The sequence below is a fragment of the Lycium barbarum genome, chromosome 1 (assembly GCF_019175385.1).
Source record: "Lycium barbarum isolate Lr01 chromosome 1, ASM1917538v2, whole genome shotgun sequence".
NCBI lineage: Eukaryota > Viridiplantae > Streptophyta > Magnoliopsida > Solanales > Solanaceae > Lycium > Lycium barbarum.
Genome location: NC_083337.1, coordinates 168417249 through 168539144, shown reverse-complemented (window position 1 = coordinate 168539144; position 121896 = coordinate 168417249). Strand labels below are relative to the sequence as shown.

Sequence of the window (121896 nt, the reverse complement as noted above, 5' to 3'; positions counted from 1 at the left end):
TTTTAGTCGGATATTAATTATATGAAATACCGACCTCATGAGTTCGGTAATTTGCAATTCCCTGGAAAAATTTGCAGAAAACCGACCTCATGAGGTCGGTAATTTGCAATTTCTGAAAATATTTTGCAAAAAACCGACCTCATGAGGTCGGTATTTTATGTGTCTGGCCCCAAAACCAACCTCATGAGGTCGGTACCCTGCAAGAAAAATGGCAGCACCTAGTTGTTTTTCCAGCTGCTCCCCTGTCAAGATGAAAATAATTTTACTTTCAACTAAAACCAGCTCAAATATCTGTCAACAATACACCAAACTACTATAAATACATAAAACATTAAACTACTATTACAACACATATACTACAACCACCAATACATCAAATTCAATTTGAAACTACTTCAAAGTTGAATAAAAACATCAATCAAACATTCACAAGAGACTTAAGCTACTTCAACCTTTGCAAACATCAAAACAACATTAAACTACTTCAACATTTGTAAACATCCACAAAACATTAAACTAGTCTACATTAAGTTAGTCTATAACATTAGACTACTTCACCCCTCGCAAACATCAAGATGGTTGACACGAACATCCAAAGTCAAGTTCTGCTGCTCAGCTGCCTCAAGTTGCTGCTTTAGAACTGCAACCTCATTTTCTGACTTTTCCCAACCTACCAAACACTACAAGAAAAATAGCCTTTAGCGAGGGGAAATCCAGTCGCTAAAAATCAATAACGACCGGAAACAATACTTTGCCTGGACTATGCCAAAAAAGATGAGGCTAGTGTATAAGTTGCTTATCCTTGAAAATATATAAAAATCAATGCTTGAGACTACTTATCTTAGGCCTAGGTTGATGCAGGACTATAAGATATAATTTAGGTGAAAGCCAGAGGCTACATAAAACTGGGTTGAGCTTAGCATCCTTACATTTCTTGAAAAGATCCACCTAAAATTTGGAACTTTACCAAACATTGACTCGGGCTCAAGACTATTTAAAAATTTAACTACGTAGTTAGTTATACTAATGTATTGAACTAACTTTCTACCTAAATATTGCCCCAAGGCAGATAAAGTACTAAGTATTTTAAATTAGCTTATCCTCCAGTACCACATAATAGGTAGATTTAGACAAAGCAAGCAAGTGATAATTAAGGAATTCTTAAAAGTATATAATTATTTTTTACTATTATTCAAAGGTTCTAGCAATGTAATAGTTATACCCATAAGCTTAATCCAATGACTATCAATAACACATTAACTACTTCGTCATGCTACTCGACTAATTATTATAAACTAGATATATCACTCTAAATTTTTAGAAGGACTAAGCATATAGTAAGTAAAAATAATCACTAGATGCTCAGTCTTAATTAGCAAGAAATAAAACAATTAAAGCACTAGTTAGTTAGAATTTGAGAGGGAAGCAAGAAGTCGACGATTGGAATTAGGGATGACCTTCATATCTCTTCAAGGCAACGTCTTCAATCAAAATCCATAGATAGAAACATCTCGCAAAGGAAGAGAGATTGGTTAGTAGAAATATGCGCCTCCTTAGAGATGTGGCCATTTCATGTGAAGTCAAATATAACCAATTAAAGCACGTAGATTGACTAGTGGCTGACATGAGGCATTTTAACACATTTAATACTAAGGATAGCATCTGGACAATCAAGTCATAATTAAAGAAACATTAGTGATATAAGAATCAAATAAAGTAAATAAAAAAAAGTGTATCAGGAAATTTAGTAAGTATAGCACATACTCCCTAAAGAAGAGATTGAATTTCTTAAAAACAAAGTCTTGAAGTCAAGATTGGCTAGGTGATTTTTGTCAAACAGGACTTATATTGAATTAAGTACTTGATTGATTTTTAAACTCCCTCAAACTAATTAGATAAATTGTAACTACTCAATCTTCTCAATTTGAGCAGGTTTATAAATCAAGACTTATTAAAACAGATTGTTTATGTTGTGAGTAGGTCAAAGGAGAATGTTCTTTCATATAGCATTGAGGCTTAATTTTCTGTTACTAGCAATTCAGCACAAAAAAGGAAACATTTCCTTCAAAATCTAATTGATAAGCTTAAGTGACAACTATCATTTTGCAATTTCAGGGGGCACAAGTAAATCCTCAATTTTACGAGTACCTGTAAGACTAGAAATAACGAATAAAACATATAACCATTAACAACATTGGAATATTCTAAAAATAGTTTCAGGTGCTAGAAATAGATTCAACTGCATTTACCTATTTTTATGTTTACATGTATTATAGGTACGGATAACCATAGCTATTGGCATATACTTGAAACAAGCAAACATGTGCAAACACATTATTTCACGTTCAAGAAACCGATAATTATAATAACAGTACTTCAAAGTTAAAAAATAAAAATAAAAAAAATCAGTGGCATCAGTTCTGACAATGAAAAATGAGGGTCTGAATGGAACAATAACAATACCAAGGTGGTGAAAACAATTGAATAGAGGCTTAGATCTGTATACAGGCACAGGCGAAGAAGGTCTGGCCACGGGATGGCTGCAATCGGTTGCATGAATCGCCTGCCATCCAGGTTGTCGTGCCAAAAAGCAAATCCTGCAGTAAGAATCAATATGATAGCCTAACAAATAGCGTCACTGGGCAGCGACAACCTCAATTTTTTTATACCATAAGCAACAGGCAGCAACGAAGTAGTAACAGTGAGGAAGAATGTTCCGGGCACAACAACTACTATCAAGGACAGAACAATCGAATAGCCTCAAGAAAATTGGTCACTAATTTGCTAATGTCTAATGAATAGCACTGAAACTGCAACCATATCATAATGGAAATAAAATCACGGCACCATAGATAACACTAACAAAGAGGGAGTGAGATAGACGGTTGTCTCGTTAATAGCCTCAAAAAAATCTTAGGAATTCGATTACAACTAGTCAAACAAGCAGATTACTTAACAATTGCAGGATTCGATTAGTAGTACTCAAAACTAGATAATGATTTCTGATAAAGCTAATCGATGCCATCAAACAGAGATCATTGGAAGAATAAAAGAACACCTAATTCCAGGATCACTAGTACAACCAGCGGATTAGCTAAAACAGCGAATTTAGAGACATTATATTCATAATCAGTTTATGCCAAGTCCTATAAGCAACAAACATAAATTTATGGTACATGGTTTTTCACACCATTACTGATCTGAGGACACGCGCAACATATTTGTTTAATAATCTTCAATTCCAACGACAAATTGTACTAGTTCTGTTGATATGAGCCAATTTCCCAAGCAAGACATCTTTAATTAGTAATGAATTTATCACAAATATATCTGAATAAAATGTGTGTTTTTTCATAAATCCTTACAGCCATGGGAAACCAAATTTGTGAAAAAAAAATTCACAACTTCACCAACAACTTAAAAACGAACCCTAAACTTGTCATTACAGCCATGGGAAACCAAAATTGTGATAAAATTACAGCCAAAATTATAACAGTAATCCCTTTTCATTAATATTAATTTCGTTTAACTATAACCTAGAAACTATAATCAACGAAACCCACAAAGGGGAACAAAAAACCAACGCAGAATTAACATAAGAGAAACTATAATCAACCAAATACACTAACCCATAAAACCAAATGAGTGAGAAACCCACAAAAGAAGCAAAAAAGTAAATGTCTTGAAGAACTCTAAACTATCTAGATCCCAAACAATTAAAAACAAATACCTGGAATAGATGTTGGCGACGACATACTGGATGTCGGACCTGGCTGGGTGGCGACGGATCTGGCTAGCGGCGATGTGGGCGAGGGTAGGGCGGTGGAGAAAGGGAAAGAGAGACAGGGGTTTAGATTTTTAAGAGTGACAAAAGTAAAAATGAGGTAAAACAAGAAGGAGGGTTTAGATTTTTATTAATTTACCGACTTCATGACGTCGGTAAATTTAATAAATGAATTGATCAGATTTTTTTTATTAAATTACCGACCTACTGAGGTCGGTACATTACTTTTTCAAATTTTAATACAAAATTACCGACCTCATGAGGTCGGTTTATTTTAAAAAAAAAAAAAAATATTACGATTTTACCGACCTCATGAGGTCAGTTTTTTTCCGACCTCAATTGAGGTCGATTTTTTGAGGTCGGGAAATCTTGTTTTTTTAGTAGTGTAATGTTATTAAATGTAACCAAAATACTCGAATAGTATTTTACCTCTTGATTATTGTGCTTCTTCTAATATATTTTGTTTTTGCATCATCGTCTATGCATTGAAGATTCATCTATTTGTTATTATGAAAATTTGTACTTATTTTTAATATACTTGCAAAGTTCACGGTACTTGATGAAAATATTTTTTACGATTATTGCTTGCTCTCAACAACAGCAAGAGGAGAATGTATTCACAATGAAATCTATACAGAGAAGCGGAGATTCCAGCTGAATCAAGAACATCAGACCGCGACAAAGAGAGGGAGGGAGAAATGCTAGAGAAAATTTTCGATTTTCTATTTTCTTTTCTTTATTTTTGGACAGCTTTCGCTTTTGTGTTTTTTTTTGGGGGGTTGGGTTTTTTTTTCTAGAAAAAACAACGCTCCAGAAAGTTCATTCATCTAGCTCTTATGCAATTCCTGGCCCTTGTGTATGTTAAATTTATTGTGCAACTAGTTTTAGCGTACATGCGTTGCACGTGCATATCGCGTCAATTGGCTTCTTTTATGGGTTTCATTAATAGCGATAAACTACATTACAAAGAAAGAGGGAGGGACTAGAAGGAAAACATATCCAGAAGTTTTGTATCACGGGAGCTGGGAAGAACATCGTGGAGGTCATTTCACATCAACAGGTTCAAATCTAGCATATGCGATCTCAACAACAAGATGGGGGCTTATTATCTATACACAAAAGTGGAGATTCCAGTTGAATCAAGAACATCGGACAGCCGACAAAGAGAGAGAGAGAGAGATGCTCGAGCAAATTTAAGGATTCAAATGATTTTTTGTTGCATTTACTTCCCTTTTTATTTTCTTTATTTTTGGAAAGCTTTTGCTTTTGTTTTTTTTAGTTTTTTTTTAAATAACAACGCTCGAGAAAGTTCAATCATCTAGCTCTTATGCAATTCCTAGCCCTTATGGTATGTTATGTTAAATTTATTATGCAACTATTTTAGAGTACGTGTGTTGCACGTGCATATCATGACAATTTGTTTCTTTTATGGGCTACATTAATAACGATAAACTACATTACGAAAAAAGAGGGAGGAATCAGAAGGAAAATATACCTAGAAGTTTCGCATCACAGGAACTGCGAAGAACATCGTGTAGGTCATTTCACATCAACAAGTTCAAATCTAGCATATGTAACCTCAACAACATCAAGATAAGTGTATTCACAACGAGATCTATACAACGAAGCGGAGATTCCAATTGAATCAAGAACTACCGACAGAGAGAGAGAGAGAGACATGCTCGAGCAAATTTAGGGATTCAAATGATTTTTTGTTGCATTTACTTTCGTTTTTCTTTTTATTTTATTTTTGGACAGCTTTTGCTTTTGTATTTTTTTTTGGAATTTTTGAATAAAACAACGCTCGAGAAAGTTCATTCATCTAACTCTTATGCAATTCCTGGCCCTTATGGTATGCTAAATTTATTGTGCAACTAGTTTTGGCGTACGTGCGTTGCACGTGCATATCATGTCAATTGGTTTCTTTTGTGGGTTTCATTAATTAATAGCTATAAAATATATTACAAAGAAAGAGGGAGGAATCAGAAGGAAAACATACCCAGAAGTTTCGTATCACATGAGCTGCAAAGAACATCGTGGAGATCATGATTTCACATCAGCGAGTTTTAATTTAGCATATGCAACCTCAACAACAGCAAGATGAGAGCGTATTCACATCAAGATCTATACAGAGAAGTGGAGATTCCAGTTGAATCAAGAACATCGGACTGCCGACAAAGAGAGAGAGAGAGAGAGAGTCATGCTCAAGCAAATTTAGGGATTCAAATGATTTTTTGTAGCATTTACTTCCCTTTTTCTTTCCATTTTTCTTTTTTCTTATCTTTATTTTTGGATAACTTTTGCTTCTTTTTTTTTTTTTTTTTTTTTTTTTTTAAACTACGCTCGATAAAATTCATTGATCTAGCTCTTATGCAATTCCTGGCCCTTATGGAATGTTTAATTTATTATGCAACTAGTTTTAGCATACGTGCGCTACACGTGCATATCGCGTCGAATGGTGAGGAAGCGACTTTGGCAATACTCGGGATAAGGCAAGTAGCACCTGGACTCGAGAACTTTCGCATTTTTCGATTGACGTTACGTTGTTTCATAGGATCTAGGTCTGTCGGTATTATTTGACTTTTGTTTATTCTTTTATTATTTATTAATAAAAATATCCCTCCACTAAGGTTTACTTAACTTTAAAAAAAAAAAAAAAAAAGGCTCACGAAAGTTCATTCATCTAGCCCTTATATGCAATTTTTGACCCTTGTGGTATGTTAAATTCATTGTGCAATTAGTTTCAGCGTATGTTCGTTGCACATGCCTATCGCGTCAATTGGTGAAGAAGCAGCTTTGGCGATACTCTGGCAAAGACGAGTAGCTCCTGGACTTGAGAACTTTCCTATTATGCGATTGATGTTGTTTCATAGGATTCTGATCTGTCGGGACTATTTGGCTTTTGTTTATTTTTTGTTCTATTTTTATTATTTATTAATTAAGTATCCCTCCACTAAGTTTTACTTAGCGTTTTAAAAAAAAAAAAAGCTTAAGAAAGTTCATTCCTTATGCAATTCCCAACCCTTTGGTATGTTAAATTTATTGTGCAACTATTTTCAACATACGTGCGTTGCATATGCATATTCCGTCAATTAATAGCAAAAGTGTATTTGACATTAAAATGAATTCATCTAGACACCTCAACCTATCTCCACTTTGTCAGTTAAACACTCTAACTTACAAAATGATCATCTAGACACTAAAATTTTCAGTGCCACATCAGCATTTGTGTTTACGGGTTCAACTTTATACAAATTAAGGTGCTTACTTGTGCACATCCAAAGTTGAAGGACATACTTGCCAGCTAAGGCCAAATTTGAGGGTATGTTTATGTATTATGTCTAGCAAAAGCGATTTACATTATAGTTATATAAGCTAATTCCATTCCGAAAATATAAATTCTCACTCAAACAATTCAGCAAATGTACCGATGAATGGAAAATAGGGAAAAATATCAATAATGTAATAATATAATATTGGATCAGGCATAAGTTTCTCGTGAATTCCGACGAATATAAATTGATGTAATATATTACATTATTATTCTTGTCATGACTCTTTGGCGCACTTCTTTTGTAGTCATATTGAGACAAGAAAGAGACAAACTTTAGGCTAAAATCAGAAATATTGTTTAGGTGATGATATAAATAGTAACTCTATATATATATATATATATATATATATATATATATATATATATATATATATACTTATGTGGTGCAGTTACTGTCAAACGGAACTTGATACAACATGCTCTTTGAAAGTAACTTTTATAACTAGAAAAAAATGTTCACGTTCCATATTGGCGATCTGCAAAACAAATAAGACATGAAGATTAAGACAAACGGGATATGGGACATTTTTAGAAGTAACATTGGACGAGTACCTACACAAGAGTGTGGCTCAACGGTTAATAAAGTGGATAAAAATCACGAGAGATCTGAGTTTAGATTTCAACATAGACAAAAAAACGTGAAGTCATTTCTTAATATGCATCTAATAAACCTTCGTGACAAAGTTATCAGAGTGATAATTATGCTAGTAAGTATGTATCAAATAGTCTGTGTGAACAAATTAACTTGAACACTTCCACAATTAAAATCAAGAACATAGGACAATTAGAGTTGTCGAAGCTTGCTACTAAAAAAGACAAATTAGTGCAGACAATTTTTTTAGTTAAACAGCAAAACTCATCGGTAGTTCTATTTAACGACGGGTTAGCTATAAATTATCAAAAATATGACAATAGATTAACGACACAGTTTGTATCCAATTCCATTTTTTTTTAAGTGAAGATCATGTATGAAATTAAGAAGAGTGCTTTAACGACTACTCACTAATTAACAAGAGTACTCTATCACGTCACATTTTTTTTGTTATAGCAGATAGCTTACCTTATTTTCAAGATTATTAATTTCACTTTTTATGTGAAGGATTACTTATAGATATTTTGGGTGATTTGAATTCTTTTACATTGTTGTATATAAAGTTAAAACTCAATGAATAATTTATGAAAGTGGGAGGGTCTGAATGAGGAACTTTATTGCGATCCACACATTGTTGTCTCTGTCCAACGTGCATGGTCATATAATTTTCAAGTACACTGTTCACGCCTTCTTTGGAATCCTATGCTAGGGTACACAATATTCCATATTTCCCCCACCCTATGCTTGCTCTTCGATATCATTATAAATTGTTCTACCTTTATCTGCCATAATATACTACTATTAGAATGAAAATGATGAGGTTAAAAAACTTAGTTACACTTCATTGTTACAGTAAACTCAGTCCTTTAATTTAAAGAGATAAAAAAATGTGAGTATATAAAATAGAAGCTTATATGCAAAACACATATCTTACATTCATTAATTTGATATGCATAAATGTCGGTTGCAAGTAAAAAAAACAAAAACAAATTGAATCTCAATATTCATTGATTTGATATGTACAAACACCCAATGTGAATATGGGTCTTTCATGTATCTAATTTTTCAATAGACTAATTTTGTAGTAAGGTTTTGGTAAAAGCTTTGCACTGATGTCATAGATAATATATATTTCAATTTAAATGTTTTAGTTTGATCAAATTCGAAGTTTAAGAAGATAGAGGAGACTTTTGAATATTATGATTTTAAACGTAGGATGGATAATGTACTAAAATATTATTTGAATCTTGTGGTCCAATCATGTCGAATGTTGACATTATAGAATTATCAAATATTAAAAAAGACATTCTTTTTAATAAAATACAAAAGAAGTAAAACCTTAAAATGAAACGGAATGAGTAATGATAAATTTATTGACTATTATATTATGTACTAGTATTGAATAGAAAATGACACTGGCGCCCATTAAGAGGAGTCATGAGCTCGTTGTTCAGGAATTTCGTCAGTGTATTACAAAATTTATGGCAAAAGACAATTGACAGGTAAGTATTTTTCACTTTACTAGCTCTGCATTTTTAATGGAACAGCTAAATTTTTTGGAAGATGCTTTCTGCTGGGCTCTTGCACTTGTGTTTATAAATTATAGGCTGAAGTCATTGAGAGACCCTGAATATATTCATTTATTCTATTTAGACCTCTAACTGAGAAGTTGACCATTTGAATCCTTGAACACAAGCTAAACTGTGTCATTTGAACACATTCTAGATCAAGTGTGGTGCGTGAGCTTCACTTGCTGTGACATGGAAAAATAGACCAATAAAAATAAGTCATGTCAAAAAAAAAAAATAATAAGAAAAATCTATTTATATAATTTTAAAAAAAAAAATCTGAAAAACCCAACCCATCCTCTCCGATCTGAAAACCTAGACCACTTCGCCGCCGCCGTCGATGCCGCTGCCACTGCTCCACTTCAAAATCGATTTAAATAATTAAAAAAAAAACGGTGCCGCTTTTCGTCGGAGATTTGTTTAAATAGATTTTGAAGCGACGGCGGCAACGGCGAAGTGGGCTAGGTTTTCATATCGGAGAGGATGGGTTGGGTTTTTCAGTTTTTTTTTTAATTATTTAAATAGATTTTAAAATAGATTTTTTCTTAAAATTAATTTTTAATGATTAAAAATTTTAACAAAGGAAAAATTTGGTCTCTCGCGCTCTTTTAAAGCAGTGTATTGCACGCATGTACCAAGCTGGCACGATGTGTTCAAATGGCACAGTTTAGCTTGTTTTCGAGGGTTAAGATGGTCAACGTCTCAGTTGAGGGGTCTAAATGGACGAGTTCAGGGGTCTGTCGATGACTTCAGCTTAAATTATACTTTACTAACACTACATTACTCTAGTTTTTCTGCCCATTTTTCTTTGTTGTTTTATTTTATATAAATGGTATTTCACTAAACATAGAGCTTTAGATATTACAGTATATTACTATATTAAAATTTCTACTAAACTAATGTATATAAAGTCAATTTTAATAGGAAAAACGTAACTATTGAAATTGAAAAATAAAATAGCAAATTCCCCCTTTCACTTAAAGGCGGTTAGGGCACTGAGTTAATCTTTCCGATATATTATCAAAAAAAAAAAAAAAAAAGGGGCAAAAAAGCATTTGTGGAGAGTTAAGTTTTTTTGGTTTGTATTATTAACTTATACTACAATATAATTTTTTATATATATAATTAGTGATAATATATATTTTAGAGATTTGATTTCATTATTCATTACCAGCGTTAATTTAGCTATATATTTTTTTCTCACAGGATCAGTGATTCAGTATAAAAGAACACATGATAAACAAAATTTTTGTAGGGTCATTTTCTTATATTTAAATTGGACGATGTGTATAGGAGATCATTTTCTCATTTGATTTCTTCATGTTTCAAGTAACTAGTTCTATTTGTTATAAATAGTTTGTTACTTGTAGCTATCTTTTAGGTGACTATATAGTATAAAATTCCTTTACAATATTTATAGGAGTTGAACATTGATTACGCATTTAAAAGTGTGACCTAGTCATCAATGAAGTGAGTATAATTTTGAATACATTCAAATTACGACAAAAATAAAAATATGTTAGTAACCTAATGAGTAATAAAGTGGGTACAAATCTTGCATATGTACAAATTCCAGAAAAAATAAATTCGGTGATCTTTTTGATTTTTTATCTCGTGTTTACCCCTCTTAATCCGGATTCTTATGGCACAAGTCTATTAAAAGTGGAAGCATTTTTTATATTCATGATTCAAATCCTACACCTTTATTTATAAGATTCTAGGAATCCTATTCATCCTATTACAATAAAGGTAGGTGATTTAATTTACTTGGAGGGTAGAAGCGGTAATTTATGTAGTAGAGAGCCTATCTATTCTATAAACAAATTTTTGTTGGGTCATTTTCATATATTTAAATTGAAAAATGCACATAGGAGATCATTTTCTCATTTGATTTCTTCATTTGTCAAGCAACTAGTTCTATTTGTTATAAGTAGTTTGTTGCTTTGTAGTAATCTTTTAGGTGATTATATAGTATAAAAATTCTTTTACAATACCTATAGGATATGAACATCGATTTACGCATTTAAAAGTGTGATCTAGTGATCAATGAAGACAAAATTAAATGTGCGTAAGCGACCGACAAAACTAAACGTACGTAAGCGACCGACAAAACTAAAAGTATGTAAGTCACCCAATGAATAATAAAGTGGGTAAACATCTTCGATACATACAAATTCCGGCAACAACAGGAAAAAAAATAAGTGAACGTTTTAGTTTCTTATCTCATGTTAACCCCGCTTAATATGAATTCTTATCGCGCAAGCCTACTAAAAGAGAAAGCATTTTTTATCATTTTTTTATACTCACGAATCAAATCCCACATCTTTAATTATAATAATCTAGAAATCCTATCCATCCTATCACGCTTCTTGACAGCAGAGGTAAGTGATTTTTTTTCATAAGGTAGGTAATTTACGTATAGAGAGCCTTTTTACTACGTAGAGAAAAACAAGAACAAAATGTAAGTGTTGCTGCCAACGTGGGTTAGAACATGCCCCACAACTATTTAAGTCTCCAACTCCAACTCTACAAAAACACACTTCACTATTAATTTCTCCCCTGTTTTCCAGGGTTTCACTGATTCAAAACTTCTTCTTTCTTCTTTGTTTCTTTTTTAACCAAAAAAGCATTTTTTTTCTTTCTTTCTTGACCCCTTGTGATATCTTTCTTCCCCTTTTCTATCACTGCCCAAAACATTTATTTAGAGACCCTTTTCTTGAACTCAAGTTCATGTCTAATTTGTATAATCATAACTTGAATTTCTCACCTGCAAGAGCTGTTTCTCCTCATATTAATAGGACCAACCAAGATGTTGATAGGTAATGAACAAATATTTTTTCTTAAAGATTGTGGGGTTTGAAATTTAATGTTGAAAAATCTATGCAAGATTGAATCTTTAACCAATTTTATTATTTTGGGTGTTTTTCTTTTAATTTCTTGTAGTCAGTACTTGACAGAGTTGTTAGCAGAAAGGCAAAAGCTTGGACCTTTTACACAAGTTCTTCCAATATGTAGCCGACTCTTGAATCAAGGTTTGTTTATAGATTCTTGAATTTTTATTTACTGATTTAATATGTATGAGTTGGTTGTGCATTTCTTGATAAGCTTTTAGTATACTCTGTTTTGCCAATCTAGGAGTACTAATCTGTTAAGAAGTTCTTTGTTGTTAGTTTTAACAAATGGTTATGACTGGAAAAAGTTCATAACAAAGTTGTAGATTTTGATCAAATCTACTGGGAAAGAAGCGATTTGTAATGGTAAAGGATAAATGAAATGAGATTTTAATAAGTTTCAGAACACTCGATATGTAATGTGTATTGTTTAAATTTTATTTATTTAAACAGTATCATCAACAACAACAACAATATACCCAACGTAGTGTGGGGTCTGGGGAGGGTAGAATGTACGCAAACCTTACCCACCTTTGTGGGGGTTGAAAGGCCGTTTCCGGTAGACCCTCGGCTCGAAAGACAAGAAAAAGATTTGAAGCATGGTATCGAGAAAAAATATGACAAAAGAATAGCAAGATAAAAAGCAAATGAAGCAACCGATAGTACTACCCCTAGAAGCAAAGAATCCACACGATTACTAACTAATAGTACTACTTAAACGGAGAATTAAGCGGTATCATCACTGGAATAAATTAAGAAAAATCAAGTATTGATTGTTAGGTAACGTTGAGCTTATTATGTCGATTGAGAAGTGTGTATTCCACATAAACTTTGGTCCAACTGCATTTTGAAAGAGGTAGATTATAGATTGGGATGTAACCTAATAATTTTTCAAAGAAATGTTTGTTGCAGAAAGTATACTTTATTGCAAATTGTATGAGGTTAGTCTCTCCTTGTGTGAATATGGTTAAGTTGGTATTTATTCTGCTTAATGGCTTTATGATTCTCCAAATAGAAATTTACGAATTTTAGTATTGATCTCTTTGACAGAAATATTAAGACTTTCTGGAATGATTCCCAACCAAGTACTCAGTGACTATGACAGACTACAACGTGGAAGCCCTAGTCCCGTGGGTCCATATGACATGATGCAACATGTTGGAGGAAAAGGTTTAGGTGGCTGGAATGGGAATGGATGGAATGCCTTTCAAGAGGTCAGCTTATGTTATCTCGTCTTTAGGCAGAATTTTCAAATTTTATTTTCACTAATTCGGTAATGCTGCCTATTAGACGTCTTATGTGTACTGTGACTAGGGGCTAGTTCATGGTTTCTATGCTCATTGAAACACAAACACAGTTTATGGGAATTGTAGTAAGTTGACCTAGTGACTTATTTCATCATTATTGGAAACTTAAGGAGTGCAGAATAATGTTTAAACAAAGATCTTCAGAGCCATTACTGTGTTATCGTGACTTTTTCTTTAATATCATATTGACTAAGATTAGGCTGACTTTATCTTTTCCTTTTCAAGAGGACAGTGGACAGACCAATTGCAATAATGCTTGTTTAGAGAACAAATATTTCAGCATAGTCCAATAATTTTCTGGTTGCAAAACCATGCTCCTTGGTCCAGTTATAGATCTGATGCCTTTTTATACTCAGCTTAACCACATATTGAAATGAGAAATTGATTACAATTCCCGGCATGATTATTGCTTTGAAAGTACCTCCAAATGAAGAAAGTAGGACTTAACTTCAGTCTACATTATGTTGCAAGCCTCGACTTCGTAAGATATCAATGAATATTAAGTTACTTTGGAAAATTACTACTCACTGAAGAATATAGGACAAACAACAGTTTTAAAAGAGATGTAATTTGATAGTGCCAAATTTTTGGCATGTCCAATGCTGAAGCTCCATGGGACTTCTGAAAGAAAAAGGACAAAACTGAAAGCAATTTAAAGTGGAGGAAGCAACCACGAAGTGCAAACTGCTATCTTATGGCACTGCATAATTTTTCATTTAAAGAAACCTCACTTTACTATTTTTTAGACTAACGAGTTTCTTTTTGATGACTTGACCTCTTACGTAAAATATTTCCGCTATGAAATCAATAAAATGGGATTTTTACCTCTTGTTTAAGATGAGTTCAACTCTCCTATACTCAGATTTCCAGCCAGCCAAGAGATTACATTTTTAGTTAACAGAAAACAGCTTCATTTTCATGATAGGAGCAAAATCATAAAGTGAAGGAAGAAGATGGAACACATGAGAGAAACAACTTCCAGTTTCTCTTTATGCTTGAGTTAGAATTTTAAACACCTTGTTTCATTTCTTCTTAAACTATGCTAACACTTCATACCATCAAGAAGCCAGTCTGATTATGCCCTATGACCTGATTCAGATTTCTATAATTAGAAAATCAGGGGGGTTGGCAGCAATCTGAAAGTTATACAGCTAGCTGAAATCCATCTCCGGAGAAACTGACATTTGAAATGCCCTCTTTCTAAGTTGAACTAAAATAATTGTTTTATCTTTAAATCTTATTCTTCGCTGAAGCTGAGGACTACAAAAGTTCTTTTGTTTGTTTGAGAAGCTTAAGTCAATTTTCACCCCTATTATAGTTCACATGTATCATCGAACCTTGTAATAGCAGACTGGTAGTATATAGGTCGTTTAACAAGAGTGACTTGAATACATCAGCATGTGTTTCCTTAGTCACACTGGTGTCAACAGTCTACGGTTTTAAGTATGTTGTTCTAGTCAGTTTTCGATTCTAACAGCTTTATTTGACAATAGAAAAAAGCAACTTGCTACTTAGGTTTGGTAATTATACTACCATGGCATCATGTTTCATTTGGTATAACGCTGTATTCCGATCCTGTTTCCATTTGGCTTTACCGGATAACACTTAGTTATGTCCGGTTTTCATTAGTTTTCAAAACATGCAAAGGACTTTTTTAATGTGTTGAAAGGGCTTGGTCAGTCATTATGTCTATCTTTTTTGTTTTTTGGGGGGTTCATGAAGTTGCAATGTCATAGAAAATGAGTTAATGATTATCCTTCACTTTCTTGTACTCCTAATGTGTTGCTGGTTGTATTGATATCCCTGAAATCCGCTTTGCAGCAAAGATTAGGTGGACCACAGGGAAGGCACATCGACTGGCAAGCTTCACCAGGAAGTCCAAGTTCATTTGTTGTTAAGCGGGTGTTGCGTTTGGATATACCTGTTGACAGATATCCGAATGTAAGCTGACTTTGTAGACAGTTGATACTTGATGGTGTTTAATGTTGCCATCTATTTCTTCATGTATCTAGTTTGGATTTACCAGTTTGCATTATTTGGTGTAACATATAACGATTTCAGACATGTCACATTAATTCATTAAACTCCACGTAGTAATATTGAAAATATCAATTTCAACTCCCATAGATGGTATTTTTACCAATAATTATGTGATAACTCGACATAATTTGTAACTCACTTAAGATGGAGGGATGGAGTAGACTGTAGAGGGATGTGCTTGAAGAGATTTTGATATTCCATCAAATTAATTAAGCAGTAGAAGTCAGTTGCACTAAATAGTATATTTCTCATGGTACAGTTCAACTTTGTTGGGCGGCTTTTAGGACCTCGAGGTAATTCTCTGAAGCGGGTGGAAGCATCTACTGGGTGTCGTGTATTTATAAGAGGACAGGGTTCAATAAAAGACCCTGAAAAAGTAAGTTCCATTGACATTTTCTGCACACTGTCCTGCTTTTCGTCCTCCGCTGTACTCCATTTTATATCCGCTCTGCACGGGATGTTTTGCTTGTGCTTGTGTTCGGCTTATATTACTTATGCCTTTTGGTTGTCTTATATTATTGTAGGAAGAGAGTCTGAGAGGCCTTCCAGGTTATGAGCACCTCAATGAGCAATTGCATGTTCTACTTGAGGCAGAATTACCCCTCAATATAGTTGACGCACGGTTGAAACAAGCGAGCCAAATTATTGAAGAGCTGCTCAGACCTGTGGTAAGCACATTTTGACTCCGACATATACAGCTATAAGCAATTTCAGACAAAACACTCATTATCTTGTACTTGTGGGTTTTAATCATAAATTAAAATGGACAGTCTGAAAGAGTTGACATATGCAGACAACTGATAGATGCGTGATGAATATTTGCTCTTCATGAAAAATCTGAGATTATTTCTCAACTGTGCAACTATCAGGACCTATTTTGTCCCAAAAAAAAAAAAAAAGGACATCCTGAACCAAAAAAGCAAAACAAGGACATCTCTTATGATCTATTTGTAGAATCCCATAGGAGAAAGGTCTAATGTAACTACTCCCTCAACGTAAAACATAAAATCTTAGTCTGACTCGACATGGTGATTTACTAAGAGAGTTGAGAATATATAGTAGTTTAAAAAGGCAGGTAAGAAAACTTAAGTTGGAAGATAACCATTTTATGTTTTTGAGATTTTCTAGGAATTGTATTGCTAATTTCATGTTCATTTGCCTGGAATTGCAGGATGAGTCGCAGGACTTATATAAAATGCAACAGCTTAGAGAACTTGCGTTGCTGAATAACAATTTTAGAGAAGAGAGCCCCCAACCAAGGGGTAGTCTATCTCCTTTTAGTTCAAGCGGGATGAAGCGAGCGAAAACTGGTTGGTGATGAATGCTATGTTTCCTAGTTGCACAGCTGCTTCGCGTCTTCAGGCAGGGGGATGCTAATCTGCACCTAAATGCAGCGCTTTTTTGTGGCTTTAACGTGGTGAAAATAGTATGTAACGAAGAAAAAATAGCAGATTGAAGACAACCTCAAACTGATTTGTTGACTGTAGTTGTTTGTTGTTGAAGTAGAATGATTATTTGATTTATTTGTTCTAGACAGCTAGTTGACAAGGGTGATTTCCTTTCTTTTTTTCTCCTTTCCTTTTTGGGATTTGTATGATAACATCCTTTGTTAAATATAGATTGCTATATGTAAATCCTATGATATGGATTTAAGACCATGTTCTCTCTATAAATGCAGAAGCTACAGTCCACTCCATGATTTCTTTTGGTAAGGTAAAGTTTACAGTCCACTCCATGATTGCTCCCCCTTTTTTTATAACTGTTGTGTTCGGTCGGTTTGTGCGTACCTGGACTAATTCCAGGGGTACCTGCTACCTTCCACCAGCATAAGTATCGCATGAACTCTGTATATCATGGCTAGGACAGATGGAAAAAATCAATTACAAATTTTTTGCCTCTACTGGAATTTAACGATGCATTAGTCTAATCTACATTTTACAAGTTCCTAAGGAGTCTGAAAAGTGCAGCTTATTTCACTCTTTTTTCTTAACTATATTCCACGACTCCATGAGTATCCAAATCACTAGTAATGCTTCAAGCATTCATCTTATAACAATAAGGCAAAGATTTAGAAAGACAATAAAATGTATAGTTAATTGAGTCACTGTGCAAGGATTAATGATTCTTTTATAAATCCAAAAGTAATGCATTCCTAACATCACCAAATAAAGAAATGGTGAGGTTCTTTAATTAGTAGTAGTACTTAAAAAGGACAGAAATTCTTTTAGCTACTATTCTATGTTGGTCTTCAATACACACCAACTTTTCCTAGATAAGATCAATTTTTCTAAAACCTAAACCAGAAAAACCACCTGATAAATCATCTATCCTGATCCCAAGGGTACCAAAACAACTGATAAATTATCTCTGCTGCCTTCTGAAAATGCTTTCTGAACAATTTGTTTAGCCAATAGTGATAGATCTTCATGATCCTCTGCTTCATATAAAAAGTCACAAACTTGTTGTGGACTTAAACTTTCAAATATTCCATCAGATGCCACAACCAAAAACTCATCTTTTGAAGTTAATTTTACCCAATCAGTCACTTCTGGAGTAGCTATAATGCCATATTTTTTCAAAGGAACATCACCTATTGCTCTAGTCATGGGAAAATGGCCCATTAAAAGAGGAACATAATTAGGAAAAAACTCAAATTTTCCTCCAGAAGCCTCAATCCTAGCTCTTTCATCCAATCTATGTGCATTATGATCTTCAGTTAACTCCTTAGCTTCAAGTGATTGTGTTTTCTCAGAGCAAATAAACGCCTTCGAGTCCCCTACATTCGCAACTAAAACGTGTTTTTTGTTGTATATGAGAGCAACAACTGCAGTAGATCCCGAGTAAAGTTCATATTCAACCGCAGCCTTGGAGAATTCTGCATCAATCTCCTCAATGGTTTTAACTACCGACGATTTCAGAAATTCCATATGATTAACAGATTGTTCGCCGTAATTTTTTGACAGAAATTTATCTAAAAAGAGCTTTGAAGCCATCTCACTAGCAGCCGATCCAATATGACCATCAAATACTGCTACAACACCAACGTTCTGTTATGGAATCGACGAAATTAGGGAGAAAAACAGAGAGAGAATGAACAAAAACTATTGCATTGATTCATTACATTGTTTCTTGCATTTATAATAAAAGACTAGGAAATAAAATAGGGAAAATTACGCTATATGTCTATTTTTGAAAATATTTACACCACGTAGCCCATATTTTGTGTATAAACACCCGATTTCCAACATATTTGTGTCTAAACACAAGGTTGATACATTATGTACAATGTTCCCAGGAATAATGTTGTATAATATTGTACATTGGGCTACGTGGCGTAATTATTTTCAAAAGTTGTATAATTTTTAAAGAATAACTTACATAAACATCTATAGTTTCTAGGCTTCTAACCAACCGTAGTTATTGTTTCTGTAATTACAATTCGTAGCTATGTTTTACCCGCTTTACGTATATTTGGGTGTTTTCACAACTCCAAAATATAGTCAGTCAAATACATATGTATATAAATTCAATAAACACATACAGCCAAATATTCTACTTTGCCAAAATAGAGTCAGCCAAATACAAATACAGTTAGCCAAAAGTACATTTCTAAGATCAATAAACTAAAAGGAAACTAAATATTCTGTAATTACTTATAATAAGGAAAATAAATATTCTGTAATTACTTATAATAAGGAAAATAAATATTCTAGAATCACCTTTTCGGGTCCAAAGAGAGAAATTTTAAGATCGAGGTTGCATGTTACGCGATCCTCCTGGTATGATCTTCTTCCCTGGATTGAGGCAAAGTGACAATTTTGAGTTGGAATTGATGACATTGTTGTATTTGGAACAGAGTTGTCTGCAACAATCTTTTCTTCAGGCTTAGGCTTAATGACGTTAGGGTTCATCAAAATTCCAACGAGGCAAGCAATAAAACATCCATATATGATAATGCGCTTCATCTTTAAAGCTCTGACCTGTTGTTGAGATAATGCGTGGTGGAGTAGAAAGATTGTTTGGGGTTTATGGGTTGGAGGAGGATAGGGGATGTTAGGCTTTGCTTTTCCTTCTATAAAGAGTACGTAACTATAGTACATGCTACCACTAATAATATGGTAAAAACTTATTCAGGCTGATTACACCCAACCAATGAAGGGAAGACATGTGTTTTTCATAAATTCCGTGGGAAAGACACATGTACTGGATTCATAATTAATTGGGTGTAAACAGTAAACACAAATTTTTATCCAAATACTCCTTCCTGATAAAAAAAAGTGTCCACTTAGTCATTTGTAAATTCCTTAAGAAAACACTAACTCCCAGACAAAAATAGGTAATTTGACTAAACTACCCCTAATTAAATAGATGTTGCAATTTGATCACTTAACACTTAATAAGGATAATTTTAAAAGAATAAAGTTAATTGTTTCTTTATTTAATAGGTAGAAACTCTTTTTTAACAAAAAAAAAAAAGGGGGGGGGGGGGGGGTAAGGGGCACTCTTTTTTATTCGCTGGGGGTAATAGAAGTACTAACACTAAATTGAAATATATATTTAATACTAACACTAAATTAAGAATCTATATATATACACTTACATACCAGACTATATATGAAAATAATAATAATAGAAAGTAAAATGAAAATTGTTGGTGAATATGCCGATAAATTACAGTTGAAAGTTATAAAAAATGACTAAGTAAATATTCAGGCTGAGGCGCAGATATCTCGCTTTCTTTAAAGAGATTCAAGCCCATTGCGGCATAATCTTCATCAGTCCAGTAGTATAACTCTGACTTGTCCCCTCCAGGATACAACAACCCCTCAACGTCATGTGACTCAAACTATTCCGGACTAGTTGAAGAGTCCAAAACTCCACCATAAGAACACCTTCATTCAATATAAAAAATGCTCTCTTTTATAGGTATTGAGTTGAAGACTTAGAATAATTTTCTTTGTCTCAACTCTCACTTTCACTACACTATCCTCAAATTATAAACTCAACATTATACTTCTCATCCACTTTTTTTATCCATTTCACGCAAGGAAGAAAACACCCTTTATATAGGTGTAGGATTCTTCCAAATAGTAAATGCCAAATAGTGGATAATAATTTGAGGTTTAGTGGGACAATTAGTAGAGGATAGTATGGAAGAACAAGCTCTAGTGGTTACAAGAGTTACAAAAAATTATGACACCACTTTCTCCACTTTATGGCCACTAATATTCCATGCACTTTAATATAAATATTTTAATATTAAAATGCACATAACTCCAGCAAAATTTAATATAGAAGGAAACCTAAAAGGCAAAATATAGGCCTCTGCAATTATAATTTTATTCAAAAATTAACGCATTTACGAGGGTTAAAAAAACATTAAGGTTTCTATCCAATTTAATAATTTATGATTTTTACTTTTTAGCTTATCGGACTCACACTTGACTATTTTTCTTACTTTTAGCATTCTGATATTTGTGGCTTAAAAATAGAGTAGAAAATGTGATCAATAAAATATTATCACCCGTTAGATTAAAATAAATTGATAGTTTAAAATTTCTTTAGTATAGACATACTCTCCTCATTAATTTCAACAAGAAAATTGATAGTGACTAAAGATGGGCTGGGCTACACTTGATGAGCCCAGAAGCCCAAACGAATTTTCTGGAAGATGAAGCTTCCTCATTCATTCATCCGCCAAATGCTAGTAATTCCAATCTGGAACCCTAAACTTGTAGAAATTCACCATTAAAATGGGGAAACAACCAGTAAAACTGAAAGCAGTAGTTTACGCTTTATCTCCATTCCAACAGAAGGTAATGCCAGGTCTCTGGAAAGATCTTCCTGGTAAAATCCATCACAAAGTCTCTGAGAATTGGATCAGCACTACTCTCTTGCTCGCTCCTCTTATAGGCACCTACTCGTAAGTATACTTCAATCAAATAAATCGATCACCTATATGAATCATTTATATTTGAACCTTTAATTTTGGATTGTTTCGTTTATATAATAACATGCAAATTTCTAACCAAACAGGGAGATATAACGTGCATGTAAATACTTATCATTTCTATTTTCCATGCGTCGTCGTTTTCACCTCATTTATATAGATTTTATTTTCTTTCTGATGGATAATTTGAGTGATTTTTATAGGAATAGGATTGAGTTCTCTATCTGCAATATATAATCGATGATTCGATTTTTGATCGATCAACTATGCGTCAGTTCAAATTTAGTGTGTGTCTAGATGAGCATGTTCCGATAAATTCTGTATTAAAAGGATGCATCACAGTTAGACTGTTTTCATTGACCTTTGTTAGACCTCCTCCTTTTTATTTGAAGCTGAGTGTGCTTAGAAAATCACATTGGTAGAGTCCATATGATTCGTGTACATTAATAATATGTTGAGCGCTTAAATATTTGGAGGTGCTTGTTCATCTGATCTTCCTAGATTTTGCTTCGTTTAGACTAAGTGATGGAGCACTTGTACAATATGTTTTGGGATATGTTGTAGCCTATAAGGATAAAAGGACAGAAATGTGAAGCAAGTCCGACGAAGGCTGTAGCTTAGAATGGGAACTTAGTTACTCAGGCTTTAGTCGGAATATAAGATATGACCAGTGGAGAGCGGTTAGAATATGCATAAGAGCATGATTGCCAAACATTCCTGTTGGCATATCAGTGTCTCTGTATCTGTAGGTAGCTAAGAAGACAACCCATGATGTATGCGAAGCCTTTGCACACTGTGAATCTTCCCTTCATTTAATTAGATGAAATACAATTGCACAATGCCTATTTAAACTTGTTGAAGACATTTGCTTCTATAAGTATTTAATTTCTGAAGCTGAGACCTGCCTGTTTCAAGCCTACTTACAGATTAAAAAGGCAAGGTTAATAAGATTTTCCTCTGTTTTGTATCGGTCATGCTGTTGCGGAGTTCTATTTATTTCTTTTTTTCTTTTGGTGGGGTCAGGAAAGAAGTGTTGCACGTTAGTTCTTGTAAGTAGAAAAAGTTTGCTTGGTAAAGCATACAAGCTTAAGCATCATGAGCTCAATTTTTTTTTTAAAAAGGATTAATATGCAGCAATATAACCTTTTTGATATGTAAAATGTGATAATATATAACCACATTAGTAACTAGATGAAATTAGTTTCATCATCTAAGATATAATACTTGACATAATGTTTGACACTAGTTAGATAATCATGTACTTTCATATTAGTGTGCTTGCTGGTAAAATAGTAAATTGTTCTAACATATTACCAAGTTTACAGCTCTAGTCATGCCATGCCTCCTTAACTGAGTCGTAATTAAAATGTTTTTGTTTTTCACGGTTCTTATATGTATACAACAACAACAACATACCCAGTTGGATCCCACAAAGTGAGGTCTGGGGAGGATAAAGTGTACGCAGACCTTACCCCCACCTTGAAAGGTAGGGAGGTTGTTCTAAAGGTTCTTATATGTATGTTCAAAATAAATGTGATTAACTTCTTTCTCCTCTATTTTCTTTATTCTATTCAACTTTGTCTCCAAGCAAGTGAAAGTGACTGCTGTAAAAATCTTAGTTATTTTTAGGTTGTAAATTATCTTCTGTTCGCTTGAGCTTTTTGAGCAAGTTCCCTCCCCCATTGCCCTTACTACTAGAGCGCTTAGATGGATGATTGATTTTCTTTTGACTTCGTCACTTGGTATAAATTTTTGCTAACTTTGGTTCTAGAAATGCCTATGTTTATTGGTTGATATTTTAACAGATCTATCTATAGTTTTGTGGTTGCTTAGCTCATAGAGATGGTGTTTCTTTGTGCATGCAGGTACGTACAGCACTTCAAGGAGAAGGAGAAGTTAGAACACAGATACTGAAGTTCTGCTCTTCATTTGTATGGGGAGGACGCCTCTATTTCTATTTATGTTTTGAACAGGAAATAAGTCTGTGTTTTGTAACTTCTCATCATTTTGAGGATATTTACTTTTGTGGACTATTAAACGCATCTAGTTGCTTCATGGTCTTTTGAAACTTTTGTGCATCCTGAATCTTGTACTGTGTTGGAGTCTCTAAAATTGTTCATAATACTTTTCCCTTTTGTTTCCTATTTCATTAAATGTTGGGATGCACCCTGGCACTGAAATAAAATAAACTCACCATTTGCTCAAGCAGAGATTTCCCAACTGTGCAATGTCTAACAAGATTTCAATACACGTCAAAGATTTGGGCAATCTGTCTTCAGATGTATTTCATATAAGCACATCAATTTGACCCAGCAGGATGAGAAAACTTCATAGAAATAACAGGGTACCATCATTTCACCGAGATTCGTACCTAAATTATCATTGCACCAAGGTTTCATAGCAACTACTCAGTATAAATACCATAAGATATTTTTTTCTTTGCGGCTTTCAGCTTTTTCTTTAATTGAAATTGATGAAAAATCAGAATTTTTATTTACTGATTTGCACGAAACCAATTTCTTTAAAACATTCGTCCTCACAGCAAAGAGGACGAATTTCGATTTTCATGAGCAAATATTGAGATCTTTAGAATTAATTAGTAGGGGTGGATCAGAATTTGTTCTTATGCCGCCTGTCATGAGAGGTATCAATTCGTCAAAGATACGAGCTCTTAATCGTAAGAGGAAGTTAAAAGACAGAATATAATTAGATAAAATTGTTACAAGGTTCATGCAAAGACACAAGTTCCACGTCACAAATTTTCATTCAACAAAGGTAGAAAACTAAATATGCTATTTGTAGGATTATGCAACTTCAATCCCTAAGCAGCTGTAAGAAACGCCCTTCCAGGTTGACGTGCAGCAAGTCGACCATGGCAGCCAAGAAGCTGTAAAAGCAAAAGAACAGGCAATAAGAATGAGTGCAAATTCGAATCAGCAGCAAGAAAAGTGAATGAGCAAAACAAAAATGTTACTAGTTTAAAAACAGATATGAATAAAACGAACCTTTGCATTGACACCATCTTGGACGATACGGTTCTCTGACTTGTATTTCAGATATAATCAGTACGGCTGAACTTGGTGAACCCCCTGAATCAGAGTTGCACATGTGAGATTCAAGCAAAAGTTTTACAAATTATCTAAAACTAACAAAATTGGCCATGTTCAATCGCATAACTTCAAAAAGAGGGTAAAGTAGATCGCTCAACACTCGAATAGTACTGAATTTTAGACAAAGAAATCAAGGATAGAGCTCAGAACTGTAAGGAGATAACATAAAACCAAGATATTATGAAACATTACAAGACTCAGATGGGAAACAGGCCAACAGAGCCCATCCCCATAGAGGGAAAAAAGGCAAAACTTCCTTTACAAGACAAAATTAGCATTGAAAGGCAAAAAATTGTGCAATTTACTGTAGGGTATTTTCTTAAAATTAATTTCTCAACTGAATAACTAAGCAAATGAAATAGAGCACCGCTTTCCATGCTAATCATAGATAACAGAATAGTCTTCAAAATGTAAAAGTTAAAAGTTCTGAAACCGAATGCAGTAACATAATAATACAAAGTGAACCTTGAGATAGAATACATACCACTTTCTGCTGACAATGATCTTTTGACGGCCAGGGAACTTAAACTTGGCACGACGAAGAGCCTCTTGGGCATGGTTACTGTTTCCATCTTTGCAGCGAACAGAGAGCAGGACCTGACCGATTGCAACACGATTACAAACACCCTGGGGCTTACCAAAAGCTCCCCTCATACCAGTTTGGAGTCTATCAGCTCCAGCACATGAAAGCATCTTGTTAATTCGCAAAACGTGGAAGGTATGAACCCTGACCCTGAGGTGGAAAGCATCCTTCCCAGCAGACTTGGTCATGTACTTGTTGCAAGCAATACGGGCAGCTTCGAGTGCCTCACTTGAGACATTCTCCTTCTCCCAACTGACCAAGTGTACACAGAAAGGGAACTCATCGACTCCCTTTTTCTTCATGCCCACATCATAGATCCTGATCTTTGGATCAGGAACACCACGGCAAAACCGTGATTTTGGGTAAGGCTTGTTCTTGATCTGGCGGTAACATCTTGCAGGTCCTGTCAAAAGAATCCAAACAATTACACCGAGGCCCAACAATGAAAAAGAGCTACGAAAGACGAGTACGAGGACGCATAGCAGCGCTATAAAATTATCATTACGACACATCGTATGCTATTGTTGGAACTTTGAATATGCTTTTCCATACAATATGGAGTTGCAAGTTGCAACTCCACCACACCCTTTGATTGTTTGAAAACTCATTTTGCAAAACAATAAAACAGAGGACTCTTCTGTCCACATAATATCAATAAACATAGAAAAATGGAACTGATGATCATTCAATAGACATAAAATGTTACAACAATTCTCAAACAATCTTATTAACACATTCTCTACTAATTACATCAATACTCACATAGATACCTAACTTAATGAAAAAGCAAAATCAAAGGAAAAATAGTAGTAGTAATAATCATCATCTTCGTGGTTCTTGATTCTTGAAGAGAGGGTGATGATGATGAAGATTGAGCAACATCAGCATGAGGTGGCTTTCTATAATAAAATGGAAACCATGGGACTATTGGTTCTGGTGGTGGTGGTGCTTCACCATTCACATAATCTGGTTTGTAATAAGTTTTGGATAGCTTTCCTCCCTTGTCGAGCTTTGTTTTTATGTGACTGGTTTTTGTCAAATAGCTCTGTTGTTTGAATTTTTGTTGGAATTGCACAGGTTGGATATTCAGTAGAAAGCTACTGGTTTGAGGCTTCAGGGACACCGCTTCAGTAGTCGAGTCATCACTGCAGTGGTCACGCTTCAGCGGCGGCTGCTGCGCAGAAGCGGTCGAGAAAAAATTGACAGGTTCGCTTCAGCGGACTATCCTCCGCTATGGCATTAGCGCTGAGGTGGATGGGCTGACACGGGAGCGGCTGTGGACAAATAGACGTAGCGCCCCAGTGGTCCCTCCTTTGCGAAAGCGGAACCACTGGCGCGATATACCAGCCGCTTCAGCAGTACCACTGGCAATGACACATCTTGAATACATACTCACATGAACAATTCTAGGAACCACATCGACAACGTATTGCCCTAGGGTTAGTCCAAACACACCACATATCCCAAAACGTTAAGGTACCTATTGGAATCGCCTAGATACCAATTGGACACAGCGAGATACCAATTTGACCGACGTAGTACGATTGGAAAGAAAGAAAGAAGATTTCCTAAATGTCCTATAGCCTCCCGTGGATGGGCACAGATGTCTACGTATCATTCCACGAGACTCCACTAGACATTGCTCTTGTACTTGTGAGACCGGTAACCTAGGCTCTGATACCAACTTGTCATGACCCATTTTAGGGTCGCGTGGGAACCTACCATTCCCAATTTGGTAGGCAAACCCTCAACCCAACACAATAATTTAGTAGCAAAGAACGAGATTTAACATCCTTCAAGGTAGATCATAATCGAAAATAGAAGTCAACCAATATGTTGCAATAAATTAGCGGAAGTGTTTACAACTATTTAATAAATATAATGACTCAGTTTCCCATGACCTAGTCTAGACTAGTACAAGAGCGACTAAGATTGAATCGGAATACAATAATAAATCTAAGACCAACCCTCATCTCGGAATGAAAATGATGGAGGCCTTAAAAATAGGCACCGTGTACCTTCTGGAAAACTCCAACAATTAATACCCTGAAAAACTCTACACCCTAAAAGGGATGTAGCAGACTAGTATCAGTACAATACTAGTACTAGTAAGCATCATAGACCGGCAATGGTTAGAAGAACATATCAGTAATAGAGTTCACAAATAAGCATGATAGGTAAAACTAGGTCGACAGTGCACATTACCTACCGCTCGTCTCAACAATAAAGATTCTTACTCACATCAACTCTCCCCTAGTGATCCGTTTGCCTAACTTACATTATAATCCCTTGTAACTCATCTAACATACAATAGAAAATTTGGCTCAAGTACCAAAAGTCAACTACCATTACAATATCCACTCTTAGTATCGGGAAGTTATATCGTCATTCTGATATTCATTATTTGCCTAAATTTACGAAGCCAAAATATACAACTGAGCTAACGAGTATCAAACATAAGTAATTCGAGATCATGGCCTACGGTTATAACAACTAAGCCCAACTTTGTCAAGTCTAAATACATCCAATCTGAATCTGTATATCATCACTAGATCATAAGAATATCGCAAGAATAACACAAGAAGTCAAAGGGTACAATGCAATGCAATAATGTATGAAATATGGATGCAATGCATATGTACCGTACATATATTCTCCGATGATGGAACATCACTTCTCGACAGCACAACCCATGGAGGACCCGCGAAGTCCATGCACCCTCACGATTCCGGTAACAACCTCGACAATCACTACCAGCACTCATTCTCGATTCCGGGATAAACATCGCCTCATCCACCTGAGCCCAGCTCATAATAGTGTTTTCTTAAATATCATCTATCTATCAATAGCATATTATGAAGGATGAGAATGCATGCAATGTATGAGTTGAATATCAATAATTAAATCAACATCAAAGTACCACACATGTCCACACCAACAGTATCAATAAAAGGCTACATAATATGCCATAGTAGAATCACTATCCTTGTCTCAAATGACAGCAAGTAAGATGCTACAATATTATGAAAGAGATTAACACTAGTCACCAATGCCCAGCACAGTCAAAATCACAATAACAATATCACCTCATTCCTATACTTCCTAACAACATGAATATATGATGAATACGCTTCTAACTTATAAGGTCAACCACTAAACATCCAGTCTAGAATCATTTCATGATCTTTTGGCACGTTTATCAGTTTCAATACCAAATTATGATTCAATCTTAAATAACTCATGACATGATTATGCACATCATGCGGGAACTCCTCATCAATAGAACATAATAAGTCAAGTACCGAACAACTAGTCTTCCAAGTCACATAAAGCCCACCAATGCGCAAAGAAATACCAACACATGAACCTAGGGAATCTACAGGCCACAAGCCCGAACACATAAATCGCATAATAGTATCATCCTAAGATTTCCATCCCAATCTCTGAAATCTTATACATGCATTCTCCGTTTCATCTAATACACGAATATATAAGTCTAAGCAGAGTCTACCAAAGAAAGGAAGCCGAAACCTACCTCAGGACGAACAGGTGAGAAAACATCCATTTGGATTCCATCTTCCATCTTCGTAGGGAATTTATAGATCCAAGAGGTCAAAGAACGATGGATACATTCGAGTAAGCAACAATTGAAAAAATCGGGTCATGGTGGTAAAAAAATTTATTTCTAAAATAATCATTCTAGATTCTTGATTATTGCTATTTTACTGCTTTCATGGAAAACAAGGTCTACCTAAGTCAAACTTACGTCAATCATTCACATAAGACACTATTAAAAACTTAACATGTTAACCCATTTAGGGAGAGAATGGTTTAGGCTTAGAACTTGCTATTAGTCTAGGTTTGAAATAAAAGAGCTATCTTGAAGATGCTAATTGTTCTAGGTTAATCATTACTACCACTCCCCAAAGGTCTCATAAGAATTTTGAAGAAAGAACCTTCATCTAAAGCTTTGCCTTAATCATAAATGATGTAAAATGAAAAAGGGGGAATTGAAGGAGAAGAAATGATGGATTTAAGGAAATTACCTTCCCAACCTTTTTGTCTCAAGAAGCTGAAATTATCCCAGTTGGCGGCTGTAACTTGGGAAAATGAATATTAGGTCAAGTAAATAAATGGGGTTTTAAATAGGTCAATTATAGGTCGTCTAGCGCTTCAGTGGCACCGCTTCAGCGTCCTCGAGGCTGCTTCTGTGGTCTGATAAAATGCTTCCCACCTACAGCGGGGAAGGGGTTGCTGGGTTGTGACCGCTATGGCGGTCAGCCTAGCACTGGGGAGGTCTGACTGGGTCCAAGGCTCGAAATTTGATATTTTAATTCCTATTCGCACAACGGTTCCAGTTAGGCTAGATGTTCACCGGGAATACGAAACGAACCGAACAAGTCTAGGATGTCAAAGTTGCAAATTTTTCAGGATTTACGATAATGACTAAACGGATCGCTACAGTTGTTTGTCTGACTGGTGGTAGATTAATTATCATATGCTAAGTTTGGTTAGTTCAAAATTTTAAATGTTGATGTTGTTGTTAGTTTCACCTGTGTCACTAGCATACTTATAAGTCTGTCTAAAATCTGATTGTTTGCCTAAACTCTTGTATGGTTTATCATTTGTTGGTTTATTGGCATGCCTAGTGTAATCAGTATTCAAATATGAGGTTAGATTAGTCAATGGTATGATTATACCATTACCATTTGGGCTTCAATAATTTTGCAACAATATTATAATTGCAAAATTAATAATTGAAACTATGGTAAGACTTTATAATATTTATTTGAGAGAAATTTAAAGTGGTTAATTGTTGCAAAGTAACTATAATTGAGAGATTGAGATTTGAGAGAAAGAGAAGAGTGAATTGGTGTGGATTAAAATGAAAATTGAGAGGGGTTTATTTAGGGGTGGGGGATAGGTTAAAGTGTTAAAAAAAGTTTAGGGGGTTGGGGGGGCCAAAATATGGGTTTGGGACCGTTTGGCAACAGCCATTTTTGCAAATGGACCGTTGGCCAACGGTCCAAATTAGCAGCCCAACGGCTACAATTAATTTTTTTTAATTTTAATTCGACCGGTTTAACCGGTTCCGGTTCCAAAGAAATAGAAACCGGACCGGTAATTAATATACAGTTAACCGGAACCGGTTGAACCGGTCCGGTTCTGGTTTTACCGAAACCGGTTAACTGATTGAACCGGTTCCAGTTTTACCAGTCCGGTTACTGATTTGAACCGATTAACCCGAACCGGTTGATGAGTTTAATTACAGCTTAGGCCTGGCGCACCCCACCAACTCTAGTCCAACGTTTTTCAGCTTGGTCCAACTTAACGGCTCATTTTTTTGTTCTGCTTGTGCGCTTTTAAGTGTTTATATTTTTTATTTAATTTGAAGGTTATAGATAATAAATACCCGCAACCACTGGACTAATCTAATCGCCATTTATAATGTTGTAATGTACGAATTTCAGATTAAATTTACATTTATATATTCTGCTGGTAATGACTAATGAGAAAATGTAATTGTACTTGTATAACCTCTTCCCCCGCCCACCCCTCAAATCAAGTATTTTGGAAACAGGAAATAAACAAATTGCTCTAATAATTAGTCTTTCTATAATTTTGACTGAGATGTTACTCCGCTAATTCTTTTCAATTTCTCTGTGTCGTTCTGCTAAAATAATTTAAATCCACTTTGATGTTAAAATGTGATGTATACTATAAGAATATTTTACTTATTGAAGGTTTGCTAAGTTAAATTGGTATAATTCAGTTTCAATTTTTCAATCACGATTACAGACCATTCTACTGGTAGTTGTTATGTTGAGTTGTTAATGACGATCTATAAATTTGGGAAAAGGTACAGTGTTTTTTCAGCCTCTCGCTTTACTATTTTTCTGTACTTCTATTTTAATATGTAAGAGTAGTGATGGTACATATTCATTTCGAAAATTTACTTTTATGCTTTAGTGTAAATAAAGGGAGCGCTGGATATGTGAAGTCATGCCTCTCAAGTTACTCGCAGTTTTTTGTTTATGTGTAGTACTTTTTATTTTAAAAAAAAATAGTGAAGTCAAGTCATTTTGGAAACAATCTGCCAAAGAATGTTTCTAGAACGTCATACAGTGGGGAGTTGAACTTTGGTTTAAGAATTGGACCGCACCGTTTAAGTTTCTCTAGCTTCATTGAGTATAAACTTATCCAAAGTGGATGCTTATCTTTGCTGAAATGTCAATGAATGTTATATGAATTGCTTACCTTTGTCTTTGAGTAGTTTAATTCGCTAATATATGTATTTTAATTCCCCATGTTATTTCATATACTCTTTTTTCTCTCAATTTGTGTGACTTTTTTATTTTTGAGATTCAATCTAAGTAAAATTTGACCAACATTTTAAGATATATTTTTCATCATGTTGACACGAGACTTGAATACCTAATATTTTAGAATATTAAGTTTATCTAACTCAATTTAGCTTTAAAGATTAGTCAAATTTAACACTCGGAAAGTCAAAAGTGTCAGTAAATTGAGAAGGAGAAAATAAAATAATACGTGAAATCTATATTACTTAATGCCGATATTATTTAATACCGTCAATCAAATGCTACAAGATTATTTATGCAGCTACCACAATACTGTTTTATCTTATAAAGTACGATATCTGATGTTAAAGAAGTGATTTATAAAAATGGCTTTAACATTGGTGGTTTGAATTTTTGATCCCGCTTGTTTAATGAACAAAACTTCAAGTTTAACAAATTTTGTCCATATATAATGCTTTTGGTTTTTGACCTTAAAAGTTTGTCAATAAGGAATGAGAAAACAAAAATTCAAAACTACACATTATCAAAGTTATTGAATATGATCTCATGAAAAATTACTCATATATCATCACCCAAAGGACCCTTCTAAAGTCCAACGTATACTAGTCCGAGTGTCCTATCTGCAATAGCCCTATAAAAGTTGTAAATAAATAACCATTACTAGTACATTAATGCTTAGTTTTTTCCAATAATTTCTGTTAGGTGCTCACTGAAACAAGTTTTGTGCACTACCACCAATTATTAGGCATTAATCAATATAACGCTACGTTGAATTGACCTAAGTTCAGTTGTATTAATGTTTTCTAATTGATGATTGTTTTATCTACAACTCAATTTACTTTAAATTTGTAATTTTCATTTCAATACAAATACACAATATTTATCTTCTTCTTTTTTCTAGCAGGCAGTGGCATCGAAATCTTTTTAGCTGTTTAATATGCAAGATAATGTACTAATTACTACAAGTTTTTAAGCAATTGTATTTCAAGTAAGCTAGTACCGATAAATCAAATAAGGAAATTTTAATGTATTTATTAGCCCTAAAAAATTGTCAAGTCACTTGATATTCATATTGATGGCAGTTTTATTTTTACAAAAAAGGTAAACATTGAATTAGATGTAACTTGAACTAACAATTTAAGTTAAAAAATCAATTTGTATTTATGCAAGCACACTACTGGAAGTAAATTTTGTAATTTTTATCATTACATCGGACACGCGTGATATTTCATAAACTACAAATCTTTTTGAAATTATCAAAATTATTACAACAAGTAGTTTTTTCCTGTTAAAATGTAACATACACACCTTTTCATTTCTTACGCGTATTAAACAGTTATACCATAAACATGATGGTACTTAAACCTATCAATGAATATATATAACTCATGTTAAACATTTCTCAATGAATTAGAGAGTTGATTCAAGTTGACATTGAATGGAAACACCTTTCAACCTAAACACGGGTTATAAAAAAAAAAATTGGGCTCATTCACAACCTCAAGAAAAGAAGAAATTGTAAAATTTTCTCTTCAAATAGGTTGATCTTTTTAAAAAAAAATCCTTTTAAGATCGAACTTATGCCTAGTAAGGTGTAAGTTCTTTAAGAGCACGGGCATAATCTGTGAGATATTATGATGCGAAAATATAAACTTGTGCTCTGCGAAAAAGTTGTTTGCTATGAGGGCCAATATTAAAGACCAGCACAAAATAAGGCCAAAAGTGCAAATGACTACATCTGTAACTAGAACTAACAATTTACATGTCACTTGAACTAACAATTTAAGTTAAGAAATCAATTTGTATTTATGCAAGCACCCTAAATATTGTTATTTTTATCATTACGGACATGCGTGATATATATTTCGTAAACTTATACTCCACGAAAAAGTTGTTTGCTATGAGAAACAAAAATTAAAGAGCAGCACAAAATAAGGCCAAAAGTGCAAATGACCACATCTGTTGCGGACTTTGAGCCCAAATAAAAGCAAAAATGCAATACAGCCCAAAATAAGGGCAAGAAATTTGAAAACCGAAAAGCCTTTTTCCCCAAAATCAAATTTAGGACACAATATATAATGTAAGTATCGAGTTATATAAGTTTTAGTTACTGTTTGTTTTTACAGATGCTATGAAGCGATTAAGGGATGATGTTTATGCTAATCCTCCATTTAAACGCCCATTTGGTTCTTCTCGTGGAGAATCGTAAGCTCTTAATCTTTTTTTTGGTGTTATAGGTTTAAATCAGGTTGTTTTGATGTAAAAAAAAAAAAAATCTATTATGGTAGTTTTTTGAGGTTCTTAAATTGCTAGTTTTAAGTAAATTAGGCACTTTTAGTTCCTATGTGTGTAATATTTCTTTGATCAGAAGTTGTTAGATGCCCTAAAGACTTATTTTAGGTAATATATTTGTTTTCTTGTAACCCTCAGAGAATTTTCGGTGGATATTTGAATAAAGTTTTGATCTTTATGCATGCTGATTTTGTTTTGGTGGATTTAATTTGCTATCTTTTTCATAAGGTTATCTAAGTATTAACAGACTTTTTCAACAACAATCTAGTTAAGGAACTATGGGTTGCTAAGGGAGGGATTGGTTAGTAAAAAGGGTCCTTTACGGTTTCGAATCTTGGCTCCTGGAATGGGGGTTTGGGTTGGGTTTGCCATATCAAATTTGTTTTCTTTAAAAATATTTCTCCTTTAACAGACTGTTTCAACATCAATCAGTTAAGGAGACCCGGTTTGATTCCTAAAAATGGAACTACGGGTTGCTGAGGGAGCGAGGGGTTAGTAAAAAGGGTCCTTTACGGGTTCGAATCATCAAGGGGCTTAAGTGGAAAAGGGTCACTTTTGGCTCCTGCACTGGGGGGTTTTGGAAGGATGCCCGTGGATTTACCATAAGAAATTCATTTTCCATTTTTTTAAAAAAAAAAGTTTTTTTAGTCAATCTCTCGGGCAAAGGAAAACTTGAAACAAAACCAGTATTTGTTTGCTTTTGTTTTGTTGAGTTGTTGACAATCTTGAGTGGAGAATTTAAAACTATGACTTTTGGGTCTACAGTAACCAAGGCATTAAGAGTGGGTGAGATATATATTTAGTCCTATTAATATTAAAAGTATATGGTGGGAGGAAATTTGTCAATTTTATGGTTTATAGCAATAAATTTGGTGGCTATTTTTGGTTTGATTTTATGTATAATTTCTTCTTTTTTTTTTTGAAAATGTAACATTGGTATGTATTGACTTGATCAGTGCATAGATTGCACTGGAACCATATTTACAGCAAAAGTGAGAAAGCTGATCCAAAACTCTGAAAATCTAACAAGAGCCTAGGATTTCAATTATGGATTCAGTCTCCTCAAGGTAAATCTGTTTGCACCAAAAACAAAAAAGTTTGACACAATTTAGCTTGATCTTTTGTACATCACTACTACTGTCTTCAAAGCACCGTGAATTTCTCTCTTTCCATATTGTCCACCAAATGCAAGCTGGGACAATCCTCCATCTATCTCTGTCTGAGGCTCCTATTCCTGCCTCCTCCCAAATATGGAGTAGATTAGTAATCCTATTTGGCATTACCCAGACAATGCCCCTGAGATTCACAAAGATCCTCCAAAGCTGTATTGTGATCCGACAATGTAAAAATAGATGGTTGACTGTCTCACCCTCTTCACCACACAAGTAACATCTGGAACAAAGAGAGAATTTTCTCTTTTTTAGGTTTTCTTGAGTCAGTACTGCTTCCCTTGCCAACAACCATGTGAAACATGCAACTTTGAATGGTACCTTCACTTTCCAAATGTGCTTCCAAGGCCAAAGTTGCACCTGCTGGTTACTCTGGTTCAAAAATTTGTATGCTGTGCTCACTTTGTAAATGCCTTTGCTGTCTTCTTTCCACCACAATTTATCTGCACCTTCTTGTGTGCCTTTAAACTCTTCTAGTAGCCTGAACAACTCTGTCAATGTGTTGATTTCCCAGTCATTGAAATTTCTCCTGAACTGAAGGTTCCATCCATGATTGTCCCATATCTCAGCTACTTTCTTGTGTTGGTTTACTGCCAGCCCATGAATGACAGGAAATAATTCTTTTAGACTAGTGTTTCCCAACCATTTGTCCTCCCAAAAAGAAGTTTTGTGGCCATTACTCACCTTAATGGTGGAATGGTTCCACAGGAAAGGCCAAAGAGCTCTGATGGATCTCCACAGACCAACACCATAAGAAGTGTGCACCTCTTTGGTCATCCACTTGTTTTCTTCCCCATATTTTGCTTTGATCATTCTTCCCCAGTATGGTTGAGGTGTATGTGAGTACCTCCATAGCCATTTAAGTCTTAAAGCTTTGCTCTGCAGCTTTAAATTCCTGATACCTAGTCCTCCCTGCTTCTTCCCCAGTAGAACATTAGCCCACTTGACTAAATGGAAAACCTTTTTATCTTGATCACCCTTCCAGAGAAAGTCCCTCCTGATCTTGTCTAGTCTTTCAATCACTCCAACAGGGATGGGAAAAACAGACAACATATAGGTAGGGAGTGCATCCAGAACTGAATTTATAAGTGTGACTCTGCCCCCTAGAGATATATATTGTGACTTCCACCTGGATAGCTTCTTCTCACACTTTTCAATCACTGGGTTCCAGATATTCAAGGACTTTGATTTGGCTCCTAAAGGCATGCCCAAGTAAGTAGTTGGCAGTTCCCCTACTTCTCCACCTAAAATCCTGGTCAATTCCTCCATATTATTCACACCATTAATTGGATATATGTGACTCTTTCTCCAATTAATGTGTAACCCAGAAATCCCTTCAAACAGTACCAGAATTACTCTCAAAATCTTCAGTTGCTCTTCATCAGCATCACAAAAGATCAGGGTGTCATCTGCATACTGTAGATGAGTGATTTCCATGTTAGCATTTACATTTGCACTTGTGGCAACCTCAAAACCTTTGAACCATTCATTTGTTCTTGCCACTTTGATCATGTTATTCAAGCCCTCCATGACCAGTATAAACAAAAAAGGAGACAAAGGATCCCCCTGTCTCAACCCTCTATGTGCGGGGAAAAAACCTTCAGGAGAGCCATTGATAAGAACTGAGAATCTGACAGTTGAAATGCAGAATCTAATCCACTTGATCCATTTTTCTCCAAAACCCATACATGAGAGCACCTTCAGCAAAAATTCCCAGTTGACATGATCATATGCCTTTTCAATGTCTAATTTGCATAAGATTCCTGGCTTGCCTTGTTTGATTCTTGAGTCCACTGCTTCGTTGGCAATTAGAATTGCATCCATTATTTGTCTATCTTTAATGAATGCCATCTGTTGAACATCCACCAGCTTGCCTATAACTCTTTTCAATCTTTCTGTTAACACCTTAGAAATTAGTTTATAGACACTACCTATAAGACTGATGGGTCTGAAATCTCTCAGCTCCTTGGCACCTGTTTTCTTTGGAATTAGGGCTATGTAAGTTGCATTGTAGCTTTTCTCAAAAACTCCCTGAGAGTGAAAGTTGTTAAAAGTGGCCATGATATCTAGCTTCAGAATTTCCCAACATTTGATCAAAAAGCCCATTGTGTACCCATCAGGGCCAGGAGCTTTGTCCATGGCACACATTTTCAGACATGAAAACACCTCTTGTTCATCAAATTCTCCCTGTAAAGCAACTTTTTCTTCCTCATTGATCACTGAACAGTTGAAAGGATTGTATGAAGGTCTCCAACCAATTGATTCAGTGTACAACCTCTCATAGAAATCAATAATTTCCCCTTTAATTCTTTCTGGATCCTCCACAGTTTCTTCTTGAATCATCAATTGATCAATGTTGTTACTTCTCTTATGTGCATTGGCCACCTTATGAAAGAAGTTGGTGTTCCTATCCCCTTCTTTGAGCCAAAGAGCCCTTGATCTTTGCCTCCAAGCTATTTCCTCATTTTTTAAATACTCCTCATAATCCATCAACAGCGATGCTTTCAGTATTGATTCATCTTCTGTCAACACTCTATTCTCCAGGACAGCATCTAGAGTTGCTAGTTGACTCAAAATATGTGTTTTTTGTGATCCCAAGTTTCCCTGACTTGTTCTACTCCATTCTTTCAGCTTGGCTTTTAAAGCTTTGAACTTGCAAGCCATAATGTAATCAGGTTTGCCTTCGAAGACAAAAGAATTCCACCAATCCCTGATTCTTTCCACAAACCCTTCAGTGTTCAACCACCAGTTTTCAAATTTGAAGTAAGACTTGTTGTATTCCCACACTCCACACTGAAGTGAGACTGGAAAGTGATCAGATTCCAGTCTTTGCAACAGTGACTGCTTGATATTTCTGAACTTGTCATCCCATTCTTTAGAAATTAACACCCTATCAATTCTGGATGCTATTCTACAATTGTCACCCTTGTGCCATGTGTAACACCCTCCTTCCAGCTGGGGATCTAACAATTCCATATCTTCTATAAAATCTGAGAATTCTTCCATGGCAGGGGTTCTTCTTCTGCAATTCATTTTTTCAGAAGGAAATCTTGTAACATTAAAATCACCACAAACAGCCCAAGGCCCCTCCATTAGACCCCGAACTGCCCCAATTTCATCCCACACATGTTCCCTCTCTGCTCTACTGTTTGGCGCATATACTCCAGTTATATAACATTCAAAATCTTGAAGGAGTGCCACAAACTTGCAAGATAAAGTATATGCACCAATCTCCAAAGTCTCCCCTTTCCACACTCTACTGTCCCATAACATCAAAATTCCCCCTCTAGTGCCACTAGCCTCTAGACAAGCAAATTTTACCCATCTACCTCCCCAAAGATCTTTGATAATCTCTTTAACCTCCCCTTCCAGTTTAGATTCTTGTAAACATATGATATCAGCATACCAGTCTTGTATAAGGCTCTTCACAAATCTTCTCTTGTCCCTATTGTTCAGCCCCCTTACATTCCATGACACCAGTTTTAACTTCATTTAGATCGGCTTCCTCCTTCCCCCTTATCTCTCTTCCCATCACTCTTGTACTTTACATCAAAAGAAATAAGTCCCTTGAGCTCCTGAGTCCCCTTGAATCTAGTCCTCTTTGACACAGACACTGCCTCCAATTTTCTGGCCTGTCTACTGCTGTCTATTTGCATCAGTAGTTCCACTGCTTCCTCCTCATGCCCCTTGAAATCAACCCCAAAAATTTTCCCCAGTTTAATCATGTTTTGCTTCACCCATGTAGTATTCATCTCCTCCTTATGCAACATTAAACTCATGTCTTGTTGAATAGGTTCTGCATCTTCTAATACCCATTCTTCAATTTCTGAATTACCTTGCCTGATCACTGTGGCAAGTTGCTCTTTTGGTGCTTCCTTCTCTATCTCAGAATTATCTGCAATAAGGTTCACCACCATGTTCTCAATAGTTTTCTTCATCTGCAAGTCTTCTACGCCTATGTCTGAATCTTTTCCCCCATAGCTTACTGTTTCTTCATGAATTGAAATAGCATTAAGTGTCGGTGCTACTGGTTCTGTAGAAATCGACTGGGAAATTGTAGTTTCTATAGATAAAGGATCGAACTTGTTTTCAGTCTGCAGCCCATTAATGTCATTAAAAATAACATGTGCTGCACCATCAAGCCCAGACCACTTATTATTTTTGGGCCTAGTGTGGTGGCCCAAATAATAATAAGGAGAGTGTGAAGGAAAGGCCATCTCCCTGTCATGTGGCCCCAGACCTTTATTTAAAAATATTCCAGCTGTATCTGCATACCCCATGTGATCCCACTGTGTATCAGCAGTGATAGGCCTGCTCTTCTGTCCTTTTTCTGAATTGGACTTTGCTTTTAACTGCTGGTCCGAGTCCTCCTTCAGACCACTGGTTTCTTCGATGGGCTTGTCAGATTCCAGCAACCTCTTTCCATTCGCCGGCGAAGCAATTTCAAATCGAACACTCTGCTCCACCCATATCGGAATATAGAATTTGATGCCATCTCTTTCTATAGTAACTTCACTAGGACAATTCCGACCGTCACCTGAAATTTGAATTCTCGCCCACTTCATATGATTTTTCAGATTAGTCTCTTCTTCAGTAGAAACCCATCCACCGCAGTTATTCCCAATTTCAGTGAAAACCCTTTGGGACCATAGATGGAGAGGTACCCCAAGTGCTCTGATCCATGTGGTTTTTGGGACTCGATTCGATGGTGCGCATCCAACTGTTGGGTTCCACCACTGGAGCTTCAATTTAGTCTCTTTCCACCTCCATTCTTTCTGAATGACTTGTTCAGCCATGTTCCTGTTGGGGAACTCAAATAGGAACATATTGTTGGCCATCTCATGGATATTTATCCCAAAAACCGCTTTCCATGTAACCACAACCCACCTCCTGATGTCTGATAGAGTGGGAACCTCTGTTTCTCCTTCAGAAAAAGATCCGACAATGCATCTCTTCAAGATTCCGGTGTCCCTAACCCCAGGAGACTGTGAGATACATATTTCTCCTTTGTTGGAAGTGACTGTTGATTCTCTAAGAGTATTAGAATGCCATTTACTCTCCCTTACTGCTCTGACATAAGGGTATTCTTTGCTGGTGAATCTTGGTGGTTCTGCAATCTTCAGTTGGTTGGGGCATTGAATGAACCTTTCTATCTTCAATGCTATCTCTGTCCAACCTGCATTTAAAGCCAGTTCTGGGATTATAATGATTGATCTCTCCATTCCATGCAGCAAGAGAATGCTCATATATCTTCCATGCTCATTTGCTTTCCTCGTACAAAAGATTTCAGATAAATGCTCCTTGGATTTCCACCTTCTGATCACATTTTTGCCATCCTTGGAGCCTTCTTTTAGAATAGAGCATACCCATCTCATACCCGTCACACTCATAGTTGATCTTCTCATCATGTTACGACTTCTCTCAACCCACTCAAACCAGGTGTCTCTGCCAACTGACCATCTGGTAATGTCAAAAGATTTGAAGCCTGCATTGAAATAAATCCTATTTTCCTCCATTGGACAAAGAAAGCTGATTTGACTGTAGGATAAGAAAGAAAAGGAATAAAACTACTCCCAATGAAGATACGGCCAATCACAGCTTCCTGGAAGTGGCGCTGGTGGAGGAGGCAGTGGCAGCGGAGGCGGCGGCGGCACTGGTGAAGGGGGTGCTGGTGCCAGTGTTAGTACCCAAAAGTTGACAACTAATGATGCATTATCTTATTTGAAGGAAGTTAAGGACATGTTTCAAGACCAAAGGGAGAAATATGACTTGTTCCTTGATGTTGTGAAAGACTTTAGGCTCAAAGGTTTGCTGTCTGTCCTTCAGTCTTTCCTTTTCTTTCTTTTTTCCAAAAAAGAAAAAAGGTAATCTCCAAACTGATGATTCATGGAGGACTTTTGCATAATTATGTTGATTTGTCATCGCAGAATTGACACTGCGGGTGTCATAGCAAGAGTCAAAGACTTGTTTAAAGGCCATCCAAATTTGATCCTTGGCTTCAATACTTTCTTGCCCAAGGATAGCGGGCAAGAAACGTGCAAGTGTCATTTGTAAAGTCGAACCATTGCCCCAAAAATCATCATTAATAATAATAATATCTTCCCCGAAGGGATTACAAAAGATGACAAATTTGACATAGGCCTATAATAGAAAGTAAAAGAAAGCAGCAAATCAGCAAAACTGTCCTCCAGTGGCTGATGTAGAAGCTCGGTCTGTCTTGGCCTTCTTGGCACTCTGAAAGGCAATCTGAATATGAAAACATGTCTGATATAGCTCTATCCTGACTATCACAGGGTCTGACCCTTCTAGAATTAAATGCTCATTGGTACCCTCTAAACACTCTCTCAGGTTGTCTTCCTCTCGAATCAACCCGGCTATCACAGTCTGATCATGCTCGATCTTCTCTAAGTATTTGGCATCCCAATCATTAGCTCTCCTCTCAATCAATCGGACTCTGGCTTCGGCTTGTACAGATCTATCCATTATAGTATGATGAAGTACGGGTCCTGCAACATTTGTGCCAGCTAAGTGACCCTGTAGCCAGACATGGTATCCCAGATCACACCCTGCTCTGAACCTGTCGGAGGCTATCTCACGTGACCATTCCACTCTCAGAGTATTACCCCAGCATTTCTGTTTTTCTACTCAGTATTCTCGAGTATAAATTTTTTTAGTGTTGCCCACTTGTGATATCACCTGTCTTCCCCCAAACTGCCTCAAGATTCGGGAAGGGTAGTAGAGGCGAACCCTCCGAACACCAACCAACGGTACAAATGGGCAATTCCTACCCCGAACCACTATGCTCTTAGAAATGAAGTCAGGGAACATCCACTGGATCCTATCTTCAGACAACTCTGCGAAGAAGTGAACCACGCCTCTTTGGACATGTGACCAAGGTTCAAATAGTAATTTATGAGGCAGTCTATCGTGTTGTTGTTGCTCAGATACTGGACTTGTCACGACCCAACCAGAGGGTCATGACGGGCACCCGGAACTAACCTACCAAGCACCTCTGAACATGCATCTCATAATCCTCTTTAGGTGGACCACAAAGATAGCTCATAGGTATCATGATCTGTAAGGGCACATGCCACAAGATAACGGCACATTTCTATATAATCCTCAACAGGTATACTCATAATCACAAGCCGACAGGGCTGCCAAAATATCATACAACAATATGAATCAATAGGGTTATGAAACATCTAACTGTAAACACCTGTCTACGAGCCTCTACATAGAATACAAGTGACCGTAAAGACCAATACCAATAGACTGCGGATCCGAAGTAAGTGGAGTGCTCCTAAGAATCCGCTGAAAAAGCACCTACGGATCTGATCCATCTCCCTGCCTACCTGCGAGCATGAGCGCAGCGTCCCCAAACAAAAGGACGTCACTACGAATAACGTACTGAGTATGTAAGGCATGAATAACAACATAACAAGAGGTATGGAACATACTATAAGATAAAGAGATAACTTGTACATCTGATTGCCTCGTAAGGCAAATATCATGCATGCTTAGCTTTTAAAAGAAAACACTTTTCATGCATATCAAACATAATATCGTCATTAGCCCGCGTCCGGGCCTCCTGCCTCCAGGGTAGCCATCGCACGCCGCCCACGAGTGGTGCTGCCAGGCCATATAGGCACAGTGTTATCATTGTTATCCTTAGCCGCCCACCGTAGTGGTGCTGCCCCGCCATATAGGCATAGTGTTATTATCATTTTCCATAGCTGCCCATTGTAGTGGTGCTGCCCGACTATATAGGCACAGTGTGAGAAAATACTTACACGTATATATAAAGCATATTTACTCAATCTTTACTCACACACTTATTGCACCCACCTAGGTGCAAGAAGTTGCAAAGCCCACTCCAGTTCTTCCTTTGATGAATGTATACAACAAATGTGCCAGACACCGAATATATCTCTCACTGGTTGATCACATCTTTCTTTTTTCTGCTTTTCGATATCCGGAATACCATCATCACATGCATACCACTGTGCTGATGCTCGAATAATTAGAGGCTCATGCCGAGAATCAGACTGAGCCTCTGTGATCTTGGCTTCTGCTCTTTGGTACAGTTTCGGAAACCCATCAAACAGTTGAAAACGAGATGATGCATCTTCAGACAAGATTTCAGGCACCATTAATTCCAAAGCCTGAAAGCATTCTGGAGTTTTAGCTTTATCAACATAAATCTTGCAACCAAATGTCTGTGAGACATGCACAAGAATGTCCTTGTGGCCAAGAAGATCTCATGTCAGATATACTGTAGGAGCTTGAGGGTGCTTCCCTCATTTATATAGATTTTATTTTCTTTCTGATGGATTACCCGTGGTGCACTTGCGGGAAACTCCTTGCCGAGGGCCTGTGCACCCCCGGGATTAGTCGGGGCTCAAAGAGTCTCGGACACCCGGTGCTTAATCCAAAAAAATAAAAATATGAGTGATTTTTATAGGAATAGGATTGAGTTCCTTATCTGCAATATATAATCGATGATTCGATTTTTGATCGATCAACTATGCGTCAGTTCAAAATTAGTTAGGGTTTGTTATGTCATTTATCGATATCCATTATGTCCTATTCAGGATTCGAATTTAGTGTGTGTCTAGATGAGCATGTTCCGATAAATTCTGTATTAAAAGGATGCATCACAGTTAGACTGTTTTCATTGACCTTTGTTAGACCTCCTCCTTTTTATTTGAAGCTGAGTGTGCTTAGAAACTCACATTGGTAGAGTCCATATGATTCGTGTACATTAATAATATGTTTTGGAGGTGCTTGTTCATCTGATCTTCCTAGATTGTGCTTCGTTTAGACTAAGTGATGGAGCACTTGTACAATATCTTTTGGGATATGTTGTAGCCTATAAGGATAAAAGGACAGAAATGTGAAGCAAGTCCGACGAAGGCTGTAGCTTAGAATGGGAACTTAGTTACTCAGGCTTTAGTCGGGATATAAGATATGAGCAGTGGAGAGCGGTTAGAATATGCATAAGAGCATGATTGCCAAACATTCCTGTTGGCATATCAGTGTCTCTGTGTCTGTAGGTAGCTAAGAAGACAACCCATGATGTATGTGAAGCCTTTGCACACTGTGAATCTTCCCTTCATTTATTTAGATGAAAGACAATTGCACAATGCCTATTTAAACTTGTTGAAGACATTTGCTTCTATAAGTATTTAATTTCTGAAGCTGAGACCTGCCTGTTTCAAGCCTACTTACAGATTGAAAAGGCAAGGTTAATAAGATTTTCCTCTGTTTTGTATCGGTCATGCTGTTGCGGAGTTCTATTTATTTCTTTTTTTCTTTTGGTGGGGTCAGGAAAGAAGTGTTGCACGTTGGTTCTTGTAAGTAGAAAAAGGTTGCTTGGTAAAGCATACAAGCTTAAGCATCATGAGCTCAATTTTTTTTTTAAAAAGGATTAATATGCAGCAATATAACCTTTTTGATATGTAAAATGTGATAATATATAACCACATTAGTAGCTAGATGAAAGTAGTTTCATCATCTAAGATATAATACTTGACATAATGTTTGACACTAGTTAGATAATCATGTACTTTCACATTAGTGTGCTTGCTAATAAAATAGTAAATTGTTCTAACATATTACCAAGTTTACAGCTCTAGTCATGCCATGCCTCCTTAACTGAGTCGTAATTAAAATGTTTTTGTTTTTCACGGTTCTTATATGTATGTTCAAAATAAATGTGATTAACTTCTTTCTCCTCTATTTTCTTTATTCTATTCAACTTTGTCACCAAGCAAGTGAAAGTGACTGCTGTAAAAATCTTAGTTATTTTTAGGTTGTAAATTATCTTCTGTTCGCTTGAGCTTTTTGAGTAAGTTACCTCCCCCATTGCCCTTACTACTAGAGCACTTAGATGGATGATTGATTTTCTTTTGACTTCGTCACTTGGTATAAATTTTTGCTAACTTTGGTTCTAGAAATGCCTATGTTTATTGGTTGATATGTTAACAGATCTATCTATAGTTTTGTGGTTGCTTAGCTCATAGAGGTGGTGTTTCTTTGTGCATGCAGGTACGTACAGCACTTCAAGGAGAAGGAGAAGTTAGAACACAGATACTGAAGTTCTGCTCTTCATTTGTATGGGGAGGACGCCTCTATTTCTATTTATGTTTTGAACAGGAAATAAGTCTGTTTTGTAACTTCTCATCATTTTGAGGATATTTACTTTGTGGACTATTAAACGCATCTAGTTGCTTCATGGTCTTTTGAAACTTTTGTGCATCTTGAATCTTGTACTGTGTTGGAGTCTCTAAAATTGTTCATGATACTTTTCCCTTTTGTTTCCTATTTCATTAAATGTTGGATGCACCCTGGCACTGAAATAAAATAAACTCACCATTTGCTCAAGCAGAGATTTCCCAACTTTGCAATGTCTAACAAGATTTCAATACACGTCAAAGATTTGGGCATCTGTCTTCAGATGCATTTCATATAAGCACATCAATTTGACCCAGCAGGATGAGAAAACTTCATAGAAATAATAGGGTACCATCATTTCACCAAGATTCGTACCCAAATTATCATTGCACCAAGGTTTCATAGCAACTACTCAGTATAAATACCATAAGATATTTTTTTCTTTACAGCTTTCAGCTTTATCTTTAATTGAAATTGATGAAAAATCAGCATTGTTATTTACTGATTTGCACGACACCAATTTCTTTAAAACATTCGTCCTCACAGCAAAGAGAACGAATTTCGATTTTCATGAGCAAATATTGAGATCTTTAGAATTAATTAGTAGGGGTGGATCAGAATTTGTTCTTATGCCGCCTGTCATGAGAGTTATCAATTCGTCAAAGATACGAGCTCTTAATCGTAAGAGGAAGTTAAAAGACGGAATATAATTAGATAAAATTGTTCATGCAAAGACACAAGTTCCACGTCACAAATTTTCATTCAACAACGGTAGAAAACTAAATATGCTATTTGTAGGATTATGCAACTTCAATCCCTAAGCAGCTGTAAGAAACGCCCTTCCAGGTTGACGTGCAGCAAGTCGACCATGGCAGCCAAGAAGCTGCAAAAGCAAAAGAACAGGCTTATGAATGAGTGCAAATTCGAATCAGCAGCAAGAAAAGTGAATGAGCAAAACAAAAATATTACTAGTTTAAAAACAGATATGAATAAAACGAACCTTTGCATTGACACCATCTTGGACGATACGGTTCTCTGACTTGTATTTCAGATAATCAGTACGGCTGAACTTGGTGAACCCCCTGAATCAGAGTTGCACATGTGAGATTCAAGCATAAGTTTTACAACTTATCTAACTACTACCAAAATTGGCCATGTTCAATCGCATAACTTCAAAAAGAGGGTAAAGTAGATTGCTCAACACTCGAATAGTACTGAATTTTAGACAAAGAAATCAAGGATAGAGCTCAGAACTATAAGGAGATAACATAAAACCAAGATATTATGAAACATTACAAGACTCAGATGGGAAACAGGCCAACAGAGCTCATCCCCATAGAGGGAAAAAAAGCCATAACTTCCTTTACAAGACAAAATTAGCATTGAAAGGCAAAAAATTGTGCGATTTACTGTAGGGTATTTTCTTAAAATTAATTTCTCAACTGAATAACTAAGCAAATGAAATAGAGCACCGCTTTCCATGCCAATCATAGATAACAGAATAGTCTTCAAAATGTAAAAGTTAAAAGTTCTGAAACCGAATGCAGTAACATAATAATACAAAGTGAACCTTGAGATAGAATACATACCACTTTCTGCTGACAATGATCTTTTGACGGCCAGGGAACTTAAACTTGGCACGACGAAGAGCCTCTTGGGCATGGTTACTGTTTCCATCTTTGCAGCGAACAGAGAGCAGGACCTGACCGATTGCAACACGAGCACAAACACCCTGGGGCTTACCAAAAGCTCCCCGCATACCAGTTTGGAGTCTATCAGCTCCAGCACATGAAAGCATCTTGTTAATTCGCAAAACGTGGAAGGGATGAACCCTGACCCTGAGGTGGAAAGCATCCTTCCCAGCAGACTTGGTCATGTACTTGTTGCAAGCAATACGGGCAGCTTCAAGTGCCTCACTTGAGACATTCTCCTTCTCCCAACTGACCAAGTGTACACAGAAAGGGAACTCATCGACTCCCTTTTTCTTCATGCCCACATCATAGATCCTGATCTTTGGATCAGGAACACCACGGCAAAACCGTGATTTTGGGTAAGGCTTGTTCTTGATCTGGCGGTAACATCTTGCAGGTCCTGTCAAAAGAATCCAAACAATTACACCGAGGCCCAACAATGAAAAAGAGCTACGAAAGACGAGTACGAGGACACATAGCAGCGCTATAAAATTATCATTACGACACATCGTATGCTATTGTTGGAACTTTGAATATGCTTTTCCATACATGTATTCACAATTAATAACAAATAATAATCAAGGCTAGTCTAACAAAAAGTAGCTACCTTAGATGAAAATACATGCAACTTACAAAGTCATTGTTCATAACATAGTTTCCTATGTAATCGTACAATGTACTTCCATTCTCAGACACAGCAAGAAATGATATTTCTTCAACACAAACAGATAATGAGAAACTGTTCCTTCCATTTTCCAAGCATTCACTAATCTTACCAAAACAAAGCTCGACCTTCCCATGGTTCCTAATCTTTCTCACAACTCAGATTATTGATTGAAAAAAAAGGATTGGCTAAGTAAATATCCAAAAAAAGGTAACAGAGAAAAGGGTTAAACAAATGTCATATATTTCCATCTTGAAGCTACCCATTTTACCACAGCTAGTCCGTTTATTAAAGGATTAATCAAAAAACCATTAACACTGTCTCAAAATCTAAACAGAGAAGGACCTTTAAGCTCCATAAACTAGCTTAACAATCAAAGACTCAACCAAGCAAATACCAAAACTAGTCTATATAAACACCACATTCACATAACAAATGCACACAGAGTCTCTACACCAAAAAACTAAATTTAAAAAATAAAAAAAATAAAAAAGATTTCTGTTTCCTGCAATTAATATTTTTTTTAGCTAACCAACAACAACATACACAGTATAACCCCACCATTTTTCAGCTAACTCTTTTTTCAAGAACGATACAAATATTAAACATGGTACAAAATTCAATCATATACATATATTATATCAGAAACTAAACTCAATCCATATATAAAGATACATGTAAGAGCCCAATATTTTTTTTTCAGATCTGAGCAATAATACATTATAATGCAAATGAAAATGAAATGAAAAATAGGATTAAGGTAAATCGACTTACTTCTCCCCATGGCTATTCAAGGGGGGCGTTACTGCTGATTGATCTGCGGCTTGTAATGAAAAAAGGAAGAGAGAGGAAATCCCTAACTATTAAATAGGAGTTTTATTGGGCTTAGAAATTGTTTGGGCTTACCTCACAAATGGATGGGCCTGGGCCGACATAGTTAGACGAAATTCATACAAACCAAGCCCGTGTCGCGTAGTTACTTTAGGATAGGGGCAATTCTACCCTTCTTTTGGGGTGGTCTTTAAATTTTGCCCTTCGGCTAAAACCCATGGGTTCCAGGTTTGAACCCCCACTCAGTCAAAAATTTTAAAAAAAAATCGCAAGGCAGAGTTTAAATTTCGCTATGCCCCCACCGGCATACACTTGTTAAGGAATTACCAAAGTTATGTCGAACCCGGCATACTTATGCCTTATGGGCAGACTTGGCATAAGTATGCCGGATCCGGCATAACTTTGGTTATTCCTTCACAAGTTTATGTCGGATCCGGCATACTTATGGGCAAACTTTTAGTTAAGCCTTAACTAAAAGTCTTTTCCTAGTTATGCCTTATGGGGCAGACTTTTAGTTAAGGCATAACTAAAAGTATGTCCCATAAGGCATAACTTTTCCTTAAGACATAGACTTTGTTTTATAAGCCAAATTTGGTTAGTTCAAACTTCGCATATTGGTAACCAAATTGAACTTAACATCAGCAAAGCAGTAACGCTGGGAAAGAAACAGATCATACATTGGCAGAAACAAAGCATGCTCATAAAAGGCTGATATTGTTTTTATATTTTATCTACTGGTGCATCGTAGGATGTGTCAATTTTCACAACTTGGTAAGTGCAAATACGAACAGACTAAGGTACATTTGCAACATTTTAAGACCTGAATATGCATTAAGATACATTTAGGTAGAACAGAACATCCACATTCTTTATTGGTTTGTTATGATTTACTAGTTTGGTCCCATTAAAAGTTTGTCCATAAATATGGCTGACCCGGCATAAACTTGTTAAGGAATTACCAAAGTTATGTCGGACCCGACATAAACTTGTTAAGGAATTACCAATGTTATGCCGGACCCGGCATAAACTTGTTAAGGAATTACCAAAGTTATGCCGGACCCGGCATAAACTTGTTAAGGAATTATCAAAGTTATGCCGAACCTGGCATACTTATGCCAAGTCTGCCCATAAGGCAGAGTATGTCAGGTCCGGCATAACTTTGGTAATTCCTTGACAAGTGTACGCCGGGTCCGGCATACACGCGACTCAAATCTTGCCTTGCAATTTTTTTTTTAATTTATGCTTGAGCGGGGTTCGAACCCAGAACCTCATGATTTCTGCGTGAACGCTCAGGGTTGCAACGCAAAGGGCAAAAATTAAAGACCAGCAATATGAGGGGCATAATTTAAAGACCACAAATATGAGGGGCAAAATTTAAAAACCACTCCAAAAGAAGGGCAATCCGCGCAAAAAAAATGTTAGGATAGACATACGTGCAATATTTTTTGGGAAAAATAACACTCTATGGGCTCGTTTGGTTGGAAACAACTTATCCCGGGATAAGTTATCCCGGGATTAGTTATTCCACCCTCAAGGTGGGATAAAAAAACACTTTAATCCCGGGATTAGTTATTCCGAGTTTTTTTTTCCAACCAAACGTTGGATAAGATGGTACTAATTTTTATCCGAGGACTATTTTTCTCTATCCATCATACCAAACGAGCCCTATGTCTATTTGGAGAAAATATTTACCCGAAATAGCCATATTTCAAATAACGCGACTTATTCCATGCCTGATTCAAATACCAAAGAAATCTATGCTAATATATTGAAACCTAAGCCCATTACGCAGTCTTCTTTGAATATTGAGACGATACCGATAACAATAAAATATTTACATTGTGACCCCTATGTGAAATGGACGAAATCTGAAGTGAAACATATGGATCTCATTGAAAATCTCCAGTATGCAGTCATTGGGAAATTCTAGTATGGTTGGTCGGAACTTGAAGATTTACGTAAAGCCATAACTACACAATGCATGATCAAAGGGGAGTGTAACATTGGATTCTTCAGGAATTGAACATTGGATATTTAGGAATTGTCATACTCTGATCATGTTAACGTTAGTTGAAGATTTTGTCAATTTAACTTCCAAGCCTGCATATTATATTACGGATAGGGAAGGATATTCATATCAAATGAGGCCTTTTATTTATGACTCTACGTTTAAAATGGATGAGGAAACAACAAAGGCAATGATATGGATCTCGTTTCCAAATCTATTCCCTACTTACTATGCAAAGGAATCATTATTTACTCTTGCTGTTGTTTTGGGAACTTCTTTACACTTGATATGGAAACAATAAATAAGACGATGCCTAGTTGTGCACGAGTTAAAGTTATGGTGGATCTTCTATCAGATTTTTCAAAATTTGTTCGAATGGATGTGGAAGATGAAAGTACTGGTGCTATTAGAATTGTTGATGTCAAGATTCATTATGATCATCTTCCAAAATACTGTTTGAAATGTAAATTGCAAGGTTATAATGAGGAAGATTGTCGAATATTAAATCCCCATTTGAAATCTGCAAAGGAGAAGGGTAATCAGGCGGAGCATGAAACTGTTGATCAATCTAAAAATAAAGTGAATGATGAAGTGGAACAATAAAACATGGTTGCAAGGCAAGTGCAACAACAAGGTGCTGAAGGGAATCCTAGCTAGTGGTGAAATTATTGGTGATCTATGTAATTGGAAGCTGATAGGCAATATTACAAATGAAACATTGATTGCTAACAGAGAGGGAAGTACAGTAGAGAATGATGCCACAATTCAGGTTACAGAAGTCGATGAGGAAGTATCCAGGCATATGAGTAAAGGTCAGCAACAAAACAAGGCAGATGAGTTCAAAGCAAAATAAAGGTGCTACTGTGGAGACTCAAAACTCTCGGAGCAATGCAGAAGAACAGCTCAAGCAAAAGAGTATTATTCCAAATAAGAAAACTAGTCCTAGCAATATGAAAAAGATAAATCAATGTGCGGAAGAATTCATCACATCTGGTCAAGTTACAAGATTTGCTAAAGTGTTTCCAATATTTGATACTCAGGAAAGTCAGAGTTGTCAGCAGGGCAAGTTATGGGGTAAAGGATGAAAGAGGAGGAAGGCACTTAGAGTGAAGGAATGACTTCCAATATTAATCAAGAGGCTGCAAAAACTAATGTGAATTCTCAGACTGGTAGGTCAGAATCACTATTAGTGAAAAATCATTAGAACTAGCAAATGTCATTGACAAGAGTGGTCCAAAGAAAAATCAGGTTAATGTGTCAGAAGTAGATAAAGAGGGGACTAGAAATTCTCATGAAGTGGTAAAAGAAGTATCTAAAGGTGTAGATTATGAGAGGCGAGAGGAGGGGAAACCGCCTGATATTGTTGAGAATAATAATAATCAATCCATGACACCACCTGATATTACTGAGGATAATTGTAATAATGATCAATCAATTGCTACGTATCCTCAAACAAGCAGTGTAGCAAAGCCTATTGAGATCAATACAAGACAATCAGGAAGTGCAACTATAATTCAAATAGGTGATGTTACACAACAACAAATTGCATTCGAGAGAAAGGAATCTCCAAAGAAGGTCCTGCATGCACTGATATCACATGAATTGGGAATATTGTAGAAATGGCCAAAAGATGACAACAGTAGTGAAAATGATGGGAAAAGGGTTACAGAAGATGATAATGAACTTGATCAAAAGATAATAGATACTATAAGGCAGGCTGATATTTCTCTAAAATCAAGCCTGAAGGGTAATAGAAAGTCCAAGAAGAATGGTACTGCGGAGATTGTACAACCCATCAGGGTTCTTCCAGAGAGGAGAAATTCTAAATCCAATGTAAAATGATGTTTAAGTCTCTAATATGGAACATTAGATTAGTGAATACCCAATAAGCTTTTCATAGGGTTCAAATATTACATAGGCATCACATATTTTTTTTTGTGGCACTTCTTGAACCTTTTCAGAATGCAAGATACACCCCGGGACTAGTTATACAACGATTTTATCCCAACCAAACGTGGGATAAACTCATCTCAAATATAATTCCGGGACTATTTATCCTTATCCCTCATACCAAACGAGCCCTTACAAGTTAAAAGTATCGAAAATACCAAGTGAGTATGATGACACAAATATTGCATTTCTTTATAAAAATATAACATGTTTCAGACCAACCATTACATTATGATTTCACAATTTCACAAAACAACAACCTTATTGATTTATTGAATTAAATAAAACTAATGAATATGTGTTAAAAACAAGAAAAGATTCAATGTGTGAATTTAATAGTAATATGCAAATTTTAATTAAAGGTAGTTTAGTCAAAATATCTATTTTTTGAACCGGAGGAAGTATTATTAAGTAGGCATTTGTCCATAGAAATCAAATATTTTCACTTTATTTGAAAATTTTGAAGTTGGAGTTGAAGGTTAAGTTGTATTTAGTTATAGATTTTGCAAAGAATAATTGGTTGTTTGAATGTACTCAAAGTGGAAAAAAAAAGAAGTAAAAACATGGTTTTAGGTGCTTTCCAAATTCTAAATAACACCTAAGTTATATTTGAATTTTTCATGGCTAAACGCTGATTTTCAAAGTGAAAAAATTTACATAAAAAGTGAATAATTCTCATGGCCAAACAGGTCCTAATAAGTATTTCATAATTTCCAAAACTTAGGACCCGTTTGGGCATGAGAATTTTTTACCTTTTTTCGGAAATCAGCGTTTGGCCATGAAAATTCCAAATAAAGCTTGAAATTTGGAAAACATCAAAACCTTGTTTTCACCTTCACTACATTCAGATAACCAATCTTTGCAAAAAACTATAAGCAAACACAACTTCAACTTCAAAAAAAAAAGTGAAAAATATTTGATTTTCATGGCCAAACGCCTACTTAATCAAACGATTATACCCGACCTCGTAGCTCCGAAAACAAAGTTGTGTTTTATCAGAAGTTATAGTTTTACACTCTATTCTCTGTCTCCCCTCTTCTATGTATCAACTCTCAGTTATGGCTCTAAAGTTGGATAGCAATGATAAAAATATGGCGAAAAAATATAATGAAGGACAAATATAACAACAAGGGCAAATATGATGTTTCTCGTAAAATAAAAGTTGGGTTTATGGCTCTAAAGTTGGATAGCAATGATAAATATATGGCGAAAAAAATATAATGAAGGACAAATATAACAACAAGGGCAAATATGATATTTCTCATAAAATAAAAGTTGGGTTTATCACAATTTCTAGTTTTATATTTCATTCTCTCCTTCTCATAGGCGGACCCAGGATTTTAAGACGGCGAGGGCACCATTATCTTAACAGAAACGCCAACAAAAAATTGAATGATGACTGAGGAATAATACCATGTCGGACCGGTCATTAATAGCGTAGCAGTGACGAAAATACAAGTATATAGGTCAAACATGTGTAATAAATAAAATTTAATACAATGAAGTAAATGAAAGAGATAGCTCAGTGGCTAAAGGCTAAGGCTATGCAACATGTGGTGACAATGCAGGTTCGAATCTGGGTGAGCTCATTTAATGCTTATTGTTTTCCTAAAAATAGGCTAAAAAACAAAATTAAAAGTGACATTCGGGTTCGATCCGGGGTGACATGTAAAGGAAGCAATAGTTGCAACCAACGTGCCCCAAAGACACTTTCGTTTATTAGAGTGCACAATTAAATATATACTAATTTCTCAAGGTATATACACATATATATGCATAACTTTTTCCGAAGGGTGGGAGTGCTCCGCCTCTGCTCCTTCTCTACTCTGTATCAAACAACAATGGCAACACCAATGGTTCTGGATCCAAAACTCTAACCCGACCCACCAGCAATCCGACCCGACCCATCTTTAGTTATCGGTCAGTTTATGGAGATGAATGACCACAAATTCACAATAAACTATTGTCGGTTCACCTCAAGTTTGGGCTCTGTTTTTCAGATCTTTTTGTTTTTCTTTTTGTAGTTTTTATGTAGAAAATCAGTGTAATAAATAAGAAATGTTGAAATAACTCTTATCCTATCTTATCGTAATAATAAAAATTGGATTTTAATATGAACGAGATTTGAGTGGTGAAATCGTATCTATGAACAATGAAACTTTTGGGTTCTAAGATTAAAAGAGTTTAAATTAGTGAGTAAATTTAGTTTGAAAAAAAAAAATATTAGGCACCATGTAGGAAAAATTAAGTTGATACATTAAATTTGACAGATCATAACGTAAAAATTGAATGACAAGATCAAATATGACCCCAAAATTGAATAATAAGATAAATATATCGAAAAAAAATCCCAAAATTGAATCGCAGGTATAAATATATCGAAAATAATAATATGAAAAGGGCAAATATGACCTTTTATTATTACACTTATATATACTTCATTCTCTGTTTAACTCTAACTCCCCCTCCTTTTCTCCACTTGCAACAATGGCAACAGCAATGGTTCTCGATCCAAAACCCTTACCCGACCCACCAGCAACCCGACCCGACTCGTGTTTACCCGACCTGTCCTCCGATAACGGCGAAGACGATCTCTACGGTCGCCTAAAATCACTTCAACGACAACTGGAATTCATCGAAATCCAAGAAGAATACGTTAAGGACGAACTAAAAAATCTTCGTCGGGAACATTTACGTGCACAAGAAGAGGTTAAACGGATCCAATCAGTGCCGTTAGTTATCGGTCAGTTTATGGAGATGATTGATACGAATAATGCGATTGTAGGGTCTACTACTGGATCTAATTACTATGTTAGGATATTAAGTACGATTAATAGGGAGTTACTTAAGCCTTCTGCTTCTGTTGCTTTGCACCGACATTCGAATGCGCTTGTTGATGTTTTGCCACCTGAAGCTGATTCCAGTATTTCGTTGCTTAGCCAATCGGAAAAGCCTGATGTGACCTACAGTGTAAGTGTTATAATTGTGAATTTTTTAGTAGTATTTGTTCGTAAATATGTTGATTAGGTTTATTATTTGAATTTGCTGTATAGGGACTGCATACTGCCTGTTTCAGTAATTATAGCAAAATTAGAGACTCTGAATTGTAATTTAAGAACCCTCAGGGGTTGGCCTGGTGGTAATTGGCTTGAGCCTTGGGGTGCTCCCTTTCAAGGTCTCAAGTTCGAAACCCACTGGGTGCAAACAATTTCTGAGGGCCATTGGACTGGGGTAAAACCCTGAATTACCCGTGGTGCACTTGCGGGAAACTCCTTGCCGAGGGCCTGTGCACCCCCGGGATTAGTCGGGGCTCAAAGAGACCCGGACACCCGGTGCTTAATCAAAAATAAATAAATTGTAATTTAAGAGGCTCTGAATTGTAAATGAAGTCAAATTAGAGGATCAAATCGATCCAATCGGTGCAGTTAGTAATCGGAGAAGCCTGACGTTACTTACAATGTTAAGTATTATAATTTTGAGTTGCTAGGGTTTATTATTATGTGGAATCTGTTGTGTAGGGATTACGTACTGCTTGTTACAGTAATTATAGCAAGATTAGAGGTTGTGAATAGTTAATTAAGGCAAATTAGAGGCTTTCTGAAGCTTCATCCAAATAATAAAAATAGTTATATAAAATCCATAGCTTAATTACTAACGGATCTAATCTGTGCCGTCAGTAATTGGACAGTATATGGAGATGATTGATACGAATAATGCTATTGTAGGGTCTACTACTGGATCTAATTACTATGTTAGGATATTAAGTACGATTAATAGGGAGTTACTTAAGCCTTCTGCTTCTGTTGCTTTGCACCGACATTCGAATGCGCTTGTTGATGTTTTGCCACCTGAAGCTGATTCCAGTATTTCGTTGCTTAGCCAATCGGAAAAGCCTGATGTTAATTACAGCGTAAGTGTCATAGTTCTTAAATTTCTAGTAAGATTTGTGCTTAAATATGTTGATTAGGGTTTATTATGTTAATTTTGATTAGGGTTATGTATCTGAATTGCGAAATTAGTTTATGGTTAACTACACTGATTAGGGTTTATATGTTAATTTGGTTAGGGTTATGTATTGCTGGTCCCAATGTTTCTTAATTACTCAGGGTTTGTTGGTTGATGTTACGTTTGGTTTTCTACTTTTTTTAATTGGTTCACTGGAGTTTAAAGTGTAAATTGATGTCTTGTGGACCTTCTGCATTAGGTTTACTTTATCGTGATTGTGAGTTCTTGATTGAGATTTGACTATTAGCTAGACGTGGACTCCGTTAGATGAGTTGTCTCCGATATAAAAAAAATGAAAAGAAAAAGGGCAGCGGGGTGCACATAGCATCCCGTATTAGCAGGGTTACACCGGCACATTAGTGACTTCTTCCACAGCTCAAATCTGGGACCTATAGGTCACATTGAGACAACTTTACGTTGCTCCAATGCTCCCCTTCAACTGTCTCCGATATCTGAATGGAAATTTTAAACCCAAGAATTATCTTGCATACATCTTGTATGCAGGATTTCCCGTTACTCACTAAAAGATCAATACCTTTATCATTAAATGAATCCCAGGAATTATCTTTTTTATGATGGCTCACGATGACCTTGGACAACCTTAGTTAGTAGAATGAAGGCTAGTTAAGGTGTCACAACCTAGAACTTCCATAAAATAGATTAGGAATACTTCTTTCAATATAATGTTAACATACCTCATTTGCTCTTCTATGGTTACCATAGACTGCAACGTATCGTACGACAAGAATGACAATAAAAAAAAAGGGCAGCCCGGTGCACTAAGTTCCCGCTATGCGCGGGGTCCAGGGAAGGGCCGGACCACAAGGGTCTATTGTACGTAGCCTTACCTTGCATTTCTGCAAGAGGCTGTTTCCACGGCTCGAACCCGTGACCTCCTGGTCACATGGCAGCAACTTTACCAGTTACGCCAAGGCTCCCCTTCACGACAAGAATGACAATATTTTTTAATAATAATTTTAAAACCAAGTGAGGAAGCTCCATTTTTAAAAAACTTATGAACTCATTGAGGAGCTTGTTTCTCTTTAATCAATCAATTCACTTATCTCATAGAATCATATTTCACAGCATATTCTTATTTAACCTCAGTTCCTATCAGCTCTCCGTGTGAATAACTACACCTGCAGCTATTGGGTGTGTATAAACCTTTGTAATACCATGGCTTTTCCATAACCTCAAAATCCTATTATTGCTCTTCTAAAAGGCTGTTAAGTGGACTTTAGTACTCATTTCATAGTCTTTAAAGTAGTTGTCATGTGGGCAACGCTTCTATCAACCACATCATTCTGTTCTCAAGAGTCTGGTCAGAAAGAACAAAAGATACAAGAAGCAAGACATGTCTTTTAAAAGAATCAGGATAACAAAGATTGGTCAATGGTGTCTTTCAATATTTGTTGTTTCATAAATGTAGTATCCTCGGTGAAAATGGATATTGTGTGTGTGTGTGTGTGTTTTTTTTTCTTGTATGCAATCCATATTATACTATGGGAAAGAAGGAAAAAGGTTTGTGATGATCAATGGCAGATTTGGTAATTCGAATTAACTTATCTATTCATACAACGAAACATGGTGCAGAATGTGCAACTCATAGTCTCCTCTCGAATTTCTTCTTCAAAATCATGAAGCACTTAGTGGGGTAATGTGATATAAGTAAAGAATGCATCTAGTTCTGTAGTCGGAACACTAATGAGGAGCAATCATTTATGTTTGTCCTGATAAATGCTATTTTTATATGCATGTATACATGTCATGTGTCATATGTTACTGCTACAAGTGAGCAAGTGGAAGTCTGATATAATTAGGACTCTGTTAATGTGCCTTTCATTCTCTTTTTTTTGTCTTATTTTTCCTCACTCCAGGATATTGGAGGATGTGACATACAAAAGCAGGAAATCCGTGAGGCTGTTGAGTTACCTTTGACCCATCATGACTTGTACAAGCAGATTGGTATAGATCCTCCCCGTGGTGTCTTGCTTTATGGTCCACCAGGTACTGGGAAAACTATGCTTGCAAAGGCTGTCGCTCATCACACTACTGCTGCCTTCATAAGGGTTGTTGGCTCAGAATTTGTTCAGAAGTACTTGGGTGAGGTATGCATTGAAGTAATGGAATACTCTGAGCATTTTGTTTTTATGCATCAATGATGTTACTCACCCGTTGTTAATGGTCAGACTATCTGGACTGCATTTTTTTAAATACAAATGGTTCTTTTGAAGTGTTCCTTTCTATACGACTTTGGAAGAAAGAAACCACTGGCGTCTTGTTAAAGACTTCATTTCTTTTGAAATTTCATGATTAGTGGCTATTGTTTGGACCTCAGGAACTCCAAAGTTTTACACACATATTTGGCACCAAGCTGGATACTCCTCAGGCGTCTTACAGACGTTATAAGAGAAGGCACTGCTAATATAGATCAGAATATATACAACAACATAATATAGATCAGAATATATCTTGATTAAAAAAAAAAAAATAGATAACTAAAGATGTGGGACATGAGATCTCCTATTCCTGTCGTATTGACCAGCAAACATCATTTACAAGAACCATTCCTTGTTATTTAAACACCATATAGAAGAACCACTCATTGATACTTAGTAGTGGCTGTAGAGACGGACCAGTTTTTTTCTCTTTTCTTTTTCAGAAGTTAAAGACAGACCAGCTTTCTGCGATTGATCGGTAGAACATTTCAGTCCCAGCAGCATGCAGCTTGGAATGCATTATTGTACATTTTGTTGCAGCATGTTCTGTGCAACTCTTTTAGATGCAACTTCAGTTCAATTTAAATTTCTCTGTACATAAATTTGTTTGTCTGGAGATTTCCTTTTTATGTCCTAGATTGGACCGTCAAATTTGTCCGCGAACAATGAGAAGACTCCATTTGTTTCTATTGTTCGAGATTTACTTTCCTCACTTATTATCTGACTCTGTTCAGGGTCCGCGAATGGTTCGTGATGTCTTCCGACTTGCCAAAGAAAATGCTCCTGCAATTATATTTATTGATGAGGTAGATGCAATTGCTACTGCTAGGTTTGATGCTCAGACTGGAGCTGATAGGGAGGTCCAGCGTATCCTGATGGAGTTGCTAAATCAGGTAGGCTTCTATATAATCCTAGAGTAATCCCGTCAGAATTTCCCCTATTTGCATTATTCATGAGGTTTTCATTTGGTACTACTTCTGCAGATGGACGGGTTTGACCAGACCGTGAATGTGAAAGTTATTATGGCAACTAACAGAGCTGATACTTTGGACCCTGCACTTCTGCGTCCTGGGAGGCTTGATCGGAAGATTGAATTTCCTTTGCCTGACAGGCGTCAAAAGAGACTTGTTTTTCAGGTAGAATTTTTGATGATTTTGCTCTCAGGATATCTTCTTTAACCCCTTTTCCCATCACCAAAGCAGGAAAAGTTAAGATTGGAAAAATGTGGAAGAAAGTTATTGATAGATTGGTTTCTGAATTGTGCCACTCATTGAGTATCTTATATTTTTTCTGTGTTTACTTAATAAACCACAAATCTAAAGCTGGATTACATTGGCCAGGTCTGTACTGCTAAGATGAACTTAGGCGACGAGGTTGACTTGGAAGATTATGTTTCTCGCCCTGATAAAATTAGTGCTGCTGAGGTTTGTCTCTTTACTCTTCCATCTGTTTTTGAGGGAGAACAGGATGCTCCACTACTGATCTAAAATGTGGAAGTCATGTGTTAAGCCTGAATAGTTCTTTATTTTTCTGTCTGCTTTGGTGCTTCAATTTTGAAAATGTGAATGACCGTTAATTGAAGAGTCAATTTGACCAACACGACTGTGGTTTATGTTGAATGTCTGCAGATTACAGCTATTTGTCAGGAAGCGGGTATGCATGCTGTGCGAAAGAATCGTTATGTCATACTTCCCAAGGACTTTGAAAAGGGTTACAGGACCAATGTGAAAAAGCCCGACACTGACTTTGAGTTCTACAAGTGATTTTAAAAATAGATTAGCAAACGTTTTAGACATCGACCTTGTACACTCTTGAATATTTTCTATTTGATGTTTTATTGTACTACGGGTTTGTCAAACATCAACTTGCCCGTGCATTTCTTATTGCCTCGTATCAAAGCTGCACCAGTACATTTTGTTTTGGTTTGCGACTTAATGTTTGGTTGCTTCATTTTTTTAGTGATACATATGCAGCGTGCATCAGGTAGTCAGTTGTATGTTAGAATCCTGCAGTGGCTAATGCAAGATTTTTGGGTTAAACTATTTAAATTCCGGGGTGATTTGGGCACATATCTCCAATTTGAATTAGTATTTACATATTTGGAAAGTAGCATATTATAAAACTTATAAGTAACAACGTCGAAAAAAATCTCTTTGATTGCCCAAATAGTAAGAGCCTGTTTGGAAAGCCACCTGGTAATTGGAATTGGTGTAATTACTACCCTAGTAATTATACAGTCTAGTAATTACACAACATTGTAATTACTACGATCTGTTTGTTTGTCATAATGTAATTACAATGTGATTACAAGCGTGCTGTTTGGTTGCACAAGTGTAATTACACAGTTAGTTTAATTTAAAAATAAAGTTTAATTATAAAAAATTTAAAATTAATATTTAAAAAATATGTGCCTTTATAAATAATATTAAATTAGTTATTTAATAATACATTGTTTATTGAAAATATGTTAATTAATAATCATATATTTGTAACTAATATTGTAAAAAATAATTGATATATAATTTCAAAATTAATAATATTTTTATTTTAATTGATTATAAAACTTAAAAGCATACCTTTTTTGTGAGAACATCATGGGATTGGATGTTTGACAGAAAAAAAATATTTATAAATATAATGCCATAACACTATTCAAATGTTTGACAATAATTCTATCAACTGTAAGTGAAAAATAAACAACATACAATGTGAAAATAACAAGCCAATAGTCCTAAAGCAAATATTGTTAAAATTGAAAATATAACCTAAATTCAAAATCCATAAGAATTTTTTTTAACATAATACTCTTATGTCAAATTGCAACGTTACATAAGTAAGTTTCAATGTAATATAAGTAAATACTCCTATAATTCAAAAGAAAGGGAAAATATAAGTCTATAACCTCATTCACAACGAAATTCTACTTTAATAACGTCACTTATTATATGCCAAATTTGTTAATGACCCATTCTTTCTAATATTAAGAGATGTAGTTAAAAAAATTAGAATATTAACACGGTTAATGAATAAAACAAAAACTAAAAAAAATATGAGCAATTACATGGAACCACAAGAATTAAAGGTTGGGAATGAGAAGAAAGGAAATGAAATACAAATTCTATAAAAAGAAAAATATATTTTAAAAATACAAATAATTTAAAAGTAAAAATAAAAAAGAAATTAAATAATATAAATAAAAAATAAATTAGAAAAGAAAAGAAATTAAAATAAAATAAAAAATAAATTTAAAAAGAAAAGAAATTAAAATTAAATTAATATATATATAGACTAAAAAGTAACCCTGTAATTACACCCAATTCTCAGCCCCCATTGAGAATTGGAGAGTGTAATTATACCCTCTCAATTACACCCAATTCCCACCTAACTGTGTAATTACCTGGTCAAACAAACATGCCAAACTGTGTAATTACATCCAATTACACCCAATTCCAATTACCTGGGTGGCTTTCCAAACAGGCCCTAAGAATAATTCATCAAAGGTAAAATTACTCAAATGACTACCTTATGGTAGTGTCCTATCATTTATAGCTATCTTTTTAAATATTACAATTTGTAGCTATGTTTTCCCAAATTAAGGTATTTTTTCGGATGTATTTGATGCGTGTAAATTCATAGAAATACAGTAAAAAAGAAAACATATCCCTTGATTTTAGGCCATAACGTTGGGATCATTTAATTAGTTATTAATTGGTATTTTTTACCATACTCTTCCACAAAATCATATTTTAGATTTCTTTTCCATAACCGTTTTCTATTCCTTCGTCCAATCTTCAACATTCAAACGTAAAAATCAAAAATTCAATATTTGAAAACATTCAACAGCTAATGTATTTGAAGTTTTCAATATTGATTTCGTTTTTTATTTACCCATGTATTTGATAGCATAACTAATGTATTTGAAGTTTCCAATCAAACTTCATGTATTTTATATTAAATATCATGTATTTGTGTGAGTAACAATTTACATCACCCATGTATTTAGTGGTAATGTCTTTGAAGTTTTCAATATTGATTTCGTTTTTTATTTACCCATGTATTTTATAGCATAACTAATGTATTTGAAGTTTCCAATCAAACCCCATGTATTTTATATTAAATCTCATGTATTTGTATGAGTAACAATTTGCATCACTCATGTATTTGATGGATTAATTTGAACAAAATACATAAATATATAGAAAACTTACCATGTATTTGTGTCACCCGTGTATTTGAAACTAGATGAACTGATGGAATTAATTTGAAAAAAATACACAAATATATAGAAAAACTTACAAAAATACACCACCAACCACAACAATTGGTAGTTATATCATAGAACATACACAAATACATATATTTTTCATCTTCTCAAAACCTTAAAAAACTTTCTCTCTCCCCTTCTCTCGTGTGTGCCGCCATAACCACCACCACGGCCTGGAGCAAAAACAATCACTTCCACCAAATTGATTTTGTGAAAGAATAATAACACAAATAGCGAAAATTTCACGAAACAAATGAGATGGGATAGAACGTGAAAGAGTCCCACTTTGACCACATATGCCTTGAATCAAAATAACCGTACTGAAAATACCGTTTCGGATTGCAATATCCCAAAATGGAAAATCGAATTTTGCAGAAGGGTGAAGAGAGGAAGAAGACGACTATTTCACTGGGCATTCACAGATTCTTCCCTTTTTAAAAAGGTAAGAATTTATGGAAAAAGGGAGAGAATGGTAATGTATATTAAGTGATTAATATTGTTACCATTATAAGAGGGATATGGGATTGGGGGTGCTCATTTTTAGGTATATTTGTGAAATGGTAATTGAAAGTTACTGTGTAGCTATAATAGTTAAATTAGAAAAGTATTTAGTTATTATTAGTAATTAAAATAAAATGTAGTTATTACCACTAATTATGTATTAGAAGTAGCTATAACGCGTAAAAATTCCTTCATCAAATTGATTAAATCTAAAATAATAACACTCTTTATTTAATTCCCTATGGCTTTAATTCAAACTTTATATTTATCTTTAAAAAAGTTTAAACTGTAGTAAGTTGGACACAGAATGTATTCATCTAGAGATAAAATGAAATGTTATTAAAATCAATCCATGCAAAAGCTTAGATCAGCTTAGACCATCAGAAATTTTTGTTGGTTGTCCTCTTTCGGACAACCGTTAAGTAAATTATGCCTTTTCTTTTTTTACACAACTTATGACCTTTTAGACTCCGGTTAAAAATATTTTTGAATAAACTGAAAAACTTATGAGAAAATATTAGATTGCGATTTAAAATTTTGTAAACATTAGACGATAGTGTAATCTTTGTCAACCAGAGTTATACAGTCATGAGACCACTCTATAACCGATCTTTCATGTTGTGTCATATTATTTATATGTTTTATATAACAACATTTCGCTTAAGCAGCAAAAAAATATCAGACTAAAAGACACTGTTTTAGAAATGTTATTGATTGTATTTAATCTAAATGAATAAAAGGATTACCTTTAAATCAGCCACTGAAGTATGGGCCTCTTGACTAGCCATTAGCCAGACCTAAAAATTGGGTCCAAAATCCGGCCCATATAATACTCCTCAATTAACAATTTAACATGAATATATTGTACCTTCACACCTTTACGAAAACCTCTCTTTAAAACCCTACTACTCCTCTGCCTCACCTTCCCCATCCCTGTGCCGCCATGGATATCGACAATCCAACGGCCGTAAATCCACCACAAACCCTACCAACAAAACCCAATTTCCAACCCTTAAAAGCCCACGAAATATCCGACGGTCACATCCAATTCCGCAAAGTAACAGTCCCACAGCACCGTTACACTCCCTTAAAAAAAACATGGCTCGAAATCTACAACCCAATCTACGAACAAATGAAAATCGACATCCGTATGAACCTCAAAAAACGTCGGGTCGAACTAAAAACCCGACCCGACACACCCGACATAAGCAACTTACAAAAATGTGCTGATTTCGTACACGCTTTTATGTTGGGGTTTGATGTATGTGATGCTGTTGCTTTGTTACGTTTAGATGAATTATATGTTGATTCATTTGAGATTAAGGATGTTAAGACTTTACGTGGTGAGCATTTATCTAGGGCTATTGGGAGATTATCGGGTAAAGGTGGAAAGACAAAATTTGCTATAGAGAATGCTACAAAGACTAGGATTGTAATTGCGGATTCGAAGATACATATATTGGGATCTTTTTTGAATATTAAGATTGCTAGAGATTCACTTTGTAGTCTCATTATGGGTTCACCTGCTGGTAAGGTTTATTCTAAGCTTAGAGCTGTTACTGCTCGCGCTGAGATGCTTTAATTTTATTGTTTTTGGAGTTATAGAATGTTTTAGGTATTGAATTTTGAGTTTCTATTGGAAAATTTTGATTGATAAATGTATTGTAATGATATTCTCTTCTTAAATGGAGGATCTTGAGACCCCGTTTCAATTTGTTTGTTTTAGTTTGGTGTAAAATTAAAGATATGTATAATGTACCAAAATACCCTTTAATCTTGTCGTCTTACTTACACATGTCATGTGGGATCTTGAAATTGAAGAGTTGTCAAATAAGATAAGTTAGCTAAGTTACCAGTGCATATTTTCATTTATATGTTAAAGAGTACACAGAGTAGGCGTTTGGCCATAGATTCCAAGGATTTTTCACTTTATTTGGAATTATGAAGATAGAGCTGGTAAACATGTTGTAAGCTGTTTTCAAATTTGGAATCCAAACTTCAAGTTGGATTTGGATTTTCATGGCGAAAAAAAGTAAAAAGTGAATAATTCTCATGAAACGGGTCCTGAATTGTCCATCCCATAGCAGAGTTAAAAGATTTTTATTTCTTAACTGCTCATCTCAGGGTAAAATATTTTTAAAAAGGTATATTGGAGTCCATAACTCTCAGAATTAGCGTGTGGATTGTTCATTCCTCATCACTGTTCCGTTTTATACATATCCCTTAAGTGGAGAATTTTCGTCCTCCAAAGTCCAAACCAACCCAAACTGTTTCTGGTAGGGGCTTAATAATTCCATCTTCATTTTTACTTTATCCATACCAGGTCTGGTTCTGTTGTTATAGCAATATCTAATGCTAAAGGTGTGCCTACATTACTCTGATTAATTGTCTCACATAATATCAATTGTGCATATGAAATGACAAATTTGGTAGAAGAGGTACGTGCATTAAGCTTGACAATCTTTGAACTGTTATCATTGTTGTTGTCCCTTTGTTGACATCGTGTTTACTAATGTCGTGTGTCCCTAAAATATGCATTTGACTCGTCACTGTTTAAATTAGCACAAGTGTCTTAGCATTGTATCTTCTATTTCTGCCCTCCATGGTCACAACTCACAATCTGGATCTTGATAGCATGATAGTAGATAAACCTGGTTGGTTAGTACTATGACAATTTTATGTTCAAGTAGTACTGCATGTATTAATCTGCTAGATAAAATTAAACCATGGCTGTCTTCTAACTCACATTTGTTTACTCATGTGGAATGCTTCCAAAAGATGTTCTCAAATGTGCTTGTTAACATAGTAAAATGGTTTTGAGATAGCATGACAATGCGGATTTTGCTGGAATCCCTATTTTACATGTTTATTTAATTGTGTTCACTTGACTGTCTAATTTGATTCCCTTGCATGTTTATTTGTAACTTCACTTTGCAAACATGTCTTATTGTCTATGCCATCTTACATTTCGCTGACCACCCTATGTATATATTCTCTGGTCTAACTATTTGCTTGTGAAGTTGAGATTTCATACAGAATTTCTCATCCTTGCTTGTCAATACCAAAGTAGAGTGCTTTCCTTCTTCCCAATCTTGCAAATGTAAACCTTAGGGCTCGTTTGGTTAGAAAACAAGTTATCCCGGAATTAGTTATCCTGGGATTGTTATTCCACCCTCAATGTGGGATAAAAAAACACTATAATCCCGGGATTAGTTATCCCGAGTTTTTATTTCAACCAAACACGGGATAAGGCGGCACTAAATTTTTATCCCAAGACTATTTTTGCTTATCCATCATACCAAACGAGCCCTTACAGTCCATCCATTTTAATTTTTACATTCAGCAAAGAAAGGTCCTTGTAAACTGCAGTCTGCAGGGATCAAAAGATTCTTCAGGAAATTTTTCTCTCAAAGACAGCCATTTACAAAGACATTTATTCTGGACACTCAAGTCCTTCATCCCATTCATTTATTTGGACTTGCACATCTTATCAGGAATTTGGTTAAAGGTGGAAAATATGCTTTTTTCCTTCTGTTCGTTCCACACAAAGAAGTTCAATTGTGTATTTGGACGAACTGTATACTGCCAAAAGCAATCTAGCGGACGAACTGTATGCTACCAAACGGAATCTAGTCTAGTAATAGTAACTCCAATGGAGAGTACAATGTTAAGTTTTTTCTTTCATCTGTTTGCTAGATTAGAACTTAAAAGCCACTAAAATTAGGCTTGTCTATCATCTCTTCGGGTTCATGCAGTGTTAATGTGGCAGGGTACCAAGTTCTCCGGTATTTATATAGATTGTTTAGTTGTAGGAACAAAAACAAATTAAAACCGGAAAACATGAGAAGTTACATCATTAATGAATAAATAACCTAATGCTCCAAGAGGTGGTAGAAGCTAGTTTTACCAAGAAACACCAACCAATTTGAAAAAAACTTGCTTTTCAAAGTCAAAATGGGTAAAATGGATTAGGGGCACTGAGGTGGCATTCGCCTTATTAAATGTCAGTGTCACGTAGGATCGGATGTCCACGCAGAGATAATGAGGGTGTATTTAAACCTTTTCTCATAGTACATGGGTATATTTGCCCATTTTCCGTATATTCATAGTAACTAGTTTAACACACACGTGAAAGATGAACTGATTATCAGAAGTGGAGCATCATGCGTACTAGTTCCGGGTCCGGAACCAAAATAACCCCCAAAAAAAGGGCATGAACCAAAATACCCCAGGAAAAAAAGAGGTACAAAAGTACCTTTAACGCATGAAAATCATGCGTTAAAGGACTTAACGGAGACAGACCCGTTAGGTCCTTTAATGCATGATTTTCATGCGTTAAAGGTATGTCTTATTTTTTTTTTCTTTCATTCTTTCTTCCTTCCTTCCTTTCACATTTTTTTACATACTTTAGCCATAGATTAATCATGCTTCGAGACTCCAAAACTTGAATATTTTATATAGAACCCTATTTATTTTTGTGCGATTAATAAGGTAGGCTCAACACATCGAGGATACACAAAACTTCGGATTGTCGTTTTAGTGGTTGAAAAGTGCTCGAAGTCCATTTTTGTTTGAAAACTTGTTGTCATTAGCTTTAAGTTTTTTATGTTTTAGGGTTTCGTGTTATTTTTATATTAATGCGTAACTTTATTTTTAGTGATTCACAAATAAATAAATTAACAATAAATAAAAAATTAACAAATTAATAATCCATAATCAATTAACAAAATATTAATTCATAATCAATTATTTCTGTGTATTTTTTTTTTTGCGTTATACCTTTCAACGCCCAACTAATTGAAGTCTGCAACTTATATAACTTCAAAAGTGGGTTTGGGTACCAAAATAATCCATTAACGAATAACGAACAATAAGCTAAATCCCGAATAACGAATAATAAACTAAATTCCGAATAACGAACGATAAACTAAATCCTGAATAACAAACGATAAGCTAACATTAACAGAATTTCCGAAAAGGATTAGTTAGTTAACATAATTTTTTGACGAAGGATTAGTTAGTTAATATAAAATTTTGTTCGTTATTACTTTAACTGCATGAGTTAAGTAAATTATAATCAACAATACAATATCATGGATTATTCAAAATAACTAATTAAATCCTCCATAACTTATCCTAGTTAAGTAAGTTCTAATTAGAGAATTTTTTTTAGTTAATTTCAAGAATAAAGAATAATTTAGTATTTACAAATACGACACCTCCATGGATCTCCGTAAATTATTTGTTATTATGGCATTGTTAATTATTTCATTGTTAATATATTTATTTCTGAAATTGTTTTTCCCATGTTAATTACTTGATTATCGCATGTTAATCATTAAATAAATTAGTTCATTTTTTTACTAATAATATCTTCTCAATGCTCCCGCCGAGGTTTGATCCCCGGTGGATGAGATAAAAAAAAGTCAAAAGCCAAAGACTTTACCACCAAGCCAAGTTGGTTAAAGTAACAATGTAGACACTTTTTATTATTTTGTATGTTCACTAATGCTATCTAATTGTTTTCTTAAATTGAATTTGGAACCTTGAAATTGACATTGAAAACATCATTATCACGGGATTATGGAATTGAAATATATTTTTCGCCATTAGATTTAAAAAAGAAATAAATGAAAATTGCGCACGAATTTGGGGGAAAATTGAAATTGAATGGGACAATGGATGTTTTTGGAAAATTCGGGGCGGGCGAACAACCTTTCGGCAGTTTAGACGCATAGATCTCGAAAAAATACCCAAAATAAAAAAAAAATCGCATCAAATGGACATCCGAGCGCAAAGTTATGACCATTTAAAATTTCACCAACTTACAAATAAATTAGTGCGCAAAAGGTTTTTTAATGGGTTATTTTGGTACCAAAATCCACTTTTTGGGTTATTTAAATAGCGGACTCCAATTAGTTGGGGGTTGAAGGGTATAACGCAAAAAAAAAATTTACAGATAAATAATTGATCATGAATTGATATTTTGTTAATTGATTATAAAATTAAAGTTATGATCACTAAAAATAAAGTTACGCATTAATATAAAAATAACACGAAACCCTAAAACATAAATAACTTAAAGCTAATGACAACAAGTCTTCAAACAAAAATGGACTTCGAGCACTTTTCAACCACTAAAACGGCAATCCGAAGTTTTGTGTATCCTCGATGTGTTGAGCCTACCTTATTAATCGCACAAAAATAAATATGGTTCTATATAAAATATTCAAGTTTTGGAGTCTCGAAGCATGATTAATCTATAACTAAAGTATGTAAAAAAGTGTGAAAGAAAGGAAGGAAGGAAGGAAGGAAGAAAGATAGAAAGAATGAAAGAAGAAAAAAAATAAGACATACCTTTATCGCATGAAAATCATGCGTTAAAGGTAATTTTGTACTTATTTTTTTTCTTGGGGTATTTTGGTTCATACCTTTTTTTTTTTTTTTGGGTTATTTTGGTTCCGGACTCTCCTAGTTCCTACCTTTATCGTTGTAGGTTTCCTTTTTTTCTTTTCTTGTTTTCACGTAACAGCAAATTCATCGTCTTCTTCTTTTAGTGAAAAATTAACGTCTATATCAAACAACACATGCCAAGAATACCCTAAATTGTTAGCAGTAGCTGTAAACGAATTCATCAATTTGACAGTTGCACGTTGTACACTCCTACGAAATTAACCCTTAAAGTCTTAACTTCTCCCCCAACAGCCATGTGAATATGATTAACATACCTTGTCAATTTCATATGCTTTGTAGGGGACCATGTGCTTTTTGTATTTTTTCTTATGGACCAGTTCTTTCTTTCTTATTCTTTTTGGGCACTTTGTTTTTCAAGCATGACTAGTAAAATAAGCTAGTTTGTCTAAGAGAAACCTAAAAGTATTAACCAAAAGACAATCATGTTGGGTCAAAATGAAATGTTAGTTGTCAAACAATAAAGATAGTCAGGTCTACCAGTGACAAGCTCAAAGGAAAGATAAAATAAAAGACACAATTGGAGAGAGAAAAAGATAGGTGGGGTACAAATGTGGTTTAAGGAAAGGAATAAAAAAAAAGGAAAAAAACTTAATATGATAATTTAAATGAATAAATGTATAACATATATCTTTTATATGTGTCTTTTTAATTTTAAAGAAAATAATCTCTTATGTCTACATATAATTTGAAAAGAGAGAATAACCTTACAATTTTTATTCACATCCTGTATTAGTTTTACTGATTTGTTATGAAAAAGGTCATATAATTGAACTAATATTTATAACGAAAAGTAAAACCAAATCTCCCCTAATTTAACCATAGTTGTTAGTGTACGGTCTCACCTCAGTTCACTTTTTAATGTGATAATAAATTAATATGGATCAATATTAAAGGTGAAAAAATTATTTCATTAAAAGGGAGTAATTGCCAAACCTATCCTTCTTGGGTGAACTGCAACTGTCTTTCACAAGTGCCACTTCACTTCAGAGTTTTCATACGCAATCTTTTTCTTTTTCCTCTATAACTTCCCAAGTAGCTTTTGTTTTTGGTAATTGAAATGGAGCAAATCACCTCTCGTATATGTAACATTAGAGATATGTTCTATTTTTTTTTTATAGTATATATAAATTATTGCTCAAACTACATAATAAAAGACTTAAAAAAAAAAAAAGAGAGGGAAGCACGGTGACCGGCTATCCGCAATGCGGTTTAAGCTTAATTTAAAATTTATATAGTTTCTCTATCGTTCCAATTTTATAAAATATTTTCAAAATGGCATAAAGATCACTTATAACGTTTGCATTTTAGATCCGTAGACACATTATTTTATCTTGACAGCTTCAATAATCCACTAAAATAAAATTATATAAAAAATTGCAAGTCTTTCATAAAGAAACGTATAATATAATAATAAATTAATTAATCTAAAATTAAAAAAGAAATGGTTGACCCCACAAGTATTAGTTACGTAAGCAATATTTGGTACAAAAGAATCAGCGACTTTCACTTGCTGATTGTTCGAGTCTTTCGGACATATAAATAGAAGTATTCTAATGTTTATTAGTGCAGACTCTGCAGACAATTATTCTGTTATTACTCCACAACATTAACAAATCTGACGAATTTATTACATCTATGCTACCTTAGCTGTTATACACCTCACACTCTTCAGTTTGCACTAACGTACTCATTCAATTTGCTTCTCCACATTCTCCATTACACTTTTTTCTTTCTATCCATTAACATAGATCCAATATTTACTCCCTTCAGCTTAAGCAAAAAGGGTCAGGTTTGCGATATGTGGACTTTCCATTTTGAGAAAAATGTGGTTACTGTAATTGGGTTTGCAAATCAGTGGATGAATTTGATTTGAAGGTTCATGGGTACTGTTATTTTGAACTCAGAATCTAAGCATTTCTCCTAAACTTGAAGGGGTTTCTTGAATTTTCATTTTTTCGAGGTAATTTTTTGTTCAGCTCGATTTTTTATTTTTGTTTTTGCTAATTTTGGTGGCAGATCTATTTGTTCCTTCGACTCCCATTTGTTTGACATTGTTAGATTGAACAGTCATTTTTTTTTTTACTACGATTCTTAAAGGTTTTCTAATAAGTAATTGTATCTTTTAAGTTTTATTCCAAAAAAATAATTAATAGATTAAACCCATATGAAATTAATCATTCTTCTTGAGATGGTTCTTCAGTCTTTACTGTTTGCTTGTTTGACACTGTGAAAATGTAAAGAATTGAGAAACTAAAAAGTAAAAATGTTGTTGGTCCTTCTGAACTGTATCATTGGAGTAACTAATTATATTTGTCTAATGAAAGCTTAGGATTCCCTATTACTTTGCACCTGATAAGACTTGGGGTTGTTCAATAACTCCAACTAACCTAACTCTCTTTGACATTTGCTTGAGAGAAGAATTTTGAATGTGGTAATTGGTATATTTGGTACACCTCCCCCCCCCCCCCCCCCCAAAAAAAAAAAAGAAAGAAAGAAAAAGGAAATACCACTGTTTTTAGTAGTTTGCTTGAGAGAAGAATAAGCATTATCTAGTCCCAGGTTATTCTCCTTCCCTTTGCTAGATCCTATCAAGTTAGACTACTTAGGTGCTAGCTATTTTTATATCTTAGCTCTTGCTCTTCTACTTCAAGACTGTTCATTTATGAAATCGAAAATAGAATACTTGTGAACCAAAGATTTTCTGCGAATGTTTGTTCTCCTACTATATGCTTTTCTAATCATTTTAATACTGCTGTTTGAGCTATTTAATATTGTTCATGGTACAGTGTCTCACAGCGTCTTTTTCTTCTTTTGGTGTAATCATTCGTCCATCTGTAACTTTTTTGCCCACTTCCTTGTACAATAAGCATTAGGTTATTTTATGGCTTAGAAAGTGATGTGGCAATTATTATGGTTTTGCTTTCCCAATTCCCTTTTGCATTTTGCTTATTTCTTGTAAAGCAAAAAGAGACTATTGTTTTTGTGTTGAACCTCGTTGCCATGCTTAGATTTTCCTTCATCTCAATCTTTCCAGTTTGTTAAATCTAAAAATCTTTTTCTCCTGTAGTTTATCATCTGATCCTAGTTTTCAGTTTGATTGTTAATCTTCACAAAGACTGAGTCATTTTTTTTTTGGTTGGCTCAGTCAGATAATGTTGATTTATCGTTTAAGTAGTTCAACCATACATGTTTCTCTATAGGTAATATTTGAAGATACTGCATCATTTCTGTGTTTATGCTTGAAATTTGTTTCATGGATCTTCTCAGCTGAGTGAATATGAGATTGAATAGCTTTTGAATTAATTATTTGTTGTTAGTATGGTGGAAAAGATTTTTAACAAAGTCAGCAGAGCTTTCATCATATTATTTGACCGTCTTTTTTTTTTTTGGGTTCCATGAAAACATGACTAGTTTTACGTATCTTCTTCTGCAGATGGTGAAAAATTAGTTAAACATAGAACAATTACTGTTTGGCATTCATAAGGAATAATCCTAGTGTAGTTCATTGCTAAGTGATTTTGGAACGTATGTGCAAAGAGAAACATTAGTTGAGCATAGATTAATTGTTATTTGGCATCCATAAAAAATCATCTAGTTTTAGTTCATAAAATTGGTGCAGAACTGCATCTCCAAACATCTTTCTTGAGGGAATTTTATTAACTTTGAATGCATAGATGCTTGCTTTAATTTTTTTTTTTTTTTTCCTATCCTCCCTTTCTCTCATTTGATGTTTGTTTGGCTCACAAGTTGTTTGTCTACTGTATCATCCCAGGACAATCACAATACTGACATTATAGTGGCTTTCAATCAGTTGAAGGTTTCCTCATGAGAATTTACCACACCAATCAACTGCTACATTATCTTTTTGTTGTAGCAACTCTTCTTCCTCTGTGCCTTGGTGATCTAAACTCGGACAAACAAGCCCTTCTTGACTTTGCTGCGGCAGTCCCGCATGGCAGGAAGATCAACTGGAGTCCAGCCACTCCTATCTGCTCATCTTGGGTAGGCATTACTTGTAGTAATGATGGGGCCGATGTTTTGGCTGTACGACTTCCAGGAGTCGGACTCATTGGTCCACTTCCAGAAAATACTTTTGGGAAGATGGATACCTTAAGGATTATCAGCCTTCGATCCAATCGTCTCAGCGGAAACCTTCCATCTTCTATCACTTCACTTCCTTCTCTCCAGTTCCTATTCGTACAGAACAATAACTTATCTGGACCTATTCCTGCTTCTTTTTCAAATAAACTGAATGTTTTGGACCTTTCTCATAATTTCTTCACTGGTAAGATTCCTGGAACAATTCAGAATTTGTCTCAGCTAACTGGTTTAAGCCTCCAGAATAACTTGCTTTCTGGACCCATACCCAATATTACTCTTCCAAAGCTAAGACATTTAAATTTAAGCCACAACAATCTTAATGGTTCTATTCCATTATCCCTCCAAAAGTTTCCAAATTCTTCCTTTGCGGGGAACTCATTCTTGTGTGGACTACCCTTAAATCCTTGTTCCCCTGTTTTACCACCATCCGCTTCCCCTTCCCCACCTGCACCTTCCCCAAACACTCACGAAAAAAGCTCAAAGAAGAAACTTAAACTAGGATATATCATCGCTATTGCTGCTGGAGGGGCTGTGCTGGTCTTGCTGCTAGTTCTGATCCTGGTTTTTTGCTGCCTGAAAAGGAAAAGGGGTGAAAGGAGAGGTGCGCTGAAAGGGAAATCTTCGAGTGGAGGAAGGAGTGAAAAGCCGAGGGAAGAGTTTGGTAGTGGGGTTCAAGAACCTGACAAAAATAAGCTGGTTTTCTTTGAAGGGGTCTCTTACAATTTCGATCTCGAGGACCTATTGAGGGCCTCAGCTGAAGTACTGGGAAAAGGGAGTTTTGGAACTGCTTATAAGGCTATTTTGGAGGAGTCAACGACAGTGGTGGTTAAAAGATTAAAAGAAGTCATTGTAGGGAAGAAAGACTTTGAACAGCAGATGGAAATTATTGGTAGAGTTGGACAGCATCCGAATGTTGTTCCTTTACGTGCTTATTATTACTCCAAGGATGAGAAGCTACTTGTGTATGGTTATTTCTCAATGGGCAGCTTGTCAATGCTCTTGCATGGTAAGGCATCATATGCTCTCATCATCATTTCCTTTCTTTATTTCTGGTGTTTGGTGGAGCAACTTGATACGTCCTTTGTCATTGAATGACTAATAGTAAACTCCTAACACAAATACAAACTGCCACTGAAGTAATGTCCTAAAAATTATTAAACAAGTTTCAACAATTTCAGGTTGAATTCTTAAACTTGTGCGAAAAAGAGCATTCTTTCTTGTAGCTATGTGAAGAAAAAGTCATATTCAGAATATATGCATCAGTTTTGATCTTTCTAAGTCTATTATATGAATATAAACTGCTCTTTTGTGATTCTGTATCTATTATTTCAATAGCAACGTATTGACATTTACCAGCTTTCTTTTACCTAACTCTGCTCCGTGGAAGGTTTAGTTTCACTCGCCCTATCTTGCTGCTTTTCTAACTGGAAAGCTGCTAGCGCTGGAACTCTTCATACATGATATACCTAATAACTGTCCTGGAAGATTACATGAGAAATGAACTCATCCCGTTCATAAACTTATCAGTGTAAAGTATACTGATATTTCTGTTCTCTAATCCGTGTCAAGCTCAACTGTCATTATAGGAAGCAGGGCTTCTGGAAGAACTCCACTGGACTGGGAGTCGAGAGTTAAAATATCTCTTGAAGCAGCAAAGGGGATTGCGCACATCCATTCAATGGGTGGTCCAAAATTTACTCATGGAAATATAAAGTCCTCGAACGTCCTACTCAAGCAAGATCTGGAAGCTTGTGTCTCAGATTTTGGTTTAGCCACTATAATGAACTTCCCTGCAGCTCCATCTCGTTATCCAGGGTACCGAGCTCCTGAGGTGATAGAAACCAGAAAGCATAGTCATAAATCAGATGTTTACAGCTTCGGTGTCTTACTACTTGAGATGCTTACTGGAAAGCAGCCAATGCAATCACCGGGGCGTGATGACATGGTCGACCTTCCTAGGTGGGTCCAATCAGTTGTCAGGGAGGAATGGACATCAGAGGTTTTTGACGTCGATTTGATGAGATTTCAAAACATTGAAGAGGAGATGGTACAGATGCTGCAAATTGGCATGGCATGTGTTGCAAGGGTTGCCGATATGCGACCCAACATGGAGGAAGTTGTTAGAATGATTGAAGAGGTCAGGCAATCTAACTCTGAAAACAGGCAATCTTCAGAGAGTAGATCCTAGGACTCAAATGTGCAGATCCCTTGATTCCTTCAATTTCTGGCTTACAATTTGTAAGTGCTGAGAAATTCATTTGATTTTATTACCCAGGACAATATACATTCTAATTCAATCCTATTGACAAGTGTATCTAATGAAAGTGTGGATTTGTTGATTTGTTTTCCTCATGTAGACCAAGTTAAAATTCCTCCTTTTTTGATTTAAAAACTCTCGTCATGATTGATGGTCGTTTTATCAAGGATCACTTGAAAAGAACCAAATTTTTGGAATATGTCCAAATAATTCCGTTGGGTGTGTTTGGTACGCAAATAAGTCATTTTTTGGCAATCAAACACCAAAAGTAATATTTCAAACGGCCTTCTTTGCCTGCATTTATCTCCGATGGTCCATTTATTTTGAAAAATATTTTCCTTCGTACCAAACACATGTATATCTATACTGCCGTGTCTTTTATATGTAAAAAAGGTGCGACATTTCTATCACTGATCAACAGAAAACTATAGTATACTTTGGCTTAACTTTCATTATTCTCATTCCTCATTCCTGATTCGTGTCCATTAGTAATATTAGGGGTTGTTTGGTGTGAAGGATAAGCAAACACTACCCAGGATAAAATTTTAGTGTCTTCTTATCCCAAATTTTGATTGGAATAAAAATTCGGAATAACTAATCTCAGGATTAATTATCCCGGGATTGTAGCCTTATTTTATCTCTCATTGAGAGTGGAATAATTAAATCCCGGAATAAGTTGTTTCTCAACCAAACGAGCCCTTCTTTCTGTATGTCCACTTTCTGTAAGGCTGTGGCAAAGGATTTGACGTGTTGCTCCTTATCATGGGTCAAAAACATGTGGGCAAAGCAACACGAAAGCGGAAAAGACCTAGGCCCTAAGGCACGACAAAGGCATGGGCGAAGCAGTGTTGGCAAAGTCGGTATAGTGGGCATACGACTTGGCATACAATGTTTGAACGGGAAAAACTAAATTTGAGACCTAATATCTTGAAAATTTTAAACTAAAAAAGTTAAAAGTTAAAGACACAACGTCTTGTATTTGAACCGCAAATGGACACAATGTCTTGTAGTTTTGGAACTGCAAATTGAACTTTAGGACACAATGTCCTAAACTTTTGAACTAAACAACAACTTCAAGACATGAGCCTGTTTGGATGGCTTATTTTAGGTACTTTTAACCCAAAATAGCTTCTTGGCATTTTTATAGTGTTTGAGTAAAATAAATAAAAAAGATTTAAAGCTAAAACAAGAAAAATAAGCCAAAAGCTATAAGTTAGAAGCTTTTGGCTTATAAGTCAAAAACCATCTGCCAGTCCAAACGGACGCATAGTGTCTTGATGTATTGACCTGAAAAACTAATAACATGTTTGACCAAATTTTTAAAATTAGTTTATTTTGAAAAGTACTTTTCTCAAAAGTTTTTTTTTCAAAAAAAATACTTCTCTCAAAAGTTTTTTTTTTCAAAAAAAGTACTTTTGATTAGCCGTTTGTATGATTAATTAATTTTAAAAATACTTTTGAGCAGCAAGTAATGTTTAATCAAACTTTAAAAAAGTGTTTCTAAGTGTATTTTTCTCAAAAATATTTTTAGACAGAAGCTAAAAAAACTCTTCAAAATCACTTATTTTCTCCAAAAAAAAACTGAACTAACTCACTTTTTTAAAAGAAGCATTTATTAGAAAAAAATTAATACTTGAGGAAAAATAAGCTTGGATAAACGTGCTATAAATTGTGGCTAAACATTAAATAATTTGACAAGCTGGCTGAGACTCAAAACAACAACGTATGTGCACATTATGACTCCAAAAGATGAGTCTAGAACCTTCACCTGGACCCACTCTTAACCAAAACATAAATACGAATAGCATTCTAATAAGTAACGTACGAATAATATTTGTACGTTAGCTTAAAACCTAACCAAGCTCTGCAAATCACCGTTTCAACTAAATTCAATCAATCATCTCCACCTTTAAGGTACTTTTCCAAATCTACATGCATATTAATGTTTATAAATAATATATAATTTCTTTTTGGTGAATAAAAGAAGATCTAGGATTTTTCGCATGAACAATCCATTAGATCTCGTAATTTTTCTTTTTATTATTTGATTCTAATCTCTGTTACGCTAATCTGTGTTTGTAAGCATTATTTTCTTACTTGAATTTGGAGATCTGTGGATTTTGATGGAAAGTTTTGTATTTTGTATGTGTTAGGGCTTGGATTTGAAGGTATACGTGTTAATTTATGGCGTCAAAGCGTATATTGAAGGAGCTTAAGGATCTACAGAAGGATCCTCCCACATCATGCAGTGCTGGTATGTCGTTTTTTTTTTTTTTTTTTTTTTTTTTTTTTTTGCGTTTCACTTTTTATTATTTTATGGCTGTTTAGCTTATGTGCTAGTTTTGATAGCTACAGATCAATAGTTAGGTCATTGTGATTGAATTTGTGATGTTTTGTGCTGCTTTTGTTAGGCTAATGCTGCAAAGATTAGAACCTGTCCGATTTAGTAATTTGCTGAACCTATTTGCTGTTTCTGTACTGCCATAATTACATGGTTTAAATCTTTGTTTTTATAACATAAGTTGATTAGGCAGGACATGGCACAACCTCAGCTTATAGAGGACATGACCCTTGATATAGGAGGGTGTAGAGGTCGAGAATTAGGGTAGAAAGCTAGTAGGTAGGAGGGCATATTTTCTTTTCCATCCCGGAGTATTAGTATTATTTGTGTATTTTCGTATGCTTAGATTTCTATTACTACCTGATGTTTCTTTCGCCTGGAATATTGTATTCTTAGATTTCTTAGATTATTGTCTTGCTGTTGTTTCTGCTTGTTGCCTACTGCCTTCTTTTTCATCATTCTTTGAGCGTAGGGTATATCGAAAACAGCCTCTCTACCTTCACAAGGCAGGGGTAAGGTCTGCACCCCACTTGTGGGATTACACTGGGATGTTGTTGTTTTATAACATAAGTGGGATTCAAATAGCTTGAGTAACGACCTTGGGAACCAAGACTCAAATCTCAGTCGAGGTGTACTAGGCTAGTTGTTCCCATTGGTCTATGCTTTGGTGGACGAAGTCATAAGAAACATGTACTGGTTGGAGGTACAGGTATTGTTGGTTTACTCAAGGTGTCTGTTAGCTAGCTTGGACACCAATGTTATTAAAAGAACATTAGCGGCATCATTAGTTGGTTGGTCTATTATGAGTTAACGACAGCTGAATGTGGATTTGGTTATCTTTATTTTTTATTTAATTCTTACGTCTTTGTTATATGATAGCGGTGTCCGACCAGCTTGTGCACACCTTGACTAATTCACTGGACAACCTGTTAGAACCCTGCTTGTATTGCATCTTTATATTGGTTTCGCTTTCTCACTTCTGAGAATTAACATTCAATTCATGGCACAATGAAGATCTGGAATGATCACTTGTAATTGTCCACCAGGTTTTCTGTATCGTTCATTGTTGTACTTCTCCTAATGTGTATTCTGTCTTTTGGCAGATGAGGAATTGTGATTTTCTCTGGGATGTAGGATAGACTTTAATTTGCTGAGTGTGATTATACTTTTGTTAAAGTGGGTACTTTAATCACATGGCTGTTATGTCGATATTAAGTAGCATATTTCCTCTAATACAGGTCCAGTGGCTGAGGATATGTTCCATTGGCAAGCAACAATCATGGGGCCGACAGATAGCCCTTATGCAGGAGGTGTATTTTTGGTCTCAATCCATTTTCCTCCTGATTATCCTTTCAAGCCTCCAAAGGTATGCCTATGCTCTAGAATATCCTTGTCCTGATGTGTGTCTGTTCCTTTACATTCTTTATTGTTATACACTAGAGAGTTTCTTTTTGCATGAATTACTCAAATACAATAATCAACTGAATGCATCTCACATATTTGCATATAGGTTTCTAGGATAATTTTTTCTTTTCTTAAAATAAGCAGGAACTTTCATGGATGATACCTTACAAGCTTGGCTGTGTCCATATAGTTGTAGCGATAGAATTGACAGAAATTAACCTTCAAATACTGTGTACTTCACCATCTCAATTTTTAGTAGAATGTGGAGTACGCTAGCATCTGAAATGCTGACTTTTTGTATGTGGGCACACGGTTTTTGGTTTACATACCACAGAAATAAGCCAGCGGGCATACATGGTGGAATACTCTCAAAAATAGCTTATCTCCCTTTGTAAAATTTCAGCAGGCCTTGGATACTAGTTACTACTGTCTATTACTTCCTTATGATCTTTTCCACTACTTGAGATGATATTGGAAGTTTTTTTTGTTCAGAAGTTTATCTTCTCCCTGCTCTCTTATGTTCTGGTGCTAGAGTGAGCTGGTGGTTCAGGGTGCTGTTCAAGATTATTGCTCTATATAAAATGGGCATAACATTTTTTGTCCAGTTCGTTTTGTCATGCCTATACGTATGCTGGTGTAGAAGATGGCTGGTGTTTGTTTGCTGCTAGATTAAGTTTATCTTCATGGTGGTTCTGTAGGTTTAAGGATTTTGTTTGTTGTCGGGGCACTGTTTGAAATTCTGCAGAATAAGTTCTTCTCTGCCAATTCTGGAATGTGTTTGATTAATAGTTGTCGACTGGGTTCTGTGGTGATCAGACAAGGTTGATCTTCTTATTGTTTATTTGTTTCAGGTTGCATTTAGAACTAAGGTCTTTCACCCTAACATCAATAGCAATGGAAGTATATGTTTGGATATCCTGAAAGAGCAATGGAGTCCAGCGTTGACCATATCTAAGGTTTGGATCTTGGTCTTTGTTTATGTCCAATTAAATGTTGTTTACTTTTCTGGTATTAGATTTCTCTATGAAGATGAGTCATAGCCAAAGACTGAATTTAACAAAATGAAGATATGGAGGTGGTGCGTGATATTATTTGGTGGAGAATGATCAACTTTTGTTATGTCTTGTTGTCTGGATTGTTTGAGTCTTGATCTCTTCTCTCTTTATAATTAAGGACTTTGAGCCATTGGAATCTTGGCTAACAGTAGTACAAATATTCCTCACTGGGAGTATATTTAGTAGAATAAGCTTTATGTCAATATAAATGAATGTGAGAGCTGTGATTGGCAAGTTATACTGTGTCGTTATTAATGTGATAGCATGCTCTAGAAACAAAACGACTGGTATGTTTGTATTTGAAGAGAGAATCCGAGCAATAATACCCGTCAAAAGCTAAGTTGCGCGGACTCTTCACTTTCGTTGGCGCACCCGTGTCGGATTCTCCAAAAATGCACTACTTTTGGAGTGTCCGACACGCAACCGCCGTTATTTTTGAAGAGTCTAACCAACATAGGTCAGAAGAAAAAGGATAAGAGTAGAAGAGGAGAAAGAACAGTATCATCATTCTAGAACAGTAATCAAACATTATCATGACTTCTAAATTAATAAACGTGAACTATATATTATCTATTTTTAATAAAAATATTTATCATACCGTGCCCTACAAAACATGCTTGCCTTACAGAACAAATTTGTCAAATAACAACTTAGCGTAACAATACCCATTTAGACTAAAGAACGGAAAGTGGGGAACTGTCATGCTCATTTCTTTAATATAAAGAAATACAAGTGTGATACCTTTTGACATTGTCTCTATTATATAAGTATTCTATGTGTTATTGTGTGATGTAATGACTAGCACTTCTCACTTGCTTCTGCTAAATCTTTGGTAGAAATTAGGTGAGCTACTTACTTGGTGATGTTGATGCAGATGATTTATTTTCTAAATTTTGTCGTATGCATTTGTTGTATTGAGTTGCCGAGTTGAGTTTTGGGTGTTCAGATTTTAATTGAAGTGAAGATATTTAGTGGTAATATTTAGCTGTTACTGGAGTACAATCTTTTGAGCGATACCTGCCACTTTAGATTGCTCTTTTTTGCTCCAGAAATGATATGCGTACAACCAAATAATTGACTAATGGAGTAGTCTTCTACTTTATGTTTATCTTTGTTTTGCTTGATGTCTCCTGTTTGCACGTTTCTATCAAACTATTCAAAATGTGGTGAATACCAGTTTACGTACCAAGTCACCGCTAAACTATCTGGAAAAGTGGGGAAGAGCTTTGCTGGTTTATATTTCTTATTTTCAATTGTCTTTTGGATTCGTCTCACATGGCTATTTCTATGTTTTAGGTCCTGTTGTCCATCTGCTCTCTATTGACCGATCCAAACCCAGATGATCCCCTTGTACCGGAAATTGCTCATATGTACAAGACTGACAGGTCCAAATACGAGTCCACTGCTCGTAGCTGGACACAGAAATATGCCATGGGATGATGATAAAAGTGTCCTCGGGCCTGTATGAGACTTTTAATTGCAATGACTTCATTTTGCTTTCACCCTTAAGTGCAATGTTTTCATTGTGCTTTGGGTGAAAGAATTAAATGTTGTAAGGGAATCAGTTTGCTTCGACTCAATCATGTCAGATTTTTTAAGACCAAGATCTTTCAATATGTGAATATCTATTTGTTGATTTTAGTGAGGGGAGAACTGGAAATGTAATTTTACTTCTGCTCCTTTCCCAAGTTTTTGTCTAATTGACTGTCTTGTATGGGTGCTCTCATTTCAATTGCAAAATTCCAGTGTTTAAACCGCAACTCTTCTCTGTATGCGACTATATTTCTGTAGTCTGTTATTAAGTTGTGCAAAGCAGGGTTTTTTTAAGGTAAAATTTTCCCTGCTGAATGGGGAGGACAGTTATCAAATGATAGCTCACAGCCCCCTTCCATGAGATAAGTTCTCCCTTGAATTTAACCCTTTAAAGTTTTGACTTTTCTCTTCATGTGTATCATGGCTTGCCTGGGATACCGGACTCTGGATTCAAGGCTTTTGGTCATGTGTTTTTTTTACGACAGCTGCAAGAGGTGGCCCTAGGTGCTGACGTTTCCAGCGGGCTAATATGTATTTGGTTGAGCACATTATTGGGAACCGTCTGCATATTGAGGTCACTATCTTAGTCTTGGGAATCGTTACTATTGTCATGATATAATTCAAATATATTTCCATGTATAGTGGTACTGGTTTTGTTCATTAAACTACTTACTCCTCTGTTTCAAAATATATATTGTCCTTATTAAAAATATTTATCTCAAAATATTTATTATTTTATTTACTCAAGATAAAATTAAGTAGCTTTTTTTCATTATCCTTGTATTAATTACATTAATGAGTTCATGTAGTTTCATTAATTGGCTGATTTTGTGAGTTCATGTAGTTTCATTAATTGGCTGATTTTGTGAGTTTATGTGCCAATAATTAAGAGGTTTCATCAATGAGTTTTGTGAGTTTACGTATCAATATTTAAGAGGTTTCATCATTAATGGAGTAAATATTTATCGAGGAGAGAACATGATGAAATATATTATGATGGTAAAATAGTCAAAATACTATCTTTATAAATACTTTCTTAATGGCGTGTAAATAAAAAATACGACAAATATTTTGAGATTGAAGTTATAAAACTAAATATCACAGACATAATAATGGAGAGAATAAAAAGATTGATTGTAGTAATCTTCTTATTGTGTCGTGAGACTATTGAATACGTTGTTGTCCGTCCGATTAATTTTTGCAGTATCACATTAAGGTATCAAACAAAAACTAGACATAAAAGTACATGTCAAAATTCTAATCGAGCGCAACTTATGGTGGACTGGCTGACCAAGTAGTAATTTTAAGTCATTGGAAAGATAAAATACTACAATAACAACACTAGTAATTGTGCTGAACTGTAGCGTTTGTTGACTGTTAACAAAATATTTATGGTCTTTAATAATAACCTTAAAAAAAAAAAAAAAAAACTTACGTAATTGTATCATTGAAGCTCAAGAAGAAGCATGTTTTAACAAATTAGAGATATATATATATAATTCTTTCTTGCTTTAGTTGTAATAATATAAAATCCTCTTTTGTTTTTATCTTAAAATACACCTTGACGCAAAAACACACACATCCCTCCCCCACCCACTCTTCTTAATCTTTAATTATCTACTAAATCTCTCCATACAAAATTTTCATATTACAAAATTAACCCACGAGTAACATTAAAAGTACAAAAATATCTCACAAAGTCGCCGTCTTAATAGGCTGCTAATCACCATATACTCCCGCCAAAAAATGTCACGTCACAACTCACAAGTCATCTAACCAGTGACCCCATTTGCAAAAATAGACTATACTATCTACCCTCAAGGGCAAAATCGTCAAAGTTAAACTCGCCGAATTCTTCGCCGTAATATTTCTCCGACATCCCAAAATCCGGCAACCGGAAAAGTGATTCAACATCGAACCCAAAAGCGTCCACTTCACAGAAACCCAAATTATCAAACGGCGCAAAATCGTTATTACAGAGCACTGAAGTAGGTGATAAAGCGGCGTCGTTTTCACTTTTGGAAACAGACTCCGTTTCCGTTATCTCCGTCGTTGATAAAACGGGGAAATTCGTAACGGCGTTAGGACCCTTGAGCTTAACAGCAGCTTCATCATAAACAGTAGCTGCTTCTTCCGGTGTATCATAAGTTCCTAACCAAACCCGTTTTCCCCGGGTCGGGTCACGAATTTCTGCGGCCCAACGACCCCATGGTCTTTGACGAACGCCTCTAAACTTTTTCCGGCGAGTGACGTCATTTGCCGGCGAGACAGATCTTCGTTTTTTGTCACATGTTGATTTGGGTGATGGCATGAGGTTGATCTCAGTCACGTGCCTCTTAACTCTCCGTACAGTAGTACTATTGTGTACTTCGTCATCGTCAGAGGAATCTGTGGCGTCACCATCTGTAAGTATAATCCTCACAACTCTATGCAAATCCGATTTTTCACTGTTCTCAGTAACATGTTTGTTTGTAGTTACTATGTGTTGGGTGAATTTAACGATTGGAGGTAGTACATGCATGGTAGAAATTACTGAATTTCCTGTCATGGGTACCACCAGAAATCTGATTGAAGCTTGAAGTTACACTTTGATTTAAAAGATTGTTCTCAAAAGGAACCAAACAGAGTACAGAAAAAGCATTAAGAATACACCATCATCCAAGTAGAGTCAAAACTTTCCGATAAGTTCATCTTTTGTACAAAGAAGAGTACCAGAACAATCAATAACTGGTTTTGAAGATGAGATAGAGTGACTTGTGATAAGGAGTGAATAGATTTATATGGGGCTTTAGCCTTTAGAGGGAGTGAGTGAATAGTCACCAATATTATTACATAAGAGTAAAGTGGAAAAAAGTTGTAGTACTACTGCTACAAATACAATGATTTGTAGGAACAAGTTGATGGGTGGAAAAAGAAAAAGAGATATCTTTGTTGTTTTAGCGGGAAATAAGCACCACCTCACAGTGTCCGTCTGTATAACTCTCGTTCTGCAATAAAATTTATGGAGGGAAAGAGAGAGAGAGAGAGAGAGAGAGAGGAAGTATATATATAATTATAAACAGAGACGATAGGAGCTTTGCTTTACGCTCAAGATATATAGATAGCTTTGAATTAGGCGTGGGTGTTTGGTTTTTCGGTTTGGTTTTATCAAATTTCAGTTTAGTTATTTCGGGTTTGATTTTTTGAAAGTGGACACCGAACACCGAACCAAAGTAGTTCAGTTTCGGTTTTTTAAAGTACGGTTCGGTTTCGGTTTTTTCAATTCGATTTTTTTGATGTGATATTAGAAGCGATTCCCTTGACACTAATTCATATTCTCAAAAGCAATAAAATATAAAATTGATAAATTGAAATCAAAATTAAACAAACAGGATATACAAGAATAGAAAACTATAACCACGATATAGGATTACTAGGTGTTATATACATACCGTAAGAATAATTAAAGAAGCACATAAAGGACATACATTAATCCTAAAGACACAAGTCGCCTTCCTTAACATATTTGATTTTCTCAACTGAAGTAGAAAATTAGGGATACAAATGCAAAAGAGGGCTTGTTACAATTGGGTTTTTTGGCTTTAAACTTAATGCGCCCGGACTATTTTAATTTTTTTGGGTAATGTATTAAATTTCGGTGTGTGTTCGATTTTATCAAACTTCGGTTCAGTTATTTCGATTTCGGTTTTTTGAAGGTGAACACCAAACACCGAACCAAACTAGTTCGGTTCGGTTCAGTTTATTGAAGTTTCGATTCTATTTTTTTATTTTTGATATTTATGCTCAGTCCTACTCTCAAGTCTGAAAGGCCATAAATACCACGCAGACATAACAGTTTGGGGCCTCGAATTGGATCCGACCCCCCCACACTGACAGAGAAAGAGAGCACAACAAAATTTGGATTTGGATTTAAGGTATATACATTAACAATATAATAATAAATAAAATTTAACGAGATACCAGATATAACACGTTTCTTTTTAAATGTTTTTTTTCCATCTATTATCATGTCAAGCATGTTATAAAAAGTTATTTTTATAGCTAATTAATTTAACAATAGTTCCGTTTGAAAATAAGTGATGCTTCACAAAATCAGCAAGACATTTATTTTATTTTATTTATTTTATCCTCATTTAAATGAATGTAGTTACACATGACCAAAAAATCATTAAAGACTCTATTTCTTTTTCAAGGCATTTCATTAAGGGTAAGTATTAAAACATTTCTTACTTTTTAGGAGTGAGTAGTTTTATTAGGAGGTGTGCTCAAATGTAAAAGCGCCACGTATTATGAAATGGGGGAGTATAAATTTTTTATACACCATAATGTACATAACTTTGATTTTTAAACAGAATATTTGCAACTAGTATAGAAGTACTTGGCAAGTGGAATAAATGCAGAGTTGGACTAAATAGGTATAAGCCCTCTAGGATCTTCTTTAACAATTTAGCAAGCGCTTGGACATAAATTAGTGAGAAATTTGAAAAAAAAAAAAAAAAAAAAGAGCTTTTGAAGATGAGATTAAAATGTTTTTGGAAGTTGAAATGTCTTTGGATAAATTAAAGTTCTGTGAGTAGAAATTTCAAAAACTAGTCTAAACCACTTTTTAAAACTTGAGAAATTCATTTTTAATAACTGACCAAAAATTGATCACTTTTTATAGTAAACAATGTTTTCAAAATATTTCTGAAAAAGGTGAAAAAAGCCTTTAGGCTAAAACTGGAACTTATTTCCCGTACTAAACCTAATTAGTCGTTCTTCATATGTGACATAAGTTTTTTAGTTGGTCCTATAAAAACATTATCTTTGAATTTAAAATTATTTTAACTTTAGAATTCTCATGTTGTTTACCCCGAAATTGGGAAACCAATTGAATTTGTACGCGGGTATAGGATATGTGCTTGGATCTTGATGTATATTTGATAGCGGAAAACAAGCGTGTGAGTATTTGGCGATAAAACGGCTAGTAACGGTGATTTGCTTAATTTGCTACGGACATGAACGTTTAGAAGCCATGTTGAATACTTAATGGAAGAAACACAACGTAAATGGAAACAAACGGCCTTGATATATTTTTCTATTATAAGTGTTCTTGGAGGATGAAGAAGCCAACCCTTACAAAGGAGGGGGATGTGCCCTATTTATAGTGTGACCTCCATGGGTCTCATATGATGTGAACTAATAAAATAATAGCAACAAGGACAGCTCTGCACGGATTTGGTGGGATTAGACTGACGGCGCCGTCTGACACACGCATGGTGGGTAGTTGACCAGGACAGGACGTTACTGGCGCGTGACCCGCGTGCAACGGCCACCCGGACCAACGGCTACTCGGACCAACGGCCACACGGACCAACGGCTATGAATGCTCGGGTCACCGGGCTTGGTCATTCCAATGACGAAGAAGGCAGATCAGTCGGCCCCTCGCTCCACCGGTTTGCCTCGCATCCGATTTTTACCGTATACACATGTACCTTTACTAAGATGATTTACTATAATCACACAAATATTAAAATCTTTATCTTAGACCTGCACATAGTAGAAGTCTTTTTTTCCCTCTTAAATTATGTGTCCAATCGAGTGGGAGAAAGTAAAAATATTAGTTTTTGTTTGACTAAAAACGGGAGGAGCGTCATTACAGCTGGTGATATTGGACAAGTGAAACACCCCCAGCCCCACATCCGGCAACCCCGACTGTCGTTTCCGTTCTCGTGTTATACTTAGCTCAAAGTCTTTGGTCTTGTATTTTGCTTTTTACCTAACTTTGCACCATTTTTCTCTTGATTTTGGAAATGGAACTTGCAAGGAAGCCTCCTGAGGAAACTTCGACATTCTCTAGGATTCTCTGAGGTTTTATAATGAGTCAGGGTCCTACCTTTTGTATAATTAAATGAGAGTGTAAGTACTGTATTAGAGGAATTAGGAGGAAACTATTCTGAAGTTAACACACTTGATTTTATAACAACATACCCCGTGAAGTCTCGCAACGTGAGATTTGGAAAGGACAAGTATACGCAGACCTTATTTCTACCTTGAAAGATAGAGAAACTGTTTTCAAAAGACCCTCGGCTCAAGAGCAAACATGACAAGTTAACACACTTGGTTTTGAATTGCAAATTTGCGACCGACCAACAGAAGATACCAAGGGGAGTCCTAATTGAACCTTACGGTTAATAAATCCATGAAAAATGCTAAAAATTGCTATTCTCTTCGGAGGAAACAATTTGTCAACATATTTTAAAACAACATAACGTAAATCTTATCTCTACTTTGGGAGGTAAAGAAACTATTACCGATAGATTCTCAGCTCAAAAGAAAGCAATAACAAAGTAAGTCATGAAAAAAGAAACAGATACTATAACAAAACTTGTCAACATATTAAACATAGAAAAAATATTATGTTGTGCCTCACACAATTGATACAAATTATCACAATGATTTAGTCAAGTTACTATACTAGCAGCCAATCATAGAGCCAGAATTTTCATCTAGAAATTCAAAAATATGAAGAAGTCAAGGGGGTTTAACATTTACTATATATATTATACATAAAAAATAATTTTAAGCTTATATATATAATATAATTTTTCGCCGAGAGAGTTCAGATGAACCTCCCGGAGCCTACCTAGCTCCGTCCCCAGCTGCTAGCAGCAAATGCCATGGCATCACAAGATATTGATATCGTCTTGACTTGAACGAGAAGCAAAGTGAAGAAAGACCTGATAGCATGGCCATGTGGATCTAATCTATAGGCTGAAAGACTTGTTTGCTTGAAAACTAAGAGACAATCATTTGCAAATTTAGTTTTCTATATTAAGTTATTAACCCACTCTCGCAATATATATCAGCCTACCATTTCAAATTTCAACTCTACTATACAACAGACTTTTGCCGCAAAATAATGCAACTCACAGCACCTGGAGTTTCCTAATTGCTCCAACATCCTTTTGGCCCTTCTCGATTGTGACTTAATCCTAACCCACGTTGCTGAACCCCGCTCATACTGATGGCAAGCTAGCAAATATGACCACACTACACAAGTTGAACTACAAATAATTTAGCAAAGCGGGGCCTATACCCTCATCTTTACACAAACTAGAACAGAGGCGGATTTACGATTTAAATTTAGGGGATTCAATTTTAAGATTTTTATACTAAACCCATTATATTTTTAAAGTTATAGGTTCATATATACTATTCATTACAATTTTAATAGTTTTTTACACATAAATTTATGTTTCGCGTCAATAGTTAGGGGTTCAATTGAACTCCCACTTTCTATGCTAGATACGCCACTGAACTAGAATACTCTCCCAATTCATTTTGACGACGAGCACGGGGTATGCATAGGAAGAAGGTGAAAAGAGGAAAGTTGCAAAGAACTATTCAACACTATGTTCCATCGGCTAAATCAACCCAAGATATTTTTAACATGGTGTAAATTGTCCTCTGTAGGCCAAGCCTGCACGAGTTTCCTCAAAATGCCTCACACCATTAAGAGATCTTACGCTTTATGTGTGGCTTTTCAATTTTTTTTTCAACTACCAATGTCAATGTGAAACTTCCAGCCGCATATCTACAACTGGCTTATTGACTCGTTTTTATTAAATGTCTCCGAAGGGACGACATCAATATAATTCAACAAAGCATTTCATTGATACTCTATTTTGAGCTATGTGGCACCCTGATGGGACACGTAGCTAGAAAACGAATAGAATTGAATTATCGAACTTATTGCAAAACCATAAAGTCAAGGCGGCTAAGGAGTAACCAAAATTCCACAAATCAAAAACTTTAATGTATAAAGAGGTGGGAAAAGGAGATAAATACGATCGAACAAATGGCATTCAGTGGGGTCTAATGGTTGGTGACCAAATCGATCCGAAAGCAACTCTATATATAGCCGCCTTCCACGTAAGTACTCCACTTATTACTACTTGTCTTTACATTTGGACCAATTACATAGGATTTAAATTATATCATGGATAGTCTAATTTTCTTATCGTAATTTAAGTTATGGGACAGGTGACTGCTATTTTTTCTAAGTGCTTTATCTATTTCAATATATTTGACATAGTTTGACTTAGCATGAAGTTTAAGAAAGAAAATTTAAAATTTGTGATTTGAAACTTGTGAATATACTAGCAATACATGCCCGTGTGATGCACGGGTCGAGTATGTCTATTCACTTTAATTTGCCAGTCTTTAAGGTTTGTATTTTGAAAATAACTTTTAAAATTTTTTTAATTGTTATTATATATACAAAACGTATTTTATGTACCATCACTTTAGTTGTAATTAAAAGTCTTTGAGATGGAAAGAGTCAGATTTTTTTATCATTATCATGATAATGAAAGTTATTCATTGATGTAAAAGAAAATTAGTAAGAATATGAGGAAAAATTAATATTTTGATTCTAAATTTTTTTTTTAAATTCTTTAATATTTTATAGGTATACCGACAGGTTGATATCCATTTCAATTAAGTAACTATTCAGATTCAAATATAAGAACCATTTTGTTGTATATATTGGATTAAAATATTTTTATTAAATTAATTAAAAAATATATTATAATTTTTATATTAATTGTTACAAATAAATCAAAATTAGAAAGATATATGTTATATCATTAATCACCAAATTTTAATTCTGAAATGAAAATATAAAGTAATACATTTTATAAATGTAAAGAAACAATAATCAGAGACTGTAAATGAGAGTAAATAAGTAAAGTATTGACAATGATGGAAAACGGGGATAAATGTCACTCCCTCCCTTTACTTTTACTTATCGACGTAAAAAATCTTCTTATTTTACCCTTCACATTAATTATTCATTTTCAAATTATTTTCTGAGACTATTGAGACTATATACCAATAAATATGAATATTATGATAAAATATATACTTTATTTATTAATTTTCAAAGAACTTGAAAGTCAAAAGTGAACAAGTGATGTGTAGCAGCATTAAAATAACTTTTGGTACAAATATGCATTGCTATTGTTCGTCCTCTCTTCATGTTTAAAGTATTGGCAAAGAAGGAAAACGGAGATAATGGAAATAGAAAAGAAGATAAATATCGAATAGAAAAATAGACATATATTTTTAGTAATGTGGCCAAGTAATATGGACGAAGGAATACTTCATTTTTATTATTTCTTAAAGAACGTGAAAAGTCAAGTATAGTAATGTGGCCAAGTAATATGAGACGGAAGGAGTACTTTATTTATTAATTCTTAAATACGTGAAAAGTCAAAAGTGAACAAGTAAAAGTGGGAAATAAATATGTCTCGGAGAATTAAAATAGAAGTGCACACATGTATACATAAGAAGAGAATAAATATTCAGTACTATGGCACATATCCACGAGGGATTTATTAATTCTCAAAGAATGTGAAAAGTAAAAAATGAACAAATTAAAATGCACGGAGGAAATAAATTTGTGTAGGAGAATTAAAGTTGAACTGCATATGTCTATACATGAGAAGAGAATAAATATTCAGCTAGAACACAAAAATTCAAAAGTGAACAAGTAAAAGTGCAGGGAGGAAATAAATGTGTCGGAGAATTAAATTTGAAGTGCATACGTCTATACATGAGAAGGGAATTAAATATTAAGTACTATGACACATGTCTACATGGGATATAAAAATAGTTGGATAAAGTATACAGATTATATAACTCATGGTACAAGAGTTTAATGCGGATACAATTCGTGAAGCTGTTGGTCTAAGCTTGGGAGCCGTGTTCGTCCCCCAAGCCGCTTATATATATTGTAAAACTTGTTATCCTAAACAAGGCATAATATTTGCGTGACTCTAAAAACTTATTGCTTGAAAAAATATACAGAGATACCATTTTTTTTTTCTAACAGACTAATAAAAGAATAATCTCAAATTGCACACAGGATGAAATAATTGATTCACCTTGTTATGATTAATTACTTATAACTGGATGAGCTGATAGTATAAAATAATCTTTTATGCCATCAATATATTAAATTAAATCCATTGGAAAGACGTGGAAGTAGAATTTTGAATAGAATCCATTAGAAACTAGAAAGACATGTGGAAGTAGAAATTTGAATAGAGTTTCAGAATGACTTTTGTCTATATGAGGGGTCATTAATTAACAAAATAGACTGGCCATAGAATGGTCGAATGGTGCCCGTTTTAGTCGGTTTCTTAGTTGACTGATTCAATTTATTTATTCAATTGACAAATATAATTATCAGGAAGGAAGATGTGTCCTCCTTTTGGCAAATGCACCTCACCCTTGCTGTATATTTTCTTATTTTAGAATAAAAAGAGTCTATTACAGTGGAGTGGGTTATCAAATGACTGGCATAAGAAAAACATGAGTCCGGAACCAAAATGCCCAAAAAAAAATTATTTTGAACCAAAATACCCCAACAAAAAAAAATATTATAAAAGTACCTTTAGCGCAGTAAAATACTGCGTTATACAAATGTTTCTCTCACCTATAGCGCAGTATTTTACTGCGCTATGGGACTCCGCCATTTTCCACGACATTACATTTTCACTCTTTTTTACGTAGTTTAGTCATATATTAATCATGCTTTGAGATTCCGGAACTTCAATATTTTATATAGAACTCTAGTTATATTTGTACAATTAATAAAATAGGCTCAACACATCCAGAATACGCAATACTGCGGATTGTCGTTTTAGTGGTTGAAAAGTGCTCGAAGTCCTTTTTGGTTTGAAGACTTGTAGTCATTAGCTTTAAGTTATTTATCTTTTAGGGTTTCGTCTTATTTTTATATTAATGCGTAACTTTATTTTGAATGTGTTACGGTTTTTTTTATTATCAATTTAGGATGTGAAACTATAAACAATAATAAAGACTAAGAAATATTTATAAATATGCAAAAAATAGATAATATTTACGATAAATTGTACAACACTAATGTATATACACTATCGAGGATGGGTCCCACATGTAGTATGTCGGAGACTATCCCTAGGCCTAAGGCTCATACCATCCCACCGCCCTCGCCATCGTCTCCATCGCCCTTTTTCCTCTTAATAACCGAGCGCTCCAAGTCATGATCATCTCCTCTTCTCCTAGCCCTTGCGCCCTTAACTAGAACGTGCTTCTTCTTGGGATCTAGTCCCGCTGGCACGCTCAGAATCTCAGGCTGAGCTGGGTCTGGAAACTCGACCTCTTCCTCGTCGGGAGTCGCCACCGCAGGCGCCGAAGGATGAACCTGAAAAGTATATAAATATTAGTACCATTTCTTATTTATATTGAATACATTAACGTTATTTATTTAAACAAACCTGTGTGTCAACGGGCGCCTGAGTAGGCTCCTGAGATGGGTGTGGTGGTGAATATGAGGTAGTCTCCTGGACGAGATGTTGTTCGAAGTCCAAGTAAAGGTTATAAAAATTAAATAAATATTTACCTTATATTGAATAAAATTAGTTTTAAGTAAAAAACTTACATGCGCCTCGGTAATCTCATGAGAAGACACCTCTGCCTCGGCAGGCTGATGAGAATGCTCATGAATGGGTAGCTCATGTGGACCCACTGGCGCCGAATCCTAAAATATGAAAAAAAATGAAGTAATAAGTAACATGCATATTTAAATAAGTACTTTAAATAATCAAATATGTATATTAAATATTGACCTTATATTGAATAAAACTAATTTTAATAAAAAGCTTACATGTGGCTCGACAGTCACATGGGAAGACATCACTGGCTCGGCAGGCCCATGAGAAAATGCCTGAGTGGGTGGTTCTGGTGGACCCGCTGGCACCGAATCCTAAAATATAAAATATTACTAAATAATGAGTAACATATATATATTTAAAATACATAATTTTAAAGGAAGCTGAACTCGACTCTGTCCCAATATCTGGGCCGCGGCATCAGGCACGAAGTGGGTGAGCCTAGTCAACTCTGTCACCCACGTCTGACCAGGAGGAGGCCCGTACCGAGTGTATAGTGGCTCTCCACATCCTGAAGTGTAATCGTGGTCTCACCAGTGCGAAGATGGAAGGTATGTGTCTCTGGCCTCCACCGCTCAACCATGGTCGTGATGAGCGCCCAATCATGCTGTACCCGACCAACGGACACGCAACGGTAGATGCCGCCCCGAAGCAATATCTCCAACACGCGATGGTGTGGGGGGTGCTCGCGCAAAAGAGCCTACACTCTCTGCAGCCTACGGGGACGGAACCTAGTAGATATCCCTATAGTACCGGCCCATAATAACTCTGACCTATGATTGTCTTGCAAAGACAATACTGATCTATCAGCGGGCCCCGGGTGAACAGCGGGCCCCGGGTGATCATCGGGCCCCTTGTGAGCATCGGGCGCCAGGGGAACATCGGGCCTAGGGGGAACATTCGGATCCATGAAAGAGTCCGGTCTATACAAACTAAATTAGTCATTATTCTTGAAATGAAAAATAAATTATATTAACTAATTAATAATTTGTAGGGAATATGTGAATTATGTAGTATTATATCTTGTGAATAATTAATATGGGATATGCAGTAAATTTAATATGTGATAGTAAGGACACATATGTGATGGCAAAGATTTTTAAGTTAATTACTTTTGAATTATGTGATGGCAAAGACTTGTTAAGTTAATTAGTTTGGGAATCGAAATTCAGCAGTAATATTTGTTTGGAACTCTATTTTGAATATGTGATATATTTTTAGTTGACCAAATAGCCAACACAACTACGATAAAATTAAACTAAAACAGTATATTCGTCGACCACATATTTTCCTACAAACTTTACATTTTTTTCGTTAGCCTATGTATTTATGAAAAGAAGAACTTTAACTATTCTTTTTAAGATAATTTTTTTTATTTAACATATATATTCACGCTTTTAAAATTATATAGATTAACATTTCATAATCATTTACAACTTGTTTGGATGGTTGTTACCTATTGTATTATATTATGTTGTTAGTTTAAATCAAATGTTTGCTTTGATTGTTACTTTAATTTTATTGTTATGTAACGACGAAAGGTCTTATTTTATGTAACCACTGATTTGGTCCTATACGATACAACACAATACGATAAATGTCAAAACAATACATAACAATCATCCAAACAAAGTGTTAACAACATAATAATTCATTACCAATCAACTTATTTCAATTCATAAACAATATTTAACAAATAATAAATTCATAATCAATATTTAACAATTAATCAATTAACAAAATAATAATTCATTAACAATTCATAAAATAATTAACAAATTAACAACTCATAAACATATAACAAATTAACAATTCATAAACATTTAACAAATTAACAATTCATAAACATTTAACAAATAATGAATTAAACAAAAAAAAAAATCGGAACAGTGGCAAAAGCCATTGCCCAATCCGAACAAGAGCACAAAAAAAATTGATTTTTTTTATTTTGGAAAATAGCAAGGATTAAATGTTTAGCATGCTTAGAATATAATGTATATAACAAAATAATAACAAAAGTTCATAGTAGAAAACCTTAATCGAAGATTTTTTGTAGAGTTATTTTAATCGAGTTGTACGCCGCTTTTTCCCAAAATTCGAACTTAGAATCTTGCTCCTTGACTTGAATATACCGAGAATCTAAACTTTCCGGACGAAATTTAATAGAAAACGACGATTTTTGGATGTGGGGACCACCTTGGTATCGCCTCCAATGGCGTTTTTCAATTTTTTTTGGCCACTGGAGGGACCAGTGGTGGAACCCGACGGGGTTTTATTTGGGTCATATAGCGCAGTATTTTACTGCGCTATAGGTGAGAGAAAGAGTCCTATAGCGCAGTAAAATACTGCGCTATAGGTGAGAGAAACATTTGTATAGCGCAGTATTTTACTGCGCTATAGCACTTAACGGCTCCGTCTCCGTGAAGTGCTATAGCGCAGTATTTTACTGCGCTAAAGGTATTTTTGTAACATTTTTTTTGTTGGGGTATTTTGGTTCAAAATAATTTTTTTGAGGGCATTTTAGTTCCGGACTCAGAAAAACATGAGGATGTTAAACCAATAATGCTGTCACTTAGGTTTTAGAAGCTCTTCATTGAGCAGATTTTTTTTTATTTTTTTCTTATAAGTCTGTCACTTGACATGATGGAAATCATTTTTCAGAAAATAGCTTTATTTTAGAAAAGTATTTTTCGATTTTTTAAAATTAAAAGACTGATAATAATAATAATATTAGGAAATAGGATAGTTTGAGTAATAAAGATTGATAATAACGTATAAGTGTTGGTTTATACAATGATATTGAGTTAAGAGTTGAGATAATTGCGAAAGAAAATGATTTCATTCCAAAAACAAGGAAGTCATTTCTCTCTTTGGTGAAAAATATTTTACCTGAGAAATATTCTCTAACAAAAAGCACCAAAATAACAAAAAACACCAAAAAATGACTTACTTCTGAAAAATATTTACTGTTATAGCAAATAATTATATTAGAATAAACTCTATATCATGACCTATGTGGTTCACAAAATTGTAATTTCTCTCTTTTCTTACAACCGTGACAAATTCAGTCCAAATCTGAACTATAATATTTAGATTAAGTTCAAGATTGGTCAAAGTAAATCATAAATTCAACTTTTAACAAGAAGTTGAAATTATGGCGGATCAATCTCTATCACAAAAGTAGCTAATAGAATGTATAATTACTTATATCAGCTGACTTCAAATCTTAATCTACCAGATTCGTTTAGAAATTAAAACATGATGCATATGACCCATGATGAATATGGAAACCGACAGGCACTAATGTGCCCTACTGTCCTCCTTCAAGAAGTAATGAAAAGTTTTCAAATCTGAAAGTTCAATTGGACCCAGTCACAAATCAATATATGCATGTGTGTAATCATCAAAGAACTTGATGCCAAAGAGAAGCCAAGAGGCTTTACAAGACTAGTGCTTTGGGTGGTTGTCTTTGTATTGGCCCATTTATAGTTGAAGTAATGACTAATTATAGAAGAGAGATGGATGAAGAGAAGGATAACATCTCGATTGCTTATTAATTATGGAATTGAGTTCAATAACATTATGTGAATCTGTTAAGTAGGCGTTTGGACATGCGATTTGAAATCATGGTTTGAAACCATAAAATGAAATCAGTGTTTGGACATGCATTTCATCTCATGGTTTCAAATTATGGTTTGAAATCCCAAATCACCCATACAAAAAGGCATGATTTGGGGTTTCAAACCATGATTCAAAATTTTTAAATATAAAACTTGATTCATAAGTTTATATTTTGTAAAAAAAAGCCCCATAAATTGGTAGATATTTTTAACAATTACTCTCACCAACCATTTACCAAGTTTTATTTATGTCTGGCATGTGGGAGGATTATATTAAAGAGTAGTTACATTACTATTGATGTTAAATTTTCTTTTTTATTGAACTAAAGTTTGATCAATTGATGTTGTATTTTTTAGAAAAGCTTTCTAGTAACATATTAATTTTGAAGAGAGAGATGTTGGTACTCAGCAGATTTTCGATTATCCAATGACGATTAATCTGTTGAAAACTCGTAGGTTGAGTTCTTTGAAAGCAAACTTGTTGAACAGCATTAATGCTTCATCTGTTAATGGTGGTTGAGAAACCCAACAAAGGGGATGAAAAGGAAAATGAAAAAAAAAGAAAAATAGATATTTCTAAAAACTGCTTATAAAATAAATTTTAAACATTTTCATTTCTTCTCTCACTCTCTTAGAGAGAGTGACACACAATCTCTTTGCCACCTCAGCATCTAGGGAGCTAATAATTCCACTTTAAAAAAGTTTAGGGGGGTCATAGGACCCCCGCAAAGTTGGAGTGTGTTATAGCAATTTCGACCAAAGTTTGAGTGTATTTTGAACCCTTTTCCCTTAAAAAAAATGAAGAACCTTGTATGACCAAATAAAACTAATAGCTTAAATTTTTATTGTCTAACTTATACTATTATTCAAAGGTTATTTAAATATACTTCTTTTTGTTTCAAAGCCTAGCACAGAGGCTAAATAATTTGGAAATAGGGGCCAAAAGTTTTTTTTTTTTTTGCGCGGAGTGTCCTTCTTTTGGGTGGTCTTTAATTTTTGACCTTCGCCTAATATTTTGAAATTCTGGATTCAAACCCCAGCTCAGTAAAAAAAATAAAAAATCACAAGACAGAGATTTGGATTCGCAAGGTAGAATTTTGCCTGAAGGTAAAATTCTGCCTTGAGACAGAGTTTTGGCCAACAAATTCTTCCTGAAGCAGGCAAAATTCTGCCTGCAAGCCTAACTTTGGCTCGAGTAGGCCTAACTTTACTACAAAACTCTGCCTTTAATTTTTTTTTATTGTGCCGGGATTCGAACCCCAAACCTTATGTTATTAGACAAAGGACAAAAATTAAAGACCACCAATTTAAGAGCCAAAAATTAAAGACCACCCCAAAATAAAGCTGTTCCTGCGAATTGCCCGGTTAAAAGTTCGTTCAATAATGGGAAAAGGACACTACTTGGCCATTATAAATTTTAATGACCCATATTTGACCTAAATGCCCCGAAATACACATTCACTCCAAATTAATGACACAAGTAGCCCAGCGGGCAGCGACCCACATGATCCAAAAACTCAATGCCTTTTAATTCCTTTTCGCTGCTCACGTTCCCTATGTAATGATGATGTCCTTTGCCTATTTCCCTTTTTTATAGTGAAAAAATGGGAGTATCTAATGATGATCACACCTTTTGCCTAGTTCCCCCTTTTATAGTGAAAAAATGAGAGTCTCTCTCTTCTTTGGTCAATGAACTCTCTTCCTTGGTTCGCACCTACCCAGTACAACGGAATACTACTTCCGTCAAATTTTAAAAGGCCGTCTTTTAATGGTAACCAGGTGGTGAGCTCTAATAAGTTAAATCAAGTTTTTAGCAAGAAAGACAGCATGCTTATGGTCCCTTCGTGAGTTGCTAAGTTTGTTGTATGTCATTTAAATCAGGAAGTCTGAATCTGGAAGTTCTATAACTTTATGCATGCCGATTGGATTTACACCAGGCTAGAACGCATTAACAGAATATTTTATTTTGTCGATTCTTCCCGAAACATGTACGTTGATTGAGCTTTCAAAAAATATCTCAAAACATGTATAATATATGTATAATTACTAAATACATTTATTAAACACAAATTGCAACAACGATACATGTTCTAAATACTGATACAATTTCTATACGTACGATACATTTTCTATACAACAATTATACAGATTTTATACGAATGATGCATTTTCTATACAACAATGATACAGTTTCTATATATATACTGGAATTAGTTGAAAAAAGGCTACAAAATGGATTTATACATGTTCTACACTTATACATTAGTGATACATATTCTATACAACAATGATACAGTTTCTATACCTATGATACAATTTCTATACTGATGATACATTTTTTATACATATACAGTAGGGATACATATTCTATACAATAATGATACATTTTCTATACATATGATACATTTTCTATACCTTCGATGCATTTTCTATACATACACTGTATGGATACGTATTCTATACAACAATGATACAATTTCTATACGTATGATACATTTTCTATACCTATGATACATTTTCGATACATTTTCTACATGCATGATACATTTTCTATACATACACTATAGGGATACATATTATACACAACAATGATACAAGTTCTATACGTATGATACATTTTCTATACATATACAGTAGTGACACATATACAACGATAATACATTTTATATACATATGCTGGAATTAGTTTTTTTTTTTATATATATATATATATATATATATGATATATATATATATATATATGATATATCTATATGTAGAGAGAGAAAAGAAGAGTAATATTCTCTTTTTTCTCTCTCTAGATTTTCTAGGCTACAACTAATTAGTACCTAAAAAATTTGTAACGGAGAAGAGAAGCGAATTGGGGTTGGAGGGTTGCTGGTCCAGAGAGTGGGTGGTTTAATGGGGGTGGGTGGGTGTGATATAAGCCGTAACAAATGATTAGAAGGAACAATTAGATTAACAAAATCAAAATTCTCAAGTCGAAGAGTTTGCCTTGAAAAGTAAAAATAAAATAAAAAATATATGCCTCAAGGCAAAAGTCTGCCCCCTCCGGCAGACTTTTATTTAAGCATAACTAAAAGTCTGCCAGAGGGGGCAAAGCGAAATTCAAATTCTGCCATGTGATTTTTTTTTAAATTTTTGACTGAGCGGGGGTTCGAACCCAAAACCCATGAATTTTAGGTGAAGGGCAAAAATTAAAGACCACCAATTTGAGGGGCAAAAGTTAAAGACCATCCCAAAAGGAGAATTGCCCGGATTAGTTTAGTGGCTACATATTGGTTTTTGAGCAACTTGGGCCATCAGCTTGGGATTAGTTTGGGGCGGATGGCCATTTATGCCCTTTTCCCGTTCAATAAGAGCTTTGCGGCCCAGGTATACAGCCCAAAACTGATTACTTATATAACAGTAATAACAAAAAGCGCAACTCTCAGCAGTATCCAAAAGAGAGAAGACGCTGTATTCCATCCAAGATAAACGAATTGAAACATTAGCTTCTGATTCTTTGTATTTTGAGGTTCCTGAATTAATCTGAAACAAGGTAAATTCTCTGGAGCGACTGTTACTAGACTTACTTTTACCATTTTCGAGGATTGCGATAGTTTGAATTAATTTTTATGTATTTTTAAGCATCTACAAAAGCTAGTTAGGGTTTATATGCGAGTTATAATACACATTACGATTTTCTGGAGCAATTGTTGCGATTTTCTCTCTTTTTTTTTTTTTTTTTTTTTAAGGATTGCGGTAGTTTGAATTATTTCTTATGTATTTTTGAGCATCTAGAAACGCTAATTATAAGGATTTAGGGTTTAGCTGCCTCATATTACTCCAAATTAGATATATATATGTTTACTAATTTGTTGATTCGTATTGGTCTAGGGTTTAGTGTTTGTGTACGGGTAATACACATAAATTCATGTTCTGTTTTATCAGTTTGTGTGAAATTATCTGAAACAAGGAAAATTTATGGAGCAGTTGGTACGATTTCTCTATTTCTCGAGGATTGCGATAGTTTGCATTAGTTTTTATGTACTTTTGAGTATCTAGAAAAGCTAGTTATAAGGATTTAGGGTTTTCTTGCCTGATATTACTCCGAATTAGATATATTGTTTGCTAATTTGTTGATTCGTATTGGTTTAGATCTTACTGCAATCATGGCTGAAGAAGAGAATCAAAACGAGTTGGTGGCTGATGTAAGTTCAGCGTTTCCTCTTTAGAGTATTACTGTTTGGAAGTTTCTGTATTTGCTTATATCTCGTTGCATCATCTCTTGGTAATGCATCTTTGTATTGGCGTGGTCCAGCTCTGGGAATGATAATTCCTGTGTTTAGGTCCCTACTAACTGTATGTAACGCTGTTTGAATAGTTTTTAAAAAAGTTTTAGGCAAAAGTGGCACATTAAATAAAGAGCCCTTATCAAGGATTGGGTTTATTTTCACGTAAAGAATGTTTACGCAATTTTAAAAGTCAAGCAACAGGTAACTGTTGTAATAGACATAGAGTGGTAACCTGAAACAGATGATAAGCGACCTTTTACAAATGATTAAAGTATATTGATAGTGTTAAACTTTACAGTATCGGGATTTATAACATAAATCCTCGAGAATTCTCTACATGAATTTTTCCTTGTCGTAATAAAGTGCTTAGTTTTTCATAAGTCCGTTGCTCACATCTTTGTATGAGGTAATCTCATAAAACAGTGGCTGCTTTGGCTTCTTTATTGAGCGTGTAAAAGGACAAGACATAGATATCTTAACGTTCTTTGTTGGTAGTAATCTATGTGCGTAAGGGGAAGTTAGAATAACATCAATAAAGATTTTTGTAAAAAAGGTGTTCCTGTTCCCCTCTTTGCTAATCAATCCAGAGCAGAACTGACTGCAATGACCTTGAAGTGAATATAAAATAAAATTAGAAAAAGAAGCATACTTCCTGAGATTGGTTTCTTTCCTCTCTTTGGTAGTGGAACGTAACAAGTAGTAGAAAGTTCATTTTAGAGGTGGTAAAAGGGACGGAGAGCGATGGTGGAAATGGAAGGTGCAAGTGCTCATCCAGCATCAGAGAGCAACAACATATTGTGTGATCTGCAGAAGGAATCTTTTTCATTAGATTGATGCTTCTTGATGTCAAACACCAAATATAAAGGTATATATGCTAAAATTTATTAAACAATTAGAGATACTGATCCCTGATAATAGTACGGATAGGCAATTTAAGATTAGCAGTTCAGTGGCATCAGAACAATCACAATTCTCTACCCTCTGAACTTTAAATGAATTGGTCTTTAAGCGTTCATGCCTCATTAAAATTCCCCGAGTGAAAATGATGGATGCTTAATGCAATTATACATAGATCTTTCTTCCTTTTCGAACATTCTGATAGCTTCGACTTTCATTAATAGTATCACTAAATAGCCAATTTAATGTTAAAAATATGCAGGAGAATAAGTAATGCCATAGGATTTACTTGTAACCTAAGTAGTGTTGGTTGATCTAATTGCAAAAAATATTTAAAAAAACTAAAACACAAGAGTTTGTGCTTCTAAGGAGCTCCTCTTGTGGCCCCATTAGCAAGGAGTTGAATTTCAAACCTGTTATGCTTTTGCTAGGGGTGTATACTGTATAGGCAGGGGAGGGAGCATTTGGTTCCGCGTAGGTTTTAGCCAGAGTTGTCATCAAACTACAGATAGATATGGTGTTGGTCGTTTACCTCTTCAGTTACACCCAAATATACAACGCAAAGCACTCAATTGGTTTTACATCCATTAGGGTAGGTTGTCTACATCACACCCCTTGGAGTGCGGGCCTTCCCTGGACCCTGCTAACGCAAGATGCTTTGTGCACCTGGCTGCCCTTCTTTATCCATTTTCAAGTTGATATGTTGTTGAGATCATACTGAAGCTGCTGTGTTTTTGTGATTGTTATGTTGGTTTCATTATCTTTTGCTCTCTTTCTACACATTTGCAGATAGCACCTTTTGATCCTACAAAAAAGAAGAAAAAGAAGAAGGTTGTAATTCAAGATCCTGCAGATGACTCTGTTGATAGCTTGGCTGAAAAAACTGAGAATTTATCTGGTACGTTAATTGTAAAACTTGGTTTCACCTAATGTTTTCCATAACCTCAAGAGAGGTGGTAGTGTATAATCACCTGATCAACCTCCTGCCCTCTCCCCAAAAAACCAAAAAAAACACGCATGCGCACATGCCCCCACCCTCCGAAGATATTTAACTACTGAAGCAAATTTGAACCTTGAATGTGATCTCTCTCATTTGTTTTGCTATGCAGTTTCTGAAGGCCTTGAGGCTACATTTTCTGGTAAAAAGAAGAAGAAGAAGCCGGTTAGTTTTGTTCAATCCTACATGGAAATATTTTTTATTCAATTATTAATGAATATCTTGCAACCTATCTATTTTCTGGCACCAACCCCTCCTAAAAGAGGAAACCGGAGGACTGAATGGTGCGATACGAACATGTATGTTTTACATGGGAGGGAACAGAAAGAGAGGGTGGGAGTGGAGGGAATTGTGAAGAGGCAGGGAAAGGAAATACAATTGTTTGATTTCTTTCTTATGTACCTCAAGAAACCCATGTAACTCCCTGAGCACCAAAGCATGGCCAGTTTTGCTATTAGATTTCACGAAGGGGTTAAAGTGCCACAGAAATGGTTAAAGGCTTATTCTTATGACCTCAAAATGTTTCAGTGAAATTAACTGAATGATAGAAGAAATTAGGGAGTATTTTCTTGAGATCCATTGTCATGAACCATCATAAACCATTTTAAAATTGTACAGGCACACACTGATCTCCTGAGTGATGAAAAGGAAAGCATTGGCGAGGATGTGGATGGTGAGATCTTCAGTTTTCAGCTTTGCTGAGTTTTAGTGTGGTAATATTTGAGATATAACCTGCTCTCTTCTTCTAGATCACCCTGGAGATGATGAAGAACCTGGAGAAATTGTCCTGCAACATCTTCCTTGGGAGGGAACTGATCGAGATTATGAATATGAGGAGGTATTTTCTCAATTGCTCATATTTTCTGCATATACCTGCTAATAGACTTCCAAAATGCGCTAGATTGCCCCAGATAATAGGTAGTTACTCCAGGAATGAGCTTGAACTTAAGTAATAATGCATATCTGCCAGCCCCACAGAACGAGTCCAGGCGTATGATTAAAAACAACCAAGGCCAGCATAAATTACAAAAAGTTGGCAAATGTTTGGTAATACTTTGACGGTTATATTATCTTATGCCTATGTAAACTTTTTGATGGATAACTCAATAACCCTAAGATAAGCTAAGTTAAGTTTAGGGGCAGTATCATTTGTATACAGTTCTAATATAAGGAATCTGTGCTAAGACTAGGAATAGATTGCCAAAGAGGGGATGTCCACTGTACTCATTGTACTTCTTCGTGCAGAGGTTGCCTGCTTGACGTGGTCTACGGAACTAGTGGCATAGATCTGATTTTCATTTCCTGATGCACACTATGGCTTGCTTTTAGGGTTTTTGTTGATGGCAATTGATTTTCGCTTTCGATTCTGCAGCTTCTGGGCAGAGTATTTAACATTCTCCGTGAGAATAATCCTGAGCTTGCTGGAGATAGGCGAAGGACAGTTATGAGGCCGCCTCAAGTTCTTCGTGAAGGCACAAAGAAAACCGTGTTTGTGAATTTCATGGATCTTTGCAAGACGTAAGTTCTTTTTCACTTGGTTATCTTTCATTGTAGCCTTTGCATCATTTACTGTCGTCCACGTGTCCTTTTTGATTGAATGTTTTATGTTCAGCATCATGGATGTGTATTTTTTATTTGTTATGACAGGCGTAATACATGTAGACAATCTTTGCACCATGCCTGCAGTACATCATTACTTGTTTTAACTAGTTAAGTGTAATTTGCGTAGAAACCAGCATCTTTATTGCCACAATGATGTCACTATTTCTGATACCCTACTGCTGTTTTCTTGAGATAGCTAATAAATCAAGAGGATGGGTTAGTTTTGGACCAGTATTATAATATCTTCTCATCTGTAGAAAGTGGAACCTGAAAAATTGAAACACCACTTTGAGTCGCTACAGAAATATGCTCAAAATTTGTTTGGCTTTCGATCTAATTATTGCAATCTGAAATTATCATACTCTTTACATGATGAAAATCTTGCTGCACTGAAATAGCCCTTGGTTGTACCTCTAACAACTCTCTCTCTCTCTCTCTCTCTCTCTCTCTCTCTCTCTCTCTGTGATTTGTTTGACACAATTGTATTTGGTGTGAAGATCAAGAGTGAGTTTGAAGAATATAGTTAGTCTATTATAACTGATCGAGTTTAGATGCTGTGTTTGATTTTACAAACCTGATCATGGTTTAAAATCTGATTGTTGATTGAAGTTGGTTTTTGAAACTTGTGGTGTATAATGTCTCATGATTGATAGTAGTGTGTTACAGTGGGTATCACTAATGGAAGGTATCACTGGAATTCCTGTGAGGTCTTGTCAGTTTATCTTTCCGTATGTTCTCCCTCATTGCACTGCTTGAGTAGTCGTTTCCTATTTATAGGATGCATAGGCAGCCTGAGCATGTTATGACTTTCTTGCTGGCTGAAATGGGGACTAGTGGATCACTTGATGGGCAGCAAAGATTGGTCATCAAGGGAAGATTTGCTCCTAAGAATTTTGAAGGAATCCTTCGGCGATATGTCAGTAAGTTCCATTGCCAATCCTGATCTATTATATGCAGGCTGCAGCTATTCAGAAACGACATTCTTCCTATTTTTTCTTGTTAATAGTGCTTTGTTATGTGTGTCTGCATTCTACAATTTAACAGCCTTCTCTCGGCAACTTTCTTTTGCTTTCAGATGAGTATGTCATCTGCAATGGCTGTAAAAGTCCAGATACTATCCTTTCAAAGGAAAACCGTCTTTTCTTCCTCAGATGTGAGAAGGTATGTTTTAAAATAGACGCGATATCTGTTTATTATCTGCATTCAATCTTAGCATTTGTGAATGTAAAATCATATCTTTGTAGTTTGTGCTCCAATGTTTCTTCATCAGACAAATAGAGAATAAACTATGTGGCAGACGATTGTCTAGGTATTTTTAGGTTTTTATTCCCTCCGAAACCATGGGATACAGCATGAGTGGGGTGTATAAAGTTTGTCCTTTAGGCTTCCGTAGAGCAAGTGCCGGTGCTTCGAGATTCTAGGCTACTTGCTTGGCATCCTGTGACGGAATGTGAAGTCTTAATTGCCAGATCATATGCTTGAGTAATACGAGATCTCAGGGTGTCTATTTATCTTGATTTTTATTGAGTTGCTTTTCTTGATTGAATTGTTTATGCTTTTGATCATGTGATATCTGTTTACCCTCAAGAATTCTTTAGTATTCCCCTCTTTAACCACAATCAAAAAACAAGAAAGAATGCTGTAGTCTTCCCAGCTCTTTAACCTTGAAATAGAGGTGAAGACTGGCATGCCTGCTTTCTTATTTTCAAGGCATCACCTTTCAAAATTGTTTGAATTTTTCATCCTCTCTTGCTTTTTTTTTTTTTCCAATTTGTAAAGGGCAATAAGTATAGATTGAATCATGGAAAACAAGTTAGAATTAAATTGTTTATTTCTGATGTAAAATCCTTTTTGCTTGTTTAATTTTTTGCAGTGCGGGTCTGGAAGATCAGTTGCTCCTATCAAGGCTGGTTTCGTTGCTCGTGTTGGCCGTCGGAAAGCTGGGACATGATCCGGTGGCTTGGAGATTGTTAGTTGGACAATTTCTTCTTGTAATAGAGTATGTTGGAGTTTTGTATGTTTAACCTGAGGGAAAATATTGACTTTTGGTGCAACTTTGCTTATGTAGAGGTCCAATTTAGATTCAATTTGGTGAGATCATGTCTTGTGATATTTCTAAAATGTGGATATAATTGTGGCTTTTGGCTTATTTTCGCCTGCTGGTCATGTGGCACTGCAAGATCTGAAGAGGGGTTAGTATGTGTGTATGCGCGCTTGGCTGTAACAACTCGTAAAGACAAGTAGTTGTGCTACAAAAAGGATATACTCCCTCCGTCCCATTTTAAGTGTCTTAGTTTGACTGGGCATGTAGTTTAAGAAATAAAGGAGGATTTTGGAATCTTGTAGTCATCTTAAATTAAAGATGTGTGTACTCCTTTAAATCTTTTAATCTAAAACTAGTCAAAACTTACTTAATATAAAAAGAGGTAATTTTTTTGGGACAGACAAAAAAGAAAAATAAGACACTTAAATTGGGACGGAGGTAGTACCTTAAAAGAAAGGTAATAAGGACATTGTTATTTGTTTTGTGCATCTACAGTAAGCTTGTTATGTGCAGCAACTAGCCAAGAAAATATTTGCTGTTGGCCCGGAAACCTGGTTGTAGTAATTTCCATCCAAAGGTTACTTAGACATTGAAAAATTGGAGTATGAAACTAAGAGACATCGTTTTCGAATGGAATCAATATTACCAATTGAATAAGTATAAAATTAAGAATTCATGAATGAAGATAGAAAGTTGATTTCTGACACTGACTAAATCTTCAAGCCACTCCTGGGTTGAAGATTGGGGCCATCTCTTATGTTGGTTTTACTAAACCTTCCAATATACCATCTCCACTTCCTTCACATACACATAATACGGGGTCTAAGCAACTAGCCTTGTCTCTGTTAAATGGAAACCTCACTGCCTGAGGCGTGTTAGTTCTTCTTATAAATCAGAATCAGTTTATCCATCATTAACTACTCGGATACATAGAGCGACGATGATGGCAAAGGGTTGCATGAGCGGACTGATGAGTTGGAAGCTGAGCAGTAAGAGAAACGACTAGTCTCAATTTTGAGGTATGAAGATATAATATGTGTGACTATGCTGGGGAATTTAGAGGAGAATCAATATCATCAAATGTCGACAAGGCCAGAAAACTTGGAGCTTCAAGGTGAAATTACTAGATTATGGAAGGAAATATCATATTTAGAGGAAGCTCTTGGTGAAGCTATAGCAGTGAGAATAAAAGCAGAGAGAGATCAGCTGAATCCCAGAGGTGCAATTCTTGATGCTGAGTCTAAAGAAAATCAGATTGATCAAAATGAACAACCATTTGCACCAAACCCATATGTAGTTTGAGAATCTGTAGGCAGACAAAACGAATTTTGTTTTGTAAAGGAGCTGAAGAGAAAGGCATTCATCCTGCTGCATTACAACAATTGTTTCTCCTGTATTGTGGCACTCCTCCAAGCTCCAACTTAATTCTTTGCTTTTTGTTTCAGAAATCAAGTTTCATTTTGTTAATGCTGGCACTAATTTTGTTAGTAAATGGCATAATGGCATTTCAGCTTTTCTGCTTTAGAATTTCTGCAAGTGCAGGGATATCAATAAACACGGCTTGGCTATCAACATCTACATATATCTTCACGGTCCGAAGAGTCCTTTTTATTTTTCTGGTTAAGCATACGCAGATAGTGTCTTGCGCTTTGGTAAATTTATGTTCTTTCGTTGTAAGTCTAAATTGCATACTCACTCAGACATGTCGATTCTATACTTGATTTAAGTGGAAAATGTTTTATCAAAAAGGTTAACTAGATGTTGGATTCCATGTTAGACATGAAAACAAAAAAGAAACGCGCCAGGTAGGGGTCGAACCTACGACTTTCTGCTTAGGAAACAGACGCTCTATCCACTGAGCTACAGGCGCATGCTTGTCTGTCTTAGAGTTAAAGATATAACTTATACAAACGCAACACATAACACTTTTGTCAAAATCGTGAACCCATTATTGAATCCACTTTTGTCTATATATGAGGATATTATATATGAAAATTTAGAAGAAAAAAACAAATATTATATATGCTATGCTAGATTTTATACCGAGATTCCCTCCTTAAAACCAAACAATGTATTACATTATGTTGATTCTTATGCAGGTATTAACTCTATTAAAACAACAGCCAAACGGCACCGGGTAAAGGGTCAAAAATACCCGTCTATTTTCTTTTATTAGTTAAGTTTGCCCTCCATTACAAGCTAGGGCTATTTATACCCTGCCGTTACGAAGGTAAACAAAAATACCCCTCAATTGGATGGAATCCCAAATCAACCTTAGATTTTAATTAGGTGGGCCGGATCATATTAAAAAAGAGAAATCGGGTAATGTTAAGTGAAGTTGGGGAATCGAGGTTGATTTGAGGGATTCCATCCAATTGAGGGATATTTTTGCTTACTGTTTTAACGACGGGGTTATAAATAGCCCTAACTTGTAACGGAGTGCAAACTTAGCTAACAAAAGAAAGTAGAGGGGTATTCTTGACCCTTTTCCCTAAGTTTAATTACACAGATAGTGAAATTTATTTTTTGATAATGTTTTAACTTAAATCAATAATGTATAGAACTAATCTCCGTTCTTTGTTTTAAAGCCCACGTCCTTTCTGTAAAGATGATTGGTAGATTTTGTAGAAAGTAGCACGTTTTTGTAGATCTCATCACACATATGCTTCTGATGTTCCTTGTTTGTGCAATTCTATAAAGAGACACACTACTGACTAAAGACTTGATTTTCAATATTCACTACTTATATTTGTTATGGTTGAAAGCAAGGAGAAAACTTTGAATTGAAATATAGCTAACACCTTCAATTGCAGTGCTTGATGTACATCTAAGTCTAAAGACAATCAGACTGACCTAACGAACAAAAATTTGAACAAATTGCATGATGAGTTGACGCTAAATTATGCACTTTCTTACTATAATTTAGCATTTAGAAGTGGCAAAATTAGGCTATAAAAATATGACCTGCTCATTTTTTAATTCAATCTATTTTGACATGTCCAATTCAGCTCATTTAAAGGTTAGGCTAATACGTAGCCCAAATTAAATTAATTCATGAGAAACTTGGTCGATAGATTTTTTTCATTATAAATAAAATAAAATTTTATTACTTAATTAAACAAATTTTGAAAACAAACAAACAAATAAATTAAAACTTGGTAAGTTGGGTCGGCTGGGTTGTTGCTTGTTTAGCGCATTTTGACCCATTCATTTCAGCCGAAGTAATCTTTGGGTGGATCCTTGACTAATGACCTACTCATTATTAATTCAGTCAATTTTAGTCCGTTCACATTCCGCTCTACCCGCCCATTTGATACTCCTAATAGCGTTCTTCTTATTAACCAATAATGTAAAAATATCTCTCACTACCCCAGTGCCCACATTCATATCTACTTGAACATATGATAAATGCTTGTCAACCCAATATGATAAGCCTCTTGGCGTTTTGTGTGTTTTCAAGGGTCCACGTCCACATCCTTGTGGTAGGTGCAATTCAAGGCTTATAGTCCCCTTACCACATGACCATTCGCGTCCGTTAAAGTACTGTATATTAATTATATAATATCTTGGTTTGAAATATTCTAGCCATTCGACGGGTGTAGTTAATAAATTTAGCGAAAAGGACACTATATGCCAATGGCCCAAAGTAATATCATATTTAGCAAATATTTGGATCTAATACCTCCAGGAGTCCGCTCGGCCCAAAATAATACTAAAAATTGCCAACCAACCAAAATAATGTCAGGCGCTGGCCGGCCCAGCAGCCCAAGCGCTTTTAAAAACCAAAAAGGTCGCCACTAAAGGTCTGCTACAAAAAAATTAGGTTTTTTAGTGGCAATTAAAAAAGTCACCACTAAAGATTAAATATGCCAAAATATGTATAATATGTGTATATTTAGTAAGAAATATCCCAAAATATGTATAATATGTGTATATTTAGTAGTATATACAAGAATGATACAGTTTATATACATATGCTGGAATTATATATACACTTTATATACAAGAATGATACAGTTTATACACATATACACTTTATATACAAGAATGGTACAATTTATATACATATGCTGAAATTAATTATACTTTTATTATACATAAATTATACGTTAATGATACATTTATTATACACATCTTATACAATAATAATATGATATATATTTTTTTTTTTACATATAGAATAGTGATACATATATACCACAATGATACGGTTTCTATGATACATCTTATATACTTATGATACACTTTCTATACAAGACTGATACAATTTATATACACATACTGGAATTATATATACACTTTATATACAAAAATGATACATATTATATACGAAAATGATACATATCTTAGTGATTCATATTTTATACAGTTTCTATACATTACAAACAGGTACTGATACATATTTTTATACACAAATGATACATATTATATACAAAAATCGCCTCAGAGTTTTTTGGAATATTTCTTACTAAATATACACATATTATACATGTTTTGGTATATTTAACTTTTAGTGGCGACTATTTTAGTTGCCACTAAAAAGCCTGATTTTTCTGTAGCAGGCCATTTTTTTTAAAAAAAGCGCTCGGGCTATTGGGCCGGCCAACCTTTAGTGGCGACTTTTTAAATCTTTTGTGGCGACTAAAGGCTTGCTATAAATTTTAGCTACCGAATGGGGATTGTTTAGGGGCTACTTTTTGAATTTGAGAAAACTTGGACCAAGGCGTGAGTTTATTTTGGGCCCAGCGGCCATTTGTGTCCTTTTCCCATAAATTTATACGTAATGTTTTTGGTCATGAGGTTTAAAATTTTCTTTCCCATATTAGTCGGTGAAATGTGGATGGCTTTGGGATGGGCACACATTTATAGCAGAAAAATACTCCTCTATTTCAAAATAAGCGGTGCACTTATCTTGGGCACACACTTTAAGAAAACTACTTATTCTTAGAAAGCAAATAAGGTGTATTTTTACTAACTTACTATTAATAAATACCTTGAAAAAGATGTAGCTCTGTAGTAGTTTCTTGGTTATATAAAATTTTCTTTATTTAAATAAGGGTAAAATTGAGAGAACATCATTAATATCTTCTTGATTATGTAAAACACCACTTATTTTGAAATAAAATGAAAAGATAACAACACCACTTATTTTTAAATGAAGTAATTTAGTCGTAACTTATATTAACTGGTTTCTCCTGTCTCCCCTCTAACAAATGACAAAACTGTAGAAGTAAAATGGTGATTTTTTTCCTTTAATCACAATTGTTTCCAAATATCTTTTTAAATATTTTAGCTACTCCCAATTACTATAATCTATAGTTTTTGTGTATAGCTTCTAAACATTATAAATATTCTTATTTCAAAATTGAAATTTGACGTCCGAATTAGCATACAATATCAGATGCATTAAGACACTCATAAATTAGATTTTACGATTTGAAGAGCAGGATTAGATATTCAAAAGGTTTAAGTTTAACAAATCTAACCATATATCAAATTGCGATCACACTTGGCATCTCGATCTCAAATAATTAGTACTCCATAAGATAGTATAATAAAAGACCTAGCTAAATTGAAAATACAAATTATTTTTTGTAAAATAGGTACTTCATCTTTTGGCTGTTTTAAAAAGAATGATGAAGTTGGAAATACGATATTAGAGAAAAGTAACCAAATAGCAAGGTAGTCCTTTAATCCTATCATTAACTAGTATAAACTTTTCACCTCACAATAGCAAGCCCATTAAGCCCTAAATCAATACTAGTTTAAAAAGATAGTTGTTTGCTTCCCCCTCCGTTCTAAAATAAGTAATTTTTGTTATGAAAATATTAGTGTGTGGATATCTATTCCTCCTCTACATATAACTTCCACTACTTCATGTTCATAACTCTTGTAGAAGTAACCCCCATTACATTATGACCACTACTTCCACACTTTATTTCTATAACTCCAAATAGTTACTACCCATGTTTATGACACACCCGTTGGTGTTCTCAATGTATTCCTATATATAATTGAGTTGTATGTAATAGTTGGTGACTTGAACACACTTGGATGAATAAGAAAATTCTCATCTCTTGTCCCTCTATTTCTATTGCTTTCATCCTTTTATAATGTTACTCTTTTAGCTTAATTTTAGAACACGTCATTTTTGCATAGAAATGACGGCTATAAAATTTCATGCTTATATAGATGAGCCTATTATATTGGCTTAGAAATGGATTAAGTGCTCATAAGATTGTGTATATTTCGGATAAATTCTCAGCAGTTTTATTTTGATCTTGTTCTTTACTTCTCATTAGAAAATAATGAGTACTTCTTTGATACACAAAAAGTGACTATTGCAAAAGCCTTCTTAAGCCTTGAAATGATCGGGAGCGAAAAAAAACTTCAGAAAATGGTACTAAACATGTCGATCTACAATTTTATTCATACGTTGTATAGTTGATTATTCTTCCCAATTAGACTATTCTAAAGAAATTCATGGCCACAGTGAGTGGTAATATTTTTAAGGGATCAAAAGGTGAGCCCCATTCCACTTTGACTTATCATGCCATTATTCGAGGGTAAGACAGCGGATTCAAGTCTCATCACATCAAAAGGATAAGACATCGGGTTTGAGTCCGGTGCACTATGATGGTAATATAAGATATTGGGTTCAAGTCCCATCGATTTGTGGCCTAACACGCCTATATATGGATAAGACGTTGGGTTTGAGTCATGATGCTCTATATTGATGATATAATGATGACTAAGGCAAAATAATGTGTGAAAAATCATGTAGCCCGTCCCACTTGATATGATCCATTCTGTGAGGGGAATATGATAGCAGTGCATAAAAAGTCTGAAAGAAGACAAATGGTTTAATATGCGAATAAATGTGGGCGTGGCAAGGGACGAAAATAATAAAAGTCATCATCGTGGTAATAATAAAAGGAAGAGCACTATGGTTCTCAAAATGGTCCTTAAAAAGGTTGAAGGTCACTTGTGCCTCAATTTGGTATGAAAGGTCATTGGGCACAGGGTTGTCATGCGACCTAATTTGATAACAATTTTATAAATCCTCCATCAAAAGAAAGGAATACAATTTCAAAGTGATGTCGAGGTGAGTCTATGAATATGCTAAAGACAATGGGTTTATAATAAAAGTTTATGAAGCACATATATATGATTATAGTCCTTTCCTTGAAGAGAATGTCACTTGTGATAAACATTATGAATGCTTGCCTATTTTGAAAGTGAAATGTGTAAAATTATGGATAAGGACGTGCTCATATATGATTGGATATATACCACTACGGGAGATTTGAGAGAAATAATGAAGTTTTATTTTGGAATAAATGGTCATTGGCCACGTATTTTTAGTTCGTCATAGATATTGTGGTTGCGTTATCTTGAATTGCCGAAGGGTAATAGCAAGAAATAAATATTGCATATAAAGGTTTTTATTGACCATGTTACTCCCAAAAGGAGATGTTCACCATATGGATGGTATTATGAAATATATGGTAGTACATAATTAATTGGGAGCTTTGGAAAAGCTAATTTGTTACTACCCGAAGGAATGAAATTGTTCATAATGTTGGTGTTGTAGTAAGTCTCAAAAGAAACTTTTAAGTTTCAAAGGCATTGGCCAAATATGAATTATATTGAGACTATAAATTACGGGAAGGATTAATATCTTCATATTACTACAACTATAGTGGGTAAACAAAATGTATGTATAAGTTGCTCGTTTTTCCTCCGAATTGTACTACATAAATACAAGCATGATGGAATCACATGCTACGGAAGTTGGCATGGCCGGTTGACCATCCGGTTCAAATACGATGCGAAAATTATTAAGAATTCACGTGGTTTTATACTGAAGAAATAGCAATTCTTCAAGAATTCTCTTGTGCTGCTAGTTCTCAAGAAGACAAATTGATTATTCTACCAGCTAGGGTTGGGAGTGTATCCCCTGATTTTGGAAACGTATAAAAGGTGATACATATATATATATATGGGGGCCAGTCACCTGCCACGTGAACCGATTTACTATCATATGGTTTTAATAGATGCATCTATGTTATGGTCACATATGCATTTGGTATCAATTTGCGATTTGGTTATTGCAAGATTGTTTGCTCAAATTATTAAATTAAGAGCACAGTTTCAAATTATGAAAATCATGTTGATATGCTGGTTTGTATCCAAGTTGGTTTAGCAGAAATTGTATGCCTCCAATTATAGCTAAACAATTGGTTATGAGAACAAATCTCCAAAAAAAAAAAAATGGTTTGAAATAGATTATTTAATATGTAGCAGCACTTGTAAGCATCAAGCCAACAAGTAATGATTCTCTCCTCGAGGTTGGTTCAGGGTCAGGAACCAAGTAATTCCCGTCTAGAAATTTGAACGTGCGGTATATGATTTAATTGCTCCACCACAACGCATAAAGATGGGTCCCCAAATAAGGCTAGGCGGTAAATGTTAGATTTCTTAACAGTAGGGGGAGGTATGATAAGCGGCTAGAAAAGAAGGTATATGTAATGAATTATCGCCGGTATGATCCTCGTTTGAAAAATAATTCAAGTCGATTTCCAGACACATTTACTGACCCAAAAGTGAATATTATATTCCAGCTGCAAATGCTCCAATTCCAATTTGGATTAAAGTCCTTAAAGGACAGAGTCTATGGCGATAGACTGATCGGTTCCAAAGATAAAACTCCTTAAAGAAGGAGGAGCAAATGATCAAGATGGTCATACTAATGAGACAAGTGCTTTAAAATAGCACCACGACATAATATTTCATACAACCTTTGGTTAGTTTCAGGTACCTGGAAATGATGATATATAAAGAGATCTCGATAAGTTATGTCGTATTGAAACTGACATCAAATGACCGTCGACGGTATCTTTTGATATAGCGCTCAATATTATAAATGGTGACGAGGATCTTGAATTTAAATCTGTCAAATAGTGGACAGATAAATGATTGGCCAAATAAATACGCAATTCAAGTATACTTTGTTTCACTTGGAAAAGTGATATTTTGGATCCATAGTCCAAGGACCTCAAGATATAATGTCAGTGGGGTACAAATAAATTATTGTGCTAAAAGTAAAATGAAAAATAAAGTCGTAAGATATAAAGTATGACTTGTGCCTTGTGGCATAAAGGTTTTTCGCGAAAATCCTGACATTATTGTATGGAGATAAATTCTCCTGTGGTGGATGCAATGAGGTTTCTTATCAGTCTGGCAATACATGAAAAATTTGAATGCGTATAATGAATTGTTGTCATGTCTAGCTAGACAATGAAGTTTATATGAAAATCCTTGAAGGATTTAAAAGGTTTTACAGCGATTCCACTGAGTACCCCAATGGCCATGACATCGCTTAACATTAAGAAAGATCAATTTCGATCCCATGAAAATGGTCAGAAAGTACCATGTGTTTGTGTAATTGGTGCACTAATATTTCTTGCTCTTATAATTCATGAGATAATATTTTTATTAATGTGATTGTCACGCCCCGAACCATGACCTGGGTGTAACACGGCACTCGGTGCCTGACTGCATGTGACCGAGTGAACCAACTGGCTGGCTGAATCAACATGTGACATCAAAACATACTAAATAGAAATACTACTAACACATGCTGATCTACTAAGAGTCTGTCTGAAATATCATAAATGCGGAAATACTAAATGAGTCTGAAAGTCTGAATAAGTAGCCAACAAGGCTAACACAAAAGCTGCTAAACATCTGACTGACTGGACTATAGTCTATGAAGCCTTTAAGGATAATAAAGTCTGATTGTTTACCGGGAAAAGGCCCCCAGCATACCTGACTGACTAGAAATAGTGAAAAGACTGTAAAATGTGATAACGCCCCCAGGGAACTAGGGCTCACCAGATAGCTGGTACGATAATCCTAGCGCTCTGAATCGTCAACCTGTAAATCGTTACCTGCATCTTGAAATGCAGGCTCCCGGGCAATAAAAGGGGACGTCAGTACATTTGAATTGTATTGGTATGTAAAGCAACTAAAAAAAAGAACTGTAAATAGGGTGCTCGGGGAAAGGGCAACCCAAATCAATAAACATATAAATAGTGCTGAAATTGAAACTGATATCTGATAGCTGATAACTGAAATGAACAAAGGAAGCAAAGATATGAATACTCCCTGTTCTGAATGGAGAACCACCTATTTAACTGAAGATCATGGTCTGTGACCTTAGGCCCAATATATATGTGCATAGATAATCTATGGCCTTGTGCCCAACTATAAATATGCAAAATCTGTGGCCTTGTGCCTAAGTATGAGCATGCTAAATCTGTGGCCTTGTGCCTAAGTATGAGTATGCAAAATCTGTGGTCTTGTGCCTAAGTATAAGCATGCAAAATCTGTGGCCTTGTGCCCATTTTCAAGTATTCAACATTCGATAAATTGGTATCAAGGAACTGAGGACCATGTTGTAATGCATAACTCTGGAATACTGAACATTACTATACTGAGACATGTATTCATGAACTGATTATGAGACCTGAAGCTTTACTATTTATAAACATGCTGAGTATATACTAGACTGAGACTCATGGGTATCAAACACAAGTCTATATTAATTACGTACTAAGCTCACAACGTTTGGAATGAAAGTCATGAACGAATTACGAAACTGGAGAATAGAAGTTCTACAACTATTCAAGGAACTAAGCTTAACTATATTTTTTAAGCAATTAGAAACGTTGTAAAAGAACATGGCGTAGGGAGAATCATTAACATTCCCAAACGTAGAGAGTTAGTCTCACATACCTTAACTTCCTGCTTTTGAGCGTAGTACAATGTTTGTCAACCTTCTCAACTTTAATCTATAGCAATACAAGTCAAAGGGATTCCATATTAGCAATAATATTCATGCTTTGGTCACCTAAGCATTTTATCAAACACTTGGTGGGCATAAAGCTCCACAACCTTCATTAATGGTGTTTTCTTCACCCAATTCCCATTCTATTACTTCTAGGTGATTCTACAATCTCAATTTGATGAAAGTAATATCACTCTTCATCACCCATATGACTACAACAATCCTAAGTTAATAATCCAAAACCCTAGCATAGTTCATATGATACTCTTTATCAAACCCATTTACTATTCTCCCAAGAACTCATCAATTCACAACTATAATTGATTAGAGAGTAGAAGTATTACCTTTTTGAAATTCAATCCTCTTGAATTCGGATTCTAGGGTTCTTTTGTCCAAGACGAAGATTCAATCGATAATCTATGGAATAAATGAGGATTCTAGGGTTAACCTTTGTTAGGTTGATGTAATAATATGGGGTTTGAGTAGGAACTCACCTTGGATGCTTTGTGGAAGCCCTAAGGTGTTTTCTCTCCAAAAGACGGTTTAGAATTAAGTGGGAAAAGTTTTTCGGAGGTGGGTGCATATAAAATTCAAAAAAAGGGCGTTTCAGGCATAATTTGGCCTAGCGCGTTGCCCAGGGAAGTGTACTAGGTCTATATTATAGGGCCTGATAAATTTTACATTTTTCTGTGATTTTGGCCTGGCATGGCGCCCTAGGCCATTTCTGACAACGTTCGGTAAAATGGGTATAACTCCTAGCACAAAGCTCCGTTTAGACTCCACAATATACCGTTGGAAATATATTTCAAAGAGATACAACTTTTATGATTAATTTTTCTCAAATTCTCAACAAATTTTCACAAAATTAGGCTGGAAGGAAGACATATTGAAAACTTAGTCGATTCTATCGAATTTTAAGCGCCTTACTATTAGCCATATTGCGATGATCATATTTCGCTGACCCAATCTCTGATTAGCCTGTTCCTAATGTGGTTGGAAAGGTATTTCTACGTACTACAACTTTTATTAAGGGTACTTTTCCAAATTCCCAACTAATCAAGGGGTTACAGCTGCCCGAATTAGGCCTATCAACCATTTCCGCAAAATGTTCAAACCTTCAGTTTTTCCTCTAAAACTCTAACGATACGAGTCTAACCTTAGTTCTAAGATACGGGTTGTAACAGTGCTGGCAAGATATAATTTTAGTTCTACGTGGTGATACTCGAGTAAAATCAAATATTGGTATAGATTTATTATTTCTAACCATATTGTCAAGGGTTTGTTTGTTATGCAAATGCAGGAAGATTATATGCTCTATGTAACGTTCGATGGCACGCAAGTTATTTATTTACATATGGGTGTTGCCATATTATATTGTTTTCCTAAAAGTCAATTATTTGTCATTTACGCAAATCATGCAAAGATAACAATGATTGTAAAGCAAGCAAATGACATATTGATATCGGGATGAGCTCAAGGATGTAACATCTTTGTGGATGTGAGTTGGTCACAAAGACATGACCAATATCAACACTTGGAAAGCTGGTATATAAGATCATTGGACGGCATCATCTACAAGAATTGATATGTTGAAGGTGGAATAGAATAAAACACGTCTCGCCGAAAGTTATTTTCACACACGATGTTCAAAGGAATGGTGAAAAGATATTCAAGAAATTCAAGTGACAATTTAGCAGATTTGTTAACGACAACATGGTCAACCTCAACATTTGAGAAGTTGATGTACAAGATTTGAATGTGTTGTATTCGAATATCAAATGATGTTATTATCAGGGGGAGTAAAATGCGCGCTGCACTCTTTTTTCCTTAGTCGAGATTTTTTCCCACTAGGTTTTCCTGGCAAGGTTTTTAATGAGGTAGCAGATAAGCGTATTGCAAGATATGTGTACTCTTTTTCCTTCACTATGATTTTTCCACTGGATTTTTCCTAGTAAGATTTTAACGAGGCATATTATCTAACAATAGACATCCAAGGGGGAGTGTTATGAAAATATTAATGTGTGGATGTCTATTTCTCCTCTACATATAACTCCTACTGCTTCATGTTCATAACTCTTGTAGAAGTAACCCACATTACTTTATGACCACTATTCTCACACTTTATTTCTATAACCCCCAAATAGTTACTACCCATATTTATGACACAACTTTTGGTGTTCTCAATGTATTCCTATATATAATTGGGTTGTATATAATAGTTGGTCTTAAACACACTTGGATGAATAAGAAAGTTCTCATCCCTTGTCCCTCTATTTCTATTGCTTTCATCCTTTTATAATGTTACTCATTTAGCTTGATTTTAGAACAATTTTTTAGGTTTTCATTTTGTTTTAAAATAAATGGTGTTTTAAGATTTCAAAAAGAAATCGATCTTATTCTTCGAAAATTACCCTTATTTAGATAATTAAGAATCATTAAGCTTTACTTTTTCTAGACATTTAATTAGGAATAAATTAGTAAAAACGCTCTTAATTTTTTAAAAATAAACACTTTCTTAAGGGGCGTGCATTAGTTAAAAAACTCACACAGGGAGTAGTTTATTTTTATGATAATAATGACAATAACATGTGATACTCGAAAAAAGGTAGCAGCCACATAATACTTTTGACATTGATGGCCAATTGCAGTAGTATATTAACCCACCAACTCTCCATAATATAGTGAGAAAATACTCTGTCAAACTTAGCGGGCGTTATCATTCAAGTTGACCTGTCAAGTTGTGGTATAAAATTTGTCTTGTTTATTGCTTAAGCCTTTTTTCATTTGAAAGTGATGAAGCACCAAACTTTGACTTCGAAAGGGAAACCAAAAAAAAAAGAATTCAAATCTCTAACCCTTGAGAATTTTTGGTACTGTACTAATTAGAAGAGTACTTGATTCTCTTTAAAAAGAAGCAGAAAAGTACGATCTCACATGCATGGAGAATTAAGAAATTACTCCCTTTCAATCAGTAGTTTGTTTTGAATCTATCAACACCCACCAACCACAATTTTGTGGGATGAATGAAATATTTTCACCTTCCATTAGAGTTTTTGAGTTCGAGCTTTGAGAATTAAAAAAATACTCCCTGCAATTTAAAAAGTGTGTTCACTTAGTTTTTAGTTTTTGGTTAAAAAAGATTGTATACTTATCAAATCAAAAAAATTTTTTTAGATTTATCCTTATTAAGTGTTAAGCGACCAGATCTCAATATCTATTTAATTAGAGGTAATTTCGTCAAATTACTTATTTTTGCCCAGAAACTAATATTTTTTTAAGAGATATGCAAATGTCTAAGTGGACACTCTTTTTAAACCGGAGGGAGTGATTGATAGAAAATACTTACCCTATTTAAAATTTTACAAGGCATGAATTCCAAATAATTGGAATAGTAATTTCCAGTAGCAAACAAAAGGAATTTGTCAGCATCATGAAGTCATAAGTAGGTCATTAATGAACGAAATTGATTAATTTTATTTCTAACATTTTTAGAACTTTTGGGCATGGGGGCCTGAGTATGGAGGCTAGCTATAAAGGTCAAGACAGAGAAATATTTTCCGGTAAAATAGTGTGGGAGAGGAGATTGCATTCACAAGCTAGCTATTTGTCAACGAAATAATTAATTTCTCTAGACAAAAAATGTTCTCGTCTTTATTTACTCAATCCATTTACTTTTACTTGTCTACTTTTGATTAAGCACACCCCCTAAG

General features: G+C 35.0%; 12 protein-coding genes, 1 non-coding gene and 1 pseudogene across 13 annotated transcripts; 8 read left to right on the top strand and 6 right to left on the bottom strand.

The window, feature by feature from the left end:
* Positions 1-320: 320 nt before the first annotated feature.
* On the bottom strand, positions 321-3859 carry LOC132626567 (uncharacterized). Its single transcript, XM_060341482.1, has 4 exons — positions 3731-3859; positions 2464-2597; positions 1458-1662; positions 321-680 (listed from the first exon to the last, which is right to left on the bottom strand). The coding sequence occupies exons 1-4, from the start codon at positions 3753-3755 to the stop codon at positions 649-651; spliced, it is 396 nt and encodes a 131-aa protein (XP_060197465.1). The 5' UTR covers positions 3756-3859; the 3' UTR covers positions 321-648.
* A 7954-nt stretch (positions 3860-11813) lies between these two features.
* On the top strand, positions 11814-17212 carry LOC132606716 (KH domain-containing protein At3g08620-like). Its single transcript, XM_060320331.1, has 7 exons — positions 11814-12097; positions 12222-12310; positions 13220-13383; positions 15298-15417; positions 15776-15892; positions 16041-16184; positions 16688-17212. The coding sequence occupies exons 1-7, from the start codon at positions 12009-12011 to the stop codon at positions 16832-16834; spliced, it is 870 nt and encodes a 289-aa protein (XP_060176314.1). The 5' UTR covers positions 11814-12008; the 3' UTR covers positions 16835-17212.
* A 412-nt stretch (positions 17213-17624) lies between these two features.
* On the bottom strand, positions 17625-19580 carry LOC132626561 (putative protein phosphatase 2C 76). The gene is made up of 2 exons (XM_060341471.1): positions 19236-19580; positions 17625-18563 (listed from the first exon to the last, which is right to left on the bottom strand). Exons 1-2 carry the CDS (start codon positions 19479-19481, stop codon positions 17841-17843), a joined length of 969 nt encoding a protein of 322 aa, XP_060197454.1. The 5' UTR covers positions 19482-19580; the 3' UTR covers positions 17625-17840.
* Positions 19581-21122: 1542 nt separating this feature from the next.
* On the top strand, positions 21123-23542 carry LOC132606708 (cytochrome b-c1 complex subunit 8). The gene is made up of 2 exons (XM_060320320.1): positions 21123-21439; positions 23332-23542. The coding sequence occupies exons 1-2, from the start codon at positions 21270-21272 to the stop codon at positions 23378-23380; spliced, it is 219 nt and encodes a 72-aa protein (XP_060176303.1). The 5' UTR covers positions 21123-21269; the 3' UTR covers positions 23381-23542.
* Positions 23543-24185: 643 nt separating this feature from the next.
* LOC132606703 (large ribosomal subunit protein uL16-like) lies at positions 24186-27958 on the bottom strand (annotated as a pseudogene).
* Positions 27959-33528: 5570 nt separating this feature from the next.
* LOC132606696 (paired amphipathic helix protein Sin3-like 2) lies at positions 33529-45260 on the top strand. The gene is made up of 3 exons (XM_060320301.1): positions 33529-33687; positions 40526-40749; positions 44994-45260. Exons 1-3 carry the CDS (start codon positions 33614-33616, stop codon positions 45026-45028), a joined length of 333 nt encoding a protein of 110 aa, XP_060176284.1. The 5' UTR covers positions 33529-33613; the 3' UTR covers positions 45029-45260.
* Positions 45261-45801: 541 nt separating this feature from the next.
* LOC132606688 (large ribosomal subunit protein uL16) lies at positions 45802-48381 on the bottom strand. Its single transcript, XM_060320290.1, has 4 exons — positions 48249-48381; positions 46709-47210; positions 46120-46201; positions 45802-46002 (listed from the first exon to the last, which is right to left on the bottom strand). Exons 1-4 carry the CDS (start codon positions 48256-48258, stop codon positions 45937-45939), a joined length of 660 nt encoding a protein of 219 aa, XP_060176273.1. The 5' UTR covers positions 48259-48381; the 3' UTR covers positions 45802-45936.
* A 6317-nt stretch (positions 48382-54698) lies between these two features.
* Positions 54699-60407, top strand: LOC132606680 (26S proteasome regulatory subunit 6B homolog). The gene is made up of 6 exons (XM_060320280.1): positions 54699-55233; positions 58146-58376; positions 59222-59380; positions 59471-59623; positions 59828-59911; positions 60116-60407. The coding sequence occupies exons 1-6, from the start codon at positions 54751-54753 to the stop codon at positions 60248-60250; spliced, it is 1245 nt and encodes a 414-aa protein (XP_060176263.1). The 5' UTR covers positions 54699-54750; the 3' UTR covers positions 60251-60407.
* A 3715-nt stretch (positions 60408-64122) lies between these two features.
* LOC132606670 (uncharacterized) lies at positions 64123-64964 on the top strand. The gene has a single exon (XM_060320269.1). It carries the CDS (start codon positions 64196-64198, stop codon positions 64832-64834), a length of 639 nt encoding a protein of 212 aa, XP_060176252.1. The 5' UTR covers positions 64123-64195; the 3' UTR covers positions 64835-64964.
* Positions 64965-71270: 6306 nt separating this feature from the next.
* Positions 71271-76168, top strand: LOC132606662 (probable inactive receptor kinase At5g58300). The gene is made up of 3 exons (XM_060320260.1): positions 71271-71686; positions 73499-74833; positions 75414-76168. The coding sequence occupies exons 2-3, from the start codon at positions 73552-73554 to the stop codon at positions 76013-76015; spliced, it is 1884 nt and encodes a 627-aa protein (XP_060176243.1). The 5' UTR covers positions 71271-71686; positions 73499-73551; the 3' UTR covers positions 76016-76168.
* Positions 76169-77841: 1673 nt separating this feature from the next.
* LOC132606656 (ubiquitin-conjugating enzyme E2-17 kDa-like) lies at positions 77842-82644 on the top strand. The gene is made up of 5 exons (XM_060320247.1): positions 77842-77998; positions 78238-78338; positions 79664-79791; positions 80681-80785; positions 82181-82644. The coding sequence occupies exons 2-5, from the start codon at positions 78269-78271 to the stop codon at positions 82322-82324; spliced, it is 447 nt and encodes a 148-aa protein (XP_060176230.1). The 5' UTR covers positions 77842-77998; positions 78238-78268; the 3' UTR covers positions 82325-82644.
* Positions 82645-83886: 1242 nt separating this feature from the next.
* On the bottom strand, positions 83887-85487 carry LOC132606650 (pathogenesis-related genes transcriptional activator PTI6-like). The gene has a single exon (XM_060320234.1). The coding sequence runs from the start codon at positions 84963-84965 to the stop codon at positions 84225-84227; it is 741 nt and encodes a 246-aa protein (XP_060176217.1). The 5' UTR covers positions 84966-85487; the 3' UTR covers positions 83887-84224.
* Positions 85488-100904: 15417 nt separating this feature from the next.
* LOC132606643 (eukaryotic translation initiation factor 2 subunit beta-like) lies at positions 100905-107439 on the top strand. Its single transcript, XM_060320225.1, has 10 exons — positions 100905-101058; positions 101658-101710; positions 103481-103589; positions 103801-103853; positions 104307-104361; positions 104438-104526; positions 105061-105206; positions 106068-106210; positions 106366-106451; positions 107164-107439. Exons 2-10 carry the CDS (start codon positions 101672-101674, stop codon positions 107239-107241), a joined length of 798 nt encoding a protein of 265 aa, XP_060176208.1. The 5' UTR covers positions 100905-101058; positions 101658-101671; the 3' UTR covers positions 107242-107439.
* Positions 107440-109131: 1692 nt separating this feature from the next.
* TRNAR-CCU (transfer RNA arginine (anticodon CCU)) lies at positions 109132-109204 on the bottom strand. The gene has a single exon. It is a non-coding gene; the product is annotated as a tRNA-Arg (tRNA).
* Positions 109205-121896: the final 12692 nt, after the last annotated feature.

Coding starts and splice junctions, on each gene's coding strand:
- LOC132606643 (XM_060320225.1), top strand. CDS start 101,672: ATGGCTGAAGAAGAGAATCAAAACGAGTTGGTGGCTGAT. Junction 101,711..103,480: donor AAAACGAGTTGGTGGCTGAT/GTAAGTTCAGCG, acceptor ACACATTTGCAG/ATAGCACCTTTTGATCCTAC. Junction 104,527..105,060: donor GAGATTATGAATATGAGGAG/GTATTTTCTCAA, acceptor TCGATTCTGCAG/CTTCTGGGCAGAGTATTTAA.
- LOC132606662 (XM_060320260.1), top strand. CDS start 73,552: ATGAGAATTTACCACACCAATCAACTGCTACATTATCTTTTTGTTGTA. Junction 74,834..75,413: donor CTTGTCAATGCTCTTGCATG/GTAAGGCATCAT, acceptor CTGTCATTATAG/GAAGCAGGGCTTCTGGAAGA.
- LOC132606680 (XM_060320280.1), top strand. CDS start 54,751: ATGGCAACAGCAATGGTTCTCGATCCAAAACCCTTACCCGACCCACCA. Junction 55,234..58,145: donor AGCCTGATGTGACCTACAGT/GTAAGTGTTATA, acceptor TCCTCACTCCAG/GATATTGGAGGATGTGACAT. Junction 59,624..59,827: donor AAAAGAGACTTGTTTTTCAG/GTAGAATTTTTG, acceptor TACATTGGCCAG/GTCTGTACTGCTAAGATGAA.
- LOC132606708 (XM_060320320.1), top strand. CDS start 21,270: ATGGGGAAACAACCAGTAAAACTGAAAGCAGTAGTTTACGCTTTATCT. Junction 21,440..23,331: donor CCTCTTATAGGCACCTACTC/GTAAGTATACTT, acceptor TTGTGCATGCAG/GTACGTACAGCACTTCAAGG.
- LOC132626561 (XM_060341471.1), bottom strand. CDS start 19,481: ATGAAGCGCATTATCATATATGGATGTTTTATTGCTTGCCTCGTTGGA. Junction 18,564..19,235: donor CTCTCTTTGGACCCGAAAAG/GTGATTCTAGAA, acceptor ATTCCATAACAG/AACGTTGGTGTTGTAGCAGT.
- LOC132606696 (XM_060320301.1), top strand. CDS start 33,614: ATGAAGCGATTAAGGGATGATGTTTATGCTAATCCTCCATTTAAACGC. Junction 33,688..40,525: donor GGTTCTTCTCGTGGAGAATC/GTAAGCTCTTAA, acceptor CTCCCAATGAAG/ATACGGCCAATCACAGCTTC. Junction 40,750..44,993: donor GAAAGACTTTAGGCTCAAAG/GTTTGCTGTCTG, acceptor TTGTGCATGCAG/GTACGTACAGCACTTCAAGG.
- LOC132606716 (XM_060320331.1), top strand. CDS start 12,009: ATGTCTAATTTGTATAATCATAACTTGAATTTCTCACCTGCAAGAGCT. Junction 13,384..15,297: donor GATGGAATGCCTTTCAAGAG/GTCAGCTTATGT, acceptor TCCGCTTTGCAG/CAAAGATTAGGTGGACCACA. Junction 15,418..15,775: donor CTGTTGACAGATATCCGAAT/GTAAGCTGACTT, acceptor CTCATGGTACAG/TTCAACTTTGTTGGGCGGCT.
- LOC132606656 (XM_060320247.1), top strand. CDS start 78,269: ATGGCGTCAAAGCGTATATTGAAGGAGCTTAAGGATCTACAGAAGGAT. Junction 79,792..80,680: donor ATCCTTTCAAGCCTCCAAAG/GTATGCCTATGC, acceptor TATTTGTTTCAG/GTTGCATTTAGAACTAAGGT. Junction 80,786..82,180: donor CAGCGTTGACCATATCTAAG/GTTTGGATCTTG, acceptor TCTATGTTTTAG/GTCCTGTTGTCCATCTGCTC.
- LOC132606670 (XM_060320269.1), top strand. CDS start 64,196: ATGGATATCGACAATCCAACGGCCGTAAATCCACCACAAACCCTACCA.
- LOC132626567 (XM_060341482.1), bottom strand. CDS start 3,755: ATGTCGTCGCCAACATCTATTCCAG. Junction 2,598..3,730: donor GTCGCCAACATCTATTCCAG/GTATTTGTTTTT, acceptor TTCTTACTGCAG/GATTTGCTTTTTGGCACGAC. Junction 1,663..2,463: donor CAATTGTTTTCACCACCTTG/GTATTGTTATTG, acceptor TTGATTGTCCAG/ATGCTATCCTTAGTATTAAA.
- LOC132606650 (XM_060320234.1), bottom strand. CDS start 84,965: ATGACAGGAAATTCAGTAATTTCTACCATGCATGTACTACCTCCAATC.
- LOC132606688 (XM_060320290.1), bottom strand. Junction 46,202..46,708: donor ATCATTGTCAGCAGAAAGTG/GTATGTATTCTA, acceptor ACTCTGATTCAG/GGGGTTCACCAAGTTCAGCC. Junction 46,003..46,119: donor AAGATGGTGTCAATGCAAAG/GTTCGTTTTATT, acceptor TTGCTTTTGCAG/CTTCTTGGCTGCCATGGTCG.